This window comes from Populus euphratica, unplaced genomic scaffold (assembly GCF_000495115.2).
Source record: "Populus euphratica unplaced genomic scaffold, PopEup_1.0 scaffold3.1, whole genome shotgun sequence".
Taxonomy (NCBI): Eukaryota; Viridiplantae; Streptophyta; class Magnoliopsida; order Malpighiales; family Salicaceae; genus Populus; species Populus euphratica.
Genome location: NW_011499847.1, coordinates 4,453,086 through 4,591,796, shown reverse-complemented (window position 1 = coordinate 4,591,796; position 138,711 = coordinate 4,453,086). Strand labels below are relative to the sequence as shown.

Genomic DNA, 138,711 nt, shown 5'->3' with positions numbered 1-138,711 from the left:
CAATTTTTTAAACATCCATAATGGGTAGTGTTTAACCACTTCAAATGGTGCATGTGGCGTCGTTTAGTGACCAAACATGAGCTTCTAAAGTGGCATTGAAATTTCCTTAACCGCCCCATGCATGTAATAGACCTTTAATTTGGCATTGGAGGCCTTTACTTTTTTTTTTTTTCTCAATCCCCAAACCTCTTTTTGATTTTTCAAAGTAGTTATTTAATTTTGTTTCCTTTAAATTTGACTATATTCTTTTAATTGTTATTTATTTTATTTAAATAATTTATAAAATTAAAATTATTTTTTAATTTTATCTTTCTTTAATTGTTTTCATCAACCATGTTTTATCTCTATTTTTTAATTGTTTTTTTTTTTATCATTTTCTTGGTTTTTTTTAATTTTGTCCTTCGTTGCTTTTTTTTTATTTATTTTATATATCATATCTGGTCTTTATTGTTTTGATTACTATATATATATTTTATTATTTTAAATTTATATTATTGAGAATTTGCTTCATGATTTTTGTTGGTTTGTCTTTTATGGGATAAAATGGTATCATGACCTAATTTAACTTCAGTCTTTTGTCATGTTCATTTATCTATTATAATTTCATTGTTTGATATTAAATTTTTAGGCTTTTGAATTTATAATTTTGGTTTTTTCATGGGATTATTCGGTCTTATATTTAGGATCATGAGTTAGTCAAATTAACCCAATTGACTTTGGGTTTTTCTATTAGTTTTTTCTTTTTAGTTTCATATTTTTTTTATTTGGTTTCTCTTGAACATGACCTCCATTGTTTTGTTTTGTTTTTTGTGTAGGTCTAAACCTCATAAGTGAACTGTCATTTTGTCGTGACGACTAAAGTAATTAAACTTTAAATTTTATTTTCAAAAAAAATTATTATATTTTCATTTATTTTTTTTAATTATTAGATAAGATAAAAATTGTTGGGATTTTTAATAACAAAAGTATCTTTTTAATGTCAAGCTTTGTTTATCTTAGTCATTATTGTTATTTTTGTTTATTTTTTTATAACTATATTATTAAATTAACTAAATTTATTTAATTTACTCAAATGCCCTCAATTTCTTTCGCTCTTGTAAATCGTTTGAACATTTTTCGGGCCGCCATTCTAGTTTTTTATCAAACGAATCTTCACTCGGGCAAAACATGAAAGTCAGATTTATGGTAATTATAACATGTGTTATTATTACCAAACAGAAATACACCCAAACGGCAAGCTCTTTAAGACTTTTTCTTTTTATTTGGAAAAACCTTATTTTTAAAAAAGTATAGGTCAGATAAGCAGTAAAACTTTAGCTTAGCTGTTTCATATTTTTAGAAAAAATATATATTTTAATTCAAACTCAAAAATTACTATATAAATTTTAAATTTTTTACCAGTACACCACACCCTTGACCCTTGAATACTCTTTAAAGACATATATATAACAACAAGCTCTTTAAGACATATATAATAGCAAGCCTTTAAAGGCTGCCTACAGGCCGTGCTTTATTTCATCTATTTTGCTAACAACAACATTCAGTCACGTGAAACTCAACTATGAATCTGCAGAACTGGCCCTTCAAGCTTAGGGCCACGCCCTCAGTTAAATGGAGGGTGTACCTATCCATTCACTTGTTTTTTTTCCAACTTAGTTTATTCCCATCTAATCCCTCGTGCATACAGTAATTACACAAATAAAATAAATTAATACACGCCTAAGCATCCCAAGTTACCAATAAATATCTTAGAAGAAATTGATCTTAACAGAATTCTGGCACCCCGTTAATCTGGCCTGAGTACCGAATCATCGATATCGATAACGTCACTCAGCTAACTTCTTCACAGTTAAGTCACCACAGCAGATTGTCCACATTAACACGTGTTGTTAAGGTGGCCTTAAACAGACTTTAACACGCTTGTCGCTTCTCTTTTTTATTCCTATTTTGTAGGTTAGGTAATGATGGCTGGAGGAGGGCCACTGGAATTGTGGGAGGGGAAGATCAACACAGAGAAGGGCTATACGTGGCAAGACCTCTATCAGAAACTCCCACGTGGCAATCTGTTAGAGTTCTTTAGCCATTGGATGGCTCAATGCGGTCATCAACAGTTGCTTGTCGGTTTATCTCTACTTGTTTGCTAGCGTGTAAAAACCAGCCAAAAAGAGGCGACACGTGTCTACTTTAGAAGACTGGCGCGTAGCTTGTTGTGTGCCCTCACGGGTGCGCGTCGGTGAAAATCAAAAGTCTACTCTCTCTTGCTACTACTAGACTGTACTAGCTAAACTATCTTGCTATTCAATACAAGTAACACTGTACGCCTCCCTCTCTGTTTTTTTTTTTTTTTTTTTTTTCAATTTAAAAAGGATTAAGGGATCCTCATCTTATTCGCCAACCTAATCTCTGTATTTTTATATTAAAAACATGAGAAACGATTTTCAAGAAAACAATGATAAAGGTGGGTTTTTAATGGGGATGTTTGCGAATTTGATATTACTTGTTTTGCTTTTTCAAGTGTGTCTTATTAATAAAATATTTTATATTTTATAAAAATTATTTTTAATATTAACATATTTAAATAATTTAAAAATAAAAAAAATTTAATATTAAATAAAAAAAATAAAATTTATCAAATTTTTATATAGACCGCAGTCCTAGACGGCACAATATTTACACGAATTTACCTTATAATATGTAATTTTGTTTTTTTAAAGCATCCAACTCAAAAAAAAAACGGTTTTAATATTCCTATAGTTTATCTTCTTCTACTGCAACTGACTAAAAACAATAATAAAACAATGCTATATGTTGATTGTTTCCAACTAGCACGGGCAATGGCTAGTTGTTTATGTTTTTTGTTTTAAATTTTCAAATCACGCTAGTCTTTCATTCAGCATTAAAAAAAGGTTCGAGTTGAAGATATTTTGAGAGTTGATAAATTTATCAAAAGAAATATCATCTCACCATTACATATATCCACACCAGTAAATTCAGAAATCAAGACCTGTACGTGTCTATAAACCATGAATCGACTTTGGGGTTATGATAGCATAGTACAGAGGATTAGAAAATCACAATAGTTAATTTATTTTCATTACCATAATTAGAGAATTTAAAGAAAATTTGATGGCTAGCAAGGCGTAGTACTGTCTGAAATCGTAATAGTAAAATAAATATATATATAGATATTATTTTTTATATCAGTATATTAAAACAATAAAAGATGATAAAAATTAATTAAAAATAAAAATAAAAATTTTATTTTAAAAAAAACTTAAAAAGACTAAATTAAAATAAACATACTGGTCGCCAAGAGGGTTACTAGTTGGAGTGAAGCGGCTTGCTGTTTTTTTTTTGGGATAATCATGGGATTACTGCTGCTATAGACGTGGCAAAGAGTGGGATATTGTTTTGTTCCTGGGCGAAGATTAGACAGCTGTCTTTCTAGATAACCTACAAACAAGAAACCACCAAGATCCTAGATAAGGCTAGTTAAAAGCGGCAACTAACAGAGGAAGATCTTGAGGACTTATCAGCGCGTGAGTGTAAATGGTCAAAAGGGTAGAAGCACCTCGGAAGCAGGACAGAAGCATGTTTGTTTACTTCCTTGACCTGCTCAAGGCCGCAAATATATGATACCACAGCAAAAGAAACGGGGACGACGAGTAAGAATACCTTAACCTGCAAGGAAGATATTATACGTGGATCGTTACTGCTAGCCAATTATCGTGTTTTGTGTGAGCACTCTTTAGCGGCTGCGAAAAATGCTAGCTAACGTAATAATTGGGTTTACTTTATTTTACATTTTTCTTAGGTTTTTTTTAAGAAAAACACAAAACAAATTATCCCTCGGTTTTCAAGGAGATGAAGCTATGAAATTAATTATTCAAGAAGAAATGTGCTTCGACAATCTCTCAAACAAACCCAGATTGCTTTCGGTGGAGCACTCCTCCTTTTCTTTCACTGCTCCTCCGAAGCTAACTAGACTATTGAAACCAGTCCACGTCGAGGGTAAATTCATTATTATCGATTATTTATTTCGCCAAAAGCGACCTGGTCCATGCTTTATAACAGTTCCATAGCCATACTTAATTCTACGTGGAGTAGAAGAAAAATACCATTTGATAACAAACATCAATATGACTCGGAAACCAGGTAGTATAAGGAAGAAAGGTAACGTGGCAGGATTAATTTGTTCTTGCTTGGTCACGCGCGGGGAAATTTAATAGTGACTCGCTATTACTTTTCCTTTAAAGAAAATTAATACTGATATTTATTTTTCTTTTTTTTAAAAAAATAACTTAATGCCATTGCCAAGAAGGAATTGGAAAGGAGGAAGTCACTTAAATGGAATAATCTTGGAAGATATTCGGAGATGCAAAACCCAACTATAAAGGGCAATAAAAATATAATCTTTGCAAGTTTATCCACCTTATTAATGCCCCCTTCCTGACCCCATAAGGCGTGCTCCACACGATCAAAAAGACCCGCAGACTCTAATTGCCCTTTTACTAATTTCTGTGCATCGGAGGTTAAATAGGCAGGCGTGGCTTTGTTTTGACTTTGAAATTAGAATGAGTCATCCTCACAACCTCTCTGTAGCAGCTCAGTCTCCACAAATCCCACCCCTCTCTTCACTCTTTCGCTTAGTTGACCGACTTGCCTACCCGCCAACTCTCCCACTCCACCCCAGCTTCCTCTATATATAAGCCGACCCTCTCTATGCTCCTCACTCGATAATCTGTCTCTGATCAATCTTAATACCTTTCCTTCTCTCTTCGGATAACTTGTTTGTTTCTTACTCTCTTCGCTTTCAAAAGAATTCAATATCAAGAATCCCAATTATGGCTCTTGAAGCTCTGAACTCTCCTACAACAGCCACTCCTTTCAATTATGAAGACACATGTGTTAAAAGGAAACGCTCCAAGAGATCTCGTAGTGAGTCCCCTTCAACGGAGGAAGAATACCTTGCTCTTTGCCTTATCATGCTCGCTCGTGGCGGCTCCACTTCCTCCACTACCACAGCCAACAAAGAAACCGCCTCCCCGGCACCCCCCCAGCCGCCGACTTTGAATCTTTCATACAAGTGTACGGTTTGCAACAAGGCTTTCCTTTCTTACCAGGCTCTTGGTGGGCACAAAGCCAGTCATAGGAAATCCTCCTCTGAGTCCACCACAGCCGCCGAGAACCCCTCAACCTCCACCACACCTGCAACTACCACCAACACCAGTGGCAGGACCCATGAGTGCTCTATCTGCCACAAAACTTTCTCTACCGGCCAGGCCTTAGGTGGGCACAAACGTTGTCATTATGAAGGTACTATTGGAGGCAACAACAACAGCAGTACTAGTGCGGCAATCACCACCTCAGACAGTGGTGCTGTCGGAGGCGGCGGAGTAAGCCAGAGTCAAAGTCAAAGAAGCGGTGGTGGGTTTGACTTTGACCTGAACTTGCCCGCTTTGCCTGAATTTGAAGGTCCAAGCATTGGTCACCAAGCACAATTAGGAGATCAAGAAGTGGAGTCTCCTTTGTCAGGGAAAAAGCCAAGATTAATGCTGTCGCTTCAGAGAGAAAAGACCGGCGTGGTTTCTTTGTAAAATTGAATTTTTAGAATTGTAGATTAGGTTCAATTAGGAAGATTGTTGGATTTCTTTGTTTTAATCAAGCGCTATTATTTGTTCTTATCTTTTAGGGTTTGCTTTGATGATGAGTTGGTTCTGTAAAGAGAATTTCTCCATCCTTTGTAGCCTTCCTACGCTACTGGACATTAATTCATTCTTGAAGTACTATTTGGGAAGTAATATTTATAATTTTTTAAAATTGCGTGGGATTTATATTCAATTATTTACTATTCTCGTTGATATTAATGGATTTCTTGTTCATGGCATAATTCAATTTTACTCCAATATTTTTATTTGGGATGGTTGAAATCTCTAAAGTCTTCTTAAACGCGCTTTAAGGGCCTAATTTAGGTAAAAAAATACAGTTCAATTTCTGATTATAATTTTCTATTTTTCAAAAAATAAATAAAAATGTCAGAGAAGTTCAGCAAACGTGATGAAACCGCTGGTAAATTCAATTCCACTGAAATCATGAACACAACATGAAGAATTATGGGCCATGCGGTCAATTATAAAAAAGAAAAGAGAACGTCGAGGTGCGACATTTTAGCTTGGTTTTTTTTGTTATGATTTTTTTGAATTAAATAGTAAAGGTCGGTCTCACTGGCCATGGCGACATGTGAATGTTGAAATCAAGCTCCATGCATTACAAATCTTGGCGCATAGTAAAATGCCAAACCCATCGAAGCAAGCCAGGTCTTATAATATTTAGTACCCCTTTTTGTGTGGCCTGATACCGAAGCAAGTCATCGCCGCGTGAACAGCGCAGATCCAGCGGGCAAGAGGCCAGGCAGGCAGGGGATTCGTAGTGGGAGTGGTGGTTTTTCCAAACAAAGAACCATCCCATGCTCCAGAGTGATCTGAAGTCTAAGCCAATAACCTCCCATGTGGATCATGCCTTTATACACATGCTGGCATGATGATGTGACGTCTTTTGCGTGGCCTAGGACACCTGTAGATGTAAGAATTACTTGCATAGCACCTACTCTTTATATATTCTAGGCTCAGACTTGATTCCGAAGGGTATCGCCGGCGGATCGAATACTACATCTGTCTGTATTCATTTACACGTTACTGTTGAATTGAGGTGGAATCCTCAATATTTTTCCCGAGAGTTTTGGCCGGATACCGAATGAATATTGCAGGTGAGAATAAGAAAAGGACGACGACTCAAGGGATCTCAATTACATAGTAGAATTTTGGATCACAGGACTGGGACATGATTAAATATGAAAATATTGCCCTTTTAAGAGAAAAATTGGTGTTAAAATTCATCAAGTTATTTTTTAGGTAAATTATTCAGTACAGAATAGAGCGCAACTTGCGGTCTTGCAAGGAAATTAATTAATTAATTAATTAATATAATATTAACTATTGTCAGCCAATGAAAATCTAGGCTGATAAGGATCAGACAATCCAGTGGTTAGAGATGCCAGGTTTTCACATGAAGAAAACTCTGGTCCTATATGTACATCAAAAAAAGAATAAAACGAAAACAAATTAAGTGGTCCAATGCTGAAATATTTAATACAATCGGGTCCTATATGTCCACTATATACTGAGGAACACATTTAATTTTATCAAGAACCTACTAATTACCAAAAAAATAAAAAATCTTAGCGCTTGGTACATTAGATACTGACCAATGCTGTATTTCTATTTTGTCACATTTATAACATATTCTCCCCGTACGCGGTATGAACTGTGATTTTTTTCCTGTAAAAAGGTTCATGACACGCGAACTTGTCCAATTCTTCATGTTTTATATACATGTTATTCTCGAAGCCTCAACGTGGCCAGAATAACGAACAACCATTTACAAGTAGCGGTATGGGAAGCGAGGGCTGAGGCACTGAGCAGTGGATAATGGATATGAATGCTTGAAGGGGTCAAGATTTTGATGCGTGCCGTGATGCCTAACCATACAAGATAATTGTTTCTTACACACTTCTATATCTGTATAGGATCGATAATGTGGAAACAATGCAGTGAGCTATGAAAGAGAATATCCTCCCTGGAATGGACTCTACAGTTAGAACTGAGAAGCATCAGCAAGATATATTCCCTGGTTCGGACAGTTACTCAAGCTCTCGATACAAGCTAACAAGGGAGGAGTGAGCCTCTTGGGCGACACGTACTATAAGATAAGATATACACACACTTTAACAAGGGTAGGGCATAATTTGCTTAATGGAGGAGCTTTAACGCTTCCAAGGCATTGGAGAGAAAGCAGGGAAAAGTCTGGAGTTCTTTGCGTGTGGGGAGGTAAAATTACATGAAGGAAAGGTAAGAGTGCTATCACATGAAGATGTATGGTAATTAGCCCGCCCACGCACACTGTTAATTGCAGGACTGGTGATGGCTAGCCACGAATTAGAGAAAGCGTTTAAAATAATCCCCTGGTTAATTAGTAAGCGTGGAGTATTCCTCTACCTCTAGCAGCCATTCGTTTCTGTATCTATATTTTAATGTTGTTTTTAGCGCATGTACCCGGTAGGAGAAAGTCCAGGTAACATGATTTAAAAAATAAAATAAAAATAAAGCTATATAAATGTACTTGTTCTTGAATTATTAACAATACTTAGTTTATGGAAGTGTTTTTTTTTTTCATTTTTCTTTCTTTTTTTGCTTTTATAGTACAAATTGTAAGTCAATTAGTTAGAAAATTGTAAGGTTACAAACAGGAAATGAAAAGGACAGGAGGAAATTAGTGGTTTTTTCCAAACTTTGGAAAAAATATTTTTTTTTGTAAATTTCATAGTCTCGAGGTTCCATTTACCTTCCAATTGACTAAAAAAACATGTGGGAAGTTTTTTTTTTCGGTTGATTTTAGATTTTTGTATAATATTTTTCAAGATTATTATGAATTTATCAAGATATTTATGATTTTTTTTAAGTATTTTAAATAAAAAATATTTTAAAATAAAATTTTAAAATGCCCAGTTTTCCAACAACCCTCGTCACAAAAAAAACTAGGCCAGTAAGTGAAGGATTATCTGCTGCCACAAACGATACACCGTTTGTGTTTTTTTATATATGAAAATAAAGGGACAGCGACGAGTCTTCTGCCTTTATTATTGGAAAAAATAAAAGTGGCTCCCCAGGGATGCTTTTTTTTATTATTGGAAAAAATAAAAGTGGCTCGCAAGGTATGCTTTTTTCAGGGCTTGAAGCGCGAGCCGGTCTTTTTACGAGCGAATAGCATTTCCTTTTTTTTTTTTTTTTAAATAAAATTTGTTTCTTGATATAAAAAAATCTGATGAGATATATAACTTGAATTATGGATTTAATAAGTTAATTTAAGTTTTTTTATTAATTTTTTAAATTTAATATTTTAATCTCTGATTTCTTCCTTTAACTATTTTTTTTCTTCATTTACTGTCAATAAAACGCACTGTAAGAGCCTACATATTCATTTTCTTTTTTCTTTTCTTTTTTAAATAACGTATCCAGCGGCAGCGAATCTCGAGTCAAGTGAGGTTCTAAACATGGTGAATTGAATTAATTATGTCAAATTAATGTTTTTAGGAATGCTTGCTAATTTTGGTTTACTAGATGATCTGGCCTTTTAGAGTCGCATGTTTGCCAAATAGTTTAATTTTTCGAAATTAATCAAAACGTGAAAGACGAGTGCCTGGAAATCTGTGGTTTTATTAGAATTACTCTGGGTGGCCTCAAAACTACACTGTCCTGTGTAAAGTTTCATCCTATCCCCTTTTTAGTCTTACATTCCAAACAGAATTTGTGCAAAATTTATTTATCATCTTAAATTATTTTTATATCATTTTGATAAGTTGATATTAAAAATAATTTTTTTTTTAAATATTGAAATATTATTTTAAAGCATTTTCAAGTGAAAAAAACATTAAAAAATAATTTTACCCTATTTTCAAACCCTTTCATTAAGTTTAGAGAAATATTTATGAAAAAATAAATTAACCTGAAATCTATAATTATATCCCCAACCAGAGGTGGGATTTAAGAAAACAAGGATTGCAAAAAGGACATAGAAGTAGATTTTGATCTGCCGAATCTTAAAATTGCTAGGAAACATGTTTCGGAAATGTAATAATATATTGCCTGTGATTTACAATAAGTTCATATTATTTTTAAAAAATTTTAAAACTATATTAGAAATATAAAAATTATTTTAACTCTAACAACTATAACAGACCAAATACATTGAATTTGTTGGCCATATCAGACCTAAAAAGGTTGAATTTGATGGTCACGCTCGACCTAAAAAGTAAAGATTTTCTTGAAAAACAAGACTAAAAAAATTATTTGATTGTACTTAAAAATTAAAAAACTCGAATATACTTGTAGAAAAAAGTAAATAACATTTGTTCAATTGCAAGAAAATAAGAAATGACAGTAAAATATCTATAATGATCTTATAATATACAGTGAAATATCTATGATATTTCTGCACACCGTTTAGTTTTTGTTATAATTTTAATCTCGAAAACTGCTCTACTGACTTTCACAGGTGACTCTTGCTGTCTTAAAGTCCAAGATGAACACCCAGATAAGAAATTAGAGCCGTTAAAAGATAAGGAGTGTTCACTTATCCTTGCAGGATAACTTGTCGAGTTTCGCTGGGCAACCCAATTCCCCCTAGCCAGTGGCCACTGACATCAGACGTCTTGCCATGTAGTGGGTCGATATTCTCCTTCATCTATCACTTCCCCTGCGCGGAAGGGGTCGATATCAAATAGCTTTTCGTGCTTTAGCATATTTTAAGAATAATACAAAAACTTTCTATCACTTGAGTACTACTCTTTGCTGCTCCAGGATACCACCACTAATATGACAGTCGAAAAATTTGGCCATCATATACATGAACTTACAAACTAAAACGTTAAATTTAATAGTCTAGTAAATGTCTGAGAGTGTGATTTGTTATTTTTTAAAATATTTTTTATATTAAAATAATAAGTTTGTAGTTTTTAAAAATTAGTTTTGAGATCAACAAATTAAAATAATTTAAAAAATAAAAAATATTAATTTTTAATAAAAAACTTTTAATTTTTTAAAAAAATATAAATTGACCACGTTTCCAAACACTAAAAAAACAAAAAGGTTAAGTGTAGTTGGGTAAAAACATCAAATAGTGCCACAAAGTGATTTTTTTTTTGGGGGGGTAAAAGCTTAATAGGTTACTCACTAATTCGTAATGGTTTAAATTATTAATTTTTTATATTTTTAAATTGTGTTGATCGGTTAATATTAAAATAATTTTTTAAAAATAATATATATTAATTATTTTAATATATATATTATTTTTAAAAAATTATTTTAATATTAACCCATAATTTTTTAAAAATAATATATATATTAAAATAATTATATTAAAATAATATTTATTATTTTTAAAAAATTATTTTAATATTAACCCATATATATATATATATATATATATATATAAACACATTGAAAACCACAATCCTACATGCTCCGCAGCCGTCTCATCAACAACAGAACGATTAGCAATTAAAAATGAGGAGTCGTCACTTCCATCCCGATTTTTTTGTTGATGTCTTCCTGATTCATTACAAAACAGTGGTAAAAGTCCCGGTCTAGCCACGCATGCATGCACCTCGTGCTATATGGTGATTATTAGTTTATCGTTTCAGCCACCGTCGCTCTTTCAATAGTATTTCGTGGATGTCTGTATATGGTTGTTTTTTATAGTGTATTTATTTAAAAATATATTAAAATAATATTTTTTATTTTTTTAAAATTATTTTTGATATTAAAATATCAAAATGATTTAAATATACATGTAATTTAAAATAAAAAATAAAAAAATTAATTTTTTAAAAAATATTTTTACAATGAAAAATGATGCCAAACACATGTGCATTGAATCATTCATTTACTAGTTTTTTCATCGAACAGGAGTCATGGACTGAATTATTCAGCCCTTTGGATGCTTCTCACTGCTTACATCAGATCAAAATTGTTTTCCGATTTGGCAGCTTTACCTGCAAGTGTATAAAACACGAGGTCGGCTGAAAATAATGAACAATAGGTGGTGGCGGTATCGTGCCATTTAATAGTGGTGCATAAAATAACCAAGAAATAAATTCTTAATTAAACTGGAATTTAAATCCTTCCCTTCAGATATCAGCCTGTCGCTATCAGATTCTTATGGGTCATGGCCACTTTTGATGTATATCTCTGCTGGTCCATTGCTAAACAGTTGGGTTTCATTGAGGGACTCGGCCCAGTCGAATGGCAATAGAGAGGAGTGGGCCAATAATAACAGGCCGCAGTGAGAGCGATGTGGCCACAGTCGCAAAGTCCATTGTCAGTAAGGAGAACGACATGCCACTTGGATTTACTATTATGTTGTTCTTTGAAGAGAACGACGGCCCTTGATGACACACTTCCGACCCCGAGAAATCAAAACCCATCCCCTGCTAAGGATTTCCTTGAAAAAAACATCTCGCTAAAGAGCTATTGTTAAAATAAAAATCTAAAAAAAACCCCACAATAGGCTGATATCAAATTCCCCTAAACTATTTTTTTTCAATAAAATAAAATAAAATTTTAATAAAAAATATTAAAACACCCTGAATAAGAGAGTTTTAGCCTCAGAATTTGATGGCATGAGCTGTCTTACTCGAGCCTAAAACTTTGTCGCAAAGTTTTCGGCTTTTGGATGGTAAGTTCCTCGACAATGATTTCCCCGTGTAAGCACCATGATCGCAAAAGCTACAGAGACAAGCCGTACTAGCTCTCATTGCATGGGCATCCTACAATTCGGCATTAGTATATACAATTTTACGGTGTGCTCGTTCCTGGCTTTCCTTTTCTGCTGCTAGAAGAGGATGTATTGATAGGCTTACCACCAGATTGTTATAAATCTTGCTCGTTCTTATTCCACCAACTTTTTCTTAAATCTGGATTTTTTTTTATAAAAATAACTGGCCATGTGTACAAGTTTGAAGTGAATTGAAGGAAGCTATAGCGCGAATGTGGAGATACCATCATGTCAGGGACAGGATTTTTAACTGCCCAGAACAATGCTTTTTATCAGGGAATTTATTTTTATTTAGGCTAGATCATGCCATCTTCCAATCTCATCATTTATTTTGAATTTAATGATTTAAATATTAAGATTTTGTCATTCTTAGCATATTTTGAAATCAAAATAATATCTATTTGTTCTGAATCAAATCCTTTAAATTTAACATGAACAAACGCTAAAAGATCTTAATTCATAATTTTATTAATTTTTGTTTCAATTTTATTTAATTATGTTTCATTGGAGAGAATTTGTTAAATCAAGTGCTATAAAAAAATCGAGAAAGCACACAAGTGATAGAAGTACAATATAGATGATTTTCAAGGGTGATTAATTTTATTTCAATTTAGTTTTTATTGAAAAAATAATAAAATTGATTATAAAAAAAATAGAATTGGTTCAAACCAACCGGTTTTAATTAAATTATTTTAGAAAAACCCAGTTCAAACTAATTTGACTTGGTTTTTTTGATTGGCTCAGTTTTTTTTAATTTGACTCAGTTTTTTCAGTTTTAAATTTATAAAACTAAACCAGTCAGTTTTTTTAAAATTTTAATTAATTTTTTTACTATTATTAATCAGTTTTTTATTTTTTGTTCCTCCTAATTAGTTATTCTACTGATCCAGGATGGTCACGTATCATAATTTATTTATAAAATCCAAATGACAGGTTAAATAAAAATTTAATATCTAAACTGATTTAGATTTAATAGGAAATAAAAAAGGAATTAATCTGGATAGTGCTAGTTAAAATCTTAGATTGACTGGTGATTCAGATTAATAAGATTAATAAGATGAAACTGCTTAAATATTTGCTATTTAAAAAAAATATTATTTTTAAAAATCAATTAAATTAACCTTTTTAATTCGTAATTTCAAACCTTGTACGAAGTAAAATTTTAAATTGAGTTTAATAACTATAATTGATATCAGTTGTGGCTTCTCCCTCCTTTTATATAGCCTCTAGTAATGAACAAATTATCATCTCCTAGTTAAGTCCGAGCCCGTGATAATAATAATAATAATAATAATAAAGATTGTGTCCATGTTTGAACAAGCCAGTCAGCCGACGCCCTTTCTGCATGCTTGTGCTCTTCAAAAACAAGCAAGGTTTTGTTTGGCAATTCTTATTTTTTGTGCTTTTTCATCGGAGGTTGTGCAATGTCTTGCCAAACAGGTTCTAAATAATAAACCATGCATAAGCAAAAGAACAGAGAAAGACAATTGCTGGAGCAGTATTACAATAGAAAAGAATCATCTCCTAAGCATAACAATACACCCAGAAAAGTATCTCAATTGGATTAACAGCATGGTCGCCTGCTCGTAGCCAACCTTTTCGTATGGGGCAACCTTATATAAACCCCCATCCTACCATTAATTCTCAATTGGATTCTTAAATTATCTCTTTCTTCAATTAGCTCCCCCATTCAGTTATTTCATATATATATATATAATTGTGGATAAAGAAATATCATGACAGTTGCAGCTAACATTTCGGCCTTTGGTATTTGTTTATATAGCAAATGCGTTGCGGTGGAACGCGACCAAAGAAAACACTTTGGGTAAAATGTTAGGATGCTTTCTATTTTTTTTTTGTAAGTGTTTTTTTTTTTAAATGATTCACAGTAATGTATTATATTTCGATAGTTTTGATATTATAATTTTAAAATTATTAAAAGAACTATTAATTTAATATTTTGTAAGTAACAAATATTTTAGAAAAACACTTCCTCTGGCATTATTAAAGACACCCTCAATCATGAATAAAGAATTTGCGAGGGTGTGGTAGTGATCATCAGTCACCACCCACCCCTAATATGTATTTTTATTTGAAAATAATAAGCGGAAAAATAATTATCTAAACATGACATTCACACATGTTTTAAATAATCCCATAACATTAACAACCTTTATGTTTAACTTTTTATTTTTTGATAGATTGGTTGAATATAAATATTCTGCATAATCAACATCACAATTTAAATACAAAATATACTTGAGTGAAATCTATATATATTTGGGTGATGTTTAAAGTGAAGTGATTGTTTTTAAAAATATTTTTTTTTATTTTAAAATATATTAAAATAATATATTTTTAAAATAATTTTTGTATGTATAAAACAGGAGTGCATCAAGATATGTTTATTTTTTTTAATCTTAAGACAATAACAAAACATTATAATATTATATTATTTCCCAACCCATCATCAATTTTATTAATGCACGTAACCTATTCTTTAATCAATTGGGTCCTCATCTTATAAACAATCCCCCATTGTATTACTCATATCCTAAAAATGACAGCAAGAGTTTGTCAGAGAACACCGAGTTCTCTTAAAAAAATGGGTACCTTGGATGGGAGCCATTAATGGACTCGGATGAGGGATCTGATTGAAAATTCTCAATACATCAAGGACTTGATTGATAAAAGCACAGGTTAGATGCAACTGAGAAGTTGTCTGTAGGTCATGAACTAAAATGAGGTGAACCCCAGGCTTATCCCTTCTCTCAAAATTTACAAATGTTTTTTTCCCCACATTTTAACTACCAGGATAGCTTCAAACCAACTAATTTCATATATCAAGGGTGATTATTTAATTTTAGGCTCTGTTTATTTGTAAAAATGTTGTTTTGTTTGGAAAATGAATTTCAGGAAAAGTGAATTTCAGAAAAGTGAATTCTGAGGAAAATAAATTCCTGAAAAGTAAAGTATTTTCTGATGTTTGGTAATGTTATAAAAAATGAACTGGAAAACACTTTCCAATATTTGGTTATGTTGTGAAAAATAAACTAGAAAAAAATTTATTAATATTTTATTTTTCTCAAGTTTATTAAAATAATAAGGAATAAATCTTACAAATTAAAAGGTTGAATAATAATGAAATTGAAAAAAAAATTTCATAAACTATCTTAAATAAAATAAATAATAATCAAAATAATAAAGATCAAATAAAAAAAAAGATAAAGAAATTAAAATAATAATAATTAATATTTCATAAAGTATTTCAAATAAAATAAATAACAATAAAAAAAATGAGGACCAAATTTGATAGAAAAAAATTTCAATAAAAAAATAATAGAAGAAAAGCAAATAACAATTATAAAAATGAGGACCAAAATTGATATAAAAATTAAATTTTAAAAAATTAAATTGGAAAATAAATATTCAAAACAAAATATATATAACAATCAAAAGTTTGAGCATCAAATTTGATATAATTAACAAGTAATGATATTTCTAAATTTTTCACAGCTTCTGGAAAGTGTTTTCCTCTCAATTTTTTCAGGAAAACACTTTTCTGAAAATCAAGTCAATTGTTTTTTGATTGGAAAGTATTTTTCGTTTACTAAATTTCCTAACAGCAAACAAACATAATAAAGTTTGGAAAGTGATTTCCTGGAAATCACTTTCTGAAAAACAAATATAAGAAAATTTGGAAAGTGTTTTTCCAGAAATCATTTTCCGGAAAACAAACACAGCTAAAAAGGAAAACACTTTCCTGAAAACCAAGCCAAATTTTTCTTTGACTGGAAAATATTTTTCGTTGACCAGAAAATATTTTTCGTTGACCGGAAAGTGTTTTCCATTGACTGAAAAATATTTTTTGTTGATCGAAAAATATTTTTTATTGACCAAATTTTCTAATGACAAACAAATACAGGAAAAATTAAAAAATAATTTTCTAAAAATAATTTTTCAAAAAATAAACATAATGTTAATATCTAAATTATGCTTCCAGGTTAAATATCAATTTGTATAATTATCATTCCTGTAATACTTTATTTATTTATTAAACTTATAAAATATTTATTAAATTTAAAAATTAATTATAATATATATAAACTGGTTGGAATATTTTAAATTATATAAAAAATCATATTTACATTTTTTTTTTTTTAAAACCGTAAACTCGTTCGGTATGACATCATTCAAATATATCCTATCAAGGGCACGCGTTGATTTCCTTTTCCTTCTCTTTTTGGTTTGAGGACAGCCATCTCGCACATGTGACTCTGAGTTACACATTCCGAATAATAATAATAAAAAAATAAGACTCAAGGTGGTTACCATATGACTCCCTCTACTAAGGTTTTTTCTTTTTTTTCCTCTCAAGATTCAAACAAAAAAAGAGCATGTTTTAATACTGTTTAATATGGTTTTATTAGTGTATTTTATTGTTATTTTTTAAAATATATATTTTTTAAAATAAATTGAAAAAATTTGTAATTTTTTAGTTTTTAAAATTTAGTTCAAACATCAATATATTAGAACAACTTGAATACATTAAAAAAATTAATCTAAAGGAAATAAAAAACAAAAATTCAAAACTACTTTTAAAATACAAAAATAAACCCATTTTTTTTATTACAATTACAGCACTCTGTCTCTTGTAACAAAGTATGATAACATTGGGGTCATTTAGAATTCCTCCAGCAACTCCGACTTGCACCATAAATTTAGCACAATTCAAACTCAAATATAAGGGAAAAAAAAACATCAACATAATCGACACTTTTTTTTTTCTTCTTTCCCTTTTCAGGGCACGATAATCATTTAATTAACTTTATTCAGAAATGGACATTATTTGCATCCTTTCTTTTTGAGAGAGAGGGGCAGAGAAGAGTGATGGTACTAGTAAACAAGTAGCTGTGTAAATTGAGGACGCAAAATCCCAAGGGCTAAAGGTGGGTCATTTATTAAAAAGGAGTGTAGTGGCAACAAAAAAGCTAGCTGTGTGTCAGTTTTGGCGTGCATGACTGAGCATAGGTAGTGGCGAGTCATGAGTGCCCTCTTCTTTAATGCCCCCTTCTCCAAAAACTGAATGAACTTCTCTTTGCTTTCTAAACGAGCAAAGAAAATCGAAGACAAGATTTTTATTTTTGGTTTGATGTAATAACCAAGCAATGTAGGATTGTTAGTACACTCATATGAGATAAAACATCTGTTTCTAGATCATGTTTTTGTGTAATAAGTTGTGGGATCTTGAATTTCTGTAACTAAGTGACACCTCATTTCTAGGCTATATTTCTGGGCGATTCCCTTAGTGTTTTGTCGTGGTTAATTTTTTTTTGGCGCTTGAGACTCAAAGGTGCCATCTTTTGAGTGTCACTAATAGTGCAAGTTTCGGTGAGTGTTCTTTCAAGAGACTTCTATCTATTTTGTTTGTGGATTTGTTGTAGCTTCAAGTCTTGGCTTTAAAGGCTTGTTTCTCTCTTTTTTTAATGATTTTTGTTGTTGAAACGGGGTTCTTTCGGTGGGTTTATCTACATTGGTTCTAGGAATACGGTGGCAATATTTATGGTTTTGTAGATTTGGATACTTGGGGTCAGTTTTGGATTTTGTTGGGGCTTACACCGAGAGTGGCTTTGGGGGTTTGTCTTTTGGTTTCCAAGTTGGTTATATTCATACGTCCACATGAGGGGTTTTAGGGTCTTACATTATAGCAATGCTATCCTGATCTTTGCTCACAATTATTTAACTAGATGTTTGTTATTTATTTAGACTTCTGTAACATATTATGGTAGATTCATTTGATTTCAGTTTCAATTTTCTTGTTGGTAGTTGATGTTTGATAGTTCATTACTACAGCATTTTTGCGATGCATAAATCTCATTTATTCCCATGCTTTTGCCTTTTTCTGAAAAAAATTGAAGATAGATGCTTGTTGTCTGCGTTTTTGGTGGTTTCTTCAACTGATACCAAGATGCTGTTTTTTTTTTTTTTGCAGGTTTTCAAAGTTCAACGGTAAAAATATACATATTCTTTATACTTGGAACTTGGAACTTAATTAAGCTGGATTGGTCTTATTGATATGAATCTTTTAATAAAGAAGGGAGAAAGCAAAGTAACAGAGTAATCAGAGACGGAAAGATAAATAAATAGGGTGCGAGTGAGGTGGAGTCAGATTTATGCTTGTGGGTTGTCTCTAATTAGTGAATTGTTTAGTGTAGAGTGCCTGTTGGCCATGTCTCCTGGGCTGATTCATTGCCTCCGTACTCCCTGGGCTTTGCCGCCGATTTAGGCAACAGCCATTTCTTTGGCTATCATTTTATTTAAGAGATCCTTTTAGTTGAAAAACTACTCAATCCCATCTTCTTTACATCCCTTCAACTCACTCTCTCTCTCCGTCACACTTCCTGCCTTGGTTTCTGTCAAGATTCGGTCATACCTTGACATATATTGTTCACCGTCTCCTGAGATCCTTATTGACTCTCCCTTAGGCCTAGAAGCCTGTTACAATTGAGAAACTTGGTCCCCACATCTGGAGTATCTTTTCCAATTCAGGAATTTTTTTCTCGAGTTGGGTTATGTTAATGTTTCTTTGGGAATGTGTGGTGGTGAGCGTATAGCATAAGGTGTTTGATTTAGGAGTGATCAATTGAGTGCAGGGACGGTTTGTTTCGAAACTACAGTATTTGGATCTTTAGTCTGACAAGATGAAGTTCATGAAACTTGGATCAAAGCCAGATTCATTTCAGGCAGAAGCGAACAGTATTAGGTGAGAAGTTTCAAAGTCCAATTTGCGTTCTGTTTTATTCCTTGCTGAAATTTTATTTACAATTCTTGTTGTTGCTTTAATGTTTTATTCTTTTTGGTTTCTTTTAAGTCAATCCTCTTATTGATGAATTTGCACAGCTGCTGTTGTGTGGTATATCTGCTACTCCGGTTGTTTGACTACTTTCTTTGGAGAACTGTGAAGTTTGGGTTCTCTACTGAAGGTCATACAGCATTTGTATTGCTGGAAATGAGGATTTTATTCAGCCTCTGTTGGCAGTTGTTAATATCATTGATGCTTTAACAAAGTGAAACAATCTTTAAAATGATTCGCCAGTATATTTAGTTCCATTTATCCATGATTTTACATTCATGCACGAGCACAGTGTTTGCTGATGATTTCTGTCTTCTGTGGAGATTGGAGCTGCTTTGCAATGTGAAGTGGTTCAAAAGGACTGATTGTCCTTATGTTTCTGATTACTTAAGGAAAATTGAAATCTCTTCTGGTCTGAAGTTGTTGTTGAATGCTTGTTATTCTGGCTTTTCCCCACCAATTGGGTCTTGATTTTTTGTACTTGGCCCCTGTAAAGTTTGGTCAGCCTGTGAAGATTAATACATTAAAAAAATAATTAAATGAATGGCTTACAGCTTTAGAAAAGAATGTGGTTGCACTTAGCAATATGCATATCGTCAAATTTCTTTAACTTTTTGATTGTTGCTGACATTACTGGGCTTTTATATGTCATGTGCAGATATGTGGCTACTGAGTTGGCAACTGATATCATTGTTAACGTGGGGGATATAAAGTTTTATCTGCATAAGGTACACATGATCTTTCAATCCAATATACATTTCTAGTTGATGACTATGGTGTTATCTCTGCAACTTCATCTAGATCTTTGTATCTTAGTGTCTGTCCTGTGTGGTGCCCTTGGTACATAGCATCTCATGATGCTATACATGACACTATGGGCATCCAAGGTGGCTGACTTTGCTAATTTATTCAATATAAGTGAGCCTAGAATATGATTTTTGGTTCTGAGATGTCAAGACAATGATCTGTCATGGCTCAGCTTGGTTTGGCAATGTCTGAAGCAAGGGTAGTATGATACTGTTTAATTGATTCAATATTATTGTTGAATAAACCACCTAACCTTTTGTCAAAGGCATCCTTGGACTATGGCTGCAGTTATAATGGGTAGAGTGCCATGGCTTGGAATTGTGTTGACATGCCATTAGAAATCTGTGTTAATATGCTATGTTGCTATAATCATTTTGATGCTAATTAATTTAAAATCCTGCTATGCAGTTTCCTCTTCTGTCAAAAAGTGCTTACTTGCAGAATTTGGTAACAATTGCCAACGGAGAAAATAGTGATGAAGTTGAAATTTCTGATATTCCGGGTGGGCCTTCTGCCTTTGAGATATGTGCCAAATATTGCTATGGCATGACTGTAACCCTCAATGCTTATAATGTAGTTGCTGCCCGTTGTGCGGCTGAGTACCTGGGAATGCATGAGACTATTGAAAAAGGGAACCTCATTTACAAAATTGATGTCTTCCTTAGCTCTAGCATTTTTCACAGCTGGAAGGATTCAATCATTGTTCTTCAGACCACAAGGTCGCTTTTGCCATTATCTGAGGAACTGAAGGTGACCAGCCATTGCATTCACGCTGTAGCTACCAAGGCCTGTGTTGATGTTTCAAAAGTCAACTGGGCCTATTCGTATAACCGGAGAAAACTCCCTGAGGAAAATGGGAATGATCCAAACTTGAATGGTCTGAGAAACCGGTTAGTGCCAAAGGACTGGTGGGTTGAGGATTTATGTGAGCTTGAAATTGGTTTGTATAAACGCGTTCTTATTACAATCCAAACCAAAGGCACACTTTCTGATGAGGTGATTGGAGAAGGTTTGAAAGCTTACGCTTACAGAAGGTTGCCAGGTTTCAGTAAGGGTACGATCCAGTGTGGAGACGCAGCAAAATATAGATCAACTGTTGATACCATTGTGTGTCTGTTGCCTGCTGAGCGAGGCAGCGTCCCCTGTAATTTTTTGTTGAAGCTATTAAAAGCAGCCATATATGTTGACTTGGGCGATGCAATCAAAGGACAGCTGATAAGGAGAATTGGACAGCAACTAGAGGAGGCTTCTGTAAATGATCTTTTGATTCATGCTGGGGAAGGGGAGAACATGATGTATGATGTTGATGCAGTAAAGAAAATGGTGGAAGAGTTTCTGATGCGAGATCACATTGCCGAGATGGAGTCTGAAGAAGGCCATGAGGTTCAGGAGATAAGAAAACCAGGGATTTTATCTGATGCTTCCAAGCTCATGGTGGCAAAACTGGTAGATGGGTACCTAGCTGAAATAGCAAAGGATCCCAATCTACCCCTCTTGAAGTTTGTTGAGCTTGCTGAGATGGTATCTGGTATCTGTAGACCAGCTCATGATGCACTGTACCGGGCAGTTGACATGTATCTCAAGGTAATACTGATATTTTTTTAATTCACGTCATTTTCTTTTTTTAAATCAAGGCACTAAACAGCATGTTTGACCCCTCAACTGAGTTTAGGAGTGCAGCCAATCATAAAACTTGGGTGCATTCAATTGCTTAGTGGTTACTGATATGTAGAGTTTTGCTGTTCTTTGATGCAGGAACACCCAGGGATCAGCAAGAGTGAGAGGAAGAGGATATGCAAATTGATGGACTGCAAGAAACTATCAGTTGATGCGTGCATGCATGCGGTGCAGAATGACAGACTACCATTGCGTGTAGTTGTGCAGGTACTCTTTTTTGAACAGGTCAGGGTGGCTGCCTCATCTGGCAGTAGCACCCCCGACCTTCCTAAAAGCATAAGGGATCTAAACAATGGGTCTCAAAGGAGCTCGAGGTCAGCGAATACTAACACAGAGGGAGATTGGGATGTTGTGGCAACTGCTGAGGAGCTCAAGGCTCTAAAGGAGGAGGTAGCTTCCTTGAGATTGGCTAATAGTAGAAATGGTGTCGATAAGGCTGTCAGCAGCAAAATGAGAGGGATGCTCAAGTCGAAGATCCTTACAAAGCTCTGGTCAAGCAAAGGAGAAAAGGGCGAGAATAGTGGCTCGGATTCATCAGAAAGTCTTGGTTCTGCTAACATGGAAGAAGCTAAATCCACGCCTTCCAGAAACATCAGGCATTCAGTCTCTTAGAAGAATTTAGTTACAGAGAGTAGTTTTTCTTACATGTTTCTTATTGGCTTTTTGCCAATGTCAATGAATATAACAACTTAAAAGCAGTAGTGTTTATCTTCTAAATTCTAATTGAGCAAACTGAGGCGTATATACTTTTCAATAACAGTTCTTTATTTTGTTTAAAAAGAATTGCAGGCAGAAGAAATCATTGAATATTACTGCTGTGCTCAACTAGCATATCAAGGATAAGAATTCCTCCACCAACGGCCACCAGAAGTTAAAAGTATCTTTAGATAAACATTAATCAGGTGTAAAGATATCAAATTTCATATTAATTGATAGAAAACTATATGTGAATTCATCCATATAACTTCTTAAAATCTAAATTTTGCTTGATATTACTGTGGTATTCGTTTTTCTAACGAAAAAAGAAATTAAATTTTTTTTTTTATTGTAATGCTCGAGCTAGATGCGGCCCACTTTTAGTTGATTTGATTCTCTAATGGATCCCCCACTGTTTTCTTTATATTGGGGTACACTGGCCTGCTAATCTTGGATCACTATAAATTACGAAGCCCATTTGTTTTTATATTTTAAAAGTATATTTATTTATTTATTTTAAATTATTTTTTAAATTTTTCTAAATCATTTTGATATGTTGATATTAAAAATAACAAAAATATTATTTTAATATATTTCAAAAAAAATTTAAAAATAATTGTTCTTATACTTCAATCTTGTTGATAGATACAAAGGAGGTACCATCTAATAGCAAATAAATAGTAATGATAATAAGAGAATGAAATTATTTGTTAGTTGCTTTTTAATTCTATTTTTATTACAAAACATGTTTATTAAGATTATAACAAATAAACATGTATACTTTTTTTTTCTATGATATTAATAATTGTGTTTCTTAAAAAGAATTGAGAAAAAAAACAATTGACATGATTAACAAAGTCAAAGGACAAATATTCCGTGATTATGCAATTACTTAACATCCTCAACAAAAATTATTAACTGTGAGCTAAAATTAAATAAAAATATATAGTACTAGAATTCAATTAACACTAAAATTGATACTAATCATTTGCTTATAACAACTGTGCTAATTTACGGTGAAATCTTAATACAAGGGTAAATCTTTGGTTTTCATCATCTAACTATATTTTATGTGTTTAATCAGGTTAATCGGATATTAAGTCAACTAATCAAGTCATGTCAGGTTAATATCAAGTCAATTCAATTAAATCATAAGCTAGGATAGATTTTAGGTTATGAGCTTAATCATGTTTGTTTGATATTTTTCAAATTACGTGTAACAACAACATATCTTGACGGGATAAATCAACTCCTTAACCCTGCATTAATCATGTCAAACAATATTTCATGGCTGACCTCACCTTGATAATGAGATGAGAATCTTCGGGTACATAAATTTCAAAAGCAGAGAAAATGTTGGGAGCTAGAATGAGTGGAAAATATAGTTCTACACATATGTTAACCTCTATATGGATCCACTTGTTCTGAATTAATTGCAATCGCTAAAGCTTGTTGTGGACGAGTTTAGTGCAATTATTATCATCAGCTAGTGTCTAATGGTATCCTGCATAGCGATACTTGATATGGCTAACAATATACTGCTTCTTTTAAAAGAGTTTAGGGTTTTTTAAATTCTTTTTGGTAGCAGAAAAAAATTAACTTCACATAGCCCTTTCAATGCAGGTCAAGAGGAAGGACGTAGGATAGAACTTCAGAGGATAAGTCTACGAACTGCTTAATATCTGTATGTCATTTTGTATTGATGAGGAGCAGATAATCTGCCACTTCATCCATGAAAAGCAGCGGAGACACCATGCAGCTGTGTATTATTTCCGGATCAGGATCCAGAAAGCTACACGCCAGTGCATCATCTTCTTCTTCCTTGGATATTCACAGCAAGACGGGGTGTCATAATTTACATGCATTCAGTGGATAATTGCAGCCTGACTCGAGTGGATCAGATAGAGGCCCTTTTCGCATGATTTGGCAAACATTCGGAAGGAATATAGTAAGTGGCAGGTCGCACTCATCATGTGTGGAAAAGCACTGGAGGCTGAGAGCCAATCCCCATGACCATGAGCATAGGATTAATCATGTACATGGCTCACGAGAGGGATGGCTCTTTAGTTCCGTACTTCAGTAGCCTTTCTCGGTAGCAAAATCGGTAGCCTGTCTCGAGGTCACCTAGTGATCCCCTAGGTCCAAATATGTGATTTGATTACACTTAAAATCAAAGGTTTTTCTATCTTGATTTGATTAATGACACTTAAAATCAAAGGTTTTTCTATGGTGATATTCGAATAAAAAAGAAGTTTATGCTGATATAAAAAGAAAATTGCTTGTGGCTTGTGAAAAAAAAATCATATAAGAAAGCTATATTAATTGTTTTATATAGAAACACAAGATTAGGCATTGAATTGAAAACGAAAAAACAATATTGGAAACATAGCATGACAAGCAAAAAAATAAAATAAAAACATGTATTAAAAAATTTACACGAGAAATATTGAGAATACATGTATATTAAATTAGTTTATAATGATTATTAAAATAATCTAAAAGTATTATAGTCTTTCAAGAATATTCAAGGGTATTATAGTTAATCAAAAAGTTTCATGAAGTTTTTGCTTATATGGTGTGTGTTATTAATAATAAAGATATTTTATATTTTTTTCTCTAAATCTTTTCTATATTTAAAGAAGATTAAAATGAATCTTGAATCTTTAATACAATTCATATATTCATAAAATAAATAAGTAATTTAATTGAATAAATGTTATATAGAGAGAAATTACTTCGAAACAACTATTTCCTAGATACACAAGATACACACACACGTCAAATATTTTATTTTCAAATTAAATCATTTTGAAAAAGATCTAAAGGCAAGGATTTATCAACAGGTAATTAATGCTGCTGCAACACCCAACCAAATGAAGACACTTCCTTGTCGTTTAACACTTTTGTATTTGAGTTTTACATTTTTGCACATGAATAATTCAGACACACAAATTAATATTTTATCTTTTTCTTAATATCAATATAGGATCCTTTAATTTCTAAAGATTAATCAAATTTATTAATTAATCATGTTATCTTAAACTCAAACTTGAATATGCATTAATATTTCTATAGTTCTCTCAACAATGTTTTCCAGTGCTGCGCGAATTGTATACTCTCATGAATTAACTCTAATTAAGGTAAATGAATTAAGAAGATGTACAAATCTCGATGCATTTTCATGTATAATATGAGCTTGCTAGAGTTCCAAGGACCATTCCGCTTAACTTTTCAAGATCAAGGGATTAGAATGCAATATAGACATAACATTAAATAGTTTCTGATCCGGACCGTGAGAAAAACAACGGCCATGTAAAATGTGCTGCGGCTACAAGTCACCCAGAACAAGAAGTCACCCAGAACATGGTGTTAATTAATAATTTATCTAATCAAAAGGTTTCTATGCGAGTCGCGAATTAAATAGATTACTTTGCTGTTAATTACAATTAGTTGTAAGAAATTGAAAGCTTTGTAGTTTTGCTAGCCGTTTATCTCAAAGTAAATGGTTAGTCTATTGCCTGAAGACAGTTTGAAATTGTGGCAAGTCGTGTTTTTGGTCGTTTATTACAAAGTCAGTGCCAAATGTATAGGGTGGTTCCTCCTTGTGCCACCGCACATTTGAGCTTACATTTTAAAAGTTTAAATTAATATTTTTTTAAGTGTTTTTATATATTTTAATGTGTTAATGTAAAAAATAATTTTTATAAAATAAAAAATAATTTTTTAATATATTTATAATCCAAAAACACTTAAAAAATAAATATTAATATACTTCCAAACGCCCCCAGAACCAACAGAAATGCCTTGATAAAGCTAGCTCGATATCGATGCCTCATGTATCGGAATCCCATTCTCCACGAACTTTGGTTATCTATAGTTTATTTAGTTTGTTGGAATTAATATACACTACACCGTACACATTTTATTATTATTAAATATTATATATATAAATGTGGATGCATATTGATTCAGCCTTTGATCACGAGGCCACGCATGGCCTGTTACTGCAATGGATACATGCTCCTCTTTATTAGTTGAATAATGCTTAATTTCTTACCATTTTCCGCATACGCTTTGCAAATGTACCCCTTTAAACTGTGTTCAGTGTTATAGAAACTTTTATGATTGTTGGTTAAAAAAAATATTTTATAAAAAATATTTTTAATTGATATTGATTTGATATTTATATATATTTAGTTAAAACTGTACTTGAAATTGAGGTTAAATAAAAAATAATTTAATATGTTTAGTTAAACGTATTTTTCAAATTAAAATTATAAAATAACTAAATATATATATATATTAATAATTTTAATTTAAATATTATAAATTTAAAAACTACTATTACACCATTAAATAAATAATATTTTATATTAAATATTTTTAATTATTTAATTAAGTTATCTACAATTTCATCACGTATGAAATTTATCTAATAAGAATTATAATTTTTATGGTTTTTTGAGTGTGTACCAAAATCAGGTAAAATATCATCAAAAATAAAATTGAAATTGCAGTCAAATTCCACAAATACTATATTATCATGCGATCTCCTTCCAATTTATATATTATTATTAAATAATATTAAATATTATCTTTTTAGAGTAAAACATAATTTTAAATAAATTAATTTTTTTTGGGTTAGACACAATTCAATAATGACTGTTCACATAAACAGTACTAGGTGAATCCACCTAGCAGTGTGCAGATGATGATGATTGCTAAAGAAATACTTCTACTTGAGCTGAGAAGGAAGGAAGCAAATAAAAAATTGGGAGGGCCCTTGAGTTTTTCTTTTCTTTGGTACTAGACGGGCAAAAATGAATTGAAAAGCAATAATTTTTTGCTTTACAAAACTCGCAGTGCAAACTTAATTTTTAGTGAAATCCACCTTTAAAATCTGTGTTTCAAATGCTTACCAAGAGATTATAAGCTGTGGTTGGAACAAAACACATAGTTCTAACCACAATACCAAACAACTTCAAAGCTTTGTATGTCAATTATTAAATAATTGATAATGACATATACATCTTTCATTAATATTTTTTTTTGATTGAAATACAAACTAATTTGAGAATATATATTTTATTATTAAATGAAAAACAATGACATATATAAATATATTAGTATTTTTTATTTTTGCCTCCTAGGTGGAGCTAGAGTTTTTTAAACAAGAGGATAAATTATTTACAAATACTATATTATGTAGATATGCATTAGAAATCAATTCAAAATGTATATAGTAATTTATATCAAGTAAAATTAATTTTTAAATATTTTAAAGTAAAAAAGATTACATTATAATTATTCTCTTCAAGTTTTTATATTTTGAAATCATTTCATAAAACTTATATATTTATATGCATATAATAAGAATATTGATTAAATTATATTTAATCATTTCTAGACATTTAACAGAGAAACAATGTTTAATATCTATGTAAGAGGAACAATACTTGAAAAACATGTTTTCTACTTAATATTTTACTTACAAACAATTCATATAAAAATATTAAATTTTAATAAACTACTCTACTAATGCAAGAGATGCCAAGAATAATAGTTTTGCATGGATATTAATTATTCTTTTATAATAAGAAAAAATATTTAAATAATTAAATTAGCATATTTAAATATTTATTTTAAACATATTCATATCAAAATCTTTAAATTTTCATAAACCCTAATATTTTTAATAACTAATTATAAAAAAATAAAATTAAAATTAGACAATAAAATAAATAAATAAAATACCTAAAATATAAACTAAAAGGTAAAAAAAATCAATTACTTAACTGCACTTGAAAAGAAATTTGTATATTGGAGAAAACCAAGAAAAGAGCTGGACATATATATGGGAGAGAGGCGGGAAAAGTAAAAGAGAAAATTACATAGTTAGTGTAAGAAAAAAAGGAAAAAACGAAAATGTAATCAGCTTCAATAACAATTTTTCTATATTAACCATTCACTAAATTATCATATTATTATATTAATATTAAAAATATTTAAAAAAAAATTAAAGGGGCAATTGCCCCTTTTTATCCCGGTGTGACACCGCCACCCTCCTATAACACTAACACTAACAATAATATATAACAATAATAATAACATTGAGTGGAATTAATCGTGGTGCGCGCAAGCTGACCCAAACACCCATATTAATCTAAAAAAAATAATAACATTGAGTGGACATCAAGATTCCTAAGAAATAAAAGAATAAATAAACTGGAGATTAAATTCTTTTCATTTCGTATTTTAAACAAGTTGCTTATCTTGAATGAGCCATAGATAGATTTTTTTCACCTGGAATCAAGATGTGAAAGGTGATTCGGACAACGAAGTCATTGTCATGCTCGAATAATTTAGCTGTTGTTTCATCTCTCGAAAGGAAAGATACAAAAGGATGCAAATTCTGATAAACTTACATATATTTTTATACGCACTAAATGTTTTCAAACTAACATTTGGCAACTCTGTGTGTGGATACCCTATCGATCTTTCCACCCTCTCCCAGTAAACTCAGAGGGAAACAAAAGAAAACAGAAAAAAGAAAGAATATTCCAACAGAGAAATGAATTCGAAGTCATCGAATGGCAGAGGAAACCCAATCATTCGCGGAAACACGCAGCTGCTCTCTCACCCACTCTCTTTGGAGCTTAACCCTAGGATGGCTATACCTTAGTAAACCACAGTTAACTAAACCTAACCATGGACAATTAAATATGCCTAACCATCTTCAATTATTATCCACTTAAGATATGTCCAAGTGCAAGCTCTCATCTCTATATATGGTTACTTGTAACTTTCCTTCTCTCTTGTTCTAACGCCAATTATATATTCTCTCTTGTGACCGAAGAAAGAAATCCTTTTTTTCTTTGCTTACAATCTTATTTTCTTTCCCAAGAAAGATCTTGAACAATGAGCTGCAATGGCTGTCGAATTCTTCGAAAGGGATGTAGCGAGGATTGTGTTCTTAGACAATGCATAGAGTGGATAAATAGTCCCCAAGCTCAAGCTAATGCCACCGTCTTTGTTGCCAAGTTCTTTGGCCGTGCCGGCCTCATGTCCTTCATCTCCTCCGTGCCCAAAAGCCAAGGTCCCTGTAAGTCTCTAAACGTTATGCATGTACACTAGACGAACTATCAGATCTAAAGTACTTCAACTCTTTTGCATCACAAAGAAAAATCTTGATAATTGAGAGGCTGATCATATATTTAAGAACCATTAAACCTAGCTAAAAGTTTCTGTTTTGCTACTTGGTTTGGTCTTTTCAGCATTGTTTCGATCGCTTTTGTTTGAGGCCGTGGGAAGAACAGTGAACCCAGTTAGTGGAGCTGTGGGGCTTCTCCGGACAGGAAACTGGCACGTATGCCAGAAGGCGGTGATGACGGTGCTTCGCCGCGGCACAGTAGAACCACAGCCAGAACCTGAGGGAAGAGTTTTCGGACCAGAATTTGATAATGTTTCGGAATGTGATAGTTTTAGGCCGTCAGCAGATCATGTCAGTTCAGGATCAAAAACATTGAAGAGAAAGAGGGATGTTGATGTGGCCAAGCGTGGACCGATGAGGACTGATCTTGATCTTAGCTTGATGTACCAGCGAGTGGATACACCACCAGAAGAGTCTGAAACCACAACACTGGAGAGTGATTCGGGGAATAATTGCAGATTTCACGATGGAGGAGAACCAAAGCTTTTGAGACTGTTTGTTTAACAAGCTACAGGAGGAGCAGCTGGGACATCTATTAGACCTGAGAATGATTCTGTCGTAGAGAAACTTATCAACAGCTATTCATGTATTACCATTGAGGCTTTTGTTGTCTGTGATCAGTGTTATGCTGTATACGCATACATGAGCGACTGAACAAGTCATTTTTCACTTCGGCGTAACATAGTTTCTTCTCTAGGGCTTTCAGGTATCAAGATCTCGATAGTTCCCAGGAGATTAATTAGCTAGCATACAGTATCATTTCCCACTTTATTGATCTATGCAGAGGGTTAATATGAGCTGAAAGGCTAGAAGCCATCATGAATAAAGAAATCAACCATGTCTTCGATCCCTTAGTTTCTTCTTAATCCTGTAATTTCTTTTCCAAGATGGCGGCATGACTATTTGTTGGAGTTGGTAATGATTTAATTGGGAACTTGAGATGATGATTTTGGATCATTGCCATGGATGTATCCACTTTTTCTGAATTTGGAATATTGAGTCATTCTTCACCTTTAGTTGTTGTCCGATGTACCCAAGCCATTAAACATCTCGAACCGCCCACACTACTAGAGTCCCACTCACAAAGAAGAATCATAACATTGTAGAAAGTAGAGTTCATGTATAAGGCTTGATAAGGTTATAAAATATCATATAATTTCATTGCGTTCGGTACATTGATTGTTAATATTCTACTTCTATCGGCTTTCGCTTTCTAATTTTGGATAGTGAATGAAAGATATGCCCCGCACGATTGATGCCATTCATGACTTTCAATGGCTTTTGCTACCATGAAAGAGGCACTTGCTATTTCATTATGCCCCTTTTCTTCCCCAAACTCAAGGCCTCCGCTAGCGGTTTGTCAGCATTGGATTTCCCTTTACATGTACTTGTAGCCTATCTCCAACTCTCCCTCTCCTTTTCCTTCCACTATTTGCTTGTTTGTTAATTTATTTTACTAATGGCCTCTTCATGTAACCAATAGCCAAAAGGCTAGCAACATATCCCTCCTCAATCCAGAAAATGGGTTCCATGTCGAATTATCATTTTATTACTCGGCTCTGTTGCTTCATCACCATAAATACAAATGATGGACCATCCATGACCCTTTCTTATTTTTCTTAATAATCATCAAGTATAAACACACATGACTATACAATAAAACATTGAAAAATGTACTCATTTATCAAAAACGAAGAGGATTTTCTTAAAAAAAAATGCATCAAGATTAAAACAACTATTTTCCACAATTTTTCCACAAAAAAATAATATATAATAATCATCTTAATATTTATATTCATGGTAATCGAATTATAAGGTGGTTCACAGGTTGATGCTGTTCACATCTGTGACTTCAAGTTGAAAGTACAAGATCTGTGGCAAAATAACTACTGGAACTTTGGAAACATGATGACAGTGTTTTCAGAAGGTGTCTTAACACTTTAGCATGGTTGTTCGTATTCTGGCTACTCCTCATCCAGATATCAGGATTATTTGGGAAGCTAATGATGTTTGTATTTACAATTCTAAGTCTGCCTTTCATTAGCTACTGGACAGATCTACAACGCTGCAAGGGAACCCAATTTGGATCAGGGTTTAGAAGGTAAAAGCTCTTGAGAAAGTTCAGACGATGGGTTGGCATATTATTCACGACTGTCTTCCTACAAAGCTTCTACGCTACAAACAACATATTTCTAATACTTCTATCTGTGGCTGCTGCAACCAGGAGGAGGAAAGTGTTTTCCATTGACTGCAGGATTGTCACTTCGCTAGAATCATATGGAAAAATATAGGACTAGTAAATGCTCTCGGGTATTGGAACATAAATGTTGTGGAACGGTGTTGACAAATGGTTTCTTCTAATGATTCGTTCCTTTTTCTTGAGGGTATTTGGTGGATCTAGAGGTCTAGAAACATCATTGCTTATAGGGAGAATTATGCAGGTGACAATTGGCTCATGAGGCAAATTCATCTTTTTAAGGAGGATCTTTGCAATGCTTGGGTCCAGCAAGCTGTCAACATTAGAAAATAGCAAACTATCTCATGGTGCGGAACTGATGTGGGATTAGTGGAATTGGATGTTGATGGCAATTCACAAGGTAACTCGGGGAAGATTGGTCTTGGAGGCGTCATTAGGGATAATGAAGGGAAATGGCTTGTGGGTTTTTCGAGCATTGGAGGATGTGACACCAACTTGCTTCCAGAGCTTCTGGATATTAAACATGGCTGTTTAGTTCTAGCTTGGAACCAAGGCTATAGGAAGATCATTTGCAATTTGGACTCTATAGATGCCTCAAGACTAATTCATGATGGGAATTCCATTTTTCAAAAACTTGGGGTTGTTATCGTGGATACCAAAAAGCTTCTTTCAAGAGAATGTGAGGCTCATCTTCTTCGTATATTAAGAGAAGCCAACTCGTGTGCTGACTTCATGGCAAAGCATGGTGCTCGAAATCTCGCTGAGATTTGTATACGGGAGAATCCACCTCCAGGTTTAAGTGCTCTTCTTCTTGCAGATTCGATGGGCACTAGATATCATAAAGGAGATTAGTTTTTGCTTCTTTTATTTCCAGTGTACCAAAAGAAATTATAAAACATTATCTTTCATTCAAATTAAATATTATCATGAAAAAAATTATACTTGTAACTAAAAAACTAAAATCTTACATTATATTTATAATAAAATAAATAAATTACAGCACTAACTAATTATAAAAATATATAAAAAATAATTTTAACATTTACATGGCTAAAAATTACTTTTATATAAAAGAAAAAATGTATTGCTTATTTTTCCTTCATTTCAGAAATAGTGAAAAACTTGTAAAAGAAAACTATGGAGAAGCATTGAATTGTTTTTTCTCCAAATTCATTAGAAGGTTGAAAAAATAGTTTTCTATCTTGTTTTTTGGACGGAGAAAATTGTTTTTTTTTTTTTCATGTTCTTTATATTTTCAGCTTAAAGGAAGCCGGCAAGCCGAAAATATGCTTCTCGGTTTGTTTACTATACCAACATGGAAGATTTTTGTCGAAAACTTGTTCCTGGTATATTAGGGTCCTGTAAACCAGATGGCACTCACATTGGAAGGAATGCAAGATTTTCTCATGATCATTTCCACAAACCATATATAATGAAATCATGCCTTGATAACCTTTCCTCGTTTCAAATAATCACCGTCCCTGTTCTTCAAATCATGAAGTTGAAATGTTAAAGTTACAACAGTTCACATTTCACAAACCTGATATGCAGTCATGATTAATTAAGATCCGAGATTTGACCATATGATGGAACAGATTGGCCCTGTTTTCAATGCCATGATTAACAGTCACCCTAATTTTTATAGCTTAGAGTTTATTTTTAACTAGTTTTCAGTATAATAATCTCTTAATACTTGATTAGGGATTGAAGCTCTAAAGAAACAGAGAGCAAGACAGTTTAAGGAGCAGCAAGAAGTTTAGTAAACTCTGAAGATGCAATGTCAGATCTCCAAGGTGTGGGTGGCCATTAATTTTTATCCGAACCATGAGATAAAAAAAAATGGCAATCAAAAAAGGACATCTGAATGGACAATTAAAACGTGCTTTACTTGTTTCATTGGAAAATAATAATAAAAAGTATAGTTTGTTTATTTTTACATTTCAACCGTGTTTTTTTAATTATTTTATTTATTTATTTTAAATTAATATATTTTTAATATTTTTAAATTATTTTAATATAATATTATTAGAAAGAATTAAATAATTTTTTAAAAATAAAAAAATAACATTAACATATATTATAATATAAAAAATTATTTAAAAAACAACCCTACTACTCAGCGATGTAACAAGAATCAAAGAAAGGTTTTGCTTTTGCTGAGATTCGACAAATATGTTCATGTAGGAGACGGCGGCTAAAGATGGAAAGGTGTTGATGGATTCTATTATTACACTTGAAATAATATTAATAATTAGGTTAGATCTTCGTTAAAAAGTAGAAGTTGGATCCTTTGTTGAAATTAGAGGTTAGATCTTCGGTAGGCTGTGGACTTTCACTTCCCCATGCGCCGGAAGCTCTGCCACAACATGAGCTGTCGCTGACTTTCCTAGTCTATACAGTCAATGTAATGTATGAGAAAAATTACATATACGATAAGCACCCCTTTTTTTCTTCGATATCCACACACCCATTTTTACCAAAGGAAGAAAAATGTCAACGGGAAGAACAGAAAATCATCATCGTAAGTGTTTGATAAAATATATTTTTCATTGTTTTTGAGGTGGCAATACACGACTCTTTCGCTTGGTAAATTGAAAAATTCATTCAATACGTACAGGTTAACTCGGTACTACAAGCTACACATTTCTCGAGTATACAAATTCACAGTTTTGAGTATTCTATGCCAAGTTCTGCCCGTATTCATTCATCGTTACTTGGAGCAAGGCACATCACTCATGCCCATGCTAGGCCCCGCCGAACGTATGCATAATCGTTGACATATAAAGATTTGGCAGAGAGCTGACACCATGACTGGTTTCACTCAAATCACACACCATGTTTTGCAATGTTATCACTTGTTCAGTGAACTAACTATTAAGCCTTGTAACTAGACTCTCCCGGCCAGAAAATCACGAATGACAAGCTGACAACATCATGTTAAGATTACAAGAACAAGTAGATCAAGAACTACATAATTTTCAGTAATCAGATGAACCACCGTGCATGTTACATATATAAATATACATTACTTTCCTTTTTGCTGTGTACAGCTAATTAGTAGGAGGCGAAAAACCACTTCCTGTCATCTTCGGATATAAAGATAAATGAAATAAAAGAAATACAAGACCACAACTGGTTCCAAAAAATGCCAAAGGTGAAGCCAAAACTAACTATTCATTCCATGTTTATTACCTTCAATGCACCTCCACCCAAAAGAAAAAGAAGAGTCGGGAGTGATGTTAGCATTTTAGAGTGAGTGGTCAAGTGAGATCAGTTCTACACACGTGTTGTCAGGCTGGTGGTAGTTGGTAAACGATTAAGTTGTAATATATGTGTTCTCACGCTACAATCCTTAACCTGTTCATAAATATACAATATTTCATAAGCAGACTTGGAGGAAAATGATTCGCTAATCCTGGTGTAGCCAGAAGATAGAACCATTACCTGCACGGTTGCTAAGGTGGACAAGAAATCTTTACATTGTTCAAGCATGTGTCTTTCCTTAGCAGTCACATTAACAAGTTCAGCCACCAATGAATTCGTGTCTTCCACCTGTGAATGACAAGTTGTTTTAGATGTGCGAGTAAATGCATCTCTATAAAGTCCGGGAAGCGGCAACCAAATGATTTTAAGCAAATTTAATTGCAATAGTGCATTTTTTCCATGGCCCCTTCCCTTGATTTATCAGCGCCAGAATAAATAAACTCTCAATAAGATCTATGGCATTTTGGAATTAGATAAACAAGAAGACAGAGTACTGGCACTATTGGGTTCAGGAATGACAGTCGATGTCATAGGAGATCAAGATTGAATGACTGAGCTAATGTCTGTTTCACAGACTTGAAAGGTCAAGACTGATTTTCTTTTTAGGGAGAATGGGATTTCAGGTATTAAGAGTATGTGCAATAATATGGTTGCTTTTTAAAATATTTTTTTATTTTTTAAAAATAAATTTTGATATTAACATATTAAAATGATTTAAAAACATCAAAAACATATTAATTTAAAACAAAATAAAAAATATTTTTTAAATTTTTTTTAAAAAAACTTCCAAAATGCAATCAATGCCAAACACTACCTAAAGAATAAAGAAACCATTAGTAGTGGCCGACTGCATTAACCAGCACTTAAAAGACAGGACCTGTCCACCCAGTCAAACCGTGAGCCGGACTGGGAATAATCCACCAAACTCCCTCAAACCAGAGTCAAAACTGGGTGACCAAGCTAGTTAGCAAAACCTGACTCTTCATCAACATAGCAGTAAGAACACCATGTTATATTTATTGTTCTTACATTTAAAAACTAGTAGACAAAGCTAAATAACTCATTGTTTGTCTTCAAGGCACTATGTTATATTTTAGAAGAATATATGGCACGAGTAAGACATTAATAGTTAATGGACCCCTTTCTCGAGCTCATGATATTATATATAACTATAATTACAAAGAATGAGCTACCTTTGATGATAGCGAGCATATAGAGGATGCCATTGCTTGCATTACATCAACTGCTGAACCAACAGCATCCTTCAGATTTTGTACATCGGCCTGTAACATAGGAAAGTAAAGTTTGTTAACCTGGTATTGTGCTTGTAAAATGCTGCCTTTTATCTTAGATGTTTAATGAACATACCACTGTTTTTCCAACAACAGGAAGGCGAAGAGTACTGGCCTTCAGAGCTTCGGTTGCTCCTTGCAGAGAACTCGAGTGACCTCTATCAAGATGTGACCATTCTTCTAAATGGGCAATCTGCATTCACCAAGTACAGTAAACTTCAGCAATAAAGATGAGAAAAGCAGAATGATTACAAACTAAATGTGTTTCTGGCAGTGCCAAAACAGGGAAAAATAACAGTCAACTAAGTCAACACAATCAACATGACCAATCCTTAGAAGGAGCTGGTAAGTAATAATTCATCAATCGGTGAACCTTAAAATAGAAGGTGGATGACCAACTCATATTAAAACGTTACTCCTGAATAAATTCACAATAAACTAAAGAAAATCTAGATAAAGCTCTACAGGCATCTATACCACAGCAAACACCAAGGCCTTTAAATGCTTTACCAGCGCATGGGACAATTTCAGAATCCCCTCTAAATAAATTTTAGAAACAATTTAATAGTCTTCATTGTTTTCAGGTCAGGTTCCAAATAGAAGTTTACATAAAAAGAAAATGATATATTAGAAGGTGTTTGGGGCACAAATAGCAGTTAAGAGCAGGGAAACAGCAGATCCAAAATCTGCATGCTGCAAACAAGTCACAGTATCAGGGAAATTGACCAGTCTGAGTCCACCAGGTATAAATACAAAACCATATGCATCTTTAAGGCTAAATTGATCTCCCAGGTTTAACTTTTCTACTAATTCTCAAGCTGTGAATCTTCAAGTAAAGAGATATGACATGCAGGAAAAGAGATGAAATGACAGCAAAATTAGGACATACATAAGATATAAAGGCAAAATGATGGTGACAAAAATTAGATTTTAAAATTCTCACTATTCCCTGAAAGCCCCCAGAAAAACAAGACAGGTGTCGCATACTTGGTCATAGCATCCCAAATCTCCATAGAATGATGTGGTTGATTTCTAAACATTTCCAAGTTACTTCCAGTTTACATCACTTTATAAACTAAAGTTCCATCATGCATTGCCGTTCAAAACATCAAGATTTAAGCTTAGCATAAATATAAAGAGGGTAAGAGATAATCCAGTTCTGAAAGAAGATAATTTATCAGAAATATTAAGAGGTTCAATACCATAACAAAAGTTATGTGAATATCTTAATCTTACTTGTCCCTTGAGGATAGAAGTCAGCTTCAGCTTTTGCCTCAGCAATAGTAACTTGACTCTTCTGAGAGTGACAGAATGCCGCAGTTCTGAGATTGTTACCCATGCATTCCACAAATTTTTCTGGTACAATGAAAAACATTGAGTATAAAAATCACAGCAATATGTCTGCTACATTAATCCCGAAATCTTGGCAACAACATGACTCTTTTCAATAAAAATTTTTCAGGCTAGTGTATAGGGCCTAGAAGCCAGTACAAACAGAAATTTCTGCAGGCAGTACTGCAAGAACAAGCTCCTGAATTAAAGCAATGCCACACATGGTCAATGCGTACAAAAAGTCATCGATGAAACACAAACCTAGATACAAAGTAAAAGGGGAGGGAGAGAGTACTGGATGACCTTTAGGTGCATAGAAGTTCATTTATGCTGAATGCTGGTGATCCTATTCAGTTCCTGTTCTCTAAAATGTATTTCAGAAACACACGGGAGAAAAAACCTAGCCAAATTTTTCTTAGGCAGAATATTGTTTCTTCATGACATCTCTTTAGGAAAGCTTTTGGAACACATAAACCAACCTCTTCCTGTTGTTAATAATGGAGCTTTTTTGTGGAAACAACATTCCAGAAACTGTTTCCAAGAACAGCTAGGCAAACAAGATTTCCAGAATGAAAAAAAGGGTTAATGTTAAGGAGGGGAAAAACACAGGTTTTAGAAACAGGAGCTAAACTTGCCCTAACCCTTTAGACTTTACCAGCTTGAACCAAACATGCCTGTCAGGCAAGTACGGCTGGTAAACAAAAAAAAACAAGGCTAGACTCCCACTTTAGGATGCAACTTTTCCTTCCATGTGCTTTTGGAAGAGAAGGCACCATGTGAAGGAGAAACAACCCCAAATAAGTAAAAAGATTTAGATGATAAGTTCGCCTCTTTTCATATTGGACAGCCATTAAAAACTCTGACATACCCTACACCACAAACTCTGAAACTACCCAGAATGGAAGTGTTTGCACCAATTATCAATCCTGTCCCATCTTCTAAACCTCAAAGGACAGGAGAACAGAAGATATTCAGATACTGAAGCCTCCAAGGACCTCTATAACAGCATCAAGAAACAATTCTCAAAAGGGATTTAAAGCTTCCGCCCAACAGTCAAGTCAAAGCATCTCTCATAACATCCAAATACCACAAGCAGAGAAAATGAAAAATACTACAATCTCCCCTAATATTTTCCGCAAGAACACAATAAAAATGGAAAATATTCATCCACTTCCCTTTTTTGAGTCTACCATCCATCTCCACAAACTGCCCTTTCCCATGCTAGTATCACCAGAAGCACAGAACTAAAAGTGCTTTATTCAAAGCAGCAACTTCCTTATCCTATTTAAAATAAGTATTTTCACATTTACTAAAATGAAATCACTTGTCTTGTATGCCTCAAACTGTCTTTTCCCATGTTCACAAGACCAAAATCACAGAACTAAAAGTGCTTTATTCAAAGTAGAAACTTCCTTATCCTATCTAAAACATTTATATTCACATTTACTAAAATGATATTTGAACTTCCTTCGTACACCTCCTCCATTTTCCACTTTTAGCACTCTTCCAGCAGAAATATCCCTTGAACATTTTAAAATTTCTTACGCATCCGTGCTCTGATTGTGAAAATTGAATTATATTAAAAGGGAAGATTTGTATAGTCAACAGCCCTTCTAGACAAATACAACTTCTACCCTGCTAGTTCCCACTCGGTCTGCCCAATGTTGCTTTCCATTCTAGCATGGACTCAGATGAACAATCCAAAACAATAAATGGGTCCATATTGTAGTTGTATTGATTATGTGTATCAATGGTAAATGTTTCTTTAAGGTACTTGTGGCATACCTAAGCCCCAGAATTCCACATGGGTCTTGTATAAAGGATGCAGATCGCCTGGGAACAGTGAGCGTATGGAGTATTGGCCATTCCTCTATCTAAAGAAAGCACTATACTGTGTAGAATATTGTCCTAGGCACAAAGATAGACTATGTCAGCTTGGCTCTCGTGAATTTAAGATAGCATAAATCCTCAATTGCATAATGAAGTCCGTCCTTATCAATAGTGTAGCACTCCTTTTAAAAAATAGGAGGCCAAAGCCATCCAGAAAGCAAACTCTATCGCAAGTACTTAATCAAGTTTCCAAACTCCTTAATGTCATCCTTTTCCAGCACCATTGCAAATAGGCTTAAGTCAAGGTCCTTCATTCCCTAACCTATCCTCTCAACGAAATACACACAGAAATGCACTTGCTTAGATTCATGGGTTGTCCTCCATTGTTTGGACTTTGGAAGCGGATTTATTAAATGCTTCCTTGGTTTTTCCACTCTTAAAGACTATTCGTTGATGCTTAAAGTCCTAAACAGTTTACATCATGCGAGAGCAAATGTTTCCCGTGAATATAAAGAAGCTAGCACCCGGTGAAAGAAATTCATCAAGCATTCACTTTCAGATTTCAAATGGAAATTATTTTCAAGGTCACAAGCCCAAATGAAGACATCAACTATTACCAACAAAAAGCACACATCAACTATCACCAATGAAAAACACATTCACCAGATATAAACTACGTTAAGAAAAAAAAAAAAACTGGAGTGAATAAATTGAAAACAGTGTACATACTGGATGATGTCAGTTTACCATACCTCTGCATTCAGTCTTTGCACCATGAAGGTAGCATCTTCCCTTGCATTTACAAACCGCCATTGCAAATAACGGTTATACAAAAGCCTCAACATGTGTGCATCAACAATTCTATCCTCCCCCATCTTCCCTCTCCTTAAATCAACAGAGAAACTAAGAATTGAGGGTGAACTGCTACTCATTGATCTCACCCTTGAAGGACTGGACATCCCTCTAGATGGAGATGAAGCTGCAGTTGTCCAAAGTTTACTAGGAGATGCAGGCCGTGTAGCTCCCCTTATAGGTGAAGCCGCCATCATTCTTGGAGATGACAAAGGACCATCACTACTAAATCTTTTTGATTGAATAGCCTTTGGTGAAACACCCATTCTAGAACCAGGACTAGTAGACAAGGGTGAACATGGATCCTGCAACCTCCTCAACCTGCTATTGGTTTCCTGCCAAAACCTTGCCGAAACAGTAATGCCACGAGGAGCAGTTTTTCGTTTACCAATTTCTGGCACTCCTGAAGTGCTACCAGAGGAAACACTATCACTATCAGAAGCAGTAAGATCACCAGTAAAAGATGACTCATTTACAGAAATAGTATCTGTGTTTTGCCTAGCATTGCCTAAATCCAAGCTCAACCTCCTACCCTCGTCAACAACAGACTGCTGCAATGACTTGACCCCAAAAAACCCAGATCCAATAACCCTCCTATCTCCGCTGCCACCATCAACAACACTACAATCCAAACTCCTGGACAATAGTGGATTCCGCTCTTTCAAATTCCCTTCTCTACTTCTCCCTGGCCACCTATGCTGATCCATAGGCCTTGAATTCTCACCCTGATCTCTCACTGGAGTAGCTCTCCTCCTCTCAGGAGTGGCTTTTCTAACCACATTGTTTTGTGGTGGTGTCACTGACTTAGCTTTACTAATTGGAAGCGAAAAGGCCTCGCCTTGAAAAGAAACTGATAAGCTCCTTGTTGAAGTAATCAACATCTTTGTAGCAGCTGATATTTCAGTTGCAGTGCGCTGAGGGTTTGGTGTCGTTGGCCTTGAAGAAGTAACAGGCCTCCTTCTATCAACAGATTGGGATCTTTTAGACCCGGAAGGAAGAGAACATCTAGTTGTCGTTAATGGTGTGTGTAAGGGTCCAGAATTTGTAGACCTTGAAAGTAATGGTGAAGCAAATCTCCTTGGAAAAGAAGAACTCGAAGATGAAGAACTTGAAGTGGTGGTGGTGGTGGTAGTTGTAGAAGTGGAAGTGGAAGGAGAGGGAGAGAGGTACCTAGAAGGTACTTGTTTGCCTCTGGGTTTTCTTGTTGCAATGTGGGCACTACCATTGTTTTGTTGGTGGTCTTTCTCTGAAGGTAAAAGTGGGGGTCTCGTTAGATTAGGGGTTTTGTCAGTTGACCTAGCCGCTGCTGCTGCTGCTTGAGGAATGGCAGCCACCATTCTGTGTGTGATAAATCTGGTTTATGAGTGTCTCACATTGGCTCTTGAAAAAAGTTCCGGTTTTTCTTTGCTCATGGCTTCTCAAAGACACAACATTGTAGGTTTCATGCCTAAATCCTGCAAAAAAGGTGGTGAAAGTTAGGATCTTGAGCAAGAAATAGGAAACCCAAGACGGGTTACTGAGGGATCAGTCTGTATTTTTAGCTTTTACTACTATTTTGGGTTTTGAGAGAGAGAGATCAGAAAGAGTTGGTGAAAGAGGTGAGATTTGACATTTGAGAGAGGAGAGACACACAGGTGTGCTTATGTGAGTGTGTGTTTTGGGTGTGGGTTTTGGTGAATCTTTGAAGAGAAGTTATGATATTTTAATTGTGTTTGTGCCATTTTTAAGTTCTGATAAAACTTTAAATTATAGTTAAGAGTATGGTTTTCGTTTCGGTTTTCTAGTCTACCCTACACAACCTTAATTTTTGTATAAAATTCTGGTACTTGTTTGGGAGAGTTCGTGTTTTTTTATGTTTTTTTCTCGGTGGTGTCTGTGTCTCCAAAACACATGAAGAAACCCGTTAACTTAATTTCTCTGGCTGGTTTAGGTACGTGCAGAGCCCATCTTTCATGATTTAGGGGAAAAACTTGATGATTTGTTAATTTATTTTATAGAAACTAATTAAAGATCGTGACACTTGATGAATCAAGCATTAGTATAAAATCATGCTTGTACCTTGCTAAGTGCACAGGTCATCATACTCCATTCCATGTTATTATTATATTAAAATACTCACATGTTTTCAGAGAGATTTATTTACATGATGAGTTTACAAGTTTTTTTTAATATTACATGTTAGTTATTTTAAAAAATATTTTTAATTAAAAATATATTAAATAAAATAATATTTTTTATTTTTAAATTATTGTATCTCAAATTTTTTTAAAAAAATTTGAGATACAATAATTTAAAAATAAAAAATATTATTTTATTTAATATATTTTTAATTAAAAATATATTAAATAAAATAATATTTTTTATTTTTAAATTATTGTATCTCAAATTTTTTTAAAAAAATTTGAGATACAATAATTTAAAAATAAAAAATATTATTTTATTTAATATATTTTTAATTAAAAATATATTAAATAAAATAATATTTTTTATTTTTAAATTATTGTATCTCAAATTTTTTTAAAAAAATTTGAATACAAAATCTAACACTAAAGTAATTTCTAACACAAAAATTAACACTCATTTAAGTTTTTTTCTTTTTAAGTGATTATAGGAAAAACATGTTGACTAGTGTTTTAAGGTGTTTGTAGTTGTGATTGAAAATGAGTTTTGAAAAGAAAAGAAAATAAATATATTAATATTAAAAATAAATATTTCTAAAAGAAATTAAAAATATTTTTAAAACAACCATTTTTTTTAATTTCTAGCATGCGCTGTTACTGTAACAATTGAAAGTTGATACAGGCAATCCAAACCAAAAAAGAAAGTCGTCACTGAAAGTAGTTGAACTATCAATTCCTCTCCTTTAACTATTTTTTTTAATTAATTCCAGGTGGTATTACAAGTTTTTAAGCATTTACTCACAATTATAGCTCCCTCGAAGGGGGAGGAGAGGACAAAACAGGGCTGCTGGGGTCATCTACTTTGATTCGTATCATCACATTACTTGATTTATGGATCCTTTTCATCATGTCTGAGAACCAAATTTCTGGCCCCAAGGGGTCAAATGAATGAAACCAGTGCCCAGCAAAAAAAAAGAAATTAATAGAGCAATGACACCATCGTGTACCATCAATTGAACATGATTAAACAGTGTTCTTGGCGAGGAATGACCATAATTAAACAGTAGAGGTACGAATCTAGCTGCTTCAAAAAAATAAAAAGCTAGTGGGATTGTTTGTTTTTGAATTCTAAAACTGTTCTTAAATAAATAAATATTCTTCAAAAATAATTATGATTAAAACTGTTCTTAAATAAATATTCTTCAAAAATAATTATGGACAGAGTTCCAAATGGGCTCCTAGGCAGCAGCATCTCTAGCCATCCAAAAGAAAAGAATTGTTTTTTTCTAAAACCAAATGTGCGTACAAATAATTGCAAAATTGGCAGAGCATCTCGCGTGCGTACATGAACTTGGCATTTTGCAAGTCACTCGTTCGGAAGTCACTTCTTTGCTGTTGGATTAGCCAAGAAGCATAGGGTAGTAAGCCTGAGCTCACACTGGGTCATTTTCAAACACAGTCGTTCAACAGTACTCATAATGACTACACAACCGTACACCCACAACTTCAAAACATTACCAGCATATAGCTTTTGAAACATTCGTTTTACTGCTCCGTTTTACACCCACAATTTTATTTTTCCATGATGATTTTCATACAATGATGTCAAAAATATCTTTAAAAATTACTATATATCGAATGAATTGATCTTCTCCCAATTTAAATAATAAAACCAACGAGGATAATATTAAAATGTATATTTTAGTCATGTTTTTATATATTGATATTAAATTTGATTTAAAAGCAAATCAGTTATTCATATACGAAGGTTAGAGTATTTATAAAAAAAAATTACTCTCACAATTTTAATGAAGACTTGAATTCCGATAACAGAAAAGGGATTTCATCCCAAATGCTAGATGAAATGAAGAATTTTTTGTACCTGCATAATAATCTTATAATTAAGGTGTTTTTTTTAATCACATATTATATCATGGCGCGACAAAAAAGGAAAAAAAAACATTTGAAGGTGACAAAGAACTCGTGTGGGTGTGATTAACCTCCTGGATCAGTAGTCGACGGAGCAGGAGATGAAACGTTAACGAGATTAAAAGAACACAGAGGGATAAAGAAAGAGAGGGCTACCTGAGCTGGACTGAGAGAGACAGCATCGATGAAAAGAGCTCTCAAGCAGACAATGGAGCTTGCTGGTGTCATCAATATGAAAATGCTACTAACGTGAAGAAAAGTTTTAAGAAGTGACAAGAACAAACGCCTTGCCTTGTTGATTTTTGCAAGCTAAGCTAAGCTATATAAGCCATTTGTTAGTTAATAATCATACTTCTTATGCTAATAATTATATAATAAGATGCGACATCTCATTCTATCTCTCTCAGCCCCTCTGAAAACCCTTGCTTTTAACGCCTTTTAATTCTCAGAATTCCCTCCTTAACTTTGTCGTCATCTTGCCCCGCTTCCAAGTTCCAGCCCACTAGCTGGCCTTGCTTTCTCAGTTCTATGTCGTGCTTAGGGGACCGTTAGATATTAACTAGATTGGTTTTGGACATGCCTAAACTCAGCTGTTATGTTTCAAGACTATGAAACAAGGTCGATTGCCTGAAACCCTCAGCAAAATTTATTTTTCCATTGAAGTTATTTCCAATTGGGCATTGGGTCCCTTCGAAGCCAAACCTAGTTGACTAGTTGTGATCCAAAAAGAAACAGAAAGCAATGATAGTCAGCTGCAAATGGAAATGGAGAGGTATAGAGTCGCATGTCTGATTGCTATAGTTCTCTAATCATATATAACTTCAACATAACTTGAATACGACTTAACTGCATGCTCAAATTTGTGTAAACGGGTATTTTAATTAAACAGGAGTAACTACAGCATTCAAATTGGTGAGTGCACCATACTTCTTTAGCCGACAAAATTGAGCTTGTCTGATATTTTGGTCTACAGTGTTTTATAAAATTATTTTTTTCTTAGAAATATATTAAAATATTTTTGTAAATTGTATTCTACATAAAAAAAATACAGAAAGGGTGGAAAAATTACTCGTGTCCTTCAACCCAAGTATTTGCGTGGAAAGGATAAAAAAAAACACGTTTCCCGTGTCCCAAGTAGAGTTACATCAAAGGAATTAATGGTTAATGTCATAAGTGGAAGAGAAGCGCTTAAGCCAGTGGTCTGAGGTTCCCGTCTAACACCTGATAGAGCCTCGAAAGATCAGTCCTGAAATAACTTGGAGAACCCAAAAACGAATTAATGGTTAATGAATAAAGACAACTTGGAAAACCTAAGAACACCACGACCAAAGCTTTGGTTAATTGGTTGTTCATCATGGCACTGTAAGTTTGGTTTACTAGACAATAAAATTGTACCCCTCACCATGAGAAGTTGCTAGAATTGAAGGGGGACCGCCAGGGGAAGGGGGCGGCGACTGCACGCAAAAATATAGTTTGATTAGCTGCACTTATTTTTGTATTCCACGGGTGACTTTTACTGCACATAGCGACTCCTATGTGTAGCAAATATGTGTGTGTGTGTGTTAAAAGTAATACACTATTCACTATTGGGAAACAGTCTGAGAGCTAAATCACCATTAAAATTCATCTGAAGATGAAGATGAGCATGATGTATCAAAAACTCCGTTTGTTTAGCTATGGCTGTACAGAGAAATGATGATAATAGAACTCTGGAAGGCATGTGACTTAAAATATACTCCATGCTACAATTAATTTAAAAGTAATACAACCACTCAAGTGATGTTTGTTTAATTTGGTAACCTCCTTTGAAAGTGATAATATAATTGGAAGTATGATTTTGTCTGGATTCGTTACTTTCCAGCTCCCATCCACTGCAACCTCACATCTACTTGTTATTAAAGAAGAAATAAAAAGAAAATACGTGACAATGGGGAAAGTCATTTGTGCATGCATTAAAAAAATGTGCCTTGTATTCTTCTTTGAACGAAAGATTCAGAAAACGAAAAGAAACACTGGGTACAAGATATGATTTCAGCATTTTGGAGAATTTACACAGCCTCCCTTTTCAACCATTACAATTTAGACCCATGATGGGTGACCTAAAGGTTTTCACAAGTACTTCCCTTCAGTATTTTTCTATCTTCAATTGGACCACACGCAGGAATGAAAACATATCTTGAAGTAATTTATTTCAGTAGCTTATTAAATAAACAGCTTAGCATGTGCCTCTTAGAAGTTAAAGATGCACTACTTGAATGCCTAGATGATTTTGTATTATCAAAAGTTTCATGGATGACACAATTATATTCTCTCAGGGATTTGCATCCCAGGTAAAGAGGATAAGGTCCAAAACTCAGTTAAATCCATGAGAAAAGAAATCATAATGGTGAAGAAAAGGAGAAGAAGTGGTATAATTATATTCCAATTGGAGAGATGAAGCATTCATGAGAATTCCAGATGTGTACTTCAATGATAGAGATAATTCATTGGTGCTAGAAATTAAGAAATGTGAAAGGGGCACACAAACTACCTTGAAAGAGAAGAAACAATGGTCAGGGAGGTTGGTGAAGGAGATTATTGCAGTCACTTTTAGCATGCCTGTGCTTTTATTTTTCATGTTGGTGATTTCAGTGTATGTGACCATTTAAGGTCACTTTACAGCATGCATTAGTTAAGATTTGCTAGGCTACAGCTTACCAGCTTGAATGATGTCTGGGCACTAAATGAGAGCAAACTAATGCCTGCTAGAAGGTTTCGGTTTCAGGAGTCACATAAATGAGTTTTAACTACGCAAAACGAGTGCCATTTCCGGAATTGTTAAGTATAGCATCCTTTTGTACCAAAAAGCCAAAAACAAGCATTAGACAAGTAATTTTGCAACGATGCGATATACAAGTCTGCCTTTAAGATTTCATCATTCAAGCAAACAAACTAAGGACAGCTTATGATGGTGACTACCTGATATAAGACTTCAGAAAACAACCTCATCTTTGAAATAGCTCCGTATTTCAAAACTACCATGTCTGATGTAAGGACTTGTTTTTGGCTGGTGATAAAACGGTTAAGCAGGCGAAGGCGGTGATTTGAACCTGCCTGGCTTCGGGTGATCCAGCAGTGTTGGTCCTGGAATGTAAGGTACGAGAGGAGTGCCATGCTCGATTGGTCTGGATACTATGGTGGCAGTAGATTTCGGAGTTGGATCAATATTGCTATAGCCCTCCATATTTATGTTGTCCTTCTGAATCTCTTCACTAGAAATGCGCTGACTATAGCATCCCTCCTGGAAATAGAGAAATAAAAATAAATAACCAGAGAATCCATTAATCTGACCTTTAGCACAGTCTAATGTATTTAAAGAAACTGGATTCCGCAGCCTCCATGCAACAGCACAAACTAATGCTTTCTTGACAGCTTCACAAATTCATCTGTAGAGTAAATTTAAGGTTGAGTCGGAATTTAAAGAACGAAGCATACCTTTGGTTCTTTGAATGATGTTGTAGCTGTTGTGCTATCTTCAGTTTTGGAGAAATTCAAATCTGGGTTTAATTCGATATAACAGAAATGATCAGAAAAGAGACAGTATTAAACTTCAATTAAGAATTTGAAATTTTTTGTTCGTCACAGGTCATGATACGAAAGTCCGATGAGCTCGAAAAAATCAATTTCACATGACATCTTCCTTAATATGGAAAGGTAGGACCACTGACCACTATATTAACTTGGTGCAGAGCTCTTCCAGCTATGCAACTAGGTTATGCAGAACCATGACCTGACATGTTCATTAAGTTTAGACCCATGTAAAGTTCAACCTGAGATCCAGGTAAATAATTGCAGTAAAAGTATATGAAAATAGACATGCTCTGATAAGAATTTGTGAAATGAAACACGAGACTGGCAAGCACAAATTTAACTTTGCATGGGTTCTGTGGCGTGTTAATGCGTGTAATCATGAAAAACAGATGAAATAATATGCCTGATTTTGTTAAGAAAGGATAAGGTGATTACAAGTGAAGGTTAGTCCTTAATCATCCTCAAGGGACACACCGGAGTAAATGGACTTCAGCTAATCCCATCTTCTACATGATTATCAGTGGTCCAGTTTGGTAAGTGTGAGGTAAAATCAGGAATCATTATTGTCCTGGGTCAGGTTTCCTATACAGAGATATATCAGCCTTGCTCACGTCCGGTTAGGGCAATGCGGTCAAGAACAGATGACCTAAGTAAAAGTTGGCAATTTCTCTTTAGCTCTACATGGATGATTATAGTCCTTCACGGTTTGGTGCTTCTATGTCTGTCGGTGCAGAGCATGTCATGAGTAAGCAAAGTCTGCTCAATTCGCAAACCTAAGTTCTACATGATAGCACAAAAAGATGTTAGCATCATCAGGATCAAGACCGCAACATATGTGCTTGTTAAGCAGCTAAAATGGAGAGGACAGCACCCGCTGTAAAGTGATGTTGATCATACAATACCTCATGGTAGGAAAAGGTAATGATAATTGATAGGGAATTCTTCTGGTAAGAGCACCAAACCGTGACATGCTCTGCACCGCCAAAGTGAATTGAGAAAGTGAGATTAGAGAACCGATAGTAAATAAATAAATTTTACACTATTAGAGTACAATCTTCATACACACACAGTGAGAATTTACAAAAATTTCGGATAGGATTGGCAACGGGTATAGTTAGGTTGGGTTTGAATTTAAAATTATATCTAATTTAATTTTTGATATTTTACAAATTAAAATCGACCCATTTAATTTTTTTAAAATTTGAGCGGGTTTAATATATTAGGTTAGGCTAATTTGTTTTTGAATATTATAGATAGTTTATATTGCTAATTTTCATAAATTTAATCATTTAAATAAATGGACTAAAATAGAAAAATCAATTGCAATGAAAAAACAAAATATATAACAACTAAAAAAAGTTGAGTTGAATTTACTAGGTTTTAAAAATTTTAACCCTCACCAATGTGATATCCATATCTTAAGTTTTTTTAACTTATTATTATCTGAAATATATATATATATATATATATATATATATATATATATATATATATATATATATATATATATATATATATATATATATATATATATATATATATATATATATTATAAATGAACTGATTTTTTAAACAACCCTAAAATCAACAACGCTTAAGTACCAAAAAAAATTCTCTCGGCCCCCTCAAGTTTAAGCTATATAAATTAATGATAATTCTGAATACATTACTTAGTAAGAATGGTGAAACTAGATCATGGTCCTTTAATTGCAAACCTTGCTATCAAAAGAAAACAATTGGTGAATGCTTACTTTACTTTATGATCGCAAGGCACGTGCATAGATGATGGACGGTGAAAAGGAAATTGTTGGGAACAGAAGGTGATATGGCCTAGTGGTCCAAAGGGCTCATTGCTTGAATAGTAATGGAGTTTGCAAGGGAAAGTTCATCATCACCAGAATAGGGTTTTGCAACCAAAAGTGAGTCCCATATACAGTAGCCTAAACTAGATGAATTAGTGCTAATAAATCAATCATGAAAATCAAGAAACTCTTCTTCTTCTCCTTTTTAGCTTGTAAGAGATGACCAAAACAAAAATAGTGATGCCTCAATTATTGATATTGATGCATATGTAAAAGCATTCTAACTCTCTACTTCTACCTTAACAACTGTTACAAATACAGCAAGCTTGTGGCAGAGAAACAGATGGAGATATGGCAACAAGGAGCGAACAAATTATAATTGTATCTCTTGAAAATTTACTTAGAATATATATACGAAAGCTAGAATCAAATTTAATGGATTAAAAGTACTAAAATGAAACTATATAAAACTTGGGTTAATAGAGCTTACCATGAGAAGACGAGTAAGTGGAAGACAAGTAGGCAGTTCCAGCTAGGAGGATCAGAGCCCAGAATCCAAACACAGACATCCTTGCCATGTCAATAATCACAAATGAACAAATTGAGATTCCCTAAATGCCAGTGGCAAAACGAACAATCTAACAGGGGGTTTGCTGTTTGGTAACTCTAAAAGTTGGCCCCTTTACCTGTGAGAGAAGAGAATCGAGTGATTATGAACTTTCTGGTGCCGATTTCACGGTCTTGTTGTGAAAAAGGAAGGCATATGGAAATTGTGCAGACAGTCGAAAAGACATTATTCATCAGTCTTTAACAGTCCTGAAAACTGAAATGAGCTTCCTTCGTTTTCTTCATCAATTTCTCTTTAATAGAAGTTTTTACAGTGTTACACCTGACAACGACGCGTGTTCTTTGCAGGAGAAAAATCAAGCATTTTGCCTTTCACATTTTGCAATTTTTATACATGAACTCCAAAGTTAGCTCTCTTACATTATGAAGCATTTATAATACTGCATTCCCCTTTCCCAGTGATTGTCATCTTCAGTGAAAAACACAGTTTCCCACTGATCATCCTTCCGAATACATCGGAGGATCCTAAGGATCTTCCAGTACCGGGAAGAATTTAGATCATTCGGATGCAATTTTCCGAGAAGACTTGATCAATAATCCTGTAGAGCGCTTGATTTGCTTCAGTATTGTTTAGGATATAGTCTCTGACCTGCTCCGTTTGGTAGATGCTAATTTACAAGTGAAATCAATTTATTAGTCCTAAAAAAATTGGCACGAATTCGAGATCGCGTTGGTGAGTATGCCCTCCCTGCATACCTCACACATTCAAGATTCGTTGAGCACTCGAGGGTGCCAATCAAGAGTCCTATCTGTGCCTGGATAGCATAGAAGAGGTCACATTCTCCTAACAGATCACGCCACGAGTTATTGCATGCATATGAACACCTCTACTTTAAACCTTATAACAGGATCAAGCGGAGGGAGAAAAGAGTGGGAAATTTGACAACACCCACTGAACTCCATCAAGGTTCGCTTAAAGGCTTGTTTGTTATAGCAACACTTACATCTCTTAATTACACTGTATGTAATATTTGACAGTTGAGCAGACTCAAAATGTACTTTTTGCAGAGCAAGGATGAGCTTATATCTTCCCCTTGCTTCAAAAAAGTGCCTGAGATCACCCCCTACATTACCATGGAAAGTAGGAAAGAGAAAAAACAAAAGTAGAGGCCATTGATATGTTCACCGACATTTACAATGCAGCCTTACCTTTATTCTTCTCAAACTTTATTCTTCTCAAACTATACGAGGATCGGTGCACCCCACCAGCTGTAAACCATGATTGAAGCACCCGAATGATGGTAAAATCTCAGTACCCAAAGATGGCAGCTGCCACCAGATCATTTAACAAGCATTGTGATGCGGACAGGTGCATGCCAGAGAATTCAAAAGAAACGCTTGGATTATAACAAATCAATTATGAAAAGGAGACCGATAATGCTATAGGAGATTATTCCAAAATATCATCAATTAATTTGAAAATATTCCATTTCCAACATCAATCTAAGTTCCACAGCAAATCAACTACCCAAAACATTGTCTTAATAGTTAATTCAAACATAAAAATTATAATCAATCATACTTGTGCAAAACACATTTGCTGGTCAAGTGGTACGGAAGCTATCTCATACTAGTCTAGTGGGACACGAGGTATCTTCTACTGCATAAAACAAAAGCGAGCTATCTTCTGCTCGTCTAGTAGGTCACGAGCTACTAGCTCTTCCTCAGCGGTACTGCCAAAAAAAAAAAAGCATAGAATGAAAACGATTATCAACAACCTATAGGCTAATCAATTAACATACCAAACTAGATTACAGTTCAAACTAGATAACTTAAGGCTAGTCAATGAGTTTACCTTGATGAATCCAATCTCCTTGGCATTGCTACGGAAGCACTGTCTGCAGCACATTAGCCCATACTTCCTGATAATACCATGGGGATTCCCACACACGCGGCTGATAAATCAACAAGAAAACAACATGGCATACATCAGAATCCATAAACCAACATTTCATGCTTTTATCTAAACCATCCCGGTGTCACAAATAAGAAGACACTAACAACATGGATCCACTTTGAAACCCTATCCAGAAATTATTGATAAAATCAATTATAACAAACAGCGAACTTCAAAATTAAACCCTACCGACCACATAGCTAAAACCATCATCTTAAGCACTGGATGATAGTGCTCATAAACGCTAAATCATCCAAAACAGGAAATAGTTATTTCTGGGATATCCAAACACAACAATAATAGATCCCAGTTACATAATCAAAACATGACAACAACAGGTCAATTTCCTACAAATAATATAAAAAAGCAATCTTTCAGAACTAACTGCACAGTGAAGAAGCATATGAAGGAAAACTGATAGAACCCTTTTTATCATAAGGTAAACAACATAGGTTTGATATCAGATTATACTTTCATTTTCTCGTATCGATTACCAGGTGCGAGAACCAGGGCCGTAGTTCTTGGGGTGAGAGTTCCAGACATTAGCGTGACCCATCCTTTCTGTTACTGATCGCTAAAGCTTACGCTAGAGAAGACTTGAAAGCATGGAACTCGCGGGGCGCTTATGAGCTCGGAAAGGAAAGTGACATTTTATACTGGCGTTACAAAACCCTAGGTTCCCGGTGTGTCAGACGGGCCGTAGAATTGTCTGGTTTGGGCCTTTATGTGATTTAGCCCATTGAGTACTAGCTTAGAGCTGTGGGTCAGAGGCTCGAAACCCTCTGTAGCAATCACGAAGGCTTTTTAGCCCTTTCTGTATTGATCCGCTCCCAAATAAATTTTGATATTATTATGGTAGTAAATTAGATTATTTACAAGAGATTATTGCTTATTCTTTGCTTTAGTGTTACCAGCCCAGCTGATATTGCGGATCCATTTTCAAAACTTATGTTTATGTTTTTTTGAATATATATTTAAAACAATTTCAATGATTTAAGTTTTGGAATGAAGATTGTTTTTCTTCCGTCGGGATTTACTTTTATTATTTATGCACTTTTTATTTTGACAAAACTTTCAATATTTTACTTAAAATATGTCTATTTGAACAATAAATTAATTATTTAGATTTAGTTAAAAATTATACTTTCTTAACCAAACCAGTTATTTTACATGACTGCGTGAAAAATAAGAAAATAATTATTCAAGAAAATAGTATTAAAAGTCAATGATAAAATAAATATAAAAAACAAAGAAATAAAGCTTAAAGACTGAAAGAACAACTGACAACTACAAGTTTAGTATTGGCAAATTGTGAGCTACGGGGGGCAAAGTGGAATATTGTTGAATCTACAGGGTCTAAAATATAGTTCACCCTAAAAGTACGTTAGCACGTGACAGCAGATGGTGTCGTTTCAGGCATCCTCTTGGACCTTGCTCACAAACTCCAACATCAGAAATATCAGAAGACCTTGCTCACAAACTCCAACATCAGAAGACAGACAGACTCCTGAATGGCAAATCAAGCTGGTGCCTCTTCCTCTACTCCTCTGGTAAGCCCAAAAAAAAATAAAAATTAGAAGATTTACAAAAATATATTACAATTTCTAGATATTAACCCAAATAGAGAATTGTTAAAAATCTTGTTTTCGAAGCATTAGATTCTATATTCTAACCAAGCTCTGTGAATAACAATAGGAGCCGGGATTTGAAAATGACGAGAACGATATGTACGGTGCAGAATCGGGTTGGGTCGAAGCCCGAACATCATGTGATCACTTGGCTTCTCTGTCTTCTGATCTTGCTCACATACCACCTCCCGATACTCCTTGCAACAGGTAATCTTTTCACGCTTTCTCTCAAACCCTGACATTTATTATTTATTTATTTAATAAAAAAATAATACTTGTAGACAAATCAGATGTTTCAAGAATTTCTGATTTGTTGAAATTATTTTGATTACATGTTTGAAGGTGCCAACATCCAAGAGAGAACTGGTTATGCTTGTCGTGTAAGGATGTACTTTGCAGCCGTTTTGTGAACAAGCATATGTTGCAACATTTTCATCAAACCAGCCATTGTTTGGCTCTCAGTTACAGGTATGGCATGCGATGCGAGTATTGCATTTTGTGGCGGTTATTGCTGGTTTGCTTGATAATTTCCAATCGGCTTTGCGCCTTTCTTGGTTTGGAATTTGAATTTGGTTTGCTTTTGGTTACAGTGATCTATCGGTTTGGTGTTTTGCTTGCGACTCGTATCTAGATGCTCAAGTGATTATGCAACTGAAACCTGTTTCTGAGATTGCTTATATATTGAAATTTGGGGAGGCACCTCCATCTCGTTCGGTTGAATGTTCAAAGGGTAATCAAGCCGAGGGTGGTGCATCATCAGACAGTTAAACTGATATCTTAGCAATCGAGGCTGGGGTTCTCTCTTGAAAGTTCACGGGGTAATCAAGCTGAGGACCCATCATCGGTCAGCTAAATTTTGTCTCTTTGCTTCTGGCAGCGGTTCTCTTCTTTATTTTTCTTTCCTTTACCACCTTGTATTTCAGGGTTCCACGGTTGGTTGGAACTTAACTGGGTTTTATGTTACTGTTGAATCAAAATGCAAAACAAGAAACCTTGATTATATCTTGGTCACAAGCAGTTTGTGAATGATTTGATTTTTCTTATCTTACTACCATCCATTGAAAGCTACTTCTATTTTATATATTCCGTCTTACAAGAGGAATTCTCTTGCTGCTGTGACAAACTATCAAGCTTTACGAGTGTTAAGGTCAGCCTTAGCAAGACTTCCTCAGTTACACGGCCCACCTTGATGAATTAATTGTAGTAAGTTCGATGCAACGTGAAAAGAAATCGAGACAGGGAACCTTGAAAAGCCTACCGAGTTAAATTGTCTTGCATCTAAATGCTAGCACCAGAGGACATTCAAAATTATGGATCAAAAGTTGAAGCAATACAATCAAATGGATATTCGAACCGTTATTGACAAATTTGTATTAAACTATGAACTCGTAACATGGTTTTTCAATTTCAGTATAGTAGTACAGAGGTACATTAATCTTCATCGAGATTCGTAGTTCCTTGTACATCACATGCACGTTGCTCACATTCTAGCTTGCCCCACCTTGCATCAACTCGTTCACAAGGGAATACTAGCTTACCAAGGCTGTTAAAATCACCCGCATGTTAGCAAGAATAAATAATTTTGCCAGGGTGGTTAAGCAGTTTGTCTACGATCAAGACCAAAGGTAGAATTGACATCTTAACTTACCTTCTATTAACTATATTATGCACATGGCACAGCCATTGCGAGAACTCAGCATGAGATCCGACCTGTACAGGATTTACTCTGCCAAACACATAAAAACACATACCAGCCATAAGTAAACTATCCATTAAAAATGCAGGCTGTTCGAAGAGGCTTGCTAGTCGTATAGAGTAAAACCGCACCACACCCCCTTGCCGAGGTCAAGATTACAGTGATCAATTATAGGCCCCACTCCTTGTCTGTCTGCTCCACCCCCCCCCCCCCCCCCCCCTCTGTAGTTTATAGCATAATGGAGAAATCAGATGCAATAAACTGTCCATTATAGAAGAGTATCAAAGAGAAATTGGACGGGAAGTATACTGAAGCAATGTGCAGAAAAGAACCATTTCATAAAGAGGGAGCATCAACAGTAGACAACACCTGTAGTCTAGAACACGCTATTATGGAAAATGGTGGGGGGTGGGGGGGTTTGGGGTGGACAGCATCAGTATACCTTAGAACTTCTTTAAAGTGATCTGCACATCCCTGGCAAGGGTACATCCGAGATAAAATTGCCATCTGAATGCCAAAGCAATCCTGTTAGTTGATCTTAAAAATCTTATAAGCATACTGGAATGAATTCACTGCTCGATTTTAGACAGGATGAACAGGGATTGAGTGAGGAGTGAAATATAACACATCTAGTTATAAATGGAATGAACCACAATGGCAAGGCAGCCTGAGCTTTTCAAGCACACAAGAATGTGCCATTTGCATATCAGCTTCCTCTAAAATGGGCTGTTCATGTCCAAAGAAAATGCAACTGAAGATGGTGGAGACCTCAAGATCGGCTGGCCAGGTCTAAATACAGTTGAGTCACATCGGTGGCAACTACTAGAACAGTAGAACAGGGCATGATTCAGCTACTAATAGAACCTGCCCAAGCCACAGGTGTACACTTTTGGTCGGGACAAGTAAAGTTGTAAAGTTATAGAATCGCCTGCTCTTTGGTCAAGACAAATCATAGACTAGTACTCAAGATCAACTTTGGTTTTTCTAATATCATTAACAAGGTTCTCTCTCTAAGTTCTTACTGTGTCATGGATTGTTCCTGGTTGATTTACTATTTCCACAAGACTCATCCAAAGCTTCATCTAATTAATAATTGAGAGACAAAATTAATTTATGTAAGCTCAAGAATGATAAATTCACCAGTTCAAAAAAAGAGGGAAAAAAAACAAAGAAGAAGGAGAAGAAGAAGAATAAAAATAAAAATAAATTCATGTGTTTACCATCAAATTGGAATAGTTATTTTGACAAATAGTGTCACTGTGAGAAATATTGCAGGAAGCAAGTATAAAGAGTTACCAGTTCTTTTACGTCCTTCTTTTGCTGTCTAGTTGGATGATCAGGATACTGAGAGAAAAGGTTTAAAATTATCATCAATAGAATAGTTAAATTTCAACAAATAAATGTGCAGGGCATTTAGAGAAGTAAAGGAGTAAAGCTGCATTCTGGGAGTACCTGAGCAGCAAGCGTGTGCAGGAAAGTCCAAGTAGCTCTTCCAAGCTCTTCTTTAGTCACGGGAGCAGCAGACTTTTCCTGAACAAATAGATAATACAAGTTTAATCGAGCATACTTGTTTATATAAATGGCAGCCCCAACAGATGGCAACTAAAAACTACATGAGATTGAGGAATTCTATGCTAGTTTTTGACACCTCTACCCGTATTTTGCAAGCTTTAAAGTTCTCCTTTAATAGTCTAGTTTCTGCAAAGGAAACCTATGCTGGAAAACTAATCCTCAAAAACACAATAATCCATTCAGGACTTTTGCCAGACAGTTTGAGGGCTTTAACCTCCTTTCCATAGAAACCAACCAGACACACATATCGGAAACTCAAATTCAAATTTGATGAAGGTTAATGATTATCTAAGGCGAGACAATGAACGGGGTACCTTGTTAAGAACGTCTTTAGGCTGGACAGTGGAAGTGTCTCTGTTTGCTGGGTATATTTTGGATGATAGATGTGATGAAGGCGGAGAGAGAGAGAAGACAGTGTTTTTGCTCGTGGATGAAGATGGGTTCTGAGGTTGGCCTGTGAAATTAGCCAAATGTGTTTGGATACAATTTGAGACCTGCTGAAAGAGATGCTGCAATGGATTGTCAGTCATGTTGTTGCGGACACGAGAGGGCGGGACAGTAGAGAGTCGGAGGAAGGATGAAGGGCTCGTTTGGTTTGTTTACTTTGCAATGTTAAGATGAATCTAATAATATAAAAAAAAAAAGATCATCATCGATGAGAGAATAAAGTTACATGCATTGTCATGAGCCACAGTGGCTTGTCCACACGTTCACATGTAAGATACATGTGCTAACAATTTTTTTTCATTTTTCTCCACTCTGATCCCTAAATCTTATAAAATTATCCAATTCAGTCTCTAATTTTGAATTAACAAGAGGGAAGAGGAAATAAAAAAAAAAAAAATTATCCATCTTCCACAAAACATTATTAATTTACAACATATCTTACTCTCATGTTTAAAGAACTACCCTTGACTGGTAAGAGAAATTTAAGGGAGTCCCCTCCGTCCTGAGTGCATTGCTCTATAATATATATAGATTAAACACTCATTTCAAAACAGGGCTTTGTCCTAGTCATTTTGGAACCAGATCCTTCTTCATAAATTTCTAGTAATCTTATTGATTAGCATATATTACAAATACACAATAACTACCTCAAAAAAATTGAATTCCACGCTATTTATACTAATACACATAAATTGTTAGTATGACCTTTACCTTTGCATGCCATTCTGATCAATGGTAATCCTGCCAGATTATCTCCTTAAATAGCACTTATCTTTCTAATTATTTACAAACATCAATTTTCTTAACAATGATATAGCAAAACACAACAATTAATAATTTATTTTTTATTATTTTTTCATAAAATACTTTTCACGTGATGAGATAACATGATAAAGGTTTATAAACATTTCTAGCCACCTTGTTAACAAATTTTCAAGAACTTGACATTGAAGATCACATCACACATGGCTATTCTATTTTGTGAGCTCTATTGGTTATACTTTCATTCCCTCGCGTGGGTTGCTAATTTAATTATCAAATGGTTTTTTATCTTGCAGGAAATAAGTTCAAAGATAAAGCCTATATTTATGCCATTTAAACCCAGAGCAGTCATGAAAAGCTCAAATTTGATATAAAATTTTGATTAATTCATTAGAAATAATTGTTGCTAGTTGAACGATAAAGTGTTTACAAAAAATGCATGGAAACATTTTGATGGTAAAAGAAAATAGCACGTTAGTGAGATAATTTATGAGCATTGCTTATTCCGAAAGGTAAAGGACTAGATTAACCCCGATTGATTATTTTTTTTTAATGTTGATGTGTTTTTAGTATAATGTGAAAAAAAAAAAATTTTAAAACATACATGTTATATCGCTAAACAACTATTTACAATGTTTTTATTAGTTGGAAAAAAAATCATAATTTACCTATAATCTGCAAAGGGCTAGATTATCCGCGATTGATTTTTTCTTTTTAATGTTGATGTGTTTTTAGTATCATGTGAAAAAAAAATACTTTTTAAAACATACATGTTATATCGATAAACAACTACTTATAATGTTTTTATTAGTTAGAAAAAAAATCATAATTTACCTATAATCTAGACAATTTTCAATATATTGATATCACTTTATTTTATTGAGACTTCGTGAGCAAAGGTGAAAATCATAATTTACCTGTAATTTAAATAATTTTTCTAGTTTTCTCCTTTCTATTTTGTTTTTAATAATCAAAAGAAAATGAAATAGAACTTTTTTTTTTGTTGCTTGGATAATGACAAGTCAATATTTTTATCATTTCGTGAAAAAGTCCAAGTTTTTGTTTAGAAAGACTGAATATGTATGGATACATCCACTTGCTAAGCCTAGACAAGTAGTGGACTGGCGAGCTACCTAACTTAGTGTCCTTGTATCAACCACATGCTGAGTCAAAACCAGCAACCAGCAAGCTGTTATATCCAATATATTTAAATTCAACCACATATTAAGCCTAAACAAACATGTATTCAATAAGTCAGCAGATTCAATACCTTTAAGATCAGCCACGTGTTGAGTTTAAATAAACATGGGTTCGACAGGCTATGACACCTAACATTTTTAAACCAGCCACATGATGAAACCAATTGAACATGAGTTTTACGAGCTGGCAAACTCACTACCCATAAACTTGGTTGCGCCAAATCCAATTGATATGAAAGTTGTTATAGGCCATATTAGAGTCATAAGATTCTATTTATTTATTTTTAAGACTCTTAACATAAATGTTTGTGTTGAAGATGTTTGTCTTGTTTCATTTATGGGTGTATAAAAACTTTTTCAATGGTCTGTCGTACTTTCATCTAATTAATAAAAGGTAAGAGATATTTGTTTTTTATTAATATTGTATAAAAGATATTTATTCTTTATTAATGTCATCATGAGAAAATAACTTTTCAACCCCTCTACTCCATAAAAAAGATAAGATTTAGGGATTGTAAATATTCAATGACTACATGTAAAAGCTTCATAATTTCTATCTTGTAAGTATTTATATTTTAATTCTCATAACATTTATCATATAAAAATAAAAAACAAACACTTTTATTTTTAGACTTTAGATGTGATTCTCTTATTAAAAAATCATTAATTTTATTAACTATATATCTTAAACTTATCAAAAGAATAAACTATATTTTAAATGATATATGTTGGAGGAGATACTAACTCTCTCTCTCTCTCTCTCTCTCTACACACACACATCCACAACAGATAATCTCATTACCTCGTTACCAATATATTAGATTTTGAAATATCATTATACAATAATGATGTCTCTTATACCTTTCAACGAGACATACACTAGGATTTTTGTTTTCGGTAGTGTTGTTACCGCTAAACGTTAAAAGATATGCTTGAGAATTTTAAAGGAGAATCAGTATCTTAAATTGAAAAAAGATTTTATTTTTGTTCGCTTGTTTTGAACGACTTTATAAGGAAAAAGACCCCCTTTTTTCTCTTTCTCTCTTTTTTTTTTAATGTTGATCTGTTTTAGGTATGTTGAACTCTTATTTATTTGACGCTGTAATGCTGAATTGTTGATCAAAATCAGGGATGTTCGTATATACTTGAACTTTAAATTAAAATTTGTGGATTTTGTTTAAAATAAAATAATATTTAAATAAATATTAATAATATTTTTTCTAAAAATATATATCTCTTCGTTATATTAAAAAAATATTTTTTTGAGTTCGAATAATCATTATGATCCACACTGCAAATATCAAACAAAACATAAATATAATTGTTTATAGTATATTATTCTATCTTATCTTATACCTACCACACTCCATTCATAAAATATAATATTTATTTATACAGCCCATGCTTATTATATTTATTTTAATTAATACTGTCATGCGTATCTATTACTATTTTTTTTATTAATGTAAATGTCCGCGCCAGTTATCACTTATGCCCCACTGCCTCCATGCAAGCAGGAGAGTGGGGGACGGGGGTTACAACCCCTCCAAAAGGTCTACCTTCCTCGCGTTTCCAAGATGAGAAAACGATCGATAGGAAGCCACCGATGCAATGATAATGAGAAGATAACGCGACGTGGGAGCACAAATTCTCGGGTTTACAAAGACAAGGCGACCAGGTCTTTCTGTTCTTTGCATCTAAAGATCTAATTAGAGAAAGAAGTTCTACGTTGTTTATCTTGAAATTCAGATTTCAGGAACAGGTAATTTCTTTTACTTTTTATCGATTGGTATGGAGAAACTAGCTTCATAGATCCATAAAGATCTGAATTTTAGGTGAAACCCAGTTAAACTAAGTCCAGGGTCCCAGTTTAAACCTCCTCTAGATCCTGTTCGTGTGGATGGGTGAAGAGGGAAGTGATGCAGAGAACAAAGCTAAAACAAGTCCAAAACTAACTCTATTGCCTCTTATTGCTTTGATATTCTATGATGTATCTGGGGGTCCATTTGGTGTAGAGGATTCAGTGAGGGCTGGAGGTGGCCCTTTATTGTCTTTGCTTGGTTTCTTGATATTCCCTTTAATTTGGAGCATACCAGAAGCTCTAATCACCGCAGAGCTGGCCACGAGTTTCCCTGAGAATGGTGGATATGTTATTTGGATATCTTCAGCTTTTGGTCCCTTCTGGGGTTTCCAAGAAGGATTTTGGAAATGGTTTAGTGGGGTTATGGATAATGCCCTTTACCCTGTGTTGTTTCTTGATTACTTGAAACATTCATTTCCTATTTTTAACCAATCAATAGCTCGAATTCCTGCTCTTTTAGGCATTACAGTTTCTTTGACATATTTGAATTACAGAGGTCTACATATTGTTGGATTTTCAGCAGTTTCCCTCGCTGTTTTTTCACTTTGTCCATTTGTTGTAATGGGTCTTCTTTCCATTCCTCGAATTAGGCCTAAACAATGGCTAGTTGTAGATTTTAAGAAAGTAGACTGGAGGGGATATTTTAATTGCATGTTTTGGAACCTGAATTATTGGGATAAGGCTAGTACTCTAGCAGGGGAGATTGAAAACCCTAGCAAGACATTCCCAAAGGCACTTTTTGGCTCTGTGATTTTGGTGGTTTCTTCATACTTAATTCCACTTCTTGCTAGCACGGGGGCATTGAAGTCGCCTTCTAGTCAATGGAGTGATGGGTACTTTGCAGAAGTTGGGATGTTGATTGGAGGGGTTTGGCTCAAATGGTGGATCCAAGCAGCCGCTGCGATGTCTAACTTGGGATTGTTTGAAGCAGAAATGAGTGGTGATGCTTTTCAACTTCTTGGTATGAGTGAGATGGGAATGCTTCCATCTATATTTGCTTCAAGGTCAGTCAATATGTCTCAATTTTTTTCTTCACTGATTTGAATTCCAATAATTGCTGCTTTTCTTTCTGATTCGAAATTAATCTATTATGAAGCAACACAAGCAAAATATCCTCCATGATCTATTTCAATTATTTCAGAGACAATGTTATCAGGGCGATGCTAAGGCATAAATGCTGCGCATCAATTTATTTTTCAGTATTTGAAATTCAAGTTTTGTTATATTGGCCAAATAAGCCCTATTAGTGCACCTTAAGGATGCGGGTTCCTAATCAAATTGATCGAACCATTATGCTTTCCAGGTCCAAACTTCAAACACAATCAACTAGACCATAAATATTGTGTAAAGTTTGTTCAAAATGGAAAAATTTACATCATTTGAGTGCTTTAATGTGTTTCTGCAGGTCCAAATATGGAACTCCCACCTTTAGCATTTTGTGCTCTGCTACTGGAGTAATCTTCCTCTCTTGGATGAGTTTTCAGGAGATCCTGGAATTTCTGAACTTCTTATATGCTATAGGAATGCTCCTTGAGTTTGCAGCTTTCATAAAATTGAGGATAAAGAAGCCAGAACTCCATAGGCCTTATAAAGTTCCCCTGCAAACATTTGGTGCAGCACTGCTTTGCCTGCCTCCTGCATTGTTACTTGTTCTGGTTATGTGCCTGGCTTCTATGCGGACATTCTTAGTTAGTGGTGTGGTTATTCTTCTGGGGTTCCTCTTGTATCCAACCTTAGTTCATGCCAGGGACAGGAAATGGGCCAAATTTGATACAGAAGAAACGGGATTGCCTTCCAATACATCACGGGAAGAGAACTTGGTTTTCCTACATCCGCAACAGCAGGTAGCAGATGAGGCTTCAGTCAGCCTTCTTTCTGATTTGCCATCAACAGAACTGGGCCAGGAAAGCTGTGAAGTTTTGGTGGAAGGAGTTCTAAAATCCGAATGAGAATCCTTGTATATTTCTGTACTGGTAATCATACACAAAATTCTGCTCAACACTACCATTAATTTATAAAATAAATTTATGATCTTCATGACTTGTAAACTGTTGCTATCATAAAGTGCCATATGATGTCCTTGAAGAGCAAAAGTATTTTGATGTCTTGTTAGGTGAGTTTTTCCCAATGAGCTCTTGGAAATTCTGTAGAACAGTTCTTGCCACCAAGTAACTTTACGGCAGAAAAGGGCGTGTTTAAATTTATAGCAAACAAGCTTTGAGCCTTCGTGATTTGAGATCAATATCTGCACGACTGGCAATTGGAAATGATTTCTAGTGCTTTTGAGAGAGAAATTTTGTGCTCGGTGATTTTCCTGTTGGCAACCAAGTGATACTTGGAAGAAACTTTTCAATGAACTGCTGCTGATTGGAAGATCTCTTGTACGAGTAATTGTGTTTATTTTTTAAAGTATTTTTTATTTTTAAGTATATTAAAATGATATATTTTTATTTTTAAAAAATTATTTTTGATATTAGTGTATTAAAATAATTTAAAAATACTAAAAAGTATTAATTTAAAAAAAATAAAATAAAAATAAAATTTTTTCAAAAGTATTTTTAAAAACACAAAAATAAAAAGATTTGCTTAAATGAATTGTTATAATTTAAATCAATTTATTTATCTCACGGGTTAAGATTCTTGTACTTAGTCCTAGTCCATGTATTTATTGTATTTAAAAATTAGGCAAAAAATAAAAATAAAAATAAAAATAAAAATGCTATGTTTCCTTTAACCCAAACCAATTTCCATAGGTAGACCGAACCTAAACCTAATTAACCTGGATTCTAACTTAAGCTTAAAATGTAATCAAATTGATTATTCATTAATAACCCCAATTTCTGATTTGTTTTTAATTATATCGTAATTCAGTTTTATTAGGCTAATTGACTGATTATTAGCCTTAAACCTTTAACCCAATAACCTATATAAAAGATTTAGCCCAGCCAAAATTTTCATTAACCAAACTTTTATTTTGATGGGTTTCAATCCAATCCTAGACCAATTTTAATTCAACCTAAGATTAAAAACCATAGAACCTTAACTAAACCCACGCCTAATTAATTTATTCTGGCACAAAATATAAACCAACCCAAATAAAAATATATTTACGCTCTTATAAAATCATAAAACAACAAGCACACTTGTCATAATCTAGATATAGACTTAATTTTTAAATTCCCATAAATTAATATGGGCAACCATGAACATAAAATTTACATGATCAATAAAGAATTTACAAAAATAATATCTCAACCACCAATACAATATTAATAAAAAATAAATAAAAATTTAACTCATAGCCTGAATTTGTTAGACACCGCACAAACCATGAAAATGCTAAATCATTGTCTCGCATTGTTAAGAAAAATCCACTATTAGTAATATAGCATATGTTATATTTTTTTTTATGTGAGCGTTCGAGTTAGCTTGTGCATACCAAAACTAATTTTACAGTTTATTGAATATCTTGTAAATCCAATGAATATGTAAAACATCATAAAAATAATAAGCGTGAACATGAGGATTCGAAATCATGAGCAGTAGAAGAAGATAAGCTTTTTCTACGGCCAAGACTCTCAGTGCTGCTATGTTTTTATATCTATGCATGAGGGATGTATTTATGCTGTAGCCAGGTGGTGAGAGTCAGTTTCTTGTCCATGGGAGGTCACGAGTTTAAGTCTTAACAGCCACCTAATAATTTTCAAGCAGTGTTATAATCCATACATAATGTAAATTCATTTATTATATTATTCTAATGAGAAACTAGATAATCAAATAAAATCATTAAAATATAATTTAAATTCATAAAACTAAGATTAAAAATAATATTTGAATCGAAAAACATGAAAGTTTCAACTGATTTCACAATGTAAAAATTAATAATTGATTAAGAAAAATACACACATCCTCTTCTTTGTTTTTTTTTGTTTTTTTATCTCTGAACAATAATTATATTGTTGCCTGCAAAATATACTGCAACTAATTTTTTCAAGTAGAGATAAAGGTTTTAACATGATATATTTTTAAATATACTGCAACTAATTTTTTCAAGTGGAGATAAAGGTTTTAACATGATATATTTTTCTATTAATTGTGACTTAATGGTACACGTATATACATTGATTATTCTTTTATTAAAAATAAAGAGGATTGTGATGTTGTGGTCCTGGAAAGAAATTTCTTATATCTATATCCAGGTTTGATTTTTTATGTGCATGTCTGTTATTCCTGCGATGTTTTACTTGTTTACTGGGTTTGCAAGGTATTTAGTGGGTCCAAGAATTAGTTGTGATGCATGTAAGCTGACCTGGATACCCCGAGTTATATAAAAAAAGATTTTATTGCTTTAAATAAAATAATTATTATTATGTGTGTATATACATGTACATGTACATAAACATATAATTTTAAATGAAATCCTATTATGTAATTGATTCATTAACAACTCTTAGTGGCTATTTGATAATGTAATTACGTGTGAGATTGAGATTGAGCCATAAAAATATATATTTAGTTAAGGTAATACATGGTTTTGTTTTGCTGGAACCCATCGTAAATTGAGGTCGCACCTGATGTTTAACCAAAACAAAAAATTTAAGCTTTGCAAATAATATCTTATCTAAGTTTTTCTAGAACAAAAGGTAACATAAGGAAAAATAAAAATAAAAAATAATTGTTTAACCGAGGCCAACACAGGAATAAAAAGAGGCACCACCGCCTATCTTTTTCGTCACCACCACAAGAACCACATCGAGTCACTTTTGACAATAATAACAACACCATCATAGGAAAATAAACCACGCAAGGTAGCCTGCTCTTCCCCTTTTCCTTCTTCTTTGCTACATATCTTCATCTTCATTGTTGATGGTTTGACAGGGTCCGACCCATAACAAAATACATTGGACAGGCTCTGATCTCGTAAAAATAAAAAAATTCAACAAAATTTCTTAGATATTGTGTTTTATTAAAAAAAACTAGTGTTTAACATTATTTAATGGCACTACATAATTACATTAAAAGAAAATCACATGATGACATAACATTTGTAAAATTTGATCATAATTCCAATTTTATTCCTGATGATATTTTACATGATATTGTTGCATGCTAAGAAAGCCATGAAAACTATAGTCTTTATCGTATGCAATTCATACACGATGAAATTATATATAGTTTAATGAGACAATAAAAAATAATATTTATATAAAACATTGTTTTTTTCATGATATAATTAATATTAGTAGTTAAATCTATAATATTTCAATTAAAAATCATCAATATTAATATATGTTTTGTGATTATTTTATAATTTCAATTTGAAAAGCATTCTTAACTAAATATATTAAACTACTTTTTATTCAACCTTAATTTCAACAATGTTTTTAATCAAATATATATTTTACAAAATCAATCTCAATTAAAAATATTTATTATAAAATAATTTTTTAAATCATAACCATAAAAGCTAATACAATTACAAACGTATCTTTAAAGTGTTTATAACTATGATATTAATTATTTTTAAAAGTGCTTTTTATTTTAAAAAATTATTTTTAATATCAGTATATCTTAAATAAAATATAAAAAATATTAATTTAAAATAAAAAATAAAATAAATTTAATTTTTTTTAAAATATTTTTAAAACACAAATTTATAGGAGATATTTCCGACGTATATAACACAGCAAACAAACAAGCCCTCTCTCAAACCACACGTGTGTTGACTCGTCTTAAACCGACTCCCAAGCCCACCAAAGCCCTTTCGGACATTAGTCTGCTTCTCTTTAAAAAAAAAAAAGACTCCATCGATCAACCTGAAAAATCCTTACATGGCTGGAGAGAAAGCACAAAAAGAAAGAAACCCAATTCATAGTATGGTACGTACTCCACGCCATCTCATTTCAATTCTCAATTTTGGGTTATTTATTTTCGTTATATCTCAAACGGGTTTACTTTTTTTTTTTTTGTTGAATTGTTGCTTGAATCTTTCCAATTTCATCGATTTTTGTTTCTGGTACTTCTGTTTATTTAATGTAGAATTACACAGTTTTTTAACTTTGTTTTTTTATTTTTTTTATATTTTCAGTTTGTGTACCTTTGTTTTAAATGTTCAAGTTGCATTCCTTAGCTAAATTTATACTTGGGATTTGTTCATATTTCATTAGAACTAGAAAATAACGTGTGAGATTTATTTGAATTTTGATGAGTTTTTGGTTACTGTGCTGATGCCTATAGGGTTCTGGTACAGGCTTTGGATTTACGAGGAAGCGTTGCGAATCTTGTGATGTTGTGGGCCTTGCTTTAAAGTTAAGATTTTAACGAGGATTAAGTAGTTTTGGGTGTGAAAATGACCGTGTCCAATCAAATGTCTATGCGAATTAATACTTTAGAGCTCAAATCCTTGATTGTTAAAAAGATTGGGCGGCAAAGAGCAGATAAATACTTTTATCAGCTCACAGGATTGCTTAATTTAAAGATTACCAAGTGTGAATTTGATAAGTTTTTTGTTGGGATTATTGGCAGAGAGAATATCCCTCTTCATAACCGCTTTATTCAATCCATTCTCAAGAATGCTAGCTGTTCAAAAGTTCCACCATCCAAAAGAGCTCAAAGAGCAGGAAGTAACCTCACTGTTACAAATGGATATCAGAAAAATAGTCTTCAATCACTCCATGGGGATGCCTTTCCTTCTTCCCCACGCAAGGGAAGGTCCCCTGTTAATCGAGATTGCAAGTTTAGGGACCGCCGAAGTCCTCTGGGCCCTCTTGGAAAGCCTCAAAGTGTAGAATGTGAGGAACTGAATGCAAGGGGACAAGAACAGCAGAGTGCAACAGAGTTGCTTTCACTTGGTAGTAGACCTCCAGTGGAAGTTGCTTCTGTGGAAGAGGGAGAAGAGGTTGATCAGATGGCTGGAAGCCCCAGTGTTCAGAGTAGAAGCCCGGTCACTGCTCCTCTTGGTATTTCCATGAATTTTGGATCTCGGAAAGCTCTTTCAAATGCTTCTTTATGCAATAATCACCTTAAAAAGACTTGTCTGAACAGTGGTGAACTACCTGATACTAGATCATTAAGAAGTCGGTTGGAGCAAAAGTTGGAGATGGAGGGCATTAGTGCGTCTTTGGACTGTGTTAACCTGTTGAACAACGGGTTAGATGCGTATTTAAAGAGGTTGATTGAGCCTTGTATGGCTTTAGCTGGTTCGAGGCATGGAAAGGAGTACTTGAAAAAGGCAAGTGGTCAGTTCATTCCTGGTTTGAATGAGATGTTACCGGGGAAATACATGCAAAGAGAGACAAAATCAGTTTATGCATCCATGTTGGATTTTCGTGTCTCAATGGAGTCAAATCCCCAGATACTCGGAGAGGATTGGCCCACACAACTCGAGAAAATCTCCTTGCATGGGTTTGAAGGGTGATAAATACTGTCTTCACAATAGCTTTAATTGGTTGATGAAATCGGAAGTTAGTTCCTAGTCACATATACATCGATAATTGGTTTGCTTTACATCGTATATGCCACTGGAATGCTTTTTGGGTTTCCAGCATTAATAAAGTCGTGAATAAAGAAGCCAGTGCTTCATCGTGTTATCTTGGTGCACATAGCCTTGACTGCATCTCGTGCTGTTGCTCCTTTAAGTTATGCACCTCTGGCTTCTTTGCAAACGTTCTTAGTTAGTGGTGCAGTTTTTCTTCTGGGGATCCTCCCTTATACTGACTTTAGTTCGTGCCAAGGACAGGAAATGGACCAAATTCGATACAGAAGTACCAGCGGTGCCTTCGTATACTGGTCTACAGGGACAACTGGGTTGTGCCAGAACCACGACTAAGAAGCTGCCAATGAGGCTTTAGTCAGGGTTCTTTTCATTTCCTCATACAAAAACAGATAATGAAGACTGAAGTTCAAGTGGAAGGAGTTTTTGAAGTCATAGTGAGAAGTTCTTGTGTACATTAGTTCTGTAAATCATTTTAAAATTTTGCGTCAACGGGGTTGCCAATTCAAAAATGTATAGATTATCTGTCTGCCTTGTAAAACTGTTATTCTGATAGTGTGATGTTCTTGAAGTTATTTTCGATGTCTAGGCTGGATAGTCTTTCTTGACGAGTTGAAATCCTAGGAGAGACTTCTATGCCAAAGGAAAATGAGATTAAGATGTCCATCTCTCCATGATCCTGCTACCTAGTTGCTTGAATGCAGGAAGGGGGTATGTTTAATTTAGCAAAAGCCAATTCCAAGTGATTTCATCACTTGACTGGCTGCTTGGAAATGCTTTTGCCGTTTTAACATTAAAATATGTTCTTATTTGTTTCTCAATAAGTAAGTTTTTCTTGCCCCGCCATAATTGCAGGACCAGGGATGCCTGGTAACTTTCTTTTTCTTGCCCCGCCATAACTGCAGGACCAGGGATGCCTGGTAACTTTCCATCAGCTCCAAAAGTATGCCGCTTGTGCATTTTTCCCCACCAAAGATCAAGTTCCGTTGGAAAAAAAAAAATAGAAACAGTGTCTCGTGTACAGATCAACCCAATCTACATCTTTTCAGGGATAAATAATGCCACTAGCTGGATTACAATATAGACTGGATTAATTTGTTGAAGAATATGCGGGACATAGACCCAAAAATTCTATAGGAATTGCAGTCTGAAGTTTTTGAATATTTGTGAAATAAATTATTCATGTACAAAGATTCGATCATTAGCAAACCAGGATAAATTCAATCTCGGTTCATAAAAGTGAATCCAAATTACTTCTTTACTGCAAAAAGATGTATGCATGAGGATTTTTCTTTGATTTTTCCTTTTGTTTTTGCTTAGGAAGCAGAAAGCCTTTTAATTTTCACTTGCATGATCCATGTTTAGAAAACGAAATTAGCCGAGACTGCCAAAAATCAGCAAACAAACAGGCCTTTAAGAAAGTGCACGTGACGTGTTGTGGTTACTTGTGTCTTGAAAAGCCCATGAGCTATCCTGCTGCCTTTGGTCTGTTTTTAAAAGACACCCAACAAAAAACATAACAAAAAAAAATATAAAAAAAATAGACAAGGGATCGTTCACCGGAAAAACCTTCGGACAAGCACAAACATTGGAAACCCTAATCCCAATTCGGTACGTATCTCATTCTACATTTTTTTAATTCAAAATTCACCATTTGGGGTTTCGATTATCATTTAAATGGGTTTCTGTTATTTTTCAACTGGGTTCTTAAATTTCCTTTATTGTCTTTCTATTTCTGGAACTTCTGTTTATGTAGTTCTTAAATTCAAGTAATGTATTTGTTTATTATATTAACTGTTTTTATTTGTGAGCATCTTATAATAGAGTTAGAAGCTGTGTTTTTTAAGCTGAATCGGTACCTAGGGTTTGCTAATGCTTGATTAGAACTAGAAGAAAAAAAGTGCGAGCTTTGTTTAATTTTGATGTATTTCTGGTTACTATGCAGATGGGAACGGTGCTTGGGAACTAGGGTTTTAGGTTTTGGATCTTTGAAGAAGCACTTTAATGATGTGGGCTTTGCTTCAAAGTTTCAAGGTTTTGGATTTGGTGAAGATAAATAATTTTTGACCGAGTGAAAACAATGGCATCGAATGAAATGTACAGTAGAATTGATACCTTAGACCTCAAGTCTTTGATTCTTAAAAAGATTGGACATCAAAGAGCCGATAAATACTTTGATGAGCTTACACGATTGTTTAGTTTGAAGATTACCAAATGTGAATTTGATAAGCTTTGTATTAGGATAATTGGTAGAGAAAATATCCCTCTTCACAACCGCCTTATTAGATCTATTCTCAAGAATGCTTGCCTTGGAAAAGTTCCACCACCCAAAGGTGTAAGAAAAGCAGGAAGCAACCTTACTGTCAAAACCACAAATGGACATCAGAGAAATTATCTGCAGTCACTTTACAGGGATGCCTTTCCCTCTTCCCCTCGCAAGGGAAGATCCCCTGTTAATCGAGAACGCAAGTTTAGGGACCGCCCAAGTTTTCTGGGCCCACTTGGTAAGCCCCAAAGCATGGCATGTGAGGAATTGAATTCAAGGGCCCAAGAGCAGCAAAGCGCAACAGAATTGCATTCACTTGGTAGCAGACCTCCAATTGAAGTTGCTTCTGTGGAAGAGGGAGAAGAGGTTGAGCAGATGGCAGTAAGCCCTGGTGTTCAAAGTAGAAGTCCGGTTACTGCTCCTTTTGGTATTTCGCTGAATCCGGGTGGATCTCGTAAAGCTCTTTCAAATATTTCTATAGGGAGCAATTACATTCCTGAGACCTGTCTAAACAGTGGAGAGCTGCCAGACACTAGATCATTAAGAAGTCGTTTGGAGCGTATGTTGGAGATGGAGGGCATTGGTGTCTCTTTGGACTGTGTTAACGTGCTAAATATAGGGTTGGATGCGTATTTGAAGAGGTTGATCGAGCCTTGTATGGCTCTAGCTGGCGCAAGGTGCGATAGTGAACAGTTGAAAAGGGCAAATGGTCAGTTCATTCCTTGTCTGAAGGAAACATTACCTGGGAGATATGTAAAGAGACAGACAGAATCAGTTAATGCATCTATGTTGGATTTTCGTGTTGCAATGGAGTCAAATCCACAAATACTTGGGGAGGACTGGCCTTTGCAACTTGAAAAAATCTCCTTGTGTGGTTTTGAAGAGTGATTAATACATTTTCACCATTGCATTAGAAGTTACGCGGTTGATGAAATGGGATGTCAGTTGATAGCCACATGCATTGACGATTCAGTTTTTTGAATCGATCATATACTCCAATTTTCTCTCTACTTGCGTGGAGTTTCACAGGCAGTCCCAAAGGGAATAATAACCTGTAGAAGATGTGGTAATCCTAGGTCAGCTTGACCTGGTTGCCTTTAAATGTCAGCCGTCATAACTGTTGCAGGAAACATGTTTATATAGTATAATGTAATACTAGATACAGGTTAGAACTAGGTATTTTAGGAAATTTACACAATTGATCAACCAATCTCTTGTTTTTTGCCTCCCTGTAGTGTACTGGGTTTTCAATGAAATAAAGCTTCCTTGATTTAGAATGCTGTTTACTGTTGTTACTTCTGTTGGTATAAATGTATTTAGGACTTCATCTTGGATAAATTGTCGCTTGTTAACATAATTTTATTTTCCATTTAAGCCCCGTATCCTTACATTTGCTGCTATCCGTATCCATAATGCTGGAGACTTGGTATCGAATTTGGATGTGAATTTCTGGATATTAAATCCTGTTATTCATAGGAAGGTCTTAAACCATCTGCCAATGGTCGGTGAAAACTGATGTTCAATCAATGAAAAGCTTACAAACGTCAACAAGGATGATCCAGCGTTTCATGATGGACAAGTAGTTGTTGACCGAAACTTGCATGATGCACTCATTTTGTAGCCTAGCGCAAGCCTCTCCATCAATCATCATCATCAATTTTGATCCCTCCCTAGTTCAGAGAACTAAACACCCTCTTCAATTTCTTTTTTCCTGTTCAGATGATCAGCGCTCAAGTTCTTTGTTACAGGACTTCTCCTTTCTTGGTGATATAAGCATGGACCTTGACATAATAATCCTTTTTTGTGGAATTTCACTTGACAATGGCATAACAACAAAATCGTGTATGTTTGAAATTATCCAGAAGTCATCTCCATGATAGAATACTGGCTCGAGTTTGAGTTATTAATGGTAAAATTCGCAGGTGTGATGTCTAAATGAGCCGTATTCTTTCACAGGTGAGGCTACCCTGGCTTCACCATGAAGAATATGTGGTCTTGAGCACTGTGTTTCACATCTTGTATCTGCAAAGAGATCAAATGGCTTCTAGTTCAGCTCTCAGTTGTTAGGTGTGAGCTGTCTTTGAGATGAGACATGCAGAGAAAACTGTAAACTCCAATGGTTCAGTGGTTATCTGAAATCCTACTTGCTCATTCTTCTGTATTACCAATTTCCCCAAAAATGGGTAACATTTTTCCATGGTCAGCATTTTAAATTGGAGTTTGATACAAATTAAATGTAATTCCAGTGAGCAATGTTTCGAAGAGATGTTTCCAATGACATTACGCCATTGCTTTACAAAACACTTTAGTTCTACTTTACATTTCTGGTAAATTATCTCAAAACAATCATGAGAAGACCATCAAACATGATGGTTGCTACTTGCTATTCTCTATTGTATCAGAGATCTAACTGACGATTTCCTCAATTGTCCCAATTTCGTTTCAATGATTATGCATGCAACCTCCAGTGCAGGGCTGTGTAGTTGAAAGACATAATGATGGTGAAATGAGAAGGCAAGTATTGAGTCCATCAGCTGGAAGAGCCTGCTTTATCTAGACTTGCCATATATGTCATGTAGACAGTCCATAGGTATGAAAAAGAGTTGCTCACCAGGGGCTGTCAAAAAACACCGAGAACAAAAGTCAGCAGTCCATAAACCAGATCATATGGATACTAGTTTTGACAATAGCAATAAACCTAATTCTACCTGTAAATGGACGGGAATGAATTTGAACGTGACAAAATCACATACAGGCCAGTACATAACACCGTTTATCATTGTAGGCAATAAATCTCGCTTCAACCGGGCAATAATCTCGGCACTGTTCTCACCTGAACCAGGTGACCAAGGCAACAAACACTTCACTTTAAAGTTTCTCTAGTAGCTCATACAAGTGATTGTGACTTTGAGGGGTAACCCTTGAGTCATAAAGATTAGAATGGAATACATTTTTATTGATTGACAGAACAGGATCTGTTTGATGAATACAAATGAACAAAGATGCAAATGCAGTAGAGGCATGAATGCAGACAGAATGTTTTTAATAACAAGAATTTCAAAAGATAGACAATTAAGAACTTTTTAATGCCAACAAATATCAATTGAACTCAAGAAAGCATCAAGGGTTGCACTTCACAGTCATATTAGATATGTGGTCAACAACTCACGGTTATCATGGTTCACATCTTCAGAGTTACTTAAAAACCCCTCTCATTTCAGATTTATTAAAAACACCTGATTATTCCATGCTTATTAATTGAACTTTGTGCGTTGAATGAACTGGCCATTGACAGCAACGGAAGATATAATTGAACAAAACATTGCAAATTCAATCAGGTTTATTTGTTAGTTTGCAGGCTTCTATGCTTACAGCCAAAAAGCAGCATCTGAAATTGCAAAAATTCCCCATGTAATAGTGCATATGAAATGTGGTATCTGCAGAAACAAAATTATGTGCTTACCCTGTAAGCATGCATTCGATGAGAAGAAAACAACAGTCATGATAGGTCCATAGATGGTCTGACCCATGATAATTTTCTTAAATGTTGTGATTAGATCTCGTTTAGGAAAGAGCTTCGACACGAAGTTGAACCAAAAATGCAATGATGGTCCTAATATCAGGAACCCATATCCAGCCATGCGCAATATCCTCACCAGATCATAAGCTTCTGAACTTGGCAGTGACATTGTCTGAGGAAAAATAGAAAAAAATTTCATAAAATTATGTCAGGGATAAAGCTAGTTTCCAGTGCAACACATGCAATTATTAATCGCAACTGTTTGCAGCTAAGCCTTGCATAGACATGTGAAATTTTTGCATTAAAGCAGGCAAAGAGAAAAAACAATTCCACTGAAAATGCAAAGAAGAGAGGAGTGGGGATGATGTAACTCGTACCAGTCTTTAGAAGACTTGAATACATGCTTTGTCAGGGCATTCTAAACAAAGTGAGTAACACGCAAACTGAAGCAGTTGCTGGTTGAAAGTTTACTTATAATATTCCTAATATACAACAGCATTTACCAAACGGGTCTAAGCTGTCGTATGAATGCTAAAGAGAGAGGAGCACTAAGGTGAGACAATGGATAGCTTTAGTCGATAGTAGTGATATAGAACACAAGTATGAAGCAGATAGAACAACATAAACAAAAACATGATAAGTCACCCCAACTTGTGGATAAATGAAGTAACCATAGATTAATCCAAATTCCAAGTTACAACTACAACACATGAAGTAACGACCCAGATTTGAGAATCTATCATAACTAGAGAAAAAAACCATCCATAATTTCAGCCAAATTAACCAAGCAACTAAAGATTCTTACCCAGGTAGAGATATAAGAAGATGGCTTTCTACCACATTAAAAACAACTCCCTCGTTAAAACAAAATCCATCGTCTCACAAGGAAACATGGCAGGACTTGACATTAAATCAAACAACTCTGGCTTCCAAAAATTCAAATTGGCATCACAAATATTTAGCTTTTTGCTAAAATATAATACAGGATCATATCTGAAACCCACCCCCAAAAAAAAGGAGCAGAAATAGAGATTTTAGGCGCAGTAGAAAGGAATGCTTGTTAACATCAAGAGCCAACTAATTATTTTCCTTTTCAATAGATCACCATGATCCCGATTCAATTCTCTCTCATTTAGCGAGTTGCTCCAAATATAACTCTATAAACACAAACTAAATCCACGAAAAAAAAAGAACGGTAAAAAAATAAAAAGTCCTTAAAAAGACCCCATTTTTGAAGCAAAATCACTTGAAACAACAGAGACCCAGCAACCGATATGTCATGTTAACAACTCTGTGGCTCCATATTTACCTGAGACGACAAGTCAGCAGCAATGTAAATAAGAGAAGAAGTGGCACTTTTAGTCAAAACAGGTCGTGACTTAACCATCCCGAGGTACCAGCCAACAAACCCAAATTTGGAAAACTCAGAGGTTCCAGCCTTTGAAGAGAAAGAAGAGGTCAAAAGAGAAGAAGGAGAGAACTCATTGCATTCTCTTGATCTCTTAAAAAAATTTGAGAAATCAAAGGAAGCTCTTCTTGTCTGATATTGTTGTCTGAGAATCGAATGAACTGTTGTTGTTGTTGTTGTCGCTAATGCTGGGTCTGTGATGGTGTGGATGCGTAGCAGGCGGGGGATGGTGGAGTTTCTCATTAAGGAGCCGCTCATTTTGGTGGCGTCTAGAAACTCGGCAGGTGTCTTTCTGGTTTTTGTGAACTAGGGGTTTGTGTTCATTAGAGGTTTTAGAGAAGAGAGCGAGAGGCGGCTTAAAAGAGTACTCGCCTATTAGTTCGTGGACCAATATACATGTAAAATAAAAGGGAGGGGTTTTTTTTATACTACTATTAATCTCACGAGTATGGAAAATGACGTGTACTCGCCTTTTCTCCCTCTATCATTTCAATTAGTCTCACGAGTATGGAAAATGATGTGTACTCGCCCCCCCACCCTCTTTTCTTAATATCATCACTTCTATTCATTTGAATGTTATTTTATTTGTTTATTTGGAACTCACATTGCAGCAACGTAATTGGAATAGCACTATGATGCATGTTTGGCTTGAAAGTTGCTTATAGTTATTGATGTTACAATTAATAAGATAATATAATGTTATTTTATATTTATAAGTAGTTTTTATACTATAAATAAATAAAAACTAAATAAGAACATGGTCACTTGAGGTCAAGAATATGAATGTGAATAGAAAAAATAAATTAAAAATATTTAATTAATTAAGCTATAAAGTAAGAATTCCAGTATCATCTTTTAAGCATTTAGTTTAATCTAAGCAAATGAAAATAATTATTAACAAATAAAAACTAGACACAAAAATCAGAATATTTTTTTTTAATAAAATTAAAGAATCAATGAAATTAATTTAAGTTCTGAATAACATATTTATAAATAAAAGTATTTTATTTGATATAATTTTTCAATCATGAACTATAATATTATTTTCAAAATTAGTATAGTGAACGCATTTAATTTTGCTTTTTTATATATATTTTATGCTTCATTGTGGAATTAAATAATCATTCTATCATCATAAAGTTAATATAAAATAAAAACAATTTTCAATAACTTCAAGTAATGAAAGAATTAGTTTCTAGTTTTAATAACTAAAAACGCATGTGTTTTCTTCCAAAAAAAAAAAGAAGCTAAAACGCATATTTATGTTTTCTTCCCAAAAAAAAAAAAAGAAGCTAAAACGCATATTTGGACACAGTATAAAGTGGCTAGTCTTAGAAATTTGGAGGCAGCGAGTACCTTATCGTCCATAGACCAGCGAGTACATAACAAAAACTTCCGGCAGTAGCTGAACTCGTGGAAAGGTACTTGAAAACCACACCGATTCGCCAACATTCAAACACCCCTCCTTCCAGCATTTCGGTAAGGCATTGCCCTTCACTTTATCGACACGCGTTCAACTAGGCCACTCTCTTCAATCCACGTATCTTTTATGTTAGACACGTTTCCTTGCAGACCCGATTTGCTCCCCATCTATACGAATGACACGTCGTTTTCATTTAAACCAAACTATTTTTGAACTTGATGAGTGCGTGGATGTGTTTTTTTTTAAGTATTTTGTTTTAGAAATATATTAAAATAATATATTTTTATTTTTTAAAAAATTATTTTTAAAATTATTTTATTAAGATAATTTAAAAATGTAAAAAATTATTAATAAAAAATAATAAAATAATAAAATTTAAATTATATACCAACTTGATTTCATTCTATCAACTCGGTGAATCAATTCATTACCAGTTAATTTTAACCCGTATACAAATCAGGCTGCTAATTCTAATCCAGCATCTTCTTTTTTTGAATAGTCATTCTACTTATCGATAAATTTTATATTACAGTTCAAATAAATATCTTCTAAATTTCATCTTAGATCATTAATATCTTCTTCCACGTTGATATTAAAATGATAAATTTTTTTTAAAACATGATCATTTTAATATATAGTGTTTCATATTATGGTTATTTTCTGTTTAAAAATATATTAAAATAATATATATTTTTATTTTTTAAAATTTATTTTTAATATTAATATATCAAAATAATTTAAAAATATTAAAAATAATCATTTATTTAAATAAACAAGTACAGTATCCAGGTTTCGGAATATCTAGCAAAATATAAGGACTCAGTCAGCATATTCTTGTTTTCAATCTGAATCAAAACCAACACTTGCGTACACAAATATTTTAACTTTCTACGAATGTCTCGTCCAATTTAAGTGTTTTTCTCTTCCAAATTGGTGGAGATCGACTGCCGGTCTTGGGCATGCAAGAAATAAGGTCCCACATCCAATAAAAAGATCAACTCTTCATACCTTATATACTGCATCTGAATAACGAGTCGAAGCTGAGATCGGCAGCGTGGGCCTATAACTCTAGGGAGAGCATCAATCTGATGCGACAACGATTCATGTTTGACCAATTGTTGTGGCTTCTTACTGGCCTGTTCGTTCCTAGCCTCGCTAATCACGCGAAGGCCTGGTTGGCCTTGCAACTCCTAAATTGTGAAGGGCACTGCGTGAGGCTGGATTCACGGAGCAGAGACCACCTGCGTCTCTTGGCAGTGGAAGGATAACAAGCTGGTGCCATTCAGATTCAGATATATATAGCCTAATGGGCTGCCCCAACTGGACCATCACTTTGTTAAAATTTTAAATTACATGAAAGAAGAATAGAGATTATGAAACGATGTTTCTTTGCCATTTGTAATTATATCTCAGCAAATGGGGTTTGAAGATTTAAATTAAATATTTTATAATCTTCTTACACCTCGTGCTTCCATTGAGAAGCTCTGAGAAATTGATGGGTAAGCATTGTAAGAAAAACAACGTAATTAGACCAATTGTTAGTTCTTATGATTTGCAAAACACTACTGGCTACCAAAATTAGACTCTCTTGGAAAATTTTCCACTTCGCTTATTCAGGATGTTGTGTTCATTTATTCTAAATCTATCTTACCATCAGCACCCAAACAAATGCTACAGTGATTTGCGACCAGGAAGAAGGATTTACTAGCGGGAAAACTGCAAGATGATGTTGTGATGGGGACTTGGGAATCAGAGGGGGTAGAAAAGTTGAATCCCACATCGCTACTGAAGAACTAACCATACAATGCTCACCCTTCATTACAGGGGGGGCTAGGTTATGGGACGCGGATCATGCCCAGGCGGCTGGATCTGCTTCCCCCCCGGGCGTCCAAGCCAAGTGTTGGACTTGAACCATGAGGCTAGTTTCTCTGGTAGAGGGTGGTGCGGGAGGCTGGTTTCACATAGCCTGTGATAGCCTCCCGCTCCTGGCTGTGGTGGAATATCTGACAGTTATCAACCAGGTCTACATGGTCTGAACGGCTTGATCAAACAATAATAACATAAAAAAATTGGAGGAAAAAACAGGGTGCTAAAACAGAGCAAATTTATAGCAAATGTTGCGCAGCAATCTAATTCGTTGCTCAGTTTTACATATTGATAACGAGAGTACCCTGTCCACCGGTACAATTATTGGAGAAGGTTCGCTAAGAGTCTATGGCCAACTGCAGATCTCATAAAACCATTTTATTTGCGTACCCGATCAACTTTCCTGACATCAACAATGTGCCATTGTCATTGTTAACTACGTATCGTAATGGGGCACTAAATTATCTCAGATAAGTTTCAAGGTTGCAGTCTTCAGCATCCGAAATCATAAGGCACCAGTCCCTTCAGCTCAGGTCCATTAAGCCTGTTGTTTGCGAAACTGAAACAGGCCAACAAAAAATTAACCAAGTAAAACTCACTACGAAAATAAACTATAACAGAGCCATATCATGCTTCGTGCATGCATTATGAAACGAGTTAATTGTTTCCAATACAGGTGATGTACGATAAATTTATGTATATGAAAACATGCATTCCATATTTGTCGTGTTTGCAACAATTCATTCAAATAAATTTATGTATAAGAAAACATGCATTCCATATTTGTCGTGTTTGCAACAATTCATTCAAATTATCGATACCTAGCATGCGACATAGTATTTGTATTGTTCAGGAGTTGCACAAATCCACTTGCTGGTGTACTTGCATCTCCATGTGACTGATGCAAGCAGTGCTGGTAGCTAGAGTGGAGATCAGGAGATAAAAAGGGGCACTTTCCCAAACAAGCCTACAGAATGAATGCTACATGATTGAGATGATTGAGGATTTCCTAGTTTTCACTATTGGGGCAGAGTAATTATGTGAGGTGAGTTCATAAATGCCACATGCCAGTCACACGTTCGACACTGATTCACACAGGTAACAGGTTCTTAAGGTCACACCATTGAAGTTCTTCCTTTCAGGGTCTAGCTTCTCGGTGTACTCGCTATATGGGATTTTTAGGGAGACTAACAGTTTCATTTCAGATATGCAAATGGCCATAAGAAATTTAGCAAATGACGAGGAAGTAGCTTCCATGTCATAATGATTCAAGAAAACTACAAGCGAGAATGTAAGTTCACATGATCAAGATACCTTTCCATAGGAAACGAGGAGAAGGGGCCATCAACAGGAATTGTTCCACAGAGATCGTTGTTAGAAACATCACTGCAACCAAAAGGAAAACATGACAAAATTAGAAAACTAATATAAACAAGCTCCATAACTATTAACTTGGAATTTAAAACTTCTTCTTGTTCTCTACTTACAAAACTTTGAGGTTCTTAAGAGTTGCGAGCTCCCTTGGAATAGATCCTGATAGCTTGTTGTTGTTTAGTCGACTGTACCATCAATTCGACCAAATTAAAGTTCCAAAATTGAAGTAATTACTGAGTTGTGTATGTTCAATTTGCTTTGGCCAATTGAAGGGAAAATGCTTACAGGAATACGAGAGACTTCAAATTGGCAAAAGATTTAGGTATTTCTCCTTCAAACTTGTTGCCATACATATCCATGCTAACAAGATTTTTCAAATTACCCAACTCCTTGGGAATTTTCCCTCCTATATCATTCCTATAAAGCTCCCTGCAGGCATTCAAGAATTTCACAACTCAATTACTTTATATAATCATATGAATAAGACATACAGCAGCTTATTCACAGTGCAGTTAATAAAATGATATATGATCTTAGAATTGCTTGTAAAATTCTTCACTAAATTCTTCTGATGAAACAAAAGCCTGAACTCTACGAGGTCTCGTTCAAAAAAAAATATTAAATGCAAGATGAATTTATATTTATTTCCTTTAAAGAAAAAAGAAAAATCAGAACACAAACGGGATGTAATTCAAGGTCTAACTTTCTTCTGTTTTCTGTTTTCACATCATGACAGGTAACAAGATGCAGTCCTTGAAAATTAAAGCTAGGGGACAAAATGACATACAAGTACTTTAGATGCTTGAGTTGTCCAAGCTCTGGTCCCAAAGTTCCAGAAATATTAGAATTACCCAAATCCCTGAAATTCAACAACGAAAAAATAGTGAGAAACGGAACGATATAATATTTTATTGCAAATTAAAAAATATACATGATTCTGAATAAGAATTACAACAAATCTAAAAATTAAAATGAAAGAGTGAGAGAGAGGGAGAGATGAGAAGTTACAAGCGGGTAACATGATTGTTGGAATCGCAAGTGACATGGAACCAGGTGCAGGGATTGACAAGAGCTGGGTCCCAACTCTGCAACGCATTGGTTGGATCGGAAAGCCTACTTCTTAAAGCTTGCAAAGCATTTCCTGAAACCCCCAAAACAAACAAAAGTCACGAAACAACAAATTCAGAAACCAGCAAACCCAACCACATGTTTTCTTGCCAACAAAACCAAAATCAAATAGTACAAATTTTAAACAAAATAACCCGAACCCGAATCTTAAAACCTATCACAACACTCCTTTTCATGCCAAAATACACACAAAAAACAAAATAATGATCTTGCTAGCGCAGCAAAAAGGTAAACTTTGAAACCCAAAAACGGAGTGAAGTTGATGAGTAGTAGTACCTTCAGAGTTGGTGGAGAGGGAGCGGGGAATGGAGAGAAGAAGGGAAAGAAAAATAGATACAAGGTAAAGGCGAGCCATTTTTTGAGAGGGTAACTACAGTGAAGGAGGAGTTCGAAGAAACAAGAAAACCAGAGAGGAGAGACAGAGAGACAGAGAGAGAGATGGTGGCTAATTAATAAAAAGCGAGTCAAGTCAAATCATTGAGTGGAAGAAGAAGAAGAAACGCTACAAAAGTGGGTTCATTTTCGGACACTGTTTCAACCTTGAAAGAAAGACTGGTTGCTGTTACTGCACCACACCGCACAGCAGCGAGAAGACAGTGCAGGTGCAAGTGGAAAGAGAGAGAGCCAATGGGAGTGGAGGAGTGTTGGGTGTTTTAGTCATTGGCTGTGTTTTGGGTCTTTCGCGCGTTCAATGTGCGGGTTCCACTGCGCAAGCATTGATGACTTTGAAGTTTCAACTTTGAAGCCTGCCAACCGGGAACTATAGTGATGTAAACGAAACGTAAAAGACCATCTCAGCTTTCAAGCGTTGAATTGAAGGGGTTAGAGGGCATTATGGGAAGGAAGAACGAGATGTACGGCTGAAGCCCTTTAACATTTTATTCCACGTCAGACGGACCCAGAATCAGTAAAAGTTCAAACCAAGACAACGACCGCGACGACGACGATGCATATTTATTAAATTCGGGTGAATTAATTATGATTTTATTTTAAATAGATCGATTTGATTTTGACTAATAAATAGATTGATATGATTAAATTTGATTAATAAAAAAAAAGGTAATTTTAAATAGTGTTTGAAGCTTGAAAGTAATTATTTTTTATAATATTTTTTATTAAAAAATATATAAAAATAATATATTTTTTTATTTTAAAAAATATATTTTTAATATTAGTATATCACAATATATATATATATATATATATATATGAAAAAAATTCAAAATTTAGTGAAATATCATTTAAAACCTGATCCATATAACCTCTTTGGTTTTATGATCTAATTATATTTTTACAATAATTTATTTTTTAGTTTAAAATTTATTTTTTTATTGTTTTGATACACTGGGGGTTAAAAAAAGAATTCGAGCGCCGCCAACATCTTGTTAGAAACCAGAGTCGGAGATGACTTTTAAGTGCCATCAACATTTTTTTCGAGTGCTGACGGTTTTACCTTAAACCATTACTACGTTAAAAGCTATATCGCTCATCGGCAACTTGTCACTTACCCTTTCATTAGTGCAATAGTTCTTTCTCCCCATACTCTAATTATACTAGCCTTAAGAAAGCTATATTGCACTCACAGGGACCGCTATCTTGGCTCCTCTACACATAATAGAATTCAAAAAAAGAAAGAAAAAGAAATATAGAACCATCAGCATGTACAATCCCGTCTCAGACTACAGGGGATGCTCATCAGGGAGACAACTAAGTTTGGCATCTAAAATCCACAAGGCAGATCATGAACATTGAACTGAATGGATAGCTTGCATGATCATGAAAATGTTCGAAAAGTAGCAAGGTAGATAATAAGTAGTATTCTACGATCGATTTCAGTATGCAAGTTCTTGTTTTGCACTTCCAGCATCATTTTTTAAGATGCGGGAAACAAGCATACACATCAGACTTAGGGTGCTTTGCTTCAGCATGCTCCCGGCACTTCACCTCTGTTGTGGTGCATATGAATGTCTGCATGCACACCTTGCACTGCATTCAGTATCCATGATCCACCGGATCAATACCAGCACCGGTGTCGAGTAAGACAGCAACAAGAGATCAAGTCACAACCTTGTAAAGGACTGAATAAAAATGTCGACTTCACAAAGAATATTGATAAGAAAACTAAAAAACAAATATAACGGAGCCAATGAAATACAAGTTTACAGCAGGCACTAGATAGGTATATCCTAAGAAAATGACCAAGAAACATGGAAAAACTACCCATCATAAATCAGAATCAAGAACCTCGTACTGGGAAACCTAAAATGCAGAAATGGTTTAATGTTCACGGACTATGAAATGTTCTCACTGTTCACATTACTAATTGTATACCGAGAAGCGTCATGGATCTCTATAATAAATCAGTGCAAAATGAAAATCCAGCTTCTGCAAAGAGCAGTAATTGAGAAAATATCCAGGTCCAAACTCGCCACAAGTCTCAAGACATTCTCCACTCTGAACTAGAGAAAGGGGATTCTAATGTTTGCAACACAGGAGAGAAAATAAAGAAAACTCAATATAATCTCAAGGAAAATCCATTAGACTTAATAATCTTTAATTCCAATACATCTCTGAAACATGTAATGAAGAGATCCACAGTTTATTCATTCCCATAGGATGGCGTCGGACACACATCCGAATCACCCACATACATGAAAATGCGGCAGAATTATTAAAAGGGCCAATGAAAAGTAATTCTATAACCAGAAGCACAACGGGAGAAACTCTGAGCAGGCTTAAAACAAAGAGAGAAGCTTTAAGAGAAAATCACAGCTAATGCAGAATTTCAGGCCAAAGCATCGAAGAAACAAGTTCCTAACATTCTCACACGGATGATCTAGTTACTTATTGCAAACCTCACTAACTGCTATAGCTAAAAATCCAATCAAATTAAAATCCAGATTAAAAGATTAAAAAAAATCTGTCAAATGACTATAAAATTATACTAACAAGATATGTTAGTATAAAAGAAGACAAGAGAGACGCAAAACAAGGGGAGATATAGCATACGTATGATATCAAAATTTAAAAGCAAAAGCATGCAAAGAGACTACCTGGATAGACATAGCTTTCTTGTTAGACTCAAGCTGGCTTCCTATACACACAAGAAATCAAATTAAAATAACTCAACAAAATTCAATAGAAAATAAAAACAATACCACTTAGATCCGTAAATTTCCAAGAAAAGAACCAAAATTTGGAGAAATTATATGAAGTACAAGATATATATAAAGAATACCCTTCGCAGCTTTTTGCTTCTCCATGTTCCTCTCACGGGCCATTTTTGATTTCTGACCGTTTCCTCCTCCCATGGTGATTTGATATCGGAATCAGGGAGAAATCTTTATTGAATTTCTGGTTGCGTGGTGGAAATTAGAACGCAGAGCAAGAAGGGACAGCACTGGCTTTGCTAAGGAAAAGAAGAAGACTCTAGAAACAAATAAATATGAACAAGGTATCAATAGGATGTCAACGTACGGGTGATCGGCTGTCTATTATATTTATATTTTACTTATGATTTATGATTCCCAAGTAAATAATTTAAATATTTATACCATGTTAATCAAACTTTAAATATTTTAAATTAATTAATTAATTAATATAAATAAAAAATAATTGGTATATTTAAATATAATTTTTATTAAATATATGCATATCTTATATATATTCAAATTAAAAAATATATAAATTATATATTTTAGACGGAGTTTGTAGCAAATTTTGAATTAAATTTGTTAATATTCATTATTTAACTTGCATTTTCATATGGGTATCCATTCAATTAAATTTAAATCAACATCACAAGTAGAGGAAGCTATCTTTTATATTTATATTTCAAAAATATTTTAAAAATTTTGATTTTTTTATTCTTAATTAATTTTCTTTATTATTTTGATGTATTTACCTTAAAAATAAATTTTAAAAAATAAAAAGAATATTATTTTAATAAAATGAAGAAAAAAAAAACGAGCTGCAGGACGCTGCCGGTGGCTACCATAAGTGCCTTTTTGTTTGTAGTGATTTTTGTTTCTTTATTTATTTTCCAATTTTAAGGAATTGGAGTTTGTTTCTAATTTCTTTTATAATTTTCCCTTCGCCGAAATTAGATATATATTTTTTAATTTTAATTTCCAATTTTATAAGCATGAGAAGTAATCTGTTGTAAATCATATCTAAGAAATTAATTTAGTTTTTGACGTGAAATTCGACCGAAAGAAATACTAGCCCATTAACAGGAAAGGAAAAAAAAAACATTAACTTTAATATTGAAATTAAATAATTAAAAAAATAAAAATAAATCAGGATTGTGTTCTACCTTCACTCTCTCACAAATTCTTGCAAACAGAATGTTTGCGGCAACTGGACTGGTGGTTGTCCTCTGTTTTCCGTCTCCTGTGATTTTTCTCATCTCCCAACCGCTTTGTTTTGTCTCTCTCTCAGCATCGGCATGGTTTTTTAGAGCTTCGGCACAATTGTTCACCTCACCAAGAGCTGTAATTTTTTTTTTATTTATATGAGTGTTCGGGACAATTTGCGCGCATCACGACTAATTCCATAGCTTATTGAATATCCTACAAGCCCAATAAACATATAAAACACTACGAAGATGATAGATATACACAATAAAATTTGAACCCGAATACATAAAAAAGAACAAATCTCATTCATCACTTGCTAAGACCTCAAGTGCACCAATAGCTGTAATTGATTGCACTGTTGAACGCGATTGATCTCTCTCTCGTCTCTTTTCCTCTAATTCTCTCCATCTATCTGTATGCGTAGGCATGTAATGCGCTGCCTTGCTACTGCTCATTTTGATGTCGTTGATTGTTGTCTATTTACCATTCTTCACATCTTTTTTTCTTTTTTGTTTTGAGTCAATTACACTAGATTTTTATAGTTTATTTGTTTTTGTTTCTCAGGAGTTTTAAAATTTAAAATAAAACTGATATATTAAATAATTGATTTATTTCTTAATTTAAATAATATAATATATTTTGTATAGTTAAAATATATATGACCTGATATAAAAAGTTTAAAGATTAATAAATGATATTAGATTATGCTTGATAAGGTAAGTGATCGATAACTATGACAATAGTAGTTAGTGCTTGACAAATTAAAATGATTGATAGTTATAGTAATAACAGGTAATATCTAATAAGTCAGGTGACAGATAATAGATACATGTAAAATATATATTTTGATAAATGTGAGGGCTATATGATGGTAAAGTCAATAACTTTGTAGAGAGAAAAAATACAATGATATTTTAGATACATAAACTATAAAAATATATATGTTATAAATGTTAACAATGAAGAGATTGTGAAAACTTTAACTTGAAAGATTCATGATGTATTTATAACTCATGAATTTTATTTTTTTACGAAGAAAATGACTAAAATATAATTTTACTATTGTGATATTTTGAGTTATATTTTACTTAAAATAATATATATTGTATTAATATAAAATATTAAGGAATCCATATGAAATCAAGAAAAAATTCTTTGGCTAATATTGATTTTGGATAAGATGCTAAGTCCATTAAAGATAAAAGTAAATTCAAATATATTGTTTAGATCCAAATATCTTAAACTCAAATATGACAATTCGAGCTTACGAGAGCGGTAACCGTACACCCTGTCCTGCATAAGCATGTGCCCAATGAAGTGTAATAGGTATATGCTTTGCATAGGTGTACGCAAAATGCATTGCATAGGGTGTATATTTATAATTTTTTTTGTTTTTACATGCTTTTTTAATAATATTTTTTATCGATTTTATCATTTAAAATTAAATTTATTAATCATTGAGCATTTTGATTTAATACAGATCTAAAATTTTATAAGTTATGAATTTTTAAGATTGAACATGGTTTGGAAGGTTTGTCTGATTTTTTTTTTTAAGATGATGTTTTTTTTTATTTCTTATGATATTGTTTTTTTATTTTTTTGGTTTGTCTTTTGTTGAGTTACCCATTGCAATTTTTTTTCAATTTATCTCCCTATTATTTTTTAATTTATAAATAATTCATCAAATTATAAATATTTTTCAATTTAATTTATCTTCCTATTATTTTTTAATTTTACCCTTGTGATGTTTTAATCTTTTAAATATAGTTCTCATTATGCTAATTGCTATTTATGTTGTCTGTGATCTTTTTAATTTGTTTTTTAAATTTCATCCTCCTAACATTTTTTCCTGATAAATTTTGTTCTCATTTTTTGTTGTTGTTTTTTTTTCTTAGCAAGTTCTTTTATTTATAATGGTTTCATCAATTTTATCATTTAAAATTAAATTTATTAAAAATTAAACTTTTTAATTGAACCTGATCTAAAATGTTATGAGTTGAGTTTTAAATATTAGTTCAGGTTTAGAAGCTTCATTCGAGTTTGCATATTTTTTTTTTAAGTTGATGTTTTCTAATTTTTTTAATCCTTTTCATGACATTTGTTTTTGAATTTCAATTAATTCATATAGCAATTTATAGTTTTTTTTTATTTCACCTCCTGTTATTTTTTTAATTTATAAATAATTTATCAAATTACAAATATTTTTCAATTTTATTTTTAATTTTTCAATTATAATTCTCATTCTATTAATTGTTATTTTTTTGTGATTATTTTATTTTGTTTTTAGATTTCACCCTTCTTGTGTTTTTCTTAATTAAATTTTATCTTTATTTTTTTAATAATTTTATTCTTTAAAATTAAATTTTTTACTTTTCCTGGTGGAATGAAATGTAGTGCAGCAAATTCGGAAGGTTTTCTAAGACCAATAAGAAAAACAAGATGAGGAATCGGAGTTGAATCCTCATGTTAATATAATGAAGCTACACAGTACAACAATGTGGTACTACGATTCAAGAGAGAATCTGCCAGCAAGCATTTGGGATATGGCTGAAAGAATTTACACTTCCTCCGTGGCTTGCCTTCTTGCCTCCTCTTCAGCTTTAATCCAAGCCGCCTGAAACACGGAAGAACCAAACATTTTGAACAAGACTGGGAAAAAATCCCAGAATAGTATAGGCTAAAAAAATTGTGAGAACTTGCCTTTTCCTTTTCAAGTTTGGAGAGATGTGGGCGAATGGAGTTTCCTAAACTGAAGCCTCCCCATGCTTCTTGCAACTCTCTCTCTCTTGCTTCTCTACGAGATACAGAGAGCCTAGCTGGCACTTCTCCAGATTGCTGAGCAGAAGCCATCTTCTCTCTTTCGAGCCTTGATTTTTGTTTAACCAAAATTTGGTCCAAATCACCTTCATTTGTCTGCGTAAGCACTTTTCTGCCATTTCTTTTCACATTCATCTCTTCTTGGTTTAGACTCGATGCCATTTTCTCTTTCTCTAGTCTAGAGACACGCTTGACCAGAACTCTGTCCAGGCCCTCACAACCTGCAGTAACATTTCCTCCATATTTGTTTTGGTGCCTGTAATTTCCACAGTTGCTTCCCGATGACAATGCTTGCGTTCTCTCTCTTTCCAGTAAATTCTCTTCTTTATTCAAGTCCATATTTTCCTTCTCTAGTCTGCCTTTCTCAACTGATTCATTTTTCTTTCTGTTCTTTGCTTCCTGAACCTCTTTTTCTAGTCTTGAAACATGTTTTACCAGAAACTTATCCAGGCTTGGTACTTCTGGAACATCTTTTCTTTGACCATTAATTGCTCCTCCAAGGTCCATGCCATCCATGTCAAATGTTTTTCCTGAGTTTTTTCTCATCTCTAGAACTTCCTTTTCAAGCTTTGACGGATGCTTAATCAATATACTTCCCAGGTCAGAAATGCCCTCGGATGTAGTTAAGTCACTGACCGGTTTCTTTGAAATAATTTCAAAACTTTTTCTTGAATGCTTCTTTGCTTCTGCAATCTCCTTTTCTAACTTTGAGGAATGCTTCATAAGTATACTTCCGAGATCAGGAATGCTCTTAGAAGAAGTCTTCTTACCATCTATATTGACCTTTCCGTCACCAGTTTTATCCGTATTCCCTTGATTCCCAGCTTTGAGTTCATTCCTCCTCCTATCCTTAGCTTCTTGCACCTCTCTTTCAAGTTTTGACATGTGCTTGACCAAGAACTTGTCTAGACTTGGGAGTCCCAACCGAGACTCGTTCCTTCTCATTGTTCCTGAACCAACAGAAGACATTCTTCGGGGAAGGTTAAGTGCTTGACTAGATGTATAATCAGCAGCAAAGACTGCATCATGCACCTTACTGTTTTCTACTTCTGCCAAGGCAGCATTTAAACCGCATGTAGCAACGATAGTTGCCAAAGAAGAAAGTTCGTCTTCATTCAAACATCTCAGCCTCTCAAGCATCACATCCACAAGCTTGATCGTATCCAACTTGTCCAAAGACTGTCTTCTCTTATATTTACTGATTCTTGTCCCAGGACTGGGAAACTTACAATCCACGTCTTTAGATATCAGTTCAAATTCTGACCCAGACTCTGATTCACACTCTGAAAATTCAGAATTACCATCATCCATATCTGGATTCTGACTGATTTTTCGCAGTAGATCTTTGAATTCTTCTTTGTTAAAAGTAGGACAGTTTGCAAGCTTGGTGAATGCAGTTTTGACCGCTGCAGCTACTTGTTTATCTACCTCAAATACAGTTGCAAAAGATGCTGTGACCGTATGAGCAGTAGATCCCCCTACATTAACAGTAGATTTTTGAACTTGACAAGGCATCCGAGGACAATTTGGTATATCGAACATGATTACTTCCATAGCTTTTGCAGCTTCAAAAGCTTCGGCTGCATTTTTCTCCGCTTCAAGCAGCAGTTCTTCTGCTTCTTTATTCTGGATCCTGAAATACTAACCAATAAGCTCGGTGCAAGAATGGAAAACCTCACAATATTTCAAATCCTCCCGGTACTGAAAAGTTTACCTGGCAGCTTTTAGTATCCGACACCAAGATGCTTCCACCAGTGCAGCTTTTCGAGCCTCCACCGCTTTGTTTGCAGCCTCTCTTGCTTCAATTTTCTCTCTCAAGACTCTAGAATAATGTGGGTTTGAATCACCAAGCGCCTCATCAAGAGTCATATTCATTCCATCCAATTCCTGGTCCAATATACAAATCAGTTGTCATAAAAAAAGATGCGTGTCGACCGTTTGTTTTTTTTTTTCCGGGGGTGGGGATAGGAGAAAATAAAGTAAGCACATGACGCAACCAACCTGCAGCATTTTGATTTTCCTCTGCAAGTAGGAGTCCCCCTTCTTGCGTGGGAACCAGTTGATAGGAGAATTCTTACGATGAGAAGGCTTCTTAATCTGGGATGTAAATTTGCTTAGAGAATTCAATGCTGATTGGCCAGTCCCTTTTGGCGATTTATTCTGCAATATTCAAGAACGTGAAATGAAAACATCACAATTAACGTCCACAAATTTCAATTATCAGAATAAGAAAACCATCCACCATTAAATAATATATATATATATATAGCCAAACATGCTGCTGCTGCCCTAAATTACAACAAATGTATTGATGAAATGGTGAACCATTAACTTATCAATTAAAACTTGGTACTGGCCATTGGATCAAAGAACACAAGGAGAGACACTAGTGAATTCCAGTACTTTAGTTTTTGTTTATAAGTTGAATTTTTATCCAAGAAAGAATTAAACAAATCGCAACATTCTTTGATTAATGTTAGAGTTTCTAGAATTCCAATCAATTCCAACTTTCTTTTAAACATCAAGAAAAGAAATCGAAACAACAAGAAGCAAGACCAAATTCTCTTCTTCCTCGATTCCATTTAAATTAAAATTCAATACAGATAAACAAGAAAATCCAAGAACCCTAATCTTGAAAAACAACAAAAACGAAAAGGATTTACCTTCCCGAGCTTAGAACCCGTAGAAACCTTCTCCCGCGAATCACATTCCTTGTTAACAGGATCAAGAACAATACTGTCGCTGCTTTGCTTGTCTAATACAGATATGCATCCCATATCTAAGCACCCAAGATCCATTGATTGCTGAATTGTACAATTAAATCTCTTGAAAAATGTAAATTAAAAAATATTAAAAAGAATTTAATTGTCAGTCTTATGCTTGTTAGTTAGGAGATATTTTGGGTCTTGAGAGATGGAAATGAAAGAAGAAAGTTGTTTATTTTTTAGGGGATGTGATTTTATGAACAATAAATTATGCTAATGTAAATCGTTTTTTTCAAAAAACATAAAGAAATAAAAGTAGCCGTTACGGCTGGAGGTTGGTGGTCTCTAACGGCTAGTTTTAATTAAATCTGGATTTGAGTAATTATCTGGTGTATTTGGAGTATGTTGACGCTAATGGTTACTTACTTGTAGCCCGACACGAGATCATACGTTTTGTATTATCTCGTGTGTATAATACTTTTTAGAAAATGATTTTTTAAAAATAAATTCAATAAAATTAGCACTATTATTATAGAAAAAACTAAATGGTGTGAAAAAATTACTATGCCAAATGCACTGTGCACCCTCTCGCAATTCATTCTGAATTGTCACAATGATTTTTTTTTCATTGTAATTATTGATTTTTCCCCAAATCTTTTATAGCCAAATTAATGGTCAATTGGCTCTAACTTTTTAAGAAAGGACATAATAGTAAAATGGAGGATCAAAGTGTGAAAAAACATGAAAAATAGGTAACATTGTGTGCAAAGTTCACTCTTGGTCCTTCTAATTTGCTATTTCTAACTTTTTGATCCATGTGGTGTTCGAAAAATTAAAGTTGATCCAATTTTTATTTTTTTTTATAGTTCATAGTATGAGAGAGACAAAAAAGAATCACTAAATTTGAGTTGAAGAGAGCAAAGTTTTGAACTAATTTTGATTTTGGCCATGAAAAATATTGATTTTAATGTTAAAAGATTTTATTAGGTGATGAGGCTTCACTATGGTGTTTTTTTGGCATTTTCATTGAATGAGATGAAAGATTTGAGATCGAGAAGGTTTTTGAATTTAAATTGATTTTAAGTTTATCAAGTTTCTAGAATATGTTTTAGGTGTTTTGAATTAAAATCAATTAAAAATCTATTTTGTAGCACAAAATACCCTAACCCAATTTTTTCGGTGACCCTCCAATCATTGGAAACTTCGGTTACAAATAATATATTGCCTACATCTTCTTCTTCTTTTTTTTTTTAATAAAGGGTTGTCCACCTTTTAATATATATAGATAAGAGGTTTTGTGCGCTGACTATCACTTTTTGATAGTCCAGGTGTCTTAACCTTGCCAATTATAGCATGTAAAAATAGAAAATATATACCTCGTCTGCTTGCAGCATTCTCACCCCTCTTTTTCTGGTATGTGCACACAAAACAACTTGAGTTTTGTCTGGCTCTTCTTGTTTTTGCATTTCTTTTGACATGATAACCAGAGAAATATAGAAGTCTTCCAGTGTGGTAGAATAATGCACCGATAAAAATATCTTCATTTTTCACTTGTAAACTAACCTCCGCGCGCCAGAGTACATGAAATTGTCCATACTGAGTGATGAAATTGATAGTGTTTCCACAAAGGTGATACAACGACTGCGACAGATGAGGAATCGCAGGTTAATAATATCTATTCATCCGTTGTCCATATTTGATCTCTAATCCACTTTGTTGCCACCCATTTCACCCCTTTGATGACTGGACAGCTTCCGTGAAGAGATGTCTGCAAAAGCGTAGCGCACAAGGGTGAGAAATCACATGCAGAAACTGGAGTACCACTAGCTAAACTAGTCATTATAGATTGAGAAATAAAAATTTCCAAAAACCATGGCTAATGCTCTACGACCATTCCCGCATACTAATTCCTTCAGAATAAAATGAACTAAAGAGGGGAAAATCATGCGGCGCAAATCATCCAGCTAAGGTGGGCATGCAGAATGACAAGAATGCGATTTGGTTCAACATGGTACACCCAAAACGACCTTGAAAATAGAATAACAAAACACCATTCAAGTGAGGAGGTATTCTACTATATTCTCTATCCTAACATAACAAGAAGTAGAATGCAGAGTTATATAAAGAACGGCTTCAAAAACGTTATGGGTTTGACACTATGCTTAGCATCACCATTTAACCACCTTTCATGGACCAATTTATTGGAAAACTCTTTAAGTTGCATACTTAAACATGTCAACATAACAAGTAAAATGCATAGTTGTGCATGTATGATTGTGGGGTGAAAATGATCTGACAAATAAAAAATTACCGGATCAATTGTGCCATTTGGAAACAATGAGTAAAATAGAAGCCCATCACCTTGCCGAGGCTTCACTTTCAAACCGACACATTGTTTGTAATCAAAACCAGGACTTACTCCAGAGCCATTCTATAAATCGAACCAGTAGGGTGGTTACTATCAGTATGAAAATGATTCAAATCATAAAGCAGCAAAAAGACACAGAATTTGATCAAATACCTCGAAGGGGAACATGGTTTCTCCACCTTCTTCCACATTAGACAGATACAGCAAGAAAGAAGCAGCCTGCAAGATGGTGAATCAATCACAAATTTATAATATTTATTGCATAACACTTTCACAGTTACTGCAAGATCACATGTTTAATTTTAAGAAAACAACAATCTTTGAGAACAATATAACATGCTGTGAAGTAAATACCTTGTAAGCAATTGAGAACAATATAAAAAAAGCTTCAAATATGATTTTGGGTATGATGCCATGCTAGAACGACTGAAATGACAACTAGAAAGGAAAGGCATGGACAGAAAATGATGGCATGCAAGAAAGTGATCTGACTTTATGAACTGCCAATTTAGTACAGCATTCTACACGTAGTGGCGAGGGAGTGGTAACATTCAAGATGCTATGGAGGTGCTTGTTATGTACCCTTTGGCTTGACTGTGGACCATATTCGTCTGGGTTAAACACATCATAATGCGAATCATACTTCTGCCCGATTTCATAACGCAAGATATTAAATGCCTGCAACAGGGTGATATCCACTCAGACAAACATAGAAATGACCTGTAAAGAAAGGTTAATTATTTTCAAATTTTAAATGCAAGGGGACATGATATCAAATACTTGATTAGATAAGAATTATTAACTGAAAAAGATCAAATCATGCTCACGAGAAAATATAAGATGTTATTCTAACATCACACATCCAAAATATCAGAGATGCCAGCCTGGGCTCCAGGGAGCACATCTAGGAGGAAAAGCAAAAGTAGAGGGATCAGATTTCACATGCATTAGCTAGCATTTCAAAAGCATTAGACTTTATTTTGGACCATCAAGGTAACTGTTAATTGACTATATAAATCTAACCAAAACATGGTTGCTCATTATCTCCAACTTTCCCTTTTCAACTAAAAGACTACAGGGAAACTAGAGAAGGAGTTCATAATCATGTTGAGTTGCAGATTCTGGAATCAGGCTCCCTACTTTTCTGAAACCATAAGACAAATCTAGATTGCTTATAGCCTTGAACCATTTCTGAAATAAAATAGCGAGCAAGTGCCATGGAAACAGGGCTTAATTGGGTCAATCAATTAAGTCATCAGAAAGAAAGGTGAGCAAGTGACTAGCTAAAACAGGTGTTAATAAAAGCTAGTCTTTTCTGTCAGTTTCTCGGTTTTCCTTAGTATTTTCAAGTTTGTGGCATGTTGAAAGATAACTGACCTGCTAAAACAGTCTCTCTCAGAGGTAAGTTGTGGTATCATTTGAAACTCTCTCCGCTTTTCTCATATGCATCCTTAACATTGTTAACAGTTATTTTAACCATTTAATCTGCTAGTAGTGAACATCTAAATTGTAGCAGTTTTTTTTCCTCTAACTTTTACCAGTGTGCTTGATTTAGTTATCAAAGCCCCATGAGCATGATACCAAACAACTTGTATGTGTGTTGCTCATAAACAAGTGTCATTTAAAAAAAAAGCAGGAGAATACCTGGTTCTCTTGAAGAACAAATATTTAGAAAGTTGCTACAGTGTTTTTTTTATAAAACAAAAAATCAGAACAAAAGAGAGTCAGTGATCCATCAGATTCTATAATCTGGAACATTAGGTTACATAATGTCATCAAGTATTAACAACTGTTGATTGAGTCATATTTGAATGTAAGTTATTGCCTTTAGCTTTACTAAAAGAAAGAGAAACAAGTAAACACATGGATATGAAAAGTAGTATACTACCTATTACATAATTATTATCACAATCCTATGAATTCCAGCCCCAAATAAAAGCCAAAAAAAAAAAGGACATTATTGCAGCAAGAAAATACCTCTCCATGGGATTGCGGGATCATTGTAGCCTTTGCAATTTTCTTCTCGATGAAGTCCAAGGTCCCAGTTTCATCTTCTGATCCACTAACAAATGATCCTGAACTGTTTTCATGAGTTCTAATGTCAAAAGGGATGAAAAGTCCATTGACTAAAGAGTTGTAAGATAAGGACATGGTGCATTGCACATAAAAAGGAAATGAAAAAGAAATGATTTACCTTGTTCTAGTTCCTTTGGTACTCTCAGCAGTTTCTCCCTTTCGCAAAGCTAGTGTAGATGGTTTTAATTTAGACTCAACCATTTTAATTATGCTTTCGCATTGTTCAGGAGTCGCAAACTTCGGAAAATAAAGTGCTCTTGGTTTCCAACTTAATACCTGAAACCATGTATAAAAAAGATGCGCAAACAAATTAGAATAACAGATTTACATCATTCAAAGCATTTCTACATCAGCAGAAAAATAAAATAAAATTACAGCCTATCCATTCCCTCTCTCACAAAAACATTGGTTTATTTACAAGATTGAAACTCTTCTTTTCCTTTCAGTGCATCATTTTCTGTTTTATTTCTTACCCACCAACACCATCTCCAAAGTGCCATAAATCATTCTACAGTTCGTTATTTTCATTTTAATAATCTTATTTGCCGTCATTTCGATAAACAAAACTAAAATTAATTTCCTTTATGGGAATTAATCAAGCTAAGACTTCTAAACAATTTACCAAAAAACTATGATCCAATGAAAACTACCACAAATCTATCTCACATCAAACTCCAGTAACCTAACTTGACTTTAAGTCCAACTCTCCAATAAATCCCCATTCTAACACTCACCCAAAAACTTATCAAACTTGAATTACCTGAAAAGGAATGGATTCAACAGAAGCTTCTCCAGTAAGCCCATGCGGCTTCGTATCATGATCCCCTTCAGCTACTTCAAGCATTCTTAACCTCGGTATAGTAACAGGTACATCCTGCAAAACCATAACTAAACAATAATCACCCTCTGATCAGAGTAATTAGTTAAAGCACAAAATCAACGCACGCAGAGAGAGAGGCACTCACGTGGGGGAAGAAAATGGAACTGTAGAAACCGGCAAGAAAGAACAAAGAACAAAGAATAATTGCAGCTGGTAACCCCAGTTTTCGTTTTGATCGCTTCGTTTTGATTTTCATTGATGAGTCTTGTTGTTGTTTTGGGTTGTGTTCCGTCGATCTTGAAAAATGAAACAGTTTTTTTCTGGAATAATTGAAAGAGTTACATGAACTTTTGTATTTAGAATTTATTAAGAATATTAATTTAAATTCCGAATTTAATATATATAAAAATGCAAAAGTAAGATATTATTGTCTCTTTGAAAAACGTTTATTTGCATCAATTCTTATTAAAATATAATTGTTTTTTTTTTGTTGTTCCATTTTTCTTATTAGTTTTTTTTTTAATTTTGCTCATAATTAATGGGTTTTTTTTTTTTTGGTAATGTGTGTGGATGATGGTTGAATATTTTTTTAACAAATTTTAATTTTCAAGTCTTTTCAGTAGATAATTAATATGAAATAGATTTATTTATATTTTTCAAAACATTGATATTTTATATAAAATTAAATAAAAATACTTTTTAGTATTTTATTTTAAATATAAAAAATATAATAAGTTATAAATTAAATTGAAATTTATTTATAAATTAAATTAAATTAAACATGTGATAAATAAAATAAAAGTGATTTTTGGGATTGATTGCGGGTTTTGTTTTTTGGCGTTAATGGCGGGAAAGGAGGGTTTTTTTTCTTTTCTTTCCTTGGCTTTGACGTCACGGGGGCGGGAAACAGGTGGCCACTGCAGGAAATAAAATTTAATTAAACACGCAATGGGAAGTGTAAGTGTAATCTGACGAGGCAACAAAAATTAGTGCAAGTGAAGTTCCACGTTGGATTTTTGGTTTTCTTTGAATTTGATTTGCCATTCGATTATCCAAACTTGTGGAGTCATGGCCCACATGACCATAGTTGTCAATGAAAATGATGTTCACTTGGTTTATTTTATATTTTAAAATTATTTTTTATATTTTCAAACCATTTTATTCCATTAGTGTTAATAATAAATTTTAAAAAATAATAAAAAATTATTATTTTAATATATTTTTAAACAAAAAAATATTTTAAAAACTAATAACTACAACCATAATAAAAATTGTAATCTACCTTTTATCTTATCTTAATCACCCGACAGAATGACATCTTTTCTTCGCTTTCTATCCTTTTGGTCAACAAGAAATCCTTCTTTGTTTTTATCGTCACTTTATAAAGTTATACTCTCCCTGAAAATTAGTATTATATAAATCATTTATAAAGTGTTAAATAGTCATTTAAACATAATATAATATAATAGTTTAAATTATTAAATAAAATTTTAAAATATAATTTATATTATTTTTAATATATTTTTTCAAATAAATTTAAAATTTATATAAATTTATTTTATACTTTAATTTTTATCAAATAAATAAAAAGAATGAGATTAAAACTCATAACTTGATTATCAAAACTGTGATATCATGTTAAAATTATTAAGTGAGATGGTAGAATATAATTTATATTATTCTCTAATATATAGTTTCTTTTTTTATGATTTTAAATTATCAATTTTTATTTTATTTATAAATTAAGATCTTGAAATATGGATGATGTTATTCTGAGCCAAGTAAAAGATATAAATTTTAATAGATAATTTTGGGTTTTTCATCAACATGTCAGTTGTTGTTGATAATAAGACATTTTTGATTTTTTTTTCTAATGCATGATTGTTTTGATCTATGTAGATAATGGTTTCAGCACAAAGAGTATTGAATTAGCTTATAAAACATGTCGTGAGGTTTGTGGTGGTTCAGATATGTACTTGCATAAGATAATAAATCCAAATCTGAGATCTCAAAGGTCAGTTTGATTTTTTTGTTATTCACTTTTTATTTATAGATATTCTGTTTGAAGATAAAATCACATATTGTTCGGAGTAGCACAGTTTAATTAGTAACACAATCCCCAATAATATAATCAATTGAAATTTTGAAAAAAAAAAAGTTGCAAATTGATCCACAATATACTTGTAAGGCCTTTCATATAATCTTAGATATAATGTATCCATATCACTTGATATATTAGTAATATTTGTAATATCATAACAAAAATGTCATATAAAATTATTATAAATTAAGAGATATTTTTAATGTTAAAATAATTATTTTTTTTATTTTTTATGAGACATTTCTTTTTTTTAGCAAGTAGTGCTTACATTATTAAAAAGACATGTATAATATTTTTTAATGATCAGATATAGTAATATGTCGTCTTATTGGATGTATAACTATATTTTTTTTATATGATGTAGCGTGTGTATAATTAATTATTTGTATTTGTATTTTTTTTTTTTAACAACTAAAATATATAATTAAATTTAATAGATTCGAGCTTATAATTAATGGATATCAGAAGTTTAGTTTTAGTATAATTACTAAATATTTTTAATATTATTTTATATTTTTTAAAAAATATTAACCTACTTTAAACCGTTAGTAATATACTAGTATTTTTCAGTTATGCCAACTTGTAATATATTCTTATGGATATCAATTTTTTTTCCATGTATAGTATTTTTTATTAGAATCGGTTAAGTTTGGTTTGGGTTTACCGGTTCGAACAATATAAAATTAAAATCAAACCAAATTAATTTTTTTTAAAAAAATTCTAATTAATTTAACCAGTTTTTTTTCTTAATTATTTTTTTTAGTTTTCTCAATTCAATCACTTTATCAGTTTTTCTCTCGCCCCTGATTATTATATCACAATCACACCCACTTGATACCCATCGAATCATTATTTAAGCAACCATGAACAGTGATGATTTTAGAGCCACAGATTTGTATCACGCACCCCTATTTTTTGTGTACCAATGGCCAACCTTCTCTACCAGAGTACACAAAGAACTTATTCCTCCATAGATTTTGATAGAACACCACTAAGATTTTATCTGCTTGTATTTCCATGGTGACATTCCATCGGTTTCGATGGTTGCGTAGCATCACTATTATATAAAGGACCTTCAAACCTTCAAACCTTTAACCTAGAGCCTCACAGCAATATAACAACCTAGTTATAATAAGCTTCTGTACCTTGTCATCAGTCTCGCGGCTAGCTAGAACTATGATTTCAAAAACAAAGATGCTAATGCTTAGGTAATGTTACTAGCTTCCTGTAATAATTACTTGTGATTGCGGGTTCTCCTCTGACCTGAAGTTAACTAGAGTTTTACTAAACGCGTAGTCAGTATTCTTTTGCAAATGAGCTTCAATTCTTGCATTTCTAGTGATTTTTGTCAGTTAGCAGTGGATATGTTTATGTGTTTGCTAATTTGGCCCTGATATTGATTCTAGGTATGACAGCTCGTGCAGGAAAACCAGGCCAGCACTCCAGTGCCATTTTAGCAGTCCTCCATCTGTGTATCAGCCGAAAAAATCAAGGAACTCGATCAAAGAAAGCAAGATGGAGGATTGGGCACCTCATCCTCGCACAGGGATTTATGTCCCAAAAGGCCATGAGTGGGTGATGGACGATGTACCAGAGAAAGCAGCTTCATTAAATCAGACTTATTGGCTAAGGAATGTTGATGGTGTTGAGAAACCAGACCCTGACACACCCCATGATCCTTGCTTGTTTACCAATCTTTATTAATTGAGTTGGTTAACAAGGCTTCGTTCCAGTTTCCTGATAACCACGATCGAGATGAAAACTTAGGAAATAAATGATTAAAGTTGTCGTGGCCCTGAATGGTAGAATATAATTACTTGCCTACATATGCCAGTAATTAGTAACACAAGTCCAAGACATTTACGCAGTCCTTTTCCTTTTCCGAGATGGTTCTGTTGTTGCTACACACATGCAATATTCACATTAATCAATGGATGATTCTGCAGCAGCATACTTCGTGATTACTCACAGGGCTATAGCTGTTCACAATGCAGGGGAAGAAATCCTCAACACTGAGCATGCTAAGTGTTTAGCTGGTAACTTGGTATGGCCACATTTCTTGGCTGGTATGCGAATGTTGCTGATGCTGTAGTCACCAGTGGCAACTGCCGACGAAAGTGTGCGTGGATAATTATGGCAGGGCAAAGCAAGGAACTTATTCTCTGAGGCAAGCCAACCCTTTCTCAAATTACTCGTTTCTAAACCCCATACCTTGTCTCAAATCGAAATCCTTCATTTCAAGTGTCTCCATCAGATAACAAAGAAAATGAAAAGCTTCGAGGGAAACTACCAATCAGTCCCCAACCAATTTAGAAACTGACGAACGAGTCACCAATCTTCGAAATTTTATTAGTTTCTCCAAGACACCGCAATCTCGCAACCTCAACCTCTAAAATTTTCTAATTTTTTTAATATAATATTAAAATCTTGTTAATAAAATATTCATATTAAAAATCTACTTAAAATATAAATAATTTTTAAAATATTAAAAAATAATATAAAAATATTATTCACCGACTATCTAACTTGAGGGCGTGTATGAGATGGGTTATTTCACAACCTAGAATTCTATATATATATAAAAAAAACAATTTCACAGTCGTTTTATCTCCTGCTTGCTGCTCTGCACTGCTATCTGCATTTCTTCGAAGCAAGCAAACTTCCTAACCTTCTCACAGACTCACTCGTCAAGGAAAACATCTTCCGCGTTTCAGCGAACCCTCCTCCTCAAACTTTCATTATTTCTTTGAAACCTCGCTAAAAATTTCACCTGTCTTTATCTCCATTTTTTTTCCTTTTCTTCTTACGCTGCCATTGTGGCAACAAATAAACCGGATTGTGAGTTCCGTGGTGCATGACGAGCGCATCGGAGTTGTTTTATAAAAGAAGGTCGCGAGTGAGCCGAGCCAGTACCGATCTAGGGCTCGAACCTTCTGTTTCTGACCGTATTTTTTACCAAAATTACAATCGCCGCCATCACAATAATCATAATCACCGTCATGATTTAGACGGCTGTGATCCTCTTCGCAGATCTCCTCACGTGCGGCACCCCTGCCAGCGCTTATCGTTTCTCTCTGTAAGAAACTTGCATATATTGGAATTTGAGTCTTCAAAAACTATATCTTTAATTGTTTTATTGCTTTAATTACTTGATTTAAAATTGTAATAATTCTTTAGCGGTCGTAAATAATGCAATAAGCAAAAAAATTTGCTATAGAAAGCTACAAAAAATTGGTAAATTTGTTTTAAGTGGATATTTAAGTTGAAGTTTCTTTTGATTTATATTCACTAGAGAATAAATTTACTGACGGTCGTCTGGATTCATCGAAATCTGTTATGGAAATCACATAAATTTCAGGCCAAATTAGGAGGTCAATTGGATCATTGGCTTTAATTGAGGAATGAGGTGATTTTAATATAAATAAGAATGTAAGATTCCGTGAAACAGCTTGCGTATAGATTGTAATTAATCCATACCAGCTAGCTTGCTAGACATCATCTTTTGAAAGATTTGAGTTTTTGGTTGTTTCATGGTTGTCCAACGTTTTATGCTTCACTCGTAATCTGTCGAATGGGAAGCATTCTGCCAGATATCTTAATTATGAACTGATAAAGGTGTGTATTTTGTATGTTGTTGCGCTGCACCTCGACATTGGACCATTCCATTTGGCTAACGTGTGTGTATTCTTATCTAGTCTCAAATATGCGTACCTAATATTAAAATCAATTGGATTGATAAAGGTGTGTAATTTGTATGTTTACTCTTTCGCTAATATTTCCTGCTGTTTGTTTTCATTGCTCAATTGTGTCTGGTTTCTTAATTGAACTTTATGCTTTTCACTTGTTTGGCGAACCATAGGGCTTTTTTTTTTTTGCATTATTGCAATTGTTATTTACCAACTCTCAGTTTTGCAATGCCACTTTATGATCTTCTTTATGCCCCGCTTATTGTTTTATTGCATTTGGCTTGCACAGGAACGTGCCTCAGCTCGACTTGATCAAAGTACCAGTCAATTTGTACCAAGCAACAATAACAGCACTGAAACTCTAAGCAGCACAAGCCAGCCAAGAGTGACTGTAAATGACAGACTTCCTGGAGCTGTGCTACTTGCAAGGGCAAGGCTTCTCGAAAGGTTAAGAGGAGTGTCACTTTCTGGAAACAGGTGATTTAGATACCCTGTTGAATTCCCTATATAATGCACAGAGTTATGCATACATCGTGGTACTTGGACCCATCACAAATTGGCAGCCATCAATATTAATGATGGTAACCTTTGGCATTTGTCACATGTTCATGCTGTACCGTCATATGTCCATGCTGTTAAATTCTTGATAGTTATGGCTGCTGCTTTTGGTCCCATTTCATATGCCCCCCACTACTAGCATTACTGCTTGTCTTATTATTGCGTGGAGATGACTGCATCTATGTCACATATGTTACCATAAGAATGCAGATCTAGGCTATATTCAGGAGAAACACAATGACACAGTTTTCTTTGCTAATGCAAGCATGCTTTGTTATCTCTGAAGCATTGGTCATGGAATTAACTTAAGGTACGGACCTGTTTATTTTGGCTTCATTCAGGCAAAGTGGCCGGGCTTCTCTTGGCTTCTATAACAGGGAGTATACGCTTGGAGATGAATTGAGGGTTGTTGATGCAGGGGACTGGGGAACTGACATTCCTACAGGGTTGTTTGCTGGAGGTTCTCCTTCTGATGACTCAACCCTTCAAACAGAAAGACTTCACACCATGCAGGAATCACACAAGAAGAAACCACCTGGTCTAACTCAAGATGCCCTTCACTGTTTGCAATCAGAGGTATTTAGCAGCGTAGAGAAGGGTATCGAAGGGGGTGTATCTCAGGTGTCATGGGATTGTAGTATATGTCTTGAGAGTTTCACAGAAGGAGATGAACTTATTCGGTTGCCATGTGAGCATAGATTCCACTCTGCTTGCTTGGATCCTTGGGTCCGGACTTGCGGTGACTGCCCATATTGTCGAAGAGATGTAGTTGTAACTAATGACTGAGAATGAACATGAAGTCCTTCTGAGAAGGTTTTATGTTTCTTCCTCTGCAGATTCTCTAACATTGTAGTCTCCTAGTTCAAAGTTTATATCTTGACTGAATTTCATTAATGTTGTTTCATCTTTGTTTGGTTTCGTGTGGTGTTCATGTCATACTTGGTTTTGTTGTAAAACACGAAATTAACTCAGCCTAGAGTCCTTAATCCCCACTTAATATTTTCTGTTTGGAGTTTCGTTTATACCAGATGATGCTGAGTAATATTCCTTGATTTCAAATTTTCAATTCGCTGTCATTTTTAGTTTTCCAATACTCTCATGTATAGTTTTTCTTTGTTGTATCAAAGGGAGATATAATGAGAATGATACACAAGACCTGTTTTGAAGACTTTTCATGTTATTACAAAACGAAGAAAAAAGGGTAAAAAGTGATTATCATCTTTCATTTGGTTATCATGAATTCGACTGCAATAACTTTGTGAAGTAATTTGAATTTCTGGACCAATCTGAATTGGATATAATTCATCATGTTACTTTTAGCAAAGGGGGAATGGAAGAGAGACGTTACTGAAGCTTTGCCATGTTTTATTATTAATTTGAGGACACGGCATGGCATTTGGTGTGGACAATGAAGATGATCGTTCTTCACTTTCTAGCCTCCTTCAATGAAATATTATAATATAACTCGGCATGTTTCATTTTTATAATTTCCCAGAAAGGTAATCTAATGGCTAACGCTTTTTCAACTTTCTGTTACATGGTTTAAGGCCCAATTGTACTGATTTGCTAAACCTAATTTGTGAAAGCTTTGCAAAGAGAAGAGCTCTCCTTCAATGAAGTTTTTGAATTCTTGAAGTCGGCGAGACTGAAAGCATTAGTATGGCCTCAAGATGGTGTTCTTCTATCAATAGTTTCTATGATAGGAGAGCTCTAATTTGTGAAAGCTTTGCAAAGGCAGCTTTCACTTTCGAATCAGGTCCTTCGTAAACTGGTACTCAAAATGTTTACTGTGTTCATAGGGTTCGAAATCGCTTGATGAAAGTAGTTCTTGTTCCTCTTCGTAAATCCTTGTGAGTGCAAGAAGGTTTGATTCAATCACACAGAGGGCTGTTGTGTCAACCATTATGAAGCAAATGTTTTCAGGCTTTTCTACTGAGGATTGCAATGAAAGGCTTAAGGTTTATGTTGATATTGCAGCGAGAACATTGAGGAAAAGGGAATTGTGGCTTCTTCATGAAATTGCAGCTTCTTTGAGGGATTGAAGTGGTGGAAAAGTTGTGGACTCTCAACGGGAGAAACTTGTTTACTATGTACAAAAGAAAGGAAGCCTTAGAAACTGTCTGGCGATTTATGGGATATCAAGAGACATGACTAAAACACAGGAGGACATTTGTGTATCAATGGAGCTATTAATTTCAGAACTCAGTGAAGAACCCTGCAAGGGAAAGATAGTGAATAATACTGAAATTTATCCTACGCTTTGCAAGATTGAAGGATGCAATCTTCAATCCAACTTTGAGTTCATGAGGTAATTGAAGTATAGTCGAAATGTAAATATTCAGATGCTGTTTGATCAATATTGGGATTTTCTGTTCCAGAAAATACAAGCCAAGAGAAGATGCCGCGAAAGATATTTGTTTTGGTGACTTCGAATTTCAACAGGCATCTGCTAACTACTGGGGCATGTGGGGGGAGTTACAAGAGAAAGAAAGGGTATACAGAATTGCCAGGGATTGTGTTTCGGAATCTGAGAGGTGATTTGAGTTTTCCAGCAAGGCACTCCAACGGGGTGACAATGGTTAATGGATATTCAAATGATTCACTGCCAGCATTATTGGAGAGAGATGTTGTTCCACTGCTAGAACATTTGGTGAGATTAGTCCACCCTGATCAAGTTATGAAATCAGCCGTTTCTGGAGAGTTGTATGAGAATTTACTTGTATATAATTGATGTATAAGAAAACACTACTAATAAGAAACTTGGCTTTCAGTTGCATCTGGAAATTGCTTTCAGTTGCATCTGGAAATTGCTTTCAGTTGCATGTTCACGATTTTTCTGCCAATCTCTTGATCAAGTTCCACTTCTCAAATATACAGGTTGTTAACGTATAGTACAATCCTACAGTAAAATTCATGAAATAAATTTGGTTTTCTTAGAATCTTCAATTAAGTTCTTCACGCTAAAAAAATTAAGAGAGAAAAGGTCCTTAAAACTTATTGTCAGTGCATCTGATGCTTTGATCCGTAACCGGTAATTGGATATGACATCAGATGCTTTAATGATAGTTTTTCCTTACGTTTTTCGAATAAATATTTAGAGATCATCGCGTGTTTAATGGGATGGTAAGAGTTGAGTTTGCTTTCTTAAACATGCATGACAATTCTTTGCCTATTTAAGAGATGAGCTGAAACCTAAACATAGAAGCTTTGCGCAAGCCAGAGTTTGCTGGTACTTTCAAGAACTGGGGTTTTCTCAGATCTTGATTTGCTTGTTAGATCAAATGGGTTGGTGCTCTGACACCATGTTTTCTTTCTTGTGTCTTTTGTAAATATCATAGCAGGCAAATACTTGTGTAGCAGGTATGCTCCACCTAAATGTTTGATTTATACGAAATTCTTCCATTATCCAAAATTAAACAATGTAGACATATGAACAGAGAGTGAAAGTTCGTGCATTTTCTCATGCTCTGGCCTGCCATGGACTGGAGCACGTTTAAGAGTGATTATATATGACCAAGCATATAGAGAACTCTTAAGAAAAGAAAGAAACTGAAAAGAAAGAACAAATCTGAATGCCTCAACATTTTTCCAAGCAATCTGGTATTTGTCTGGTATGGTTTTGAAGTTTTAGGTACCCAACTGATCATTTTATGTTCGTTCACGGTCATTGATCCAACTGAAGAATTTTGGAATTTGATTTGATTTTTTGTAAGAAGAAACACAGCGGAGTTCGTTGAACAGGAATTCTTTACTTTCAGTAAAGAGGAAGGGGGAGGGAGAAATTGATTCCTTGACATGTTGTTTTACTATTAGCTTGACAACTCAGGTCTGAAGAATCAAATGTGCTTTCGTCTCCCCTTTCCCATATCAAGATATATGAATTCTGATAAAATTAAGGAAGCAGAACTGAAAAGCAATTTGCTTGGAACTTTCAAAGAGGCCAAGATTGATAGTATCTGGAGCCTGGCATGGCAATTCCCTAGAAAGTTTGAACATGATGTTACAGAGTTCAAGGGCCAATGGGAATTTATTTCCCCTACGAATAAACCTATTTTACAGGTTATCAGTTACAGCTGATTGCAAGTGCCGCCCCAAGTATAGTAGCAACATTTTAGGCGTTTAGCAGCTACAAGTCCTTGGTCCCCAAGTAACGCTCTGCCTATAAAAAGAATTTCATTGCCTTTCTCCTTGATTCTTCTCCTGCCTCATAGCACCAGTAGGCACCACCACAAACAAACAATTTTCAAGACTCTAAAACCCTCACTCCCATGGCTCCTTCTCCTTCCTTTCTCATTGGCCCACCAGAGATTTACCGCGGTGCCCCACTCACCACCACCGCAAGAACTCAAAAACCACAAACAAAAGCTCCTGTATGGTACCCTCAGATGGAGATTCCTACCTTAACCCCTTGCCAGTTTCTCTTCTTCAAAATCACTCCCAGTACACCCCCTGAAACTCTATTTCGCTGGTTAGAACGTGCCTGGAAAGAAGACCCAAATACCACTCTCAAGCTCATTTGCTATCTTGGATTAGCCACCATAAAGGGAAAACCTAATAAACATGCGTTCTTTAACTCGGTTCTTTGGCTTCACAAATACCAACATTATGTTCTTGCATCAAATCTTGCAGTCTTGGCAAGTTTTGGGTACTTGAAAGATCTTCCGGAAATCTTGTATCGAATCTTGGTGTTTGAGATGGAAAATGGAGGTTACAGTCAAAGCAGCATGTTAAATCAAGGAGAGAATGTGAAAATGGTTCGGATCGAGAATGAAGAGATGGAGAAGGAGGAAACGAGGGTTCTGAGGAGGGAGACAGACATGTTTTGGGCTGAATGTGCAGTCTTTTTTCACCGAACTGTTTCAGCATATCATTTCTTGCACAATTGTGTTGCAGATATTTATGCAGATTTGCTGAAGTCTGATATCGAATTCTTGAACTTGGGTGAGGTTGAAAAGATTAGTTTGGCTGCAAAATGGTGTCCTTCTGTCAATAGTTTCTATGATAGGAGAACTCTGATCTGTGAAAGTGTTGCAAAGGCAGTTTTCCCTTTTGATTCAGACCCCGGGTACTTTGATATTGAAAATGCTCACTATGTTTATAGGGTTCGAAATCGCTTGATGAAAGAAGTTCTTGTTCCTCTTCGTAAAGCCCTTGTGAGTAGAACAAGGTGTGATCCAATCACACACAGGCCTATTAGGCCTATTGTGTCAACCACTGTGAAGAAAATGTATTCAGGGCTTTGGACTGCGGACTACAATAAAAGGTTTAACGTTTACGTGGAGATTGCAGCAAGAACAATGAAGAAAAAAAAGTTGTTGCTTCCTCATGAAATTGTAGCTTTGTTGAGGGATGAAAGTAGCAGCATGGTTGCAGAGTCTAAATGGGAAAGGCTTGTTAACTACTTGAAAAGGAAAGGGAGCTTGAAGAATTGTTTGGCAGTTTTTGGGATATCAAGGGACATGAACAAAATGCAGAAGGATATTTGTGTATCGATGGGGTTGTTAGTTTCAGAACTCAGTGAAGAACCATGGAAGGGCAGGATTGTATCTTTTGGTGAAGATCCTAAGATTCGCATGATTCAAGGAAGTAATCTTCGAGCCAAGAATGAGTTCATGAGGCAATTGGACTATAGTAAGGCTGAAAATATTAAGAGGGTGTTTGATCAAATATTCGAATTTGCTCTTGCGGAAAAGATTAGCCAAGAGAATATGCCACAAAAGATATTTGTTTTCACTGACATGGGATTACAGCAGGTATCTGCTTGCTTGTGGGGCATGTGGGGAAGTTATAGGAGAAGGAGAGGGTGTACAACATTGCCAGAGATTGTATTTTGGAATTTAAGAGGTGAAACTGGTATCTTGAATTTCCCAGCAAGGAACTTGAATAGGGTGACGATGGTTGACGGGTTTTCGAATGATTCATTGGCAGCTTTGCTAGAGAGAGATGTGGTTCCAACTCTAGAAGATTTGATGAGGTCAATTGGGCCAGATAATATTTTGAAATCAACCATTTCTGGAGATTTGTATGACAATTTACTTGTATAAGAATGGTGTATATTAACATACAAACTGAATAAAACTTGGTTTACAGTTGCTCCTAGAAATCGCTTTCAATTGCCTGTCAACTTCTGAAAATTCACATTCCATGCATATCTCTAAAGCACAGGTTAATTTGTTTTAAAAATCCCTCTTGAATATAATTTGCCTCGAAAAATATGATAACTTGATTACAGAATCCATTATAAGAGTAATCAGAACATGATCAAATCAAAACAGTTGGGTGTTCAATTTAGTTTTTCACACTAAGAAGTAGAGGGTAAGAAAAATTAGGCTTTTGAGGTTGTTGTCAATTGATCAGTGTATGTAATTCCAATGCTTTGGCCAAGACATTAGATTTTTTATCGGTCTTAATCAGAGCTCTTGGTTTAAGATCTTGCAAATCAAGCAAAATTTTCACTTGCCCCCCTTTTACTCTGACTTCAAGAGTCATTTTGTGAAATATATCTCACAATAAATACGGGGCACATTCAAATTAGCCCTTTTCTAATCACAAACCATTTCAATAAGGCTGCGGTCTGCACAACTGATAGAAAGAAGCAGGACAGACCTATTAATTTGTCTGCAACTTGGCACTTCAAATCCGGTGGCAGTCTCTTGCTCTCCAACGTATCTTTGGCATGGTATGTGAAACCACTACCAAAGTTCACCTCTTTCTGCACGGAGTTAACGAGGATGATCTCAAACGCCAGTTGTGTTGCTACGAAGATGAATCTGTCACACACTTGTTCATTCGTTTCAAATTTTCATGGAGTGTTTGGAAGCGCTTGGTTGAATTACAGGGTATCATAACAATTGGTGAAGGCCACATTCTATGCCTGGCCAATTAACAAAGTGAGATTGTACCAAGAATTGGTTCATGGGAAATTCCTGAAGAAAACTCGGTTGATGTTATTCTTTGCATTTGTATGGTTCATCTGGCTTCTTAGGAACAAAATGGTGTTCAGCGAGGAAAATTCAGCTGTTGAGAAACTGTTTGGAATCATTTTCCTGTGGTTGGGCATTTGATTTAAATCTCCATTTTATGGATTTCTTTACTTGACTGAGGACCTCATGCACGGATTAAAAGACAAAGAACTAAAATAAAAAAATAAAAAAAATAGATATTAACTTTAAATTTAGTTTTAAAAGTTTAGTTTGATCCACCTTTTTTTTTTTCGGTTAAGAGGTGATCGATACCTTTAATTGTCTAAAATTTAGTTGTAATGTTAAACTTTATTTCCTTTATTTTTTAGTTTTTATTATGAGAAGAGAGAGAGAGGAAGATGTTATGTGTGTGGACCCAAATGGACGGTGGCAGCCATGGTAGGTGGCAGCCATGTTTGGTGGCAGCCATGGTTGGTGGCAGCCATGGTTGAAGTTATAGTCAAATGGTGGGTGCCTAACTTGCCCACCATTGTTGAACAATTATCTCCCTCCTCAGCTATAAATAGAAGGTGCATTGATAGCTGAGATAGACCACGAAATAGAGAGAAACACAGAGAGAGAGCTAAGGGTGAGAGTTGAGTTGAGTAGAGAACTTTTCTCCTCCTCCTTGTTTTGTTGTTTGTATTGCTTTTGAACTTGATTAATACAAACCAGTAGCTCCGTGGAGTAGGCAAGTTGTCGAACCACGTAAATTTGTGTGTGTTTGAATGTTTGGATCTCCTAACAACTGGTATCAGAGCTTGTTCTTGAAAGTTCTTGAAAAAGAGGGTGTTTGATCCAAACTCAAAAATCAAAGTTCTCAAAACGTGTTTTTTGAAAATATCATCGTGAAGACGACGACGAGAGGAATCCACTGGTGAAAACCCGGTGAAAATCCGACGTCCTGCATGCCCGCACGCGCCTGCACGCGCCACCACTAGTACTATCCACGCGCACAGACGCGCCTCACGCGCGTCACGCGTCTTCCTCGTCGTTTCCTGCAACTCGACATCGCCACGTCAACCGTTCGGCGCAATCAGCAGCCACGCAACCTGCCACATCAGCAATCTGACTGGTTAACCCGCCACGCCATCACACACGTCAGTCGAAAATCTACGTGTCTGCCACGTCAGCATAGCTGGGTTTTGATCCGGTGTGGCGCAACGACTATTCCTCCTGCCACGTGGCTTCATTTGCAGCGTCCAGTTATCCCAAAGTTTGATTGTTTAAATCGGAGCCATCCGAAGTCTGATTTGGGTGATCTCAGTGTCGTTTCCATCATTGTTGGTCATTCCGGACACATCTGTAAGGTCAGATTTTTAAGATTCAAATCCGAGAAAGAGTAAAAATGGCTGATGAAATAAAGGCTGCAGGAATTGAAAAATTTGATGGAACTGATTTTGGATATTGGAAAATGCAAATTGAAGATTATCTATATGGGAAGAAACTTCATCTTCCTCTGTTGGGGAGCAAGCCAGAAAACATGTCAGAAGAAGATTGGCAAATACTTGATAGACAAGTCTTGGGCATTATCCGGTTATCATTGTCAAGAAGAGTTGCTCATAATGTTACAAAAGAGAGATCCACAGCAAGATTGATGGAAGCCTTGTCTGGGATGTATGAGAAGCCGTCAGAAAATAACAAAGTGCACTTGATGAAGAAGTTGTTCAACCTGAAGATGACAGAAAGCACCTCTATTACACAGCATCTTAACAATTTCAACACCATCACAAATCAATTGTCATCTGTTGAAATTGAGTTTAATGATGAGATCCGAGCACTTATTTTGCTAGCTTCACTTCCAAGCAGTTGGGAAGGTATGAGAACAGCCGTAAGCAACTCAGCTGGAAAATCCAAATTAAAATATGATGATATCCGAGACCTGATTTTAGCTGAAGAAGTACGAAGGAAAGACTCGGGTGAAAGCTCAAGTTCAGGTTCAGCTTTCAACATCAACACTCGAGGAAGGAGACAAGACAGAGGCTTATCCAGAGGCAGATCAAAATCCAGGTACAGAAGTAAAAGCAAGTTTGGACCCAGGAAGCAGGTTGAATGTTGGAATTATGGCAAACTTGGTCATTTCATGAGGAGTTGCACAAAACCAAAGAAACCTGAAGCTGATTCTGCAAATGCCACTACAAACGAGGTACAAGATGCTTTGATCCTTGTTGTACATAGTCCTATTGATGATTGAGTTCTTGATTTTGGAGCTTCCTTTCACTATACTCCACACCAAGAAATGATTCAAAACTATACTGCTGGAAATTATGGGGTAGTCTATCTGGCCGATGGACAACCATTGGATATTGTGGGTATAGGAGATGTGCAAATCAAGACAATGAATGGATCTATATGGAACTTGCAAAATGTAAGGCATGTTCCTGAACTAAAGAAGAAGTTGATCTCGGTCGGACAATTTGATGATAGTGGCCATTCAATCCTTTTCTCTAGAGGAATGTGGAAGGTATCAAAAGGAGCAATGGTTTTGGCTCGTGGAAAGAAAATTGGCACCCTGTATATGACCACAAGATCAACAGATATAATTGCCTCTACTGAAGCAGAAAATCAGGCGCAGCTATGGCATTGTAGACTCGGCCATATGAGTCAAAAGGGGATAAAGATACTTCAGTCAAAGGGAAAGCTACTAGAGTTACAAAATGTTGATCTAGACATTTGTGAAAGCTGTGTTCTTGGAAAACAGAAGAAGCTCAGTTTCTTAAAGGTTGGCAGGACCTTAAGACCAAGAAAGCTAGAACTGGTGCACACAGATTTATGGGGACCAGCTCCAGTAGCATCTCTTGGAGGTTCTCGGTACTATGTGACTTTTATTGATGACTTCAGTAGGAAGGTATGGGTCTACTTTCTGAAAAATAAATCTGATGTGTTTGACACATTCAAGAAATGGAAGGCTATGGTTGAGACTGAATCAGGTTTGAAGTTAAAATGCTTACGATCTGATAATGGAGGAGAATACATTGATGGAGGTTTCAAGGAGTATTGCGTTGTCAACGGTATCAGAATGGAAAAGACAGTTCTAGGCACACCACAACAGAATGGCATTGCTGAACGGATGAACAGGACCATCAATGAACGAGCTAGAAGCATGAGGTTGCATTCTAGGTTACCTCAAACATTCTGGGCTGATGCAGTTCATACTGTAGTTTACTTGATCAACCGTGGACCATCAGTTCCTTTGGAGTTCAGACTGCCCGAGGAAGTCTGGAGAGGAAAAGAAGTACAGCTTTCTCACCTAAAGGTCTTTGGGTGTGTTTTCTATGTGCATGTAGACTTTAATGCTCGCAACAAGCTGGATGCCAAATCAAAGAAATGTTTCTTTATTGGCTATGGAGATGAAGAATTTGGATTTCGGTTTTGGGATGAATAGAACAAGAAGATTATCAGAAGCAGGAACGTGATCTTCAACGAGAAAGTTTTGTACAAAGACAAATCAAGTACAGAACTAGAGATAACTGATTCAGATAAGAGTCCACAGAAATCTGAATTCATACAATTAGAAAGGCTTCCTGATGTTACCACTCAAGAGTCCATACAAGACAGTTCAAGCACTTCAGTACCCACCACTTCTACACAAGATAGTGCAGAGCCAAGTGAACCAGCTGTTCGTAAATCTTCAAGGACTATAAAGCCTCCACAATGGTTCACACTTCTACTGAATTATATCTTGCTGACAGATGGTGGTGAACCATTAACTTATGAAGAATCCTTACAAGATGGAAACTCAAGCAAGTGGGAGTTAGCCATGAAGGACGAGATGGAGTCATTGTTGAAGAACAAGACTTGGGAGTTAACCAAACTGCCTGAAGGAAAGAAGCTCTTGCAAAACAAGTGGGTTTACAGAGTAAAGACTGAACATGATGGAAGCAAACGGTTCAAAGCAAGACTTATTGTAAAAAGGTTTTCAGCAAAAGAAAAGGATTGACTATTCTGAGATATTCTCTCCAGTTGTGAAGCTTACAACAATCAGAGTTGTTCTGGGGATAGTAGCTGCAGAAAATTTATATCTTGAACAATTAGATGTAAAAACAGCATTTCTTCATGGTGAATTAGAGGAAGACATTTACATGCAACAACCAGAGGGGTTTGCAATACCAGGAAAGGAGAGTCAAGTTTGCAAACTAAATAAGAGCCTATATGGTTTGAAGCAAGCTCCAAGACAGTGGTACAAGAAGTTTGATAACTTCATGTGTAGTACGGGATACACAAAATGCCAGGCTGATCATTGTTGTTATGTCAAACATTTTGACAACTCCTATATCATTCTATTGCTATATATGGATGATATGTTAATTGCAGGATCCAGCATGGAAGAGATTGACAAGCTAAAGCAACAGTTGTCAAAACAGTTTGAAATGAAGGATCTGGGAGCTGCTAAACAAATACTTGGCATGAGAATCATCAAAGACAAAGACAAAGGTATACTAAAGCTTTCACAGGCAGAGTATGTCAAGAAGGTTCTCAGCAGGTTTAGTATGGATAATGCTAAGCCAGTATGTACACCTCTAGGGAATCATTTCAAGCTCAGTAGAGACTAGTCACCAAAAACTGAGCTAGAACGTGGATACATGGACCAGATTCCATACGCCTCAGCTATTAGCTCTTTGATGTATGCCATGGTCTGTACTAGACCAGATATTGCCCATGCAGTGGGAGTTGTAAGCCGATATATGAGCAATCCTGGAAAGCAGCATTGAGAGGCAGTGAAATGGATCATGAGGTACTTAAAAGGCTCATCGGAGACATGTCTTATTTTCACAGCTGGCGGTTTGAAACTTGAAGGCTTTATAGATGCTGATCTAGCAGGAGATGTTGATAGCAGAAAGAGTACTACATGTTATATATACACTCTAGGAGGCACTGCTGTTTCTTGGAGTTTTACCTTGCAAAAGATAGTTGCTTTTTCAACGACAGAAGCTGAATATATTGTAGTTTCAGAATCTACAAAAGAGATAGTATGGCTACAGAGTTTCCTACAAGAATTGGGCAAGATGCATGGAAAATGTATTTTGTATAGTGATAGTCAGAGTGCAATCTTCTTTGCCAAGAATCCAGCATTTCACTCCAGAACAAAGCACATACAGATCAAATATCACTTCATCCGGCAATTGCTCGACGATGAACAACTGTTACTTGAAAAGATCTGTGGAAGCAAGAATCCAGCCGACATGTTAACCAAAGGAGCTACTCTCGATAAACTGAAGCTGTGTAAAGCTTCAGTTGGTCTTAAAGATTAAAAGACAGACCTAACACCATTTGTATGTGTGGACACAAATGGCCGGTGGCAGCCATGGTCGGTGGCAGCCATGGTTGACATGGTTATAGTCAAATGGTGGGTGTCTAACTTGCCCACCATTGTTGAACAATTATCTCCCTCCTCAGCTATAAATAGAAGGTGTATTGATAGCTGAGATAGACCACGAAATAGAGAGAGTTAAGGGTGAGAGTTGAGTTGAGTAGAGAAGTTTTCTCCTCCTCCTTGTTTTGTTGTTTGTATTGCTTTTGAGCTTAATTAATACAAACCAGTAGCTCCGTGGAGTAGGCAAGTTGTCGAACCTCGTAAATTTGTGTGTGTTTGAATGTTTGGATCTCCTAACATTCTCGACGTGGTGTGCCAAGAGATTCTCATCTCAATGGAAACAAGGACTTAAATGAGAACTTCTTGCCATACAAAAGCCCTCCAACTTTTTGCTGGATAACATGGAGAAAAAGTTGGAACTATTTTTCATTCATAATGGATTTGCTTCAAGACTTCACGTAAAGCAACTATAGGTTCTCCGCACTACTCTTATATTGCAGCTTGTTCTTTTGTTTAGACTGTGTATGGATTTCACTTTTAACTTGAGCTTCTGCTCTGCTCATTTTCTATTTTTCCTAATCAATCAGAAGTTTCTCTATGGATCTGGAACTATACATTGTTCCTAACTTATTTAACTTGTACTGGATCATTAAACAAAAGGGGGAGGAGAAGTACTTCCAAAACTAACCATGACAATGAACATGCATGCTTGTTAATAAAGAATAATATAAAATTAAAATAATATCTCTGAACCTTGTTTAACAACTTTCCTCATTTTTAACATGACATCAGAACAGAGCCTTGTTGATCAAAATTGAAAACGTAGCAGTAACTAATCCATCAGGAATTCAAATCTCACAATTATAATCCCATCGTTTTACCCTCACCTAAAGTGACTAAATGATAACATGCTCGTTTGCTTGAGATGGTAGCAGATAAAATGCTCGTTTGCTTCGTGAATTATACCCAAAAATTTCAAACTTGTAAAATATTCAACTTCTATCCGAAATTTCACTAATATGAATAGTCCGGTTGGCATGTCCGGAGAGCACAACTTGTATGACTTCTAAAAATCAAGCTCCTGTCAAATGGCAGGACTCTACTTTTGTTGTCATGACAGCATAAAGGAAGCTAGTTATGGAGCCTGATGGGAAGAAGAAAGTCAAAAAACACTTGAAGATTGTGTTTAAGTATGGTAAATGGAGAGATGATTATGGAATACTGCTCTTCTGGCAGAGACTTGTATAATTGCTCTCAAAGAACGATCAATTGAAGAGTTGCATTGCAGTATGTGACATTTTTGAAGGCACAAGTGGTACAATCGTGGAGGAATTTTGTGTCTCTATGGGAGTACTAATTTCTCAGGCTACCTATAACCCATGGAAAGGAAAGATTTTCACATTTAGTGATTAATCTAATCTCTGCATGATCAATGTTGACAACCTTATATCAAAATCGGAGTTTATTGGAGAACTGGATTCGAACTGGATTCCAGCGAGGGATCAAGTTTTATAAATATTTATGACCGGGTATTACAGGTTGTAATGACATAAAGGTTAAGTAGTGATAGGATGGTAAAGAGGGTTTTTGTCTTCACAGATCCGGATTTTAGAGATTCAACGAAGGAAAAATAGGCAGCAGAATACAGAGCGGCATGGAAGAGCTATAGGAAGAGAGGGTTCAAAACTGTACCTGAGATTGTTTTTTGGAATCCTAAGGGTTGCAAACCTAATCGTGAAGTTATTGATAGTCAAGTTGATCACCACCATAGACGGAAAGCAGTGGTTAAAGCGTTTATTTTTTCTAAAAAAAAAAAACTTATCAGGTATGTCCTTGATGGGAGATGATCATTCTACAAATGCTTGCACACAGCAAGAGGAGAAGTTGACAGATAAGAGCTTGGTTCCAGAGATGGATGAGATTTTAAGCTCTGCAACTAGCTGGGATGAATTCTAGAATGTAATGGATTGATGATGCGCAAATGAATTGAACAAGATGTTTGTATTAGCTCAAAATTTCTCTTCTATTCAAGCTTTAAGTACTGAGCTTTGCACTATTCTTTTCTCTCCTAGCTTGGCTAATTATTTTCTATATTTGCAACACTGAAACGTAGGAATTTTTTGTCTGGTTTGTATCAATTGAAAAGAATTAACCAAAAGTTTACACTTTCTTATGAAATATATCACAGAAAGAAAGGACATTGAGAACGGGTCCTGCTAGGGACTGCAAAATTGTGTACTGGAATGATACATGAAGATTGATCAACTAGGAGTAATTTCTGACAAATTAATCAAAGAACTACAAAGAAAACCAAATTGGAATCTACAAGATTTGGCCAAGAAGGCTAGTTTTTGTTTGGCAGAGTTTTGAAGCATTGGAAACCAAATTTTGATGTTTTCTGAAAAACTACGCGCAGGAAAACAGTGAGCAGGAACTGTATGAAAATGAAAATTCTCTGGCTACCTACTCAGTTACTCATTAAAAGCCTTAACTCTTTGACTCAGCTGGTTTCCAATGACATCTGATCTCATTTTCTCCGCCCAATAAATGGCAAGCACTCTCCTCTAACTACAAGGCTATAAGTTTTTTTTTATTTTTATGTCACATTATCTGTCATCTTAATTCTGTCATTGGAAAACAGAGACACCATTAATAGTTGCTTGCATTTGCAGCATCGATCACATGGAAGTAACTAGGAGGAGCCTGGAAGTAAATGGAAGGTATAATTGCTTGCGTACAAGAATGTCCAGCATGTAATTAAAGCCAGACAATACTTCCATTTGGTTGGTAGTAAATTTGGACTTTATTATTTGTGATTTGAACGATTTGTCTTTCACGACATGGAACCACTCTTGACTTTTGTTACTTGAAACATTAAATTATAGTGGTAGAAATAGAGTCAATATCTACCGTCGTCTTGTATATGGTGGACGCTAAGGTGAAATTGCACTCAAGACTTCAAACGAGTGTAATTTGCCTGAGAATTGTTTTGATTTCCCACAAATATTATATCACTCAATGATTGTCTTTCAAGTGTCTACTTGGATTAGCCTCGGTTTGTAGGGAGTTTGTCTGGAATTCCGTTTTAAAAAATATTTTATAAAAATTTAATTTTTATATTTAAAATGATTTTTTTATATTTTTAAATTATTTTAATATATTAACATAAAAAATCATTCTAATATAATTTCAAGTAAAAATACATATATCCCTCACTCTCAAACCTTACACACACATAAAGAGAAAGAGGGGGGTGTTCCATCCCCTTTGCTTAAATTCAAATTAAAATAATAATACTAATAAAATCATTGAGAAAGAAATTTATGCCTACGACATGAAAGATCTAAATAATCAATTATTAAAGAGAGCTCTCTCTCTCTCTTCCTCTCTTTATTGTTGATATGGAGATCAATATTTAGTACATCGATCGATTTGTTGATCATTAGGCTAATTAACACATCCACGACACTCATGCAGTTAATTTGTACTAAAATTATATACATATAAATCATTAGGCTAAGAGTTATATATATATATATATATAGTAATTTCTTCTGTGGATGAATACTTAAGAGTCTCGGTCTAGTTAAAAGTATTTCCTTCATTTCTTAATTTTTAAGTTTAAATCTTGGAATAATCATCTGGTAGATGTGTCTTTGAAATTATATTAATATAAAAGATGTGTTTTTTTAAATTGTTTTTGTTTAAAAAAAAAAACATTGTAAGCATATAATTTAATTAGAAAGAATTACAAGAACAATAACAACAACAACAAAAAAAAAAGAGAGATCCTTCCAAGAAATTTAATGCTAACCTTGATCTAAATTTCTTGGTCAAATCCAAACCTAATCCATAGTCAGAGATACGGGTCAAAATGTAGGGTTTTTTTGTATAATAATATTTGTGGTAATGATCTAAAATTCTACGTCGAAAGTCAATAAAAACGATCATTTCTAATTTCCTACTACAACCAAACAATAAATTAAATAAGCTAGACTCCAAGGATCAAAGTCTGCTAGAACAAAGAACAAGAAAAATAACCTAAAAAAAAAAAACATTTTAAAAAAATTGTAAAGCAACAAGAAAGTTACAAAAAGTAAATATATAAGCGCACACACACACACTCGAAAAGAACTGGAAGTTGCTTATATAATAGAGTAACAGATGGAGAAAGAGCGTAAACGTGTAGTGTCCACTGAAAGCAATAACCGAAAAGCTTCCTGTCATTCACTCTTCGTCTTCACGCGGTATCTCTTTTCTTTTTGAATGAAAAAAAGGGCCATATATTTATTTCCACAGAAACAGAGAAAGCCAATAAGGGAAAGGCAAAAAAGACACCACCACAAAATTCTAGAACCAACGAAACAAAGAACAACGAGAACGGGAGCATTCGAAGTTGTTAAAGCAGATGATGTTGAGATCGTGGTACAGACCATTAGAGAGGTGTTTTGGTCGGGTAGCAGGTGGTGGCGGCGGTGATGGATTGATGTGGCATGCTGATTTAAAACAACATGCGTCTGGTGATTATTCAATTGCGGTTGTTCAAGCTAATTCTAATTTAGAAGATCAAAGTCAGGTTCTTACGTCCTCCTCCGCTACTTTTGTTGGTGTTTATGATGGTCATGGCGGTCCTGAAGCTTCCCGATTTGTCAATAAACATTTGTTTCCTTACATGCATAGTGAGAATTCTCTCCTCTCTCTCTCTCCCCTCTTGTTTTTTTTTTTTCTTTAGTTTGTTTTGTTTTTTGTCTTAATTAGTTGTTTTCTTGATTGTAATGATCATGATCATGGTGATTATCTTAAACCCTGAATTTATTTGTGGTTTTGGTTTCTTAATCTATTGGTCCTGTGGTTAAGGACTCAAGGTCCAGTCTTTGTGTGTTTGAGTTTGAATTCCCAAACCCCATATCACAAATTATAGAAAGGAAAGAGAGTTTTTTATTATTATTATTATTAATCATACGTTATCTTATTCTTCATTTTTTACTATCTTTTCTTTGGTCACCTAACCCTTGTTCGCGCTAGAGCAATAGTATGTATTAATATCTTTTCCATTTCAATAGAATGAATCTCGATATGAGAGGCTGGAGTTTGCTTTTGTGGGTTTACTTATGTTAGTGTTAGGGTGACAAGTTGTAGAAAACCTTCAAAGTTTCTGGCTTTATTGAATTGGAGCTTTGTTTGTTTGTGTTTTTATTTGTGGGCCGATTGGAAAAGAAACTAGATAATATGTGATAAGAATAAAAAATTTGGCTGCCTAAGACGTGGACTAAACTGGCCTCTATGCAACAGACTTCTTCGTAATTGTGTCATTCTCTATCTAAGATGTTAGTTTTGATTGCAGAATTTGCTACAGAGCATGGGGGGTTGTCAGCTGACGTGATAAGGAAGGCATTTAATGCAACTGAAGAGGAGTTTTGTCATTTAGTGAAGCGATCATTACCATGGAAGCCACAAATTGCTTCTGCTGGATCATGTTGTTTGGTTGGAGCTATTTCAAATGATGTGTTATATGTTGCGAACCTTGGGGACTCCAGGGTAGTTCTTGGCCGAGGAGTTGATGAGGATAAGAAAAAAAAGGTACTGGCAGAAAGGTTATCAACTGATCACAATGTTGCTGTTGAGGAGGTGAGAAAGGAGGTTCAGGCACTTCATCCTGATGATTCACATATTGTAGTCTATACTCGTGGAGTTTGGAGGATTAAGGGCATTATACAGGTAAAATGGCTTCTTGTTGCTGAGCAGCTGTTCTTCTTGTTCCTGTTTTTGCTTGTTAGTTATGAGAATTCGGCTAATTGGGTATTGTTTGTTTGTGGCATTATACATTCATTCATTTAGGTGCCAAATATTTTTCTTCATCCTCTTGATTGTCTTGCAATGTCTTGCCAGGTTTGTTTTGAGTTACTTGGATAACCTTTGTCTTAAAAACACTATTTTGTAGTGTGTTTGACATAAAGTAATTGGTCTGAAGATGGATCAATTCTGAAGGCATCCAATTTTATGTTCGGTTCTCTTATCTTTATCTTTTGCTTTTGCTTTATGATAGGCATCTGTCTATGATGGAAACACTATAGTTAAAGTTGGCCTGGGGGTTACATTCATGATTCATACCCTTCCAGGAATCTTATGCTCTGCCTCCTGGTCTACCATTTCATGCAATCAAGTGAAGCAGTATGTCTTCTGATGCATGAGAGGTAAATGAAAACCCCTGAGGCCTAACAAGAATGCTTATGTAATTACCGGAAGTCTTGATCCTTTTTTCCCCCCTTCTATTTAACTTATCCGGAGACTAGAAACATCATAGTGTGATCTTCTGGTTGATGAACTGAACCATTGTGTTCATGTGTTACCTGGCTCCCTGAAGTTTTGGAGCTGATTTACTATCTTAGGCATGTTGTAGAAGAAGGTGGAATGAACCTTCCCTGTTTCCCTTTTCCCTTTTCAGGTATCTAGATCCATTGGTGATGTGTATCTGAAGAAACCAGAGATTAACAGGGACCCAATTTTTCAGCAGTTTGGGAACCCTATTCCTTTGAAACGGCCAGTAATGAATCCAGAACCTTCCATTCTCATTAGAAAGTTGAGGTCAGAAGACTTGTTCCTGATCTTCGCTTCAGATGGTCTTTGGGAACAATTGACCGATGAAGCAGCTGTGGAGATTGTTTTCAAAAACCCAAGAGCTGTAAGTGCCTGTCTTTGACTTAGATGTTTCATTTACTTTTTCTTGCAACTCTTATTGATATTTAAATCCTGGACCTAATTTATACTCTGAGGTTAGGCAAGTTAGGTTTTGATGGGATCCTTGGGAATGAAAATTGAATTTCTTTTTCATAAAACAAGCTTCATTGAACCCATGAGAATGTGAGAATTCAGTTTCATCCATCCGTAGCATCTAAATGCACCGTATTTCTGCTGAACATGGACATTGTTTTGGAAATAGGATATTCCTGACATCTGAACTTTTAAGCAAATGCATTGGTAAACAAACTAGATGTCATGGATGTTCACTTGTCTGGAGTTATTACTGCCTGTCCAAATTTTGTTGCTTGCTTGACAATTCTCTGGGCTGTCTTGACACCTGCAGGGGATTGCTAAGAGATTGGTGAGAGCTGCTATTCAGGAGGCTGCAAAGAAAAGAGAGATGAGATATAATGACATAAAGAAAATAAAAAAGGGAACGCGGCGGCATTTTCATGATGATATCACCGTGATTGTAATTTATCTTCATCACCAAAAAGGTTCCTCCAATGGTCGACTAAAGAATAATGTTGTTGGCTGCACCAGTGCTCCAGTCGACATTTTCTCCCTTAATGCAGATCAAGCAGAGGTGGACTTGCTTCAAACAATTTCTTGAACAAGGAAAACCCCTCTGAAGGGGTAACGCTGACTTCTTGATTTCAAGGTATATTATAGGAGAATACATTTTATGTAGATGAAGTTATAGCGGGTTCTGGTGTGAGCCTTTTCCAAGTAAATATACAACTATACTTGTTTCATTCTATCAATGACTGGTTAATTTTTCAGAAATTGTAGCACCAATTTTGTGCCTCTTTTGTTATCCAAATTTTAGAAATTACAGGTCATCATTGATTATTTTTGGGCTTGTAAAATCTGATAGTTCCGGTAGCCAAGGGTCCAAGGCCATTTTTAGGGTATAAATTGCACTGCACTTGCCTTATTAAAAGCCTCTGACTTCAAGCACTGGCCATTCTTGAACCGTTGCCCATTAGCAGCACGTGAGCTGAGTTAAGAAGTCATTTCATGAGCCTCCCTGCCCAGCGCACAGCATATATTTGTCAGTTGCTTCTTCCTTCGTAGCTCAAACCTAAACGATGCACTACTTTCACACGAGGAAAGAACTTCAAAGTCCTCCATAATAGGAAGAAAAAACTACCTCGATGTTAAAAATTGCCGAATTTGAGTTGAATTGAAGAACAAAAACAAGCACATCCGTGATTTTAGAGCAATATGCAAACGCAGACAAGTCACCCCTGCATCCATGTAGATGGCAATGCGTAAGAATCCATGTAGATGGCAATGCGTAAGAAAGGAGATTGAACTCTAGAATCCATGTAGTTGGCAATGTGTAAGAAAGGAGATTGAAATCTGAGGGATGTAGTTTAATTGGTTAGTTTTTAAATTTGTTTTTTAAAAATTATTAATTCAAGGTTTATAAACTTCAAAACCACTAAAAAATTTACATGAATATCTATGTCAATTAAATAAAAAGGGAGGGGGGGTTGTGAGGACTCACTCAAGCATGGCTCCTTGCAACAATCAAAACGATCGGATTGGCCTTAGCTTCAGGCTTTAGGTCCCATTGATGATTAATGAGAGGATATGATGATCACAAAAATGTAATATACATGAATGATATTAAGATAAATAACATAAAAAGTTTTTAAACATAAACAAGAAAAAAGAAAAGAATAGAAGGATATAGGAAAGCTTTAACCCTTGCGAGACCATGATGCATCCATCGTTATTTTTGCTTTGCCCAACTTTGCATCCTTGATTGGGAGGATTTGAGGTTCTTGAAAATAAAATAAAAAATATTAGAAAAACTCCTTGTACTGTAGAGAAACAGTGATGGCGGCTGAATTGCTTGGTGGAGCTGATGTTGGAGCAGTGTTTGGTGAGCTCCTAGAAGGACTCTTGAATGAGATAAACAAAGCCGCGTTCAAGACGAGACTGAGGCAAACAGGAAAAACTCTACAATCCAACAGTCCAATTTTACAAGACATGGAAAAGTTGAATCAAGCATTCAATCGTACAAATGAAGAGACAGAAACAATAACAAAAGTAATCAGGAAAGGCAAGACGCTTGTTTTTGCATGCTCAAAAACTCGTAGGTATAATTGTTGGAGAAGGCAGAAATACACAGACAAGCACGTCAAGTTACAAGAATCAGCGCCCAAGGCCCCAAGTTATTCTTTCAAACTGTTATGCCAAAGCAAACAGTAGGGGACAGTAGAAATCTGTCGGGGCTAAGAGGCCACCAGCTCAAGTTCAAATGAAATATTGATGGGCTTGTTGTCTCATGTACAATCCCGGAGTCTCCATTGCTGTGCTATCAGCTCCTCCAGGCAAAGAAAAAAACAACATCGACAAAACTACTTTGTCATGTGTTATGCGAATGCTTTCCTTTTTATGTAATAATCTCTTCTAGTTTTTACTAGCAACTCTCTCGTATAGTTTTCGGTCTTTGAACAGAAAATTCAAGGATAAACATCTTTTATATCGCTGTGTAGGAGAAAAAAGAAGGCATTATATAGGCATTATTTAATTATAAAAAATATTGTTTTAATGATTTTTTTAAGAAAAATATTTAAAAAACAATATCAATCAAGAACGTGACACCTTCAAAGCATAAGCCATGATTACAGCATCGAGTTATTGAAAATATATGTAACCTGGTCGTATGAGCAAAGACGCAAAATTAGGAGAAGCCATAATGATAAAGGTATTAAATTAATATAAATGAGTCAATTAGACCTCCTCCTTTTTTATAACAAAAATAAAATTAATTTAAAAGATATACATAGTAAAATGTGAATTGTGCGTTTTGTGAGACACATGTCAGGTTAGAATGGTATTTTGCATTACTGTTCAGCCGTATTTTAAAAAAAAATTAACTTTAAATTAATTTTTTATTTTTTTATATTGTAAAGAAAAATAGAAAATTATGCAGATAAATAGAAGGATGAGAAAAAGGATATTAATGATGATATAATAATATCAAAAATAAATTAAAAATTAAAAAAAATATTATTTTAATATATTTCTAAATTTAAAACAATTTTAAAAATAACTCTCTTTTAAATATACAAAATTAATTAGAAAATGCAAGGAGAAATTAGACCCGGTGAGCTCATAAAGCCCATTTGTTACCGGGCTCAAGAGTGAAGACTTTCGAAACGAGCAAGGGATAGGAGGCCGAAACAAAGCCTAAAAAAACTCACTATCACAGAGAAAGTGAACCCGTTGAGGTTGAGCTCATAAACTCGAAATTTCTTTTCTTGTCCTTAGAACAAGACTTGAAATTTCAGAAACAGACACTCAAGATAAATGGGAATCAGTGGAGACCCTCGAACATTCAGGTAGGTTTTATTGCAAAATTAAGGAAGAAGGAATGAGTGCAAGTAGTTTGGTTGCAGATACAGTTTGGAAAACCATTGAATCAACCCAATCAGGTCATCTCTTTCTATATCTCATGCTTTTTAATATTTAGTTATTAAAGTCTTTTAAACCCACCTTCTATTAAATGACGTTTAGTGTCTTTTTTTTTTTCCGTGGCTAATGTAAATGGTGGCAGTGACTGAGGAGCAGCTTTCAATGTGAGTAGCATATAAAATAGTCACTTTCCAATTTCCTAGCTTTCTTTTGATCAAGTTAGTATTGATTTGTAAAATGTTGTAAATGGGTTGATTGATTTTGGGCCTTTTCTTCGTGTGTGTTGTTTGGGTTAAATGTAGCTTGCATTTCTTGTTTGGTAAGAATCTTGAGAGGGCAACAAAGATAGTGGACCAGAGAGGTGTCAAAAAGATCTCTGGTCAGCCCAGCGGTCGTTCCATCTTTCAGGTTCAATTCTATTCTTTGCTATGCATTGTACTTTAGACTTCAAATTTTTGCACATGGTTGTTCGAGTTTGGATCTAGGGCCTAATTCGGGTTTTAAAATGCAAATAAAATTGGTTTAGGTTGAATTGTTTTGTGATAAAATGGCGGGGTGATAAGCTAGGAACTTCAGTTTAAATGGAATATCTGATGAGTTTGACTGTTTTGGTGTAAATTTATAAATAGGAATGTTTGAGCAATTTAGTTTGGATTAGCTTACTAAAGAAAGGCTCGAAGATTAAAAGAGTGCAATTAAGGTTCTCCCTATTTGAGAATAGCTGTAAAATTTTAGGATCAATCATTTAAGAACTGATTTGGCAAATGGGTTTGAGGCGAAATTGGATTATGCTGAAGAAACTTGGTAGTTAACACTGTGAACAAATTGTTAAATATGTTTCGTTTAAAAAGATAGAAGTAAAGATTAAGATTTGATCATTTAAGAACTCATTTGTTAAAATAATTTCTTGTTTGCTGATGTTGTTAGGTGGTGGGAGAATCACGGAGGAAGGAGGAGTATTTCTGTTTTCCTGAACACTATTGTGCCTGTTATTCATTTTTTTATGACATTGTCAACAGAGGAGAACAACTTTGTGTAAGATTTCTTTTTTTTTTATCATTTTAGTTTGTTGAAACCACTTTTCTATAATGTTTTATGATCAACTCTTTCATTTCTTGAATCCATTTCAGTGTAAGCATCAATTAGCTGCAAGACTTGCAGCAGCATTAGGAGCATTCATTGATGTTAAAGTGTCCGATGAGCAACTGGCTCTCTTACTCATCAAACTATAACATGTGGAGATGGAAGGGATCTGACTATAAAAAAGAAGAGGTAATGTCCAAGAGAATTGTAGCAAAAGTTTTATTAATTTCGTAGGCTTCTGACTTTGGAAGCAACTACCAGCAATGAAATTCTACAACTACTTCCAGGAGATGAAATAATACATCACTAATTCGGTTGAGCTTTGCAACTTACTGTACCTCAAAATCTTTAAGAATTCCATAATCAGGTCTACTTCTCAACAAGCGATGCAATATTAGCTTTGATCCTTTACTGATGCAACGATGGCCATACTCGGAACTCTGGCTCTGGTGCTGCAAACGATTATGTACATTTCAGTCAAGACCAAACAGGCTTTAGTATAATTTAGATTTAGGAGACTCCGGCACCACATTTCATTTCATTTTGATCTTGATTTATAGAAAGTGCCATTCCCCGTTGGCATTCATGGATTACATTAAATTTTTGTCATTCTTGTGTTGTCATTGTAAACTCAAGAATCTAACTTGTTTCCACGGTTTGATCTTTTGGTAATATTTGCACCTTGGCTAGAAATGATGCTTAAAATATCTTAAATGTTGCATGCTATCAGGTGCAATCCTAAAAAGGACAACCATTGAACTTGCACGGTGTTTATGCCCCACCAATGTTGTTTTATACTTCGTAGTTGTTGTTCTATTGCATACAATAGATCTTCACATCTTTAGTCATGTTGAGTTTCTTTTTCTTTCATTTTCATTAGATTAGATGTTCATGAAAAATGCAATGCACAGTGAATCATCAATGCTATTAATGAACGGATCAATTTTACATGTTAAGCAAATAATGTCTAGCCCCGCTTTGAAAATTGTCTCAAAAGCATCACTAATCAGAGACGATTTGAATCGCTGATGTTATCCATGAACAGTTCAATGTTACATGTTCAGCAGATGTGTAAAAACGCCACATTTGAAATTGTCCCAAATGCATGCTAATGCCAGTTGATTTGAATTGTGTTAGTGATCTGTTGTCTCGGTAGTTCAATGTTACATGTTCTCCAATCATGTAACCCAAAGAGCTATTTCAACATTTCAGCCTTCCTGTGGCGTGAGAAGTAAACGATGGGGTTTGTTGGGAATGGAATGAACCAGGTCTAGACGCTAACCTGGTAAATGGGTACAAAATTGCTGACCGAGAAGAATCTACTTGGTCGTTGTTTCCTGCAACCCCACAATAGAAAAATAACTGGATTACAAGCTTGCAAAACATTATGAAAATGTCGTCTTCTCATCACGTTCTCAAAAAGTGGTGTAACCTGGAAGGCTTACAAAATGTTGGGATGAACATCCTTTGAGGATTTCTGAAAATGCTTAGCAAAGGCTCTAAATCCCTTTTCCCATTGAACTGCATCTCCCTTGTCTCATGCTGCTCTTGCTTTGCCTGTATTTTGATGGCTAAAGTGCCAAGTAACACTGCTCGCTCATCAGTATGTCCATTAAGACAACAAGAAGAAGGATTAAAGTTGCGACAGCAGCTAAAAATAACCACCAACTAGGATCTGTTTCAGGAAACTAGAGCTTCTAAATGAACTAGTGCTACTGGAAACATCAATGCAAGCCCCTCATACTTGCCTATCGTGGCGTAAGCACTCAGAGTCCTCGCCATATTCAACAAACAAGCCGGCGAAAACCCAAATATAGCTCCACGCCTATGAACAGACTATTTCAAACCCCCCCTTCCTCTGAACCTTATTAAACAAAACATCCTTTGATAAAAACTCAATGAATTTAGCCTTGGAAGATCCTCATGTAATGGAGGGTCATAAGAGCTGAACCTTAAACAAGACTCAAAAGAACCCAAATCATGCTCGCGTCCTGTTTGCAAGCGAATGTGCTGCAAGTTTGGAGTGTTAGGGATTACAGCTTTAAGCACGTTATGTAAAATGGTGTTGTTAAAAATGCAGTTTTCAGCTTCTGTAGACTTGCTAGCCCAGGCAACGTAAAAGATGTGGGTTACATCTGTGAGTTTTGAGAGCTTTTCAATGGGTTTATGCATCGTTCAAGACATCACATCGGATTTGGAGGTATTTAATTTGGTGATCGGATTGCCAGATTGGCCGTGGACGGCGTGCAACTCCTTAAACTTTCCAGGGCCCACCCGGGGTGCCTGCAAGAGGGAGGATCCCGGCCAAGCTGCTGCTTACAATGCCTGTGGCACCTATTATGAGGGCCACGCTTTGGTACTTTGGTGGTGCATCACCATCCTCTTAAGGTTTGTTCCGTTTTGTTTGATCAAATAAAAATCATTAGCTCACCTATAATTACATAACAGGAAATGGAAAATGAAGAGGAATAAATTGAGTTTTTTTATTAAAAAAAAGTCTTTGCAGCACCTATGGCTCCTGCCCACCACCAACTCATAGTGATTGTGCTTTCTGAATTTGCAAATCAGAGAGAAGGATGGAGAGAAGTGCTTGCAAGAAGAGGGAGATTAGAGAGCCAAAGATGAGCAATTACGTCGTGGAAATGTGTAAAAGGACCTAAAAATTCAGTTTATTTATTGAAACACCTTGTTTATATCATGGTGCTTCTATCCTTGTTATTGGGGTTTTGGTAATTAGGCATTTTGTTTACCTTGCACGCTTTATTAGTTCATTGTCACATTGAAAGGTAAACCGTAGAAAAAAGGGTGTTCTGACAACTGTTTTCTGGTGTTTGGAGCGTAAATCATCATTGTCAGCCTAACGTGATCCCTAGGGTTCTTATAATAACTAAACCATAGAGATGGAACTAATACCATTATGGCTTGTCTGGACTCATACTTGATATAACAAGGCTATGAAATCGACAGCCACATCAGATTATTGCGTCTCTGAAGATAGGAGCTAATTTGAGTTGCGGAGGACGCCATTCATATGAGCAGGCAGTGGAACCAGAGGTGAGAAAAAAACTGATAAATCAATTAATATGAGAAAATAAAAAAGATAACTGAAAAAATTAAATTAAAAAAACTGAATTAACTAATTAAAAATCATAAAAAAAATTTCGATTTAATTCAGTTTTAATTTTTAAAATCTAAAACTAATTAAACTAAACCGAACTGATTTAATCAGCCAACACTTAAAAAAATCAACTATAAATACAATGTTTTCTAACTCAAGAGTCATAATCAGCCATCAACCGCCCCCCTTCTCTGCGTACTTTCCCTCCCTTTATTCTCACCTTACTCCCTTCTCTACATATCTCTTCATTTATTCTCACTGTAGTCTTTGTTCTGATTTTTCTTCCTTTACTCTCTAGTTTTTAGTCTATGCTTTGATTCCTTTTACTCTCCTTTACTTCTCTCCCTTCTATGTAAACCTAAAGTTATATGCAATAAAGCAGATGATATCATTGAGATATCAAGATGAAACATCACTTTAACAAGTTTCAAGAAATTATTAATGAGTTGACTGCAATGGGTATTAACTTTGATGATGAGATACATGGATTATAGCTTCTTGAAAATTTACCAAACTTACAAGAGATGTTTAGAATGTCATTGACTAACTTAGCCTCTATTGGTGTTTTTCTGGTCACTAATTACCGGTTTCAACTGGTTTGAAAGAGAAAAAACCAAATCAAATAGAATTAAAATTAATCAATCTGAACCGGGTTTTAGTTTGTTTTTTATTCAAAAAATTAAATAAAATTTAATTTAATTATTTATTTTTGTTCAAAACCGGATCGAACTAGAAGTGCTCAGCCCGAAGCAGAACTGTGGATGGATTAGCATTTGTGTTAAAACTTTTTAGCAAAATGAGTGAAATTCACTACTTGATTCAAAATAATGTATTTTATGCTATTTCTATCCAACTCTGAATGACAAGTTAGTATCAGACCTAGGGAGCTGTCATCCGACTATTGTAATGACCAGTTTTAACTTGGAATTTTTAGCGTGCAATCCTTTTAACTCTGAGGTCTAATGCTAAATCATGTCACCAAGGAAGACAGACTCTGTTTCTATGAGCAAATTACTTTTCTCTAGTGAATAACCAAGGAAAAATATAATAGGACCCAGGCCAGCTTGGAAGTTTGAAGTTCAAAATCCTTCGCTTTATGCAGAAAAAATCACAGTAAGAAATGAAATATGGTTTTGGCAAATATTTTAAGCCAGCCATTAAGCAAGTTGTTTGAAGTAGACATGAAACCTACAATGTTGTTCCTAGTAAGGATGAATTTTAAGGACTTGTCATTGATAATACATCAAATAAATTACAGGATGGTGACAAATGTGTGAAGGATTGATTGCTAATGTGCTGATTGAAACTATGTTTTGTCCTCATCACAATTTTAAAAATGTTTAATTAATCGATATATATATCATAGTTTGGCATGAATTTCACTATAAACTCTCTTTTAAAACCTTGGTCATGCTTGAAGCTACTTTTTCAAACTGTAATCATAAAAACTACCGCAACGAAACGAGCCAAACACACAAGAAGTTCAACCGGGAATACAAGGATGACGATAGACAATTACTCCTATATAAGTTTCTCCCCATTAACAACGTTTCTGTTTTTCATAATCATTCTTGAAGATACAACAGTCCAGTGGACCGCTGAAATACTGTTGGCTTTCATGTTTCTGGTTTCGAGTATAACTGAGCTTCACAAAACTAACAAATGGAGTTCAAAAGCCACATTGTCGTATCTTTAGGGCATAGCTATTCATTAACTCGGCATTTATATATAGCTTTTTACTTTTTGTTACACCTACAATATATACATTGTACACACCTTTAGCAACTTTCAGTATATATCGCCAGAAGCGAGAACTTTATGTAAGATCACGTATCATCAGCTACGAAATGGCCAATTAGCAACTCTCCTGGACAAACCATTCATTCTTCCTTCTTTCTTTACCACATAGTTCGAAGCTCAAGAACCTAACAACATTACATGAAAAATCACATCTTAGCAATGAAAATTAAAGGCCACCTTTCCAATGACAGTAAAATTTTGTCAAAATAAATAACTCCTCATACTCAGGAAAAGGAGGTAAGATAGGGTAAAGCCAGGAAATGCTTTGGCAAGAGATTCAAAACTAAGTTCAACTAACAAAACAATACTTATAATCTACATGGCCCATAAGAACAAAATGAGGATATCCATCCCATCCATAGTTACAGAGAAACAATTTTCTTCTCAAGTAAATATAATAAAAATGCCTTCTTCTTGTACATTAAGAGAATCAAATCATTAATCACGATGATGACATGTTGCAGAGAGAATTTTCAAAATTTTGATTCTCATAACCACCAAATGCTAATGGTACAAAATGATTCACATTTGATAGACGTACTCATACCTTGAAGTCAATAACTCCCCTTTCCCCTTCTTTTCATGTCTTGTCTGGATCCAAGCACCGCCCTCCAAATAGATGTGTTCCTGGGTGCTTGCATCTCTTCAGCCTCCAGGAAACATTAGGAAGCTTTTGCTGGATCATCCATATTAACCACATCTTCATGCCTAATCAAAACATGAGACAGATAAGAAAGGGATTGCCTATGACCATTTGGTTAAACGTTCTAATAACCTGCACTCTTCCTCCCTGGAAATGTGTGGATCAAGCTCATGAAGGCTGCTTATGAACTTGTTTGCATCATCCCGGAGATTAAGTTTACAGTATCCATCAATGATTGAGTTGTATGTATTCTGGTTCGGTTTACATCCATGCTTGATCATGTAGCAAACAACATCAATAGCCTCCTCAAACATTGAATCAGCTGCGTAACTTGCAACAAAAGTATTATATGTGATTACATCTGGAATAAGCCCAGATTCTCTCATTTCTGAGAATATATGTGAAGCCTCTTTCATCCGCCCATTTCGACAATATGCAAAAATAACAGTGTTGTATGAAATTATATCTGGTTTTATTCCCTTTGCAAGGATTTCTTTTAAAACTTCTTCTGACCTCTCAAAGTTCTCTGATTGGCTGTGCATGTACATCAAACTATTGTAAGTTGCCATGCTAGGAGTGAACCCACTCTCTTTCATGAAGTTCAAGATCTCATTTGTTTTCGTAACCATCTGCCTCCTGCCGTAAATAGCAATCATGGCATTCAGAGTACTCAAGTCAGGTGAAAAGCCTTTTCTCTTCAACTCCAGGAATGCACGCTCAGCTTCTAATAGGAGGTCACATTTACTATTAACTAAAACAAGGGTCTTCAAGAGCACAACATGAGGTTCAATTACACCAGAGCATATCTCCTCCGCAAGAGCAAGCATCCGTCCAATCTCCTTGCCATTGGCATAAGCATGAAGCAAAGAACAGTATGTCAGTTCATTGGGCTTGCACATGCCATCTTGCATTTCAGCAAGTATTTTCTCTGACTGTTCCCATAGCCCTCCTCGAGCTAAAGCTGCCAAAACAGCATTATAGGTGGAAAGATCAGGTGTGATCCCAGCTTCCAGCATTCTCTTGTACATAGCCATGGCTTGGTCAAATGAACCGCACCGACTGTACGCACTGATTAGGGTGTTGTAGGTATCCCTCTCTGGTACAAAGCCAACCCTCTTCATCTCCTTGAAAACTCCAGACACTTCTGAGTCCATCCCATTTTGCCCAAACACTGCTAGAAGGGTATTCCAGGTAACAATATCTGGTACACAGCAGCAAATTTTGATCTCCTCAAAAACCTTCATCATTTCTGCAAACTTTCCCCTGTTACCATGCATCTTAATCAAGGCATTGAAAGTACAAATATTAGGTTTGCAACCTGCAGTTCTGATTTCCTCAAAAACCCTCATTGCAGACTCATCCTTACCAGTCCTCACAAATCCTGACAACATTGCAGTGTAAGTAAAAACATCCAGTTTAATCCCTCTTTCAACCATCTGGTTTTTAAGCTCCATTGCTTCTTCCAACATACCATCCCTTGCATAAGCAGATATCAACGAATTATATGTCACAATGCTTGGTGAACATCCATTGACCTCCATTTCTCTTAATACCTCAATCGCCTCCTTAATCTGCCTAGACTTCCCATAAACATCCAATAAAGTATTATAAGTGACCTTATCAGGCACAAACCCCATCGATTTCATATCCTCAAAAACCGCAGCAGCTTCTTTATACAAAGATCCTCGTCTACAACAAGTTATCAGCGTATTATATGTATACTCATCCGGCAGAATCCCAGCATTCTTCATTCCCTCAAACAGACCTATAATCTTGTTCCATGGCATACCCATTTTTCCATACACATTCAGAATCACATTATAAGTAATCAAAGTTGGTTTGCACCCTTCTTCCTCCATCTTCTTAAAAACCATCACAGCTTCCCTATACCTCCCATTACTAACACAAGCAGTTATTAAAGATGTATACGCATAAACATCAAGTTCAAACCCATCTTTATGCAAATTATTCAACAAAGATGCTGCCACCGAAACTTTTCCTTCTTTACCAAGCATATTAATAATCACAGCCACAGCTGAATTACTCAAGACAGATTCACAATCATTCCTATTCTTAAACCACTCAAACACACTCATAGCCAGGTCACTTTTTTTATAAAACCCTAAACCCTTAATCATACCCAAAACATCATTACTTAACCTCTCCTTACCACGACTACTTAAACTGAACTCTTCTCTATAATAATCAAATAAAAGACTCAAGATTTTATCTAATTCACTGGTTTCGAAAGAAGGGTCATTTAAAGAATCTAGAACTCGCTGACCTTGAAGGGAGAGACGACGGTGGGTCCAGGGTTTGCCACGGTTAGGGTCACGGGCCTTGCCAATTCGGGTTCGGTTTCTTGGGATAGGAAATGGATCAGGTTGGGTTTGCGGGTTGGTGGGTTTGGAAAGATTGGGGTTTTGCTTGAAAAGGAAGCCCTGCGTAGGTGGGGTGCCATGTTGTGGTGGTGGTCGTGAAGTGGGTGTTGTTAGTTTTTTCTGTTGTTGGTGGAGGTGAGATTGGAGAGGCGGTAAGAGTTTTGTTGGGGGTGGGTCTGTGATGAGAAGAGGGAGAGCTAGTTTCTCTGTCATTTTTTAGAGTGAGAGGCTTTGAGAGGGCTATGGGCGGGTTTAAGGATTATAAAAGTTGACTTAAGAAAGTGAGGGTGGTTTCTTTAGTTGGGTTTGTGTGGTGTTTTGACTTAAGAAAGAAGAGATTTGAGAGGGGAGGAGGGTTTCAATCCTACGTGGTGAGTGAGTAATGGAGACTGCCATGGTAGCAGACAAGAATCTCTGGCGAACAGATAGAGCTTGCCATGTCAGCTAAGGTGACTCTCTGCTTCGTAGGAGTGAAGAAATGGACGAAGAACTAAACATTATGATTGAAATTTTCTAGGGAGTTGAAAGAGGAATAGTTGCGGATTAAAATAAATTAATTAAAAAAATATGAGTTTGTTTAATATTGATTTGATAAATTTTTTTATGTAAAATAAATAAAAATATATTATTTTGATATAAACAAAATTCATATTTAAAATATAATTATATATAGAATCCATATAAAAAACAAAAATTATTTGAAGCTACCATAATATCAAACTCTCCACGGGAATTTCGAGTTTAAAAGTCTCTCTCCAATCTTGCGGAGTTCAAAAGCCGTACATGTGGTGATATGGAATTCGCTGATCTAATTTGTGTTTTCCGTTGCAGGAATGACAACGCAAAGATTCCATAGAACATTAGAAGACCCAGGATCGAGGATTAGATTAGAACGGCGTTCCATTCTTTCTTGTTTCTGCAACCTAATATTCTTCAATAAAGTTCACTTTTCTGCTATTACTAGTTTTTGCCCTCACGCACTCCCATTCTGGGGGAGTTCTGTGCAAGAACTCGTTATGAGTCCAACTCCAGGGGCCTTTCCAGAGACGCTCACTTGCCAAAAATCATTTGAACAACTCCAGTTCGTAATTAAGGTAGGCAAGTGCAGGCAAGGGGCGGCTTAATACGACTGCTGCCATGATCATTTGAGATAAGTTTTTCTGTTAGATCAAAACTATCTAAAATCATACGAAGAGCATGTTTTATGCAGCCTGCACCCAATATGAAAATATTGCCAGAACCACAACCGCATACAAGATTCAATCAAAATTTGAGATTCATCAACAGAAGCATAAACTGGCAGAAAGTTATAATATCATCTTGAAAATCGTACTATTTAAGGGATCCATAAGCAAAATTCTAAACAAAGCTAGTTCTGCACGTAAGTACTGCTAATTAAGACCAAAAACACAAGCTGCCGAAAGCACCAGGCATAATTTTGACTATTATCATCAACAAAAAAGACAGCCCTGCCACGGGAAAGATGACCATGAAGACTGGATCCATTATCTTGAACTTCATTTGAGGAAATGAGGACTAATCAACCCAGCAATCTCAAGAAATCCAACCTGGTCTCTACCAGCAAATATCTTCTTCAACTTCTCGTCACAAATTATGTTCTTCTTGTTACTAGGGTCCTAAAAACACACAGCAAGTCCAGTCAGCTCCAAATTAATGAGATAACCATATATGCGTACACCATGGATGTTCTATGCAATGGCTCAGAAACAGCTAGAAAAACAAACACCAGATTCATGCAAACATGACGAACTAGAGGAGCAATAATACTGCATTTCAAGAAAAGAGTTAGCACCAAATTAGTAAATACACCATGCAACAAATAAAGGGAAGTGACCGCACCAGCAGATGGACTAGCAAATGTTCTAAAGGGTGAAGTAAAACGATAATTAAGTGAACATTCTATCCATTACTCAAACACCAATCATGCTTTTTGTTTCAACCAAATTCTTCAGCTGGAAGCTAACCCTAATAGTGAAGAACGATAGCTGCTAGGAAATGACAAGCCAACAGCCAGTTAGTCACAATTTTGTAAGCGCTGCCTCGCATTTTTCAGGTTAATAAAATCCAGTACCTCTAATTAAGCCACATTCATATAAACATACTGCATGTGGTCATATCAACAAAGCAGTGCATACCACATTCATGTATTACAAATTTGAAATTATTCTGAATTGTTTCTCAAACTTGAACTACCTACAAAATCATGTCTCAGCCCAAATTCTATATAAAATCATGCCTCAACCAAAATTCTAGTGATGAAATCTATCCCTAACATGAGAGACACCTTGTTCATACATCAACGAATTCACAGCAATAATGATCAGGCCATGCAAGAATAAAAAACTACATCGAACAAACATATCCAAGTATAACTCCATTCAATTACATGAGCAGCAAACAAACAATACCCAAGAACCCACAATTATCCAGCAGCCTCATAACATTATCCAAAACCCAGAAAAGAAACAACGCATAAAACATATTACATTTTCAGAACTAAAATACAATAACAGCATAACCCACACTTAAAAACCTCGTAAAAGTAAAAAAATAACAACAACAACAACAACAGAACTGGAACATTTCGCTGACACCAGCACAACCTTATCCACAAACATGACTGTCTCCAGCTAATCAATTAAATAATCAACTGCATGAAAACCCATGAATAAAAATAACCACATTTTACCGTCCCAAAACAACCTTATCCAAACGTTTAACTAAAAATTAAGCACAGGAAATGACAGGAACCCAAGATTTTAGAACAAAATGTCGACTTCTGACAAAAATTATACCTGAAGATTGTGCTCCTTGATATGGGCCCATATAATCTTGAGAACCTGGGTACGAGAGACCTCGGGAGCACCAACAAAGTCCGCCATTTCAGGTGAGACTCGCCTCGGCTTCATTATGCCGCGTGGAGCACGGTTTCCGGTCGATGCCGTGGCGCAAGTAACTACAGTACTCCGCGCCATGCGCGGGTTTGCGGGAGGCGCAGCCAGAATCCTGAGAGGAGGAGTGGATGTAGGAGAAGGAAACTTGAGAAGTGGCACCGTTTCGGTGGATAAGAAAGTAGAGAAAATCCCTGAAGAAATTGCCATTTGAAAAAGGAAAAAATCGAGAATTTTGTGTTTCTGAGAGAGGGAGAGGGTTTTGAAGTAGCTTGTTTTTTTTTTTTCCTTTTAAATTTTGGTGTTTCGAGAGAATGCGAAGAGAGATAAGGGTTTTTTGGGTTTTGTGTGAGTGAGGAACACAGAATTTGTCTGATCCCGCCTTAATCCTGGCGTGCTATTCTTTAACTTTTTCACGATTTTTTAAATACTTGAATGCCCCTGCCTGGGTCAAGCACTATAGAAAAAACAGATCGTTCGATTTTTGTTGGGTCAAGAGTGTCCTGGTGTGGTGATATGACAGAGACAGACATCCACCAGAAATTTGGGCAGTTTGAGGATGGGGATGGAGGAGTTGGGCTGGGCTAAAGGAGAAATAGAAAAGGCCAATATATATACAATGGTAGACCTGGGAATAAGTAGTGGATCTGGGTTTCAGAATTAGGTTTTAGCTTTCATTTCATTCTCTGACATGGGCTTTAGGTGACGGAGGTGTGGTTGAGGGTTTTGGCGAAGGTAAGGTGTGCCTCCTGCAAACTCCATGATGCACATGTTCCAACATCTAACATTTCACGACAAGAGACAGAGACAACAACGGTGATAGAGTCTCGCGGTCAAATTAACTACTTA

The 138,711-nt window shown here is 34.9% G+C and overlaps 21 protein-coding genes and 2 pseudogenes across 31 annotated transcripts; 13 read left to right on the top strand and 10 right to left on the bottom strand.

The window, feature by feature from the left end:
* Positions 1–4,592: 4,592 nt before the first annotated feature.
* On the top strand, positions 4,593–5,820 carry LOC105109005 (zinc finger protein ZAT10). Its single transcript, XM_011003565.1, has one exon. The coding sequence runs from the start codon at positions 4,845–4,847 to the stop codon at positions 5,595–5,597; it is 753 nt and encodes a 250-aa protein (XP_011001867.1). The 5' UTR covers positions 4,593–4,844; the 3' UTR covers positions 5,598–5,820.
* Positions 5,821–17,402: 11,582 nt separating this feature from the next.
* LOC105108989 (BTB/POZ domain-containing protein NPY2-like) lies at positions 17,403–22,500 on the top strand. Of its 3 annotated transcripts, none has more exons than XM_011003552.1 (5): positions 17,403–17,421; positions 18,383–19,153; positions 19,902–19,971; positions 20,459–21,634; positions 21,806–22,500. In XM_011003552.1, exons 2-5 carry the CDS (start codon positions 19,092–19,094, stop codon positions 22,337–22,339), a joined length of 1,842 nt encoding a protein of 613 aa, XP_011001854.1. In that variant the 5' UTR covers positions 17,403–17,421; positions 18,383–19,091; the 3' UTR covers positions 22,340–22,500. The 3 variants fall into 3 exon arrangements, with proteins under 3 accessions (XP_011001854.1, XP_011001843.1, XP_011001851.1); XM_011003541.1 differs by lacking the exon at positions 17,403–17,421 and adding an exon at positions 17,428–17,781; XM_011003549.1 differs by lacking the exon at positions 17,403–17,421 and adding an exon at positions 17,835–18,175.
* Positions 22,501–29,209: 6,709 nt separating this feature from the next.
* Positions 29,210–30,421, top strand: LOC105108981 (LOB domain-containing protein 39-like). Its single transcript, XM_011003529.1, has 2 exons — positions 29,210–29,525; positions 29,698–30,421. Exons 1-2 carry the CDS (start codon positions 29,342–29,344, stop codon positions 30,135–30,137), a joined length of 624 nt encoding a protein of 207 aa, XP_011001831.1. The 5' UTR covers positions 29,210–29,341; the 3' UTR covers positions 30,138–30,421.
* Positions 30,422–34,739: 4,318 nt separating this feature from the next.
* Positions 34,740–42,152, bottom strand: LOC105108976 (QWRF motif-containing protein 2). The gene is made up of 6 exons (XM_011003518.1): positions 40,301–42,152; positions 37,623–37,742; positions 36,463–36,579; positions 36,288–36,377; positions 35,275–35,382; positions 34,740–35,187 (listed from the first exon to the last, which is right to left on the bottom strand). The coding sequence occupies exons 1-6, from the start codon at positions 41,735–41,737 to the stop codon at positions 35,107–35,109; spliced, it is 1,953 nt and encodes a 650-aa protein (XP_011001820.1). The 5' UTR covers positions 41,738–42,152; the 3' UTR covers positions 34,740–35,106.
* Positions 42,153–47,321: 5,169 nt separating this feature from the next.
* LOC105108958 (uncharacterized) lies at positions 47,322–52,049 on the bottom strand. 5 transcript variants are annotated; one of them, XR_839148.1, is made up of 4 exons: positions 50,312–52,049; positions 48,157–48,218; positions 47,924–47,985; positions 47,322–47,729 (listed from the first exon to the last, which is right to left on the bottom strand). XR_839148.1 is itself a non-coding variant. In XM_011003489.1 (3 exons), exons 1-3 carry the CDS (start codon positions 50,397–50,399, stop codon positions 47,511–47,513), a joined length of 369 nt encoding a protein of 122 aa, XP_011001791.1. In that variant the 5' UTR covers positions 50,400–52,049; the 3' UTR covers positions 47,322–47,510. The 5 variants fall into 5 exon arrangements, 1 of the variants encoding a protein (XP_011001791.1); XR_839147.1 differs by lacking the exon at positions 50,312–52,049 and adding an exon at positions 48,455–48,480; XR_839145.1 differs by having other exon boundaries at positions 47,924–48,218.
* A 1,764-nt stretch (positions 52,050–53,813) lies between these two features.
* LOC105108950 (histone deacetylase-like protein) lies at positions 53,814–54,999 on the top strand. The gene is made up of 4 exons (XM_011003477.1): positions 53,814–53,895; positions 54,041–54,180; positions 54,316–54,441; positions 54,564–54,999. The coding sequence occupies exons 1-4, from the start codon at positions 53,857–53,859 to the stop codon at positions 54,739–54,741; spliced, it is 483 nt and encodes a 160-aa protein (XP_011001779.1). The 5' UTR covers positions 53,814–53,856; the 3' UTR covers positions 54,742–54,999.
* Positions 55,000–55,218: 219 nt separating this feature from the next.
* Positions 55,219–57,867, bottom strand: ERV1 (Erv1/Alr family protein). The gene is made up of 6 exons (XM_011003464.1): positions 57,556–57,867; positions 57,122–57,199; positions 56,966–57,013; positions 56,112–56,176; positions 55,622–55,699; positions 55,219–55,516 (listed from the first exon to the last, which is right to left on the bottom strand). Exons 1-6 carry the CDS (start codon positions 57,769–57,771, stop codon positions 55,405–55,407), a joined length of 597 nt encoding a protein of 198 aa, XP_011001766.1. The 5' UTR covers positions 57,772–57,867; the 3' UTR covers positions 55,219–55,404.
* A 3,263-nt stretch (positions 57,868–61,130) lies between these two features.
* Positions 61,131–63,760, top strand: LOC105108933 (probable polyamine transporter At3g19553). Of its 2 annotated transcripts, XM_011003453.1 has the most exons (3): positions 61,131–62,514; positions 62,916–63,498; positions 63,603–63,760. In XM_011003453.1, the coding sequence occupies exons 1-2, from the start codon at positions 61,550–61,552 to the stop codon at positions 63,457–63,459; spliced, it is 1,509 nt and encodes a 502-aa protein (XP_011001755.1). In that variant the 5' UTR covers positions 61,131–61,549; the 3' UTR covers positions 63,460–63,498; positions 63,603–63,760. The 2 variants fall into 2 exon arrangements, with proteins under 2 accessions (XP_011001755.1, XP_011001745.1); XM_011003443.1 differs by lacking the exon at positions 63,603–63,760 and having other exon boundaries at positions 61,132–62,514; positions 62,916–63,553.
* A 3,977-nt stretch (positions 63,761–67,737) lies between these two features.
* Positions 67,738–69,577, top strand: LOC105108924 (uncharacterized). The gene has a single exon (XM_011003430.1). It carries the CDS (start codon positions 67,860–67,862, stop codon positions 68,925–68,927), a length of 1,068 nt encoding a protein of 355 aa, XP_011001732.1. The 5' UTR covers positions 67,738–67,859; the 3' UTR covers positions 68,928–69,577.
* A 901-nt stretch (positions 69,578–70,478) lies between these two features.
* Positions 70,479–72,549, top strand: LOC105108916 (uncharacterized). The gene is made up of 2 exons (XM_011003421.1): positions 70,479–70,613; positions 70,948–72,549. Exon 2 carries the CDS (start codon positions 71,083–71,085, stop codon positions 72,154–72,156), a length of 1,074 nt encoding a protein of 357 aa, XP_011001723.1. The 5' UTR covers positions 70,479–70,613; positions 70,948–71,082; the 3' UTR covers positions 72,157–72,549.
* Positions 72,550–73,399: 850 nt separating this feature from the next.
* Positions 73,400–76,576, bottom strand: LOC105108907 (PXMP2/4 family protein 4). Its single transcript, XM_011003408.1, has 4 exons — positions 76,098–76,576; positions 74,732–74,960; positions 73,977–74,101; positions 73,400–73,885 (listed from the first exon to the last, which is right to left on the bottom strand). Exons 1-4 carry the CDS (start codon positions 76,452–76,454, stop codon positions 73,799–73,801), a joined length of 798 nt encoding a protein of 265 aa, XP_011001710.1. The 5' UTR covers positions 76,455–76,576; the 3' UTR covers positions 73,400–73,798.
* Positions 76,577–79,706: 3,130 nt separating this feature from the next.
* Positions 79,707–85,393, bottom strand: LOC105108899 (somatic embryogenesis receptor kinase 1-like; annotated as a pseudogene).
* A 3,378-nt stretch (positions 85,394–88,771) lies between these two features.
* LOC105108863 (myosin-2 heavy chain-like protein) lies at positions 88,772–93,320 on the bottom strand. The gene is made up of 6 exons (XM_011003344.1): positions 93,244–93,320; positions 91,826–91,966; positions 91,164–91,322; positions 90,877–91,049; positions 89,046–90,795; positions 88,772–88,959 (listed from the first exon to the last, which is right to left on the bottom strand). Exons 1-6 carry the CDS (start codon positions 93,259–93,261, stop codon positions 88,903–88,905), a joined length of 2,298 nt encoding a protein of 765 aa, XP_011001646.1. The 5' UTR covers positions 93,262–93,320; the 3' UTR covers positions 88,772–88,902.
* A 68-nt stretch (positions 93,321–93,388) lies between these two features.
* On the bottom strand, positions 93,389–97,494 carry LOC105108870 (probable prolyl 4-hydroxylase 9). The gene is made up of 8 exons (XM_011003356.1): positions 97,277–97,494; positions 97,072–97,185; positions 96,430–96,587; positions 96,213–96,315; positions 94,818–94,913; positions 94,389–94,454; positions 94,179–94,298; positions 93,389–93,635 (listed from the first exon to the last, which is right to left on the bottom strand). Exons 1-8 carry the CDS (start codon positions 97,385–97,387, stop codon positions 93,543–93,545), a joined length of 861 nt encoding a protein of 286 aa, XP_011001658.1. The 5' UTR covers positions 97,388–97,494; the 3' UTR covers positions 93,389–93,542.
* A 2,801-nt stretch (positions 97,495–100,295) lies between these two features.
* On the top strand, positions 100,296–101,030 carry LOC105108875 (uncharacterized). Of its 2 annotated transcripts, none has more exons than XM_011003378.1 (2): positions 100,296–100,440; positions 100,657–101,030. In XM_011003378.1, exons 1-2 carry the CDS (start codon positions 100,409–100,411, stop codon positions 100,934–100,936), a joined length of 312 nt encoding a protein of 103 aa, XP_011001680.1. In that variant the 5' UTR covers positions 100,296–100,408; the 3' UTR covers positions 100,937–101,030. The 2 variants fall into 2 exon arrangements, with proteins under 2 accessions (XP_011001680.1, XP_011001673.1); XM_011003371.1 differs by having other exon boundaries at positions 100,648–101,030.
* Positions 101,031–101,787: 757 nt separating this feature from the next.
* LOC105108889 (uncharacterized) lies at positions 101,788–104,538 on the top strand. The gene is made up of 3 exons (XM_011003390.1): positions 101,788–102,308; positions 103,208–103,395; positions 103,818–104,538. Exons 1-3 carry the CDS (start codon positions 102,087–102,089, stop codon positions 104,260–104,262), a joined length of 855 nt encoding a protein of 284 aa, XP_011001692.1. The 5' UTR covers positions 101,788–102,086; the 3' UTR covers positions 104,263–104,538.
* A 566-nt stretch (positions 104,539–105,104) lies between these two features.
* LOC105108856 (uncharacterized) lies at positions 105,105–106,241 on the top strand. The gene is made up of 2 exons (XM_011003332.1): positions 105,105–105,784; positions 105,855–106,241. Exons 1-2 carry the CDS (start codon positions 105,624–105,626, stop codon positions 106,012–106,014), a joined length of 321 nt encoding a protein of 106 aa, XP_011001634.1. The 5' UTR covers positions 105,105–105,623; the 3' UTR covers positions 106,015–106,241.
* Positions 106,242–107,744: 1,503 nt separating this feature from the next.
* LOC105111340 (uncharacterized) lies at positions 107,745–109,520 on the top strand. Its single transcript, XM_011006663.1, has one exon. The coding sequence runs from the start codon at positions 107,745–107,747 to the stop codon at positions 109,518–109,520; it is 1,776 nt and encodes a 591-aa protein (XP_011004965.1).
* Positions 109,521–119,900: 10,380 nt separating this feature from the next.
* Positions 119,901–123,345, top strand: LOC105108849 (probable protein phosphatase 2C 63). Its single transcript, XM_011003322.1, has 4 exons — positions 119,901–120,431; positions 121,097–121,470; positions 122,198–122,434; positions 122,837–123,345. The coding sequence occupies exons 1-4, from the start codon at positions 120,161–120,163 to the stop codon at positions 123,104–123,106; spliced, it is 1,152 nt and encodes a 383-aa protein (XP_011001624.1). The 5' UTR covers positions 119,901–120,160; the 3' UTR covers positions 123,107–123,345.
* A 2,348-nt stretch (positions 123,346–125,693) lies between these two features.
* SSN2 (zinc finger SWIM domain protein) lies at positions 125,694–128,239 on the top strand. Of its 3 annotated transcripts, none has more exons than XM_011003310.1 (6): positions 125,694–125,945; positions 126,068–126,089; positions 126,228–126,333; positions 126,853–126,960; positions 127,056–127,197; positions 128,221–128,239. In XM_011003310.1, exons 1-5 carry the CDS (start codon positions 125,885–125,887, stop codon positions 127,155–127,157), a joined length of 399 nt encoding a protein of 132 aa, XP_011001612.1. In that variant the 5' UTR covers positions 125,694–125,884; the 3' UTR covers positions 127,158–127,197; positions 128,221–128,239. The 3 variants fall into 3 exon arrangements, with proteins under 3 accessions (XP_011001612.1, XP_011001606.1, XP_011001599.1); XM_011003304.1 differs by lacking the exon at positions 128,221–128,239 and adding an exon at positions 127,362–127,715; XM_011003297.1 differs by lacking the exon at positions 128,221–128,239 and having other exon boundaries at positions 125,695–125,945; positions 127,056–127,715.
* A 286-nt stretch (positions 128,240–128,525) lies between these two features.
* On the bottom strand, positions 128,526–129,906 carry LOC105108820 (3-oxo-Delta(4,5)-steroid 5-beta-reductase-like; annotated as a pseudogene).
* Positions 129,907–131,634: 1,728 nt separating this feature from the next.
* Positions 131,635–135,435, bottom strand: LOC105108812 (pentatricopeptide repeat-containing protein At5g02860-like). Its single transcript, XM_011003277.1, has 2 exons — positions 132,474–135,435; positions 131,635–132,051 (listed from the first exon to the last, which is right to left on the bottom strand). The coding sequence occupies exon 1, from the start codon at positions 135,161–135,163 to the stop codon at positions 132,671–132,673; it is 2,493 nt and encodes an 830-aa protein (XP_011001579.1). The 5' UTR covers positions 135,164–135,435; the 3' UTR covers positions 131,635–132,051; positions 132,474–132,670.
* Positions 135,436–136,204: 769 nt separating this feature from the next.
* LOC105108804 (uncharacterized) lies at positions 136,205–138,279 on the bottom strand. The gene is made up of 2 exons (XM_011003264.1): positions 137,767–138,279; positions 136,205–136,587 (listed from the first exon to the last, which is right to left on the bottom strand). The coding sequence occupies exons 1-2, from the start codon at positions 138,070–138,072 to the stop codon at positions 136,468–136,470; spliced, it is 426 nt and encodes a 141-aa protein (XP_011001566.1). The 5' UTR covers positions 138,073–138,279; the 3' UTR covers positions 136,205–136,467.
* Positions 138,280–138,711: the final 432 nt, after the last annotated feature.

Bases quoted from the DNA above. Each gene is read 5' to 3' on its own strand.
- LOC105109005 (XM_011003565.1), top strand. From the start codon at position 4,845: ATGGCTCTTGAAGCTCTGAACTCTCCTACAACAGCCACTCCTTTCAAT.
- LOC105108981 (XM_011003529.1), top strand. From the start codon at position 29,342: ATGAGCTGCAATGGCTGTCGAATTCTTCGAAAGGGATGTAGCGAGGAT. The intron at 29,526-29,697 runs GTAAGTCTCTAA...TGGTCTTTTCAG, and splicing joins GCCCAAAAGCCAAGGTCCCT to CATTGTTTCGATCGCTTTTG.
- LOC105108812 (XM_011003277.1), bottom strand. From the start codon at position 135,163: ATGACAGAGAAACTAGCTCTCCCTCTTCTCATCACAGACCCACCCCCA.
- LOC105108804 (XM_011003264.1), bottom strand. From the start codon at position 138,072: ATGGCAATTTCTTCAGGGATTTTCTCTACTTTCTTATCCACCGAAACG. The intron at 136,588-137,766 runs GTATAATTTTTG...GTGTGTTTTTAG, and splicing joins TCAAGGAGCACAATCTTCAG to GACCCTAGTAACAAGAAGAA.
- LOC105108933 (XM_011003453.1), top strand. From the start codon at position 61,550: ATGGGTGAAGAGGGAAGTGATGCAGAGAACAAAGCTAAAACAAGTCCA. The intron at 62,515-62,915 runs GTCAGTCAATAT...GTGTTTCTGCAG, and splicing joins CCATCTATATTTGCTTCAAG to GTCCAAATATGGAACTCCCA.
- ERV1 (XM_011003464.1), bottom strand. From the start codon at position 57,771: ATGACTGACAATCCATTGCAGCATCTCTTTCAGCAGGTCTCAAATTGT. The intron at 55,700-56,111 runs GTATACTGATGC...TGTGTTTGGCAG, and splicing joins CACTTTAAAGAAGTTCTAAG to AGTAAATCCTGTACAGGTCG. The intron at 55,517-55,621 runs GTAAGTTAAGAT...TGATTTTAACAG, and splicing joins CATAATATAGTTAATAGAAG to CCTTGGTAAGCTAGTATTCC.
- LOC105108907 (XM_011003408.1), bottom strand. From the start codon at position 76,454: ATGAGCGGCTCCTTAATGAGAAACTCCACCATCCCCCGCCTGCTACGC. The intron at 74,102-74,731 runs GTAAGCACATAA...CACCTGGTTCAG, and splicing joins ATCGAATGCATGCTTACAGG to GTGAGAACAGTGCCGAGATT. The intron at 73,886-73,976 runs GTAGAATTAGGT...GTTTTTTGACAG, and splicing joins TCATTCCCGTCCATTTACAG to CCCCTGGTGAGCAACTCTTT.
- SSN2 (XM_011003310.1), top strand. From the start codon at position 125,885: ATGAGTGCAAGTAGTTTGGTTGCAGATACAGTTTGGAAAACCATTGAA. The intron at 126,090-126,227 runs GTGAGTAGCATA...GGTTAAATGTAG, and splicing joins ACTGAGGAGCAGCTTTCAAT to CTTGCATTTCTTGTTTGGTA. The intron at 126,961-127,055 runs GTAAGATTTCTT...AATCCATTTCAG, and splicing joins ACAGAGGAGAACAACTTTGT to TGTAAGCATCAATTAGCTGC.
- LOC105108856 (XM_011003332.1), top strand. From the start codon at position 105,624: ATGACTAAAACACAGGAGGACATTTGTGTATCAATGGAGCTATTAATT. The intron at 105,785-105,854 runs GTAATTGAAGTA...TTTCTGTTCCAG, and splicing joins TCCAACTTTGAGTTCATGAG to AAAATACAAGCCAAGAGAAG.
- LOC105108916 (XM_011003421.1), top strand. From the start codon at position 71,083: ATGGCATCGAATGAAATGTACAGTAGAATTGATACCTTAGACCTCAAG.
- LOC105108924 (XM_011003430.1), top strand. From the start codon at position 67,860: ATGACCGTGTCCAATCAAATGTCTATGCGAATTAATACTTTAGAGCTC.
- LOC105108976 (XM_011003518.1), bottom strand. From the start codon at position 41,737: ATGGTGGCTGCCATTCCTCAAGCAGCAGCAGCAGCGGCTAGGTCAACT. The intron at 36,580-37,622 runs GTAAGATTAAGA...TGGTGAATGCAG, and splicing joins CTTCTATCCTCAAGGGACAA to ATTGCCCATTTAGAAGAATG. The intron at 35,188-35,274 runs GTAATGGTTCTA...ATTTATGAACAG, and splicing joins CCACCTTAGCAACCGTGCAG to GTTAAGGATTGTAGCGTGAG.
- LOC105108870 (XM_011003356.1), bottom strand. From the start codon at position 97,387: ATGAAAATCAAAACGAAGCGATCAAAACGAAAACTGGGGTTACCAGCT. The intron at 96,588-97,071 runs GTAATTCAAGTT...ACATGGTTTCAG, and splicing joins TTGAATCCATTCCTTTTCAG to GTATTAAGTTGGAAACCAAG. The intron at 94,455-94,817 runs GTACATAACAAG...ACCATCTTGCAG, and splicing joins GTCCACAGTCAAGCCAAAGG to GCTGCTTCTTTCTTGCTGTA.
- LOC105108989 (XM_011003552.1), top strand. From the start codon at position 19,092: ATGAAGTTCATGAAACTTGGATCAAAGCCAGATTCATTTCAGGCAGAA. The intron at 19,154-19,901 runs GTGAGAAGTTTC...TGTCATGTGCAG, and splicing joins GCAGAAGCGAACAGTATTAG to ATATGTGGCTACTGAGTTGG. The intron at 19,972-20,458 runs GTACACATGATC...CCTGCTATGCAG, and splicing joins TAAAGTTTTATCTGCATAAG to TTTCCTCTTCTGTCAAAAAG.
- LOC105108889 (XM_011003390.1), top strand. From the start codon at position 102,087: ATGACGAGCGCATCGGAGTTGTTTTATAAAAGAAGGTCGCGAGTGAGC. The intron at 102,309-103,207 runs GTAAGAAACTTG...TGGCTTGCACAG, and splicing joins AGCGCTTATCGTTTCTCTCT to GAACGTGCCTCAGCTCGACT. The intron at 103,396-103,817 runs GTGATTTAGATA...GGCTTCATTCAG, and splicing joins GTGTCACTTTCTGGAAACAG to GCAAAGTGGCCGGGCTTCTC.
- LOC105108950 (XM_011003477.1), top strand. From the start codon at position 53,857: ATGGCAAATCAAGCTGGTGCCTCTTCCTCTACTCCTCTG. The intron at 53,896-54,040 runs GTAAGCCCAAAA...GAATAACAATAG, and splicing joins CCTCTTCCTCTACTCCTCTG to GAGCCGGGATTTGAAAATGA. The intron at 54,181-54,315 runs GTAATCTTTTCA...ACATGTTTGAAG, and splicing joins CCCGATACTCCTTGCAACAG to GTGCCAACATCCAAGAGAGA.
- LOC105108958 (XM_011003489.1), bottom strand. From the start codon at position 50,399: ATGGCAAGGATGTCTGTGTTTGGATTCTGGGCTCTGATCCTCCTAGCT. The intron at 47,986-50,311 runs GTAAGCTCTATT...AATTAAACCCAG, and splicing joins CACTTACTCGTCTTCTCATG to ATTTGAATTTCTCCAAAACT. The intron at 47,730-47,923 runs GTATGCTTCGTT...CTCTATTTCCAG, and splicing joins CATCATTCAAAGAACCAAAG to GAGGGATGCTATAGTCAGCG.
- LOC105108875 (XM_011003371.1), top strand. From the start codon at position 100,409: ATGATTTCAAAAACAAAGATGCTAATGCTTAG. The intron at 100,441-100,647 runs GTAATGTTACTA...TAGGTATGACAG, and splicing joins ACAAAGATGCTAATGCTTAG to CTCGTGCAGGAAAACCAGGC.
- LOC105108863 (XM_011003344.1), bottom strand. The intron at 91,050-91,163 runs GTTGGTTGCGTC...ATATTGGACCAG, and splicing joins GGAAAATCAAAATGCTGCAG to GAATTGGATGGAATGAATAT. The intron at 90,796-90,876 runs GTAAACTTTTCA...TTAGTATTTCAG, and splicing joins CGGATACTAAAAGCTGCCAG to GATCCAGAATAAAGAAGCAG.
- LOC105111340 (XM_011006663.1), top strand. From the start codon at position 107,745: ATGGCTCCTTCTCCTTCCTTTCTCATTGGCCCACCAGAGATTTACCGC.
- LOC105108849 (XM_011003322.1), top strand. From the start codon at position 120,161: ATGATGTTGAGATCGTGGTACAGACCATTAGAGAGGTGTTTTGGTCGG. The intron at 120,432-121,096 runs GTGAGAATTCTC...TTTTGATTGCAG, and splicing joins TTTGTTTCCTTACATGCATA to AATTTGCTACAGAGCATGGG. The intron at 121,471-122,197 runs GTAAAATGGCTT...TTCCCTTTTCAG, and splicing joins GGATTAAGGGCATTATACAG to GTATCTAGATCCATTGGTGA.